Source organism: Onychomys torridus, chromosome 1, assembly GCF_903995425.1.
Source record: "Onychomys torridus chromosome 1, mOncTor1.1, whole genome shotgun sequence".
Lineage (NCBI taxonomy): Eukaryota > Metazoa > Chordata > Mammalia > Rodentia > Cricetidae > Onychomys > Onychomys torridus.
The window spans coordinates 116,978,828-117,121,569 of record NC_050443.1 but is presented as its reverse complement, the minus strand read 5'-3'; the positions used below and the strand labels follow the sequence as shown (position 1 = coordinate 117,121,569).

The 142,742-nt window shown below is 49.5% G+C and overlaps 2 protein-coding genes and 1 long non-coding RNA gene across 5 annotated transcripts; all 3 read right to left on the bottom strand.

Annotated features, from left to right (window-relative positions):
- Positions 1-403: 403 nt before the first annotated feature.
- Positions 404-11,556, bottom strand: LOC118582896. The gene is made up of 3 exons (XR_004944804.1): positions 11,504-11,556; positions 2,633-2,749; positions 404-464 (listed from the first exon to the last, which is right to left on the bottom strand). It is a non-coding gene; the product is annotated as an uncharacterized LOC118582896 (long non-coding RNA).
- Positions 11,557-79,629: 68,073 nt separating this feature from the next.
- Pwwp2b (PWWP domain containing 2B) lies at positions 79,630-99,758 on the bottom strand. Of its 2 annotated transcripts, none has more exons than XM_036206576.1 (3): positions 99,603-99,758; positions 91,528-93,202; positions 79,630-81,768 (listed from the first exon to the last, which is right to left on the bottom strand). In XM_036206576.1, exons 1-2 carry the CDS (start codon positions 99,725-99,727, stop codon positions 91,546-91,548), a joined length of 1,782 nt encoding a protein of 593 aa, XP_036062469.1. In that variant the 5' UTR covers positions 99,728-99,758; the 3' UTR covers positions 79,630-81,768; positions 91,528-91,545. The 2 variants fall into 2 exon arrangements, with proteins under 2 accessions (XP_036062469.1, XP_036062478.1); XM_036206585.1 differs by having other exon boundaries at positions 91,833-93,202.
- Positions 99,759-106,441: 6,683 nt separating this feature from the next.
- Lrrc27 (leucine rich repeat containing 27) lies at positions 106,442-139,027 on the bottom strand. Of its 2 annotated transcripts, XM_036197858.1 has the most exons (11): positions 138,921-139,027; positions 136,965-137,219; positions 133,177-133,307; positions 129,409-129,467; positions 126,261-126,413; positions 123,192-123,564; positions 121,523-121,669; positions 119,197-119,290; positions 112,624-112,742; positions 111,089-111,212; positions 106,442-106,588 (listed from the first exon to the last, which is right to left on the bottom strand). In XM_036197858.1, exons 2-11 carry the CDS (start codon positions 137,169-137,171, stop codon positions 106,442-106,444), a joined length of 1,554 nt encoding a protein of 517 aa, XP_036053751.1. In that variant the 5' UTR covers positions 137,172-137,219; positions 138,921-139,027. The 2 variants fall into 2 exon arrangements, with proteins under 2 accessions (XP_036053751.1, XP_036053762.1); XM_036197869.1 differs by lacking the exons at positions 106,442-106,588; positions 111,089-111,212; positions 112,624-112,742; positions 119,197-119,290 and adding an exon at positions 120,632-121,003.
- Between the last annotated feature and the right edge of the window lie 3,715 nt (positions 139,028-142,742).

Here is a 142,742-nt window from a genome sequence, read left to right as displayed (position 1 = left end):
ATCAGAGCAAGGATCCCATTTAGTGTAAGAAGAGCTCCAATTTTACCAGACAGAATTGGATCTGAAGTCTAGACACCTGGCTGCTGAGGTTCCAGCTGAGTGAACTGGTGGGCCCACTGTTCCCAGCCTGCCTGGCAGGTAACACAGACCCAGTTCTGGCCAAGACGTACTCCCTTCCAAAGGAAAAGACATGCTGTTCTGGACAGTGCATCCCTTACCCTACCCACGGGCTTCCTCAGACACCCACACTGCTGACACAGATGTCTGTCCCCAGAAAGGCCCACCTGGGTACTTGGAGGAGGCCCCTGAGGGATCCTTCCGATCTTGAGTGAAGATCCTGAATGCGGTCCTTCCTGAGTGAAAGGGAAAGAAAGCCCGCAGGAGCCGGTTCACTCACCCTCACCTAGGGGTTATCCTCTCCCGGCTTCTTGGGGTCCTGTTGGTGTTCCTATGCAGTCAGGTCTCTGTGGAGTGAAATATGTGGCCAGTCACCCAGAGGGTCACTTACCCTGGAAGAAACAAAGCCCAGGATACATCTCTGGGATTACGGGAGGGACCCTGGAGTTGAGTGGTAAGTTAGGTAGCAAGCGTCTATTTGTATGAACCATCTTACCTCTGGTATGCCATGTCCCATCTTACAAGATTTCTCAGAAGGTAGGCAATGGTGGCACAGTGGATGCTGAAGGGGGTTCCATGCACAATGGCATTGTCTAGCTCAAAGACTACAGGCATGACAGTCAAGCAGAACTCTGCTGAAGGTGTTTAGCAATAGCCATCTCCAAGAGGGACAAGCACATGGACTCCAGGAGTCTATGAGGAGGAATTGAGCCATGGAGGCCCCTGTCTCCAGTGCAGAATGCCAAGTTGTTTATGTAGCTCCCTCCTTGGTGAGGTAGAGACAATGCTCCACTTTATGTATAGTTCCCTTGATCTCGACATTTAGAAGTGGCCCTGTCAGTGAGCTCCTGTCCCACACCAACATTCTGCCAGGACCCATGGGGGCTCATGGAACTGCTGACAGGAGTTTTGGGTCCTGTTGCTGTTGCTTCTGGCGGGGGTCCCATAGGAGTGTGGAAAGAGGGCAAGCTGCTGGCATCCCTAAGTCCCCACCTTTCTTCCTGCTACCTCAGAACACACTGGAGATTCATCTTGGGATGTTCATAGGTCCCAGCCTTTTACACAGGACCCTATCCACAGCAGGGACTCTAGTATGAGGTAACCCAGTGTAACCAGGAACACAGGGTAGCTAGGACTACTGACCCACCTTCTGCTACCCTCATGTGTGCTGGCACCTGCTAATGACCTCATTTTCCCTACCCTCAGGTGTGCTGGCACCTGCTAATGACCCCATTTCCCCTATCCTCAGGTGTGCTGGGAGCTGCTAATGACTCACTTCCCCTACCCTCAAGTGTGCTGGCAGCTGCTAGTGTTCCAGGAAGTTCCAGGAGCCTCAGGAGGGTAAGGACTGTCTGCACACCTGAGATTCCTAAGAGATCCAGACATTCTGTGCCCTAACGCCATCCCTGCATGCCTGGCCCATGAGAGATCTAACCAGCTAATCAAAGGCCCTAGTGCAGGCCAGCTGGCCCTGCCTTTCTAGCCTGGCCTGGAAGGCAATGACTGAGTCACTGTGAGCAGGTGCCTCGGCAGGGACTGCAGTTAGTAATTTCTGTTTATGCCTTGAAATGCTGTTAGCATCACTGTGAGCTTTTCCATCAGATGTGCAGGGTTGTCAGGTTGTGTCCAGAGCTAGCTCCTATTGGAGGGAGGTACCCTTAGACAACAAGCCTCAGGGTCCCCACCTAGCACATCCAGGCACCTCTCTGTGGGCTCCCAGAGCCATCCTGCCTTGAAATTCTGGCCCTTCCCTCTGAGAAGGACTTATTCCCAGCCTAAACCCAGGTTTGTATACAGGCCCCAGATACTGGTCCTAGAGGCAGCCTGTATGGAACACATACAACTTTCTGCCTTAGAGGAACTTCTGTGTACTACTAAGTTTTGAAATAACAAGACTTCTGCTTTAAAGTAATGTCACCTCATTGTAGGAAAGCTGGAAATAAACCAGGTGTGGTGGTACACCTCTAACCCCAGTCCTGGGAGGCAGAGGCAGACAGAGCTCTATGAGTTCAAGGACAGCCTGGTCTACATAACAAGCTCCAGATGAGCCAAGGCTACTTAGTGAGACCCTGTCTCAAAATATAAATAAATAAATAAGTAAATAAGTAAGTAAATAAATAAATAAATAAATAAATAAATAAATAAATAAAGCTGGAAGTAACTAAGTAGAAGGAAGGACAGACTACCTGATGATGGCTGTCCATTGGGCAGAGCCCTCTTCTAGGGTTCTATGTTCAACTGCCCTTCTAGCCAGAGACCAAAGCATCGAGGGAGAGCATTTACAGATTACACCCTTTTTTCCTTGTTAAAAAAACAAGTAAAGATAAAGTGATCTTGGGAATTGATTACAAAACAACCCTGTCTGATTCAAAGAGATTCAGAACATAGTAGAATTAAATATATACCAGAGAAACACACTGAGGAAGCAGGTGTGTGTCTTAGTTACTTTTTATTACTGTGGTAAGATATTATGACTAAAGCAACTTACAGAAGAAAGAGTTTAATAGGGGCTTACAGTTTCAGAGAGTGAGAGTCCATGGCCATCCTGGCAGGAAGCGTGGCAGCAGACAGACAGGCACGGCGCTGAAGCAGTAGCTGGGAGCTTGCATCTTGAGACACAGGAGAAAGCTCACTGGGAATGAATGGTAATGGATTTTAAAACCTTAAAGCTCACCCCAGTGACACACCTCCTCCAAGGCAGCTTGAATATGAAAATATTTGACCTCAGAGGGAGGCACTGGACAAGCCGGTTCCTGGGGTATGGATTAGAAGCCAAGGCTTGCCTGCCTAAGAATGGGGGAGTGGTAGAAGATGGCCTGTGTGTTTGAAGGTAGAGAGAGAAGAAGAAGGCCATGTTAAGGTCACTCCCCAAATGCCACTTCCCCAGAAATGCCAGCTGCCCCTTTGCCTCCAGATTATGATATCCCGCTACAAGTCCATCCAGTGTTATCTTTTCCTGCTTTTAAGCCATCTTCATGCTTGTGTAATTGCCCCCTGAGTCCCCTAAGAGCAGGGACACACCTATCCTCTTCTCAGCATCTCTCTACAATATAGTGGCCTTCCTTATTTGCTGAGTGACCCTTGTAGGAGCAGGATTGGGGTGTGGGGCTTGGTGCCATTTCTTAGTCCCAGCAGATCTAAGCTTAGAGTCTTGTTTGTTTGTTTGTTTTGTTTTACTTTGTTTTTTGAGACAGAGTTTCTCTGTGTAACAGTCCTGACTGTTCTGGAACCCACTCTGTAGACCAGGCTGTTCTCAAACTCAGAGATCTGCCTGCCTCTGCCTCCCAGTGCTGGGATTAAAGATGTGCACCACCACCTGCCCAGCCTAAGCCTGCAGTCTTAAACTGGAATATAAGAGGATGGGATTCTTTTAGAGCCAGGACCATAGCTAGAACTTATACTGTGCCATGTGGTTGTTCAGAAGTAAGGAACTAGTCGCTAACAATTGTCCTAGAACTTGAAAATCCTGAAAACACTTGGGAGTAGTTATACAATAAGGAGGGGGTCAGCAGGTACATGAACATTCTCGAACCAAAAGCTTCCCCAGTCCCTGAAATGAGAGCTAGGTGATAAATAATGTCAGCTGAAAGACCCTTGAGGCACAGAAAATTCGGGAGTCAGAAACACATTTTGTTCTGGAAGCATGCTGAGAAGTTAACACCTTCTCCTGAAGGTTCAGGAGTGCACAGGCTCTGAGCTAGCCACGAGGGAGGCCTGGGCAGAGGCAAGCATGCCCAGTGGGCACCTGCTTCCCTCTCTTGATCGATAATTGGGTCAGTGCTCACTGTGGCTCCTAGCAGCTATTTTTAAATCCTTCTTTATATAAATTCTGAGAAGCATTTTGCAGAAAAGAGCTGGTGCATCCAAATGAATTTTCGAGATGAGATGACCACTTCCAGCTGGGGCCGGAGGTCATTTCATTTAAGAGAAATGCTCTGCTTTGAGGAGAGGCAGCCAGACCTAAGCCAAGTACAACCTCCTTTTTTTTTTTTTTTTTTTTTTTTTTTTTAAAATCTGAGACAGGGTCTCACTATATAGCCCTAGCTGCCCTGAAACTTGCTATAGAAACCAAGCTGGCCTCACACTGACAGGAATCTACCTGCCTCTGCCTCCTAAATGCTGGGATTAAAAGTGTGGTGCATCATGCAACCTCTTCAGAACTTGCTGTAGAGCTTAGCTGAGTGGCTGTGCTCAGGCAGTAAACTCAGTGATACCAATAGGGGTTTGAGACAGATCTGTGAGCCTATGGAGCGAGCTCAGGACTACCAGCCAGGTGGGAAGAGATGCTGCCACCCACTCTTGACCTTCTGTGACAAGGCTGCCACAAACATGCCAGCCTAGTTCCCAGGACACACCCTGCCTGATGGTAAGGGCACACCTGCCCAGGGACACACCCTGACTGGGAGCTTCTATGGTACTGGTTTGTTCTCTAATATGGACTTGCAAGGATTTAAATCCACAGCCCTAGAAGCCAAGTATGTCCAAGACAGAGTGCCTGGATGAAGCCTGGGCCACTAGCCCTGCTTTGAGGCTGCATCCTGTCCTTACCCATTTCTTCTGGTATTCTGGGCAGAACACTGAGCTACCTGCACTTAGCCAATATGGGGAAGAGTAGCCCTGGCTAGAGATGCTAGACATGACAATTTTTCTAGGAACCAAGCTTCATTTTCAGCATGGTTACTCTTAGTGTGCTTGACAAGCTGCTCTTGTCACCAGCGGAATAACTACAGACACATGGGTCACGCCAGAGAGAAAGCACCCTGGATCACTTTGGCAATAGGAGAGCTCTCTATAACTCATTTTCTACCTCTCCGGAAGTCTGACTGATGCCCCCATTCTATGACTGCCCAATGCCTGAGCCTAAGGACACAGAAGAATGAAGAGGGATGGGACATTCACGTGCCCTGTGATGTGTGGATCCCCCAACACACACACACACACACACACACACACACACACACACACACACACACACACACCAAGCTTGAGACAGGGCAAATAGTCCCAAGTCCTGAGCCTCAAGATTCTGTGAATATTGATCGCTCTGTATGCTGTGAATGTGTTGCTCTGATTTGGTTGATAAATAAAACACTGATTGGCCAGTAGCCAGGCAGGAAGTATAGTATAGGTGAGACAAGCAGAGAGGAGAGAATTCTGAGAAGAGGAAGGCTGAGTCAGGAGTTGCCAGACAGAGACAGAGGACGCATGATGTGAAAGTACCGGTAAGCCACAAGCCATGTGGCAACTTATAGATGGATAGAAATGGGTTAATTTAAGAAATAAGAACTGGATAGCAAGGAGCCTGCCACAGGCAAACAGTTTATAAGTAATATAAGTCTCTGTGTGTTTACTTGGGTCTGAGTGGCTGTGGGCCCGGGTGGGACTGGAGAAAACTCCAGCTACATCAAGGCTCAGAAGACTGGAGAGGGAGAGGACTATGATATTTGAGCCCCCTCCCATCCCATGCACCAACTGTGGCTGCATGGTTGGCTCTAGCAGGATGGGTGATTTTCCCCATCTCCCATGCCTACCATATACTCATCCAAACTTGCCATTCTGTGGGATCCCAGTGTCATTTAAATGGACCCAAAACTACTCGAAAGCTGCTGGGCTCCCACTATCTGCATTCTGGAAGATTCCTTGAACATCCCTTCCCTACTGATGGAAGGCTAATTGATAGGACTGCCTGAGATGGCTGTCAGTGTGCAGAACCAGACTAGCATCTGCTGCCTGGGCCCAGTGCCAAGTGAGTGTGGAATGTCTTATGGTCCTCATGCTTTGGGGGCAAATGGCCCACAGAGGAATGTGATGGGAAACATGAGTACTGGGTGGTGGGGCCGTGAGGACTGGTAGCAGGCAGAGGAAGCATGCAGCATGCACCTTCCCTGGCTCCTGAAGCACAGCATGCAGAATGGCAAAAGATATTACATACTTCATCCTGGGGTCAAGTTCTCTCCTGGCCTTCCTGCTGGGCTCTTAGTCTTGTGGTACTTTCAGTTCTCAGCCTCCTGATTTCCAGACTTAGAGGCCCCTGGGGACACATTCGCTGATCTCACAGAGGGAGAGGGAATGGTTCTTTGAAGCAGTGTCAAGGCAGATGGGACTTCCTGCCATTAACATGAAAGCCTGTGGTTATATCATGAAGATGCTCTTGGAGCCTATAGTCTAAAAGGTGTCATGCTGACTGTGACCCAGTTTCTTCTCCCAGCCTGCCACATGGAGCCTGGATCTAGATCATGTTGAGTCTAATCATCCTGGGCTGGCTTGTGTTCACAGTGGACTAGGTCAGGGTCCTCCTTTCCTGAGCCCGTCCCATTGTGGGCAGGGCATCCTTCTCTGGGCAGGCAGCTCTAGGCTATATAAGAAATCTAGCTAAGTGTGAGCCTGTAAGTCACCTATCAAGTAGCATCTTCCATGGTTCCTGCTGTACTTCCTTGGCTGTGAGGAAACTCTCTTAGGTTGCTTTTGGCTGAGCATTTTATCACAGCAGCAAAGAAGAATACTTTGCATCTCAGACATTTACAATGCTTAAACGTCTTGGGCTTGGAAGATGACTTAGTAAAGACTTGGCTGTACAAGGATGAGGACCTGAATCTGGATCCCCAGCACTTGCATAAAAGTTGGACTGAGCAACACACTTCTGGAACCCCAGCACTGGGGTTGGGGTGGGAGCACAGAAACAGGAGTACCCATTGGCCAGCTAGCCTCCACAATTTGTGAGCTCAGGTTCAGTGAGGAACCCTGTATCAAGAGTTAATGTGGAGAATGTTCACCTCTGGCCTCCACGCACATGTATAATATGCATGCACATACATAGACACACATACACACAGATGTTTATACATATCTCCCTTCAACTCAACTTCCTTTAAATATGCCTTTTCTTCCTGCCTGTGTGGACCATGCCCCTTGTGGCTGCCAAAATGCCCCAGTTGCCTTTGAATCTTTCCAATACTATGTGGGATAGTTGTCAGAGTTTACTGGCCCTCCCAGAGAAGCAGGCTTAGGATGGAGGGGAGCTGATGGAGATGCTGGGTGACTCGGGAGGAGAACTGCAGTACCAATGATGCTTCTAAAGGAGCATGATGTCTTCACTGTCAGAGGGAGTGGCAAGTATCCAAGAAGTCAAGAGAAATGGACGAAACGCTTATCTCTCCCCATGGTGGTGGTTCCTCCCTCACCTGAAGCAGAAAACCCAGGTATTAGGATGACCTCTGAGCAATACTGTCATTCAAGCTATGTGTTTGGGTTACTGTAGACAGGACGCAGGGCTTTGGATATTGAGTTACATTCCTATCCCAAATATGCCTAACAGTTATAAGAAATCAAGGGCTCGCTGAAAGCCAATCAGTTGGGCACAGTTAGTGCTTACTGTGTCCAAAGAAAACTCCACGGGGGGAAGAACTGGCATGGACCACAGATGCCATCCCTATGAAATTTCCAGACCGAGGAACATGAGACACAAAGTAGACTCATTGCTGCTCAGAGCTGTTCTTGGGGGTGATGTAAAATGTTCCACAAATGGCTGTGGTGGTGTCAGTGAACTTCTTCAAACCAACAGACTCCACACTATGGGTGGGTGGGCTGCGTGGTAGGTAACTCGACAGAGTTGTTTTTAAGAGGTAACACTGAAGGAAGACTTTTCCCAGACAAGTCACAACAACAGTTGAGGGAAGGGCTTAGACCTTAGACTCCAGGATAAGGCTACCTTCGAGGCTGGGTGTGGCTGCTCTGATGGGATTACCCAGAGACTACTGATCTGAGGCACACCTCCTCTTTCCATGCTGTTGAGATTCTGGGTCAGCCTCACCTCTAACAAACCCCTTGTAGTTCTTACCCAGTGATACCCTCAGGAAGCCATCACCTCTGAGTGTTCATCTCTCCTTCTCACCCCTCTTTCCACAAAACTTGTGGTTCCCAGACATGACGTAGGGTAGGGATGACAGACGGATTCTTAGAACTCTCACAAGACAGAGGCCACACCGAGTCCATGGCAAGGACCTCTGTTAACCCTCAATGGTTAGAAGAAAGAGGCATCAACCAGTAACAACTCTGAAGGGTCCAGATTTCCATCTAGAAACATAGCCTGCACCATACTCAATCATGGAAGATTCCAGAAAGAACCTCCAACAGGAGTACTTTCTGATGTTCTCAGTCACTTCCTCTCTTGGACTCAAGAGTACTCAGAGTCTTCAAAAGCAAGGTCTCTGGGTCCCTGGGATTCCCAGAGTTTTTGCCAGCTATGAGGGGGTTTCCTAGGGTGTGGATCCAGCCCCTCTAGCCATTGCTTGGACCTCTCCGGGCCTATGGACTCTGTAGCATACCCTTCTAAGGGGGGTCTGGCCCAGGAGCAGTTCTAGAAACAGTGTGTTCAGCTCCTCGTGCTGACCATGGCCTTAGCCACCAATGAGCTGCATGCCAGCCTCAGGCCTGCTTTTCTGTCTCACTTGACAGAGTGACAGGAGAGGCCACAGTCATGGAGGGCAATCAGCTGCATTCTTGGTGGGCTTGGCACTCCGTTCTCCATAAGGAACTTGGGGCAGCACCTTGAGCTCTCTCACAGTAGTGACTGGGGCTGATGGATCCATCCTGAGCAGAAGCAGACACGGCTTCTAATTCCCTCCTTTTCAAAGTTCAGGGAGAATGCGATGCTGATGTGACATTTTTTCTATAGCTCGAGTTTGTTCATTCAAGGGCAGGGTGTCCCCATTGTAATTAGGTGGCTCATATTTAATTTGGCAAAGATATTAAAAATCATCCCGGAGGAGGCCCCTGGAACACAGGACTGAGGAAGGAAGGCTCCTGTGGAAACCCTAAGAAAGAGGGCATCTAATGAACCTCAGCAACAAGGCATGTGGTGCCCTGAAATCTGGCTTTCAATTGCTTTTGCTGTGGTGGGTCTATGATGTGCAGAGGCTCTGCAAAGCAGCAAGCTTTGAAAGTCAGTAACAGCTCCATGGTCCATCGAGCATAGGCTTCCCTCTCCATCAAGGATTGTCCAAACCTTTTGAGTGTACTTATGTGACTGTTTACCACTCCCACCAAGCCTCTACCTGAGGACACACTCCTCTCACTGTGCATTTATCTATAGCACATCATATCTATCCCAGCCAATCTCCCTAATGAAATCCTTACCACCCAGAAGGAAGGAACGGCCCATTAATCAAGGATAAATAACAGCCATCCCTTCTGGTGATATATGTGAGCCCCTAAGTATTTTCTAAGTCCAGTCTCAAGGCAGTCCTCCTGCGCTGGACTGTATAAAAAAGAAGAGCAGGGCAGTGGTGGTGCACGCCTTTAATCCCAGCACTTGGGAGGCAGAGGCAGGCGGATTTTTGTGAGTTTGAGGCTAGCCTGGTCTACAAAGTGAGTTCCAGGAAAGGCGCAAAGCTACACAGAGAAACCCTGTCTTGAAAAACAAAAAACAAAACAAGAAGAAGAAGAAGAAGAAGAAGAAGAAGAAGAAGAAGAAGAAGAAGAAGAAGAAGAAGAAGAAGAAGAAGAAAAACCAGGCCTGGTGGCACACACTTTTAATCCCAGCACTTGGAAGGCAGAGGCAGGTAGATTGCTGTGAGTTTGAGGCCAGCTTGCTCTACATAGAGAGCTCCAGGTTGCCAAGAGCTACATAGTGAGACTGGGTTTCAATAAATAAATATAAGAAAGTGGGTCAAGCACAAATGTTTATCGTTCTGTTTCCTGACTGGGTGCAATATGATCAGTTGCTTTGAGTTCCTACAGCCAGGACTTTCCCGTTACAGTGGACTATACCCTCAAACTGTGAGATAAACAAACAAACCAAACTATAAACCTCTTTCTCCCTTGAGCTGCTTTTGTTAGGGTATTTTATTACAGGAAAAGCAATTAAAATGGAAAGCTGGCATTAAGAAGTAGAACTGCTGGGGCTGGAGAGATGGCTCAGCGGTTAAGAGCACTGACTGTTCTTCCAGAGGTCCTGGGTTCAATTCCTAGCACCCACACAGTGGCTCACAAGCATCTGTAATTCCAGTTCTAGGTGATCCAATGCCTTTTTCTTCTCTCTGCAGTCAAGCATGCACAGGTACCAAGCACACACAGACATGTGTGCAGGCAAAACGTTCATATGCATAGAAATAAATGAACCTTTAAAGAAACCTTTTAAAGGTGATTTGATGGGTGCATTGCATCCATTTAATAAAATAAAAGCAATAGCTTCTACATTAGAGCCTAGGACCTCCATAGTCACAGTCCCCCACTCCCAGGCTTATAGTAGCAAGCATTCCTTTCCTTCTGTGGATGGGCATTCAATCTAACAGAAACTAGTTGGTTGCACTCTTATCAGCCATGCCACTCTTGTGTCAATGGGCATAACTTGACCAGCATGTGGGTAACAATGTGCAGAATCTATAAGTAATAAAAACCACTCGTGGCAACTCTCTCCCAGTAGCACAGCACATAGCACCCCCTGGCACTATCAATACAAGCCAGTCGGGAGAGAGAGAGAGAGAGAGAGAGAGAGAGAGAGAGAGAGAGAGAGGGATTCCAACTAAGTCAGCCTGCTTTCTACATGTCCTACAACCAAAATATATGATACTTTGGGCAGTAGGGACTTATATGTTCAGTTCTGGCATGCAACCAACATAAATGGCAATAGCCTGTATTATGTGTGAGCCCCCCTCCCCTTCCAAAAACTCATAGAAAGGAGGCCCATCTCCAACACTGGGAATTTCATCTAGTCAACTTAATAACTTCTGAGGTCTTCTTTCCCCCCACCAATATAGGTAGCATTCAAACTCTTAAATTACTATTTTAGCAATTCATCCTTCCTTCCAACTAATGCAGTCCTTTTAAGGTTGTAAGGTAGGTGTAAATGATGTTTGATTTAGTGGTTGTCCACCCAGTTTTGCAAATTTGTGTTGGTCAAATGAGTACCCCTGTGACTGTCCATTCTCTGGTATGCCCACACATAACACTGAGTTGGGTGAGGGCCTTGAAGGTAGCCTTACCTGCTGTTTGCTTGTATGTAAATGCTTGCAAGAGGCCCATGGCAGTGTCCATACAGGTGAGGGCATATTTGAATCCCTCAGTGACATGCATAGGTATTCCTATGCAGCCTATTTGTTAATCCCACACAAAACAGGTATATTTATACACTAACTCCATTATAGTATTTACCCACTAATCATCTGAGAGGACTCAATGAGCTATTGGCTGTCACATGAAAACTACCAGGAACTGATCCCCGGTGGACTCTGTTATATACCCCCTTCGACATGTATTATCCCCACAGTGGCTAGCCCAGCATCTGCCAGTTCTTCTTTTTCCATTGGGCAACCCAGAAAGCCTCTACATACAGCCTAATTGTCAGTAAAGATTATCGTGGGTCAGTTTTCATTCATGTTGCTCTTACCTCAGTCCACCGGGTATTCCACCCCCTTTCTTGGCCTCATGATGTCTGTGCTGATTTGTATTGCTGAACATCACAGTCACTCTTCTATTACTGTAAAGAAACACCATGACCAAGTCAATTCTTTTTTTTTTTTTTTTTTTTTTTTTTTTGAGACAGGGTTTCTCTGTGTAGCTTTGCGCCTTTCCTGGAACTAGCTTTGTAGACCAGGCTGGCCTTGAGCTCACAGAGATCCGCCTGCCTCTGCCTCCCAAGTGCTGGGATTAAAGGCATGCACCACCACTGCCCAGCGGCAATTCTTATGAAAGAAAATGTTTAACTGGAGGCTTGCTTATAGCTTCAGAGTCTTAGTCCATTATCATCATGGCGGCAGTGTGGCAGCAAGTAGGCAGGTACTGGAGAAGTAGCTGAGAGTTACATCCTGATCTGTAGGCAGGAGAGAGAGAGAGAGAGAGAGAGAGAGACTGGACCTGGTGTGGGCTTTTGAAACCTCAAAGTCTACCCCTAATGACATATTTCTTCCAACAAGCCACTCCTTCTACTCCTTCTCAAATAGTGCCACTTTCTGATAACTAAGTAGTCAGATATATGAGCATGGGGTGGGGCATTCATATTTAAATCACCACAGTGAAGTCATCCATTCTTGTGTGGTACCTTTATTTGTTTCATAATTGTGCCAGACATTTACAAAGATGTCCAGTGTCCTTTCCAGTGTCTGGCCTAGTCTGGCGAGTGGTTCAGTTACCAGAGGAAGCTCAGTTGCTTGATCCTAAAAGAGCCCACATGGCGTTAGTGACAGAGATTGCAGACAGAAAGCCATGCTGATGTAATACATGAGCCACTTTTGCAGGTTTTGATTCTGTGACACCCTAGACAAAGGCTTGAGCAGAGGACTTTAACCCAAACCTTGATTAAATACACTGTTTTACAGTTACTAAAGTGGGATAATGGATGCAATTGTTTTACATACCTTAGCAATTGCTCTTCTGGTTCTGTATGCTGAGCTTCTCTCCTTCTCTGTGGTGGAGACTAAAGCCCTATTAGAACCACCTGTTTAGGCTGCTTCTTCCACAGCCCCCATAACCTTCCAGGTTCCTCATGACATCTAGTACAAAGGAATGGAGACATTGAAGCAAATAGCATGTTAGGCTGTCCTACAAGGATCTTAACTTGCTCAAAAGCCTCTTAAGATTTTTCTGTCCCAATCACACAAGGAGCCAGCCCCTTTTGATCAAGTTACACAAATGGCAGACAACTTGAGCAAGGCGGGGTGTGAAATTTAACACTCCAAGATCCCTGCCCCCAAACATCTGCAGCTGTTTCATAGACACATGCACAGGCTATTCACTAACCCTCTCCTCGGTAGCACACATGTCTTACCCAATCATAAAACTCCCCCAAACTCCACAGCTGGACTTAGCCCATGCCCTTTGTCCACACTGATTTCCACCCTCCTTCTCTCAGATGTGTCTGCCCTTCCTCCGGGGCTTCCTGACTCTGTGAGACACTCAGAAGTTAGCATTACATCATTTCTGTAATGAAGGCTTTTCATAGAAGATGAAAAGATGCAGGATGACAAAGCAAGGTTCTAAGCCACCATCCTATGACAAATAGTGGGACTGTGAAGGTCACCTTGGGGCAAGACTTTAAGGTGAACTGTTGCCTATGTCAGGTGAGTGGGAATTGGTCCTGGGATCCAGCGCTAAGAGAATATTAAAGAAAGCATTGGTAAGGCACAGGACAGTAGGGAAAGATCCCACAACATATCAGTTGTTTCCTCAAAAGAACAACAGCGGACACAGTTGTCATAGGTGGAGGGACGTCCTTAATTAGCTCTCAAGAATCAAGTCATTCTCACTGACTCATTTGTGGGTTATTTAATTTAATTTTTTTTTTAAATTTTTTCCAGCCATACCCAACTGTAGTAAGGGCTTTAGCCTGGGCAATTATTTGATATCTTTTCTAATTCCTAGAGGGTCTCTGTAATTTGTCATATCTGCCAGGCTGACTAAACTATTTGGTATTTACTACCCCACAGGGACTGGGCAACTCGGTAAGCTCCCATTTCACCCAACCAAACTGGACTTCTTCACGGTTCACACCCTCAATGAAACTCTAACCACGGTTTGTAGGGTCCGTCCCAGCAGTCCGTCCACCCTCACTGTCATCTTTGGCAAGGGAGGAATGTGTACAGCATGCCCTCAGGAGGTAACTGCCCACCCCTGTGACAAGGTTTGTCTTTCTTACGGGCATTCTTCTAGAAGTCTCTCTACTGTTGCCCATTACCCCTGGAGCTTCTGGGGTTGCCATAAACTAACCTCAGCCTGCTCCCTGTTCTCCCTTGCTGCTCTCTGTGTGTGGTTGAAATATGATCTCTACTCATGCCACCACACGATGCCTTTCCTGCCATTATGGATTCTCCCTCTGGAACCATCAGCCGAAACAAACCCTTTCTTTTATAAGGTGCTTTTCATCACGGTATTTTATCACAGCAAGAGAAAACTTACTCATACAGTAGAGGACCCAAAAATCCACAACACAATGTGGGACCTCTTATTGCCCTGTGTGCTCCTCACCCGTGGGCCATCTTGGCCACCTGGAGGTTTTCTTTCAGAGTGGCAAGCACCTTGGGGATCACTGGCATCTCTTCTACCTCTTCGGTGAACTGTCATCAGGCTTTAAAGTGGTGGTTCTCAACATATGGGTTGCGAGCCCTTCACAGGTGTTGCGAAAGATGTTCAGAAAACACAGATATTTACATTAGGATTCATAACAGTAGCAAAATTACAGTTACGAAATAGCAACGAAAATAATTTTATGGTTGAGGGGTTCCCCACAATATGAAGACATGTATTGATGGGTCACAGCATTAGGAAGGTTGACAACCACTGGTTTAAAGTCTTCCAGGGCCCACGAGCACAGCATCCGGGCCTCTGTCAACTTTTTCCCTAGAAACTCTGGCTCAGCACGAATCTTGCCGAAGAGGTCCCTTTGCCAGCTCCCCCTTTTCTCATTCCCCTTTGGCTGCCCTAGCACCCCATCAACCTGACCAGCATGCCAGTATAAGTCACTCAAATCCACCAGATCTTCCTTCCATAAGGAATGTTAATGGGCTCAATCATTTAAGGGCCCAGTGTGAGGGACCACAGTTCTTCTGATTCAAGATGCCTGTGGTGTGAATGAGAATGCCCCATAAGCTCAGAGGTTTGAGTGCCTGGTCCTCAATAGATGAAACTGTTTGGGAAGGATCAGGAGGTGTGGTCTTATTGGAAGAGATGTGTCACTGGGTGGGCTTTGAAGTTCCAAAAGACTCAAGCCATTCCCAGGGTGCCCTCTCTCTGCTTCCTGCTTGTGGATCAAGATGTAAGCTCTGAGACGCTGCTCCAGGGCCATGCCTGCCTACCTGCTGCCATGCCCTCTGTAGTGATGCTTGAGGATTCTGACTTGTCTTGGTCGGGGTGGCTTATCACAGCAATAGAAACATAATTAGGACAACGACAGTGACCATGTCCAGTCTGAGGAAACAGCCACAGAACACCACACAGCTGATGGAGTTTTCCACTGGCACTCCCCCAATGCTTCATTATGTTCCATGATAAAATGCTCAGTGGCCCAGTACCATCCTCCATAGTGATTTCCAGGTTTCATTCAGCCCTGGGTTCTCGCTACTCTCCGGTCTGCATCTGCCACTTCGTCTCTCCTGATTGGAGTTCTTTTGTAAGGGATGTGTCTCTATTTGGACTAGTGGATGACCACAGAGGTCTGCTTTTTTTTTTTTTTTGAAGCTGAGGATCGAACCCGGGGCCTTGTGCTTGCTAGGCAAGCACTCTACCACTTAGCTAAATCCCCAAAGGTATGTTTTGAGTGCAATAATCTAGCTCTCAATTGTGACTTTGGGACAATAGCACTTTCTTTGTGCACATGAGTCAGCTATGGGACACTGACCTTCCAACTGACTTGGACTTCCCTTGGATCTGGGACCCCACCTGAGGAAGCAGCAGTACCCCTTCTTGGTGTGGGGGCTCAGCAGAGAGCCATCACATGTAGCAGCCCTGGGTGGCCTCTGCTGGGAACTAATCCAATGCCCTGACTGATGTCAGTCATTCTGGTCACTGGGCTATGACCTAGTTAAGGTGGCAGGATGACAGATTTACTCTTGGGGAGCCCCATACCAGGACTGCAGCCTGGGGCTGTGGGCAAAGGGCAAAGCCTGCAATGCATTACAGCTCTCTACTGGGGCAGTGTTGGTAACTTCCATTTACTCCAAGTCACCATGGGATTTTTGTGTGGCCATGTGCTTATCCCCTTTGTAAAGTGTGTGTTTCTGCAGATGAGCTTTAGGTCTGGGGCTGCAATGTTCCCCAGAGTGGCTTTAGGGCCCATAGATGGTTCTGACACCATCATTAGTGACTGTGTTTCCTATAAGGTGTCCATCTTTCCACTCCTGCAGTCTTCTGTGTTTGTTAGCTGGCACTTGTTTATAGGGATGAGCAGTTCTCTCTCCTCCACCTCCATATCACACTTTTTCCTCTACCACAGAGGCCTGGCTCCTTCCTTACCTGAGGTTCAAAGAAGCTTTTGTCTGCTGGCTCTAGAGTTTTATTTTCCCAGGCTGGACCTGTCATACACACAAACTGAAAGGAGTGAGTACCAGAGAAGCAGGCTTAGGGATGTCCACTACACCATGGTGAGTGATATCACATGTGTAGAAACAACCCTGCTCTGGGGACTGCCAGCCATTTTTCCATTTGTTTATGGAATTCTAAATGCATACAGCAGAACTATAAAAAAATGTGGGAAACATCAAGCGTTTTTCTTTGAAGGGAGTTATAGAATAATCCCAGTAGAATGTCATTTATGACATAGATAGAATGAACAGGCTTCTTCATTTATATGTGTTGTGTGTCTGTAAATAGAGATGAGAACCAAGACTCCTGGGAAGTGGTATTGTGGATTTGGGAGGAATTACCTGGTTCCGATCTTTTGTCTCTTCAAACAGACTGCCCTTCCCTGGAAACTGACAGCTGGGGACAGTATAGCATCTGGACACAGGCCTGGAGATGGAGATGGGTAGGCAGGCTGTTAAGGGACTCTAGTACCACCCAGGAGCAACCATGTGTGTGTGTGTGTGTGTGTGTGTGTGTGTGTGTGTGTGTGTGTGTGTGTGTGTCCTGCTGGGTGCCAGGCTCATTGCTTTACCCTCTTGTTAGGGGCCAGTGTCCTGCACTCATGGCCCTAGTCAGGTCATCTTATAAATTATCACCACATGTTGAACAGTGCTGGGGCAGGACATTCTGTGTCCCCCTGTGACCTGAGCTCTGTGTCTCATGGCAAATGGCAGTTCTACCCATATAGGCCAGGAAAGAGATCAAATGGCTGAAGGCTCAGTGGCTCTATTTCAGCTGGGTGTAAGGGGCCACCAGTCTGTGGGATGAGGAGGAAAAGGAGGATGCTACCATGAGGCCAGTTTCAACACCATGCCACACAGCACGGCAGGTTTCTACTCAGCACATTTCCCCCATGGGAGCTTATCTTCTGTCTCAAAGAGACCATGCCATTCGAGTTCGTCTCGTGTGGGCGGGGCAGAGTTCTTGTCTTCATCCGCATCCACACCAAAGCTCTCCTCCGATTCCCTTGGATGGGCTTCATGGCTCTCTCAGCCTACCCTTGGGCTGGGATTTTGACCTGGGTCCCATGAGTTTACCAGATGCTGCCACCTTGGCATGGCCATTTGTGTTCTTTGAGAGTCCAGGAGATCTTCCCTACAGCCTTCAGAAGGACTAGGGCCTTGTGACACCTTGGTCTGAGCCTTCTGGCCTCCAGACCTCTGATTTAGTCAATGTTATCCTCATGCCCCTGGGCTGCGTCTGCTGTATAGGCTAGGGTCACTGATATACAGCTTCATGGGATGTTGGCCTGAGGTTCAGTGAGACTTGCTGGAGATTTTGTGACAGAGAAAGAAGAAAAGGCAGGCTTTGGCTCTGATAGCACAGAGGCAACCCACTCAGGGTTGTCCTGTCTGAATGCTCAGGGCCAAGCCTTCAGGACTCCAAGCCAGTGGGGTTCACAGGAGCAGATAGTCTGGTACTTCCAGCTGAGAGGACTCTTATCTGATCAGCTTCTCGATGTTTCAGGTCTCACTGCTACCCTCAGATTTCCCCATGAAGTTGGGCCTGCTCTGGCATAGGCTTGTGTGATGCTAGGTCCTTCAGTAGAGGTTTGGTGGGTGTGTTAGCCTTTCTCACTGCTGTGGCCAAAATATCTGACATAAGCAATGAAATTATGTTGGCTCACAGATTTGGAGGGTTCAGCCCATGGTTATCTGCTCCCATGAGCTTGGGCAGGTCATCACAACACTGGGAATGGGAATGGGCTGGGCAATATACAGGCCTCAGGAATACAATCTCAGTAAACTAACTCCTTCAATGAGGTCCCACCTTCTAAAATTTCCATCATGTCCCCAAATAGAACTACCGGCTTGACCGAGTATTTAACACATAAGGATAAAGGAGACATTCAAACCCTAACAACTGGGTTTAATGGAAGACTGGCTGTAGTTGAAGTATGTCAGGAGAACAGGACAGCTGTGTCTACCTCCTGAGGTTTGCAGGTCTTGCCTGGCCCCTGCTCCTCCCTGAGAAGCTTTTGCCAAGCTATAAGGTCCAAAGGACAGCTTTGATGGCCGAGGGCCTGGAAGGCAGAGGGTACTATGGGGGACACCTCTCCATGCCTTTCCCTGCTCCTCAGGGCTGCATAAGCACAGCAGGGGATGAAGTTAAGAGGCCTGGGAAGCTGGGCAAGGGAGGCATTGGGACCCTGGAGGTATGCCCCTGCTTCTGTGATCTGCCACAGTCAAGACCTCAAGATCATGGAGGAAAAACCCCGAATAAGAACCTACAAATGACTACTGAGGTGGTTTCCTGAATACTTCCATGCAATGGGGGCAGGTAGGCTGTGCCTGCAGGTTGGGCAGCTGGTGGGTACCTACAACCTGGCCCGGAGGACAGAAGTCTCTCCTGTTTTACCTTTGGGACCCTGGTGTCCTGAGGGGTGCTGTGGGAAACAGGACCATGACCCGCTTTCTGGTTCCCTTATCTTTATCCCACCCTTCACTGCCCAGTTTCAGTGTGTAGAATATTTGGATCCCCAGCTCCAATACTGGGGACCCCCTCACAGCCTTAGACCCTCTTTAGAAGCCAAGTGAGCTCAAGAAGGGCCCACCTGCTGCTTGCTAAGGAAGCAAGAAGCAAAGCATCTCCAGCCTCAGTTGCCACTTTGGCAGAGGGAGGCGCACCAGGAACTGCACAAATTAGGCCTAAATATAGCCAGGGCTTTGGTGTGTGCTGTGCTCCAGTGTTGTAGGCACCAGTGGTTTGGGCAGCAATAATCAGGCTGGTCTTTGGTGACCTCCTCCCAGGATGCCTTTCAGTTAGTGAAGGGTGTGCCTTCAATGTGGCCTTGGACCCTTGGCAGCCTCTACAACTCAGATCCTTGCCTATATACTCCAAAGTGCTCTGGGTGTGGAGAGCTGGATGGGCCTGTCTTGCAACCCACAGAACTCCCAGCTGTCTTTGGGTGGCCTCTGACTGGAGACCTCTGTAAAGTGGGCGATCCTAACTTCAAGGCTCATGGTCTTTTTCCTGGTGCCTCAGGGGACTTGAGATCAGGACAGAGCAAGGGTAAATCTCCCTGTAACTGCACAATAGTCAATGTACTGCTATCTGATGGGATCACTGAATCAAGAGGCAGAGTGATGGGGAAAGAATGTGCTTCATTAACAACAAGCCAACATGTGGGACGACTGTGGCTTCTGTGTTGATTAAAAGGACTGGCATCTGGTCTTTGTTGTGGCTGCACTTCTGGCCAGGACCCTTCCAGGTGTGACTCTTGACCATGCCTTAGGTAGGAGGTTCTTAGGAAGGGAGGGTTTGTATGTTCCTGTTCCTTCAGTGCATAGTTAATCAATAAAAGATGGCCTTCAGGGGCTGAGAACTCAGTCAGTAAAGTCTGTGCTTTTCAAGCTTGAAGGCCTGAGTTCAATTGCAGAACCCATGTGTGGTGCTTTGAATGACATGTCCCCCATAGTCTACGGCATTTGAATGCCTGGTCTCCAGTTTGTGGTACTGTTTTGGGAGGTTTAGGAGGAGCAGCATTGCTGGAGGAAGTGTGTCATTGAGGAGTTGGCATTGAGAGTAAAAAGCCTTCTCCATTTCCAGTTCTCTGCCCACCCCCTCTCTGCTTTGTGCTTATGGCTCAAGATGTAAAGTTTCAGCCATGCCTGCCTACTGCCTCTGCCCTGCCATGATGGACTCTAACCCTCTGGAACTGAAAGCCAAAACAAACTCTTCTACACATTGCCTTGGTCATGGTATTTTATTACAGGTACAGGAAAGTAACTAAGACATCATATAAGAAAAGCGGAGTGGGGAGGGTAGTCTTGGTGTCATGCATTTCTAATTCCAGGGCTGGGGAAGCAGAGATGGGCAGATCCTTGGGGCATGTTGGCCAGCCAGTCTAGCCTAGCTGATTAGCTACAGTCCAGTGAGGGATCCTGTATCAGAAAAAAGTGGACCATGCCTATAATAACAGTCTAAGTCGTCAGTTGTCCTCTAGCCTCCCCATGCTATGTGCTCACACTCTCCCTCCCTCTCTCCCGGCTCTGCCTCTCTCTCCCTTGCTCACCCACTCATGCTTTCTCTCCTGCACACGCGCGCACACACAAATAGACAAACTTTAGTGGGCAGCTAGTCCCACTGAAGCAGAACAGACAGGAATGAGGAGAAACTTCTGAGCACCACCAGACAGAAGAGGACTCATGTACACTCACTCCAGGCCATCTCTGTGGGCACAGGCCAACAGGAACAGGGGGGGGCCAAACATGTAGGGGCCCAGATGAGCACCTTGCAGCTCCTTGAAGCTTCATGAATCTACAGTAAGTCGGGACTTCTATGTGACATTTGTTCTGCCTCCTGGAGCCCTCAGCCACTAGAGGGAGCAAGTAAATCATGTTGGGGTCAGACCCACTGAAGGAGGGCATTCTGAAGACCGTGGGAGCTGATGCTCCAGGCTGAGACGAAGGGACTCCAGGTGGGTTGAAGGTCAGAGATAAGAGATGACAGGAAGGGAAGCCTAGGGCTGCCTGATGTCAGAGCTGATTCTTCAAAAGGCTGAGTTGAGTCTTGGGGCTATGTCTTCAGGAGGAGGGTTTTAGGGGTGGCTAGAGGCGGACCTGCCATTAGAGGTAAGACATGAGGAGATACTGGATGCAGCTCAAGGGTCAAGTGGAGAAAGACGACAAGAACAGAAGCACTGGGGAGGGCTGGCCATCAACCTGAGGAGCTTCAAGGAGGACCCTGTACCATCTCCTAGTATACCCACATCTTCATCCCTCAGTGCCTCAGACAGGGGTACAACCGCATAGGAACAGAGGTACTCATCCCCCAGGGAGTGAATACATGGTAGTGAGGGGCTCAGAGCATTGCCAGCCCCTCACCAGGCTGCTGGCAACCACTTGCCCTGAGGCTTCTACTCTGACCATCTGTTCTATGCAAGTAGGATGGGACAGGCCTTATCTTTGGGTGACGAGAGAAGGTGATGGCAGTCTCAGCCCAAGGCCTTTCCAGCTAAGAACCTAAGCAGCCACTCTGACTAGTGTTGGGTTAAACCCTAGATTTGGGAACACATCATGAGCGGAGCGGCTGACAGCCGCAAAGGTTGCCGCTGATTAATTCTTACCCAGCAAAATGCCACAGGCTGTCAGACACACAGCTCTCTGTCTGCAGTGGTAAATAGCTTATTGATCACTAGCAGGAGCTCAATGAAATCTAAAGAGCATCCTCGAAGGACCAGACTATAGGGATAGCAGGCAGCCAGGGTGAGTACAATGGTGTCGCAGCTTAGACTCATAGACTTGGACGCTCCACCTGGTCTGTGCCCATTCTGGTACCTGGGTTCCCAGGACATAGTCTAGCTGGAGGAGATATAGCATGGGAAATGGGATGCCTTGAACCCAGGTGCCTGGGTCTGTAATGGATGGCACATGTTAGCAAGCAAGGGGCTCTGCTCAGAGCCTGGCTCTCCACTGCTCCTGGAAGAGAGATTTCCCTTTCCCAGTTTTAAGGGGGACAAAGGCCAGCACCATCTACATGAGAAAGGCTGACAGATGTTGGCATGGCCAGGGGCTGAGCCTATTCAGGTTAAGTGTGAAAGCAAAGTATAGAAAAGATCAAGAAACACTGACAGGCACCTATCCCTATTGGGTGGGTCGGGCCTCCTGCCTCCAGGGTGAACAATCTGGAAACACACAAGCATGCACACAACACATTCCCATATAGCAACATGAACACATGTGGGGGACACATTTGCATATACCAGCACACACAGGCATACAATGTGTTCTCACACTCATCCTACACATACTTATTCACACTTGTTCACACATATGTGCATATATGTGTGAACATATATGTGTGCAACTTATACACATGTGTGTGCCCAAAATAAACTCACGTGGAGCTGATGGAAAGAATCTCTATCATGAAAGATAGAGGATATAACAACAAAAAAGATGATGAAAAATATTTAGAAATACTTTCCAGCAAAGAAATATTTTTTAAATGTCTGCTTTGTACTTTCATTTAAAAACCAAGAAAAAATGGACTCAAGAGCACAAAGGATAAATAAGATGTCTTCATGAAGTAGGTTTTTTTTTTTAAAGTAGAGAAGCTGTCTACAAGTCATGTAAGCATGAAGAGGAAAGATTAGAGAGACCCGAGGAATCTAGAGGAAGGCACATCTGTATGGATGTGGTCTTGAGAAGTCTATTCCCGTTCTCCAGCGCTGGCAGCTGAGAAATGACACCACAGAAAAGACATCAGAGAAAGGACGGGCACATCTTGAAATTTAAAACACTTATAGTGGGTCTTGAAGTAAATAAAGCATAGAATGACTTAAACAATTGGTTACGGAAAATAATTTACTATAAAAAAGCAGTTCTTACAAACAAGTGGGGTCACGTCCAACACCATAACACTTGGACATCTCACAGGGAAACAGGTCGTGAGTGGCAGCGACTCCTGTAATCCGGGCATTCAGGAGGCTGGTCCACGAGGACCGGGTTTGTGGTGGTCCTTCTTCTATTGTCTCTTTTCTTCTTTAAAAGATTTGTTGTTTGTTTGTTTTTTGAGACAGGGTTTCTCTGTGTAACAGTCAGTCCTGGCTGTCCTGAAACTCGCTTTATAGACCAGGATGGCCTTGAACTCAGAGATCTACCCTACCTTTGCCTCCCAAGTGCTGGGATGAGCTACCATCACCCGGCTGTCTCTTTTCTCTTAACAATTATTTATAATTATTCCTTCATAATTGCCTCTACTGTGTCTGGTGATTATTGATTGTGTTTTACATTGTATGACCAGGTGGTGTTATCTTTCACTTGGGAGGGTCTCTTGCTCTCATGAGAAGATGGCATAAGGGCCTATCACATGAAAGCCGTCAAGACAGAGCCTTGTGGATGCAGATGACCATGTCTGCAACTTGTCTGTCTGCTCAAGGCATGGCCTTCTGAGAGAGAGTAAGGGCTGTGCAAGGTCCATCTCCACCACAGCACTCTCCAATTTCCCTCTCTTATTTTGTTATCTGTGATGCTCTTGGCAGAGGTAGAGATTTGTGGCACCCAAGGAGCTTCTTCCTGACAGACAGGGTGTTGGAGATGTCACTCTGCCCTGGCATCTCTTACCAGCCCCCAACCTCCCTGGTAGTGAGGCCTGCAAAAGGCACTTGGCAAGCAAGCTTGGCAGCCTGAGTTCTAGTTCCCACATAAAGGGGAAGAGAAAACCATCTCCAAAGAGTTATTCTCTGACCCCAACAAGCCTGCCAGGGCACACATGTGCACACACTCACATATGTACACAGGAATACACACAAAAATAGAATAATTAAATATGTGGGGTGTGGTGGCTCACACCTTTAATCCCAGCACTTGGGAGGCAGAAGCAGGACAATGTCTGTGAGTTCAATACCAGGAAAGCCAGGGCTGTGCTGGAGTCTTGGGCTCCCAGGCTAGCTATTCAGCTGGAGGAAGTCCTGGAAGTTCTAGTGGTTTCTCTTTCTAGAAGAGGATCCTTGTCAGGCCAAACCAGTGCTCAGCCAGCATTGGAGGGTGGGTTATGGGTAAGTGGGAGGCTGGATGGTAGTGGAGATGATGGTGTGGTAACATCGGTAACATCTGGGACAAGCAGTTTGTCTGCAAGTGGTCTGCCTATCCAAAACCTTGGTTGCTTGCTTAGCTCTCAGGTACCTCAGGTCTTGTTTTTGCACCTTATCTGACTATTTCTGGAAGCAGTGGCCTATCATGTCCACTGTTCCTTGTTCTGAGTGGAACTTCTATGTGCTTCTCTGCCTGGTCTGGTCAAGTGCTGATCCTCTGGCTCCCTCCCTGAGAGCAAACTTGTTTCTCCCTGGCTCTATCTGTCCTGCTTGGTACTGCTGGGTCTGTCTTTCATGTTGCTTGCTTAGCTCAGCAAGGTAAAGAATTCTGACTTAATTTTTTTTTTTTTTTTTTTTTTTTTTGCCAGAGCTGAGGACTGAACCCAGGGCCTTGTACTTGCTAGGCAAGTGCTCTACCACTGAGCTAAATCCCCAACTCTAATTTTTTTTTTTTACTTCAGAATTATGAAGATTTTACAACTCCTAAATTTTAAATCAATTTAAATGGTAGTTTAGCAGGGTGCTGGGTGAAATCCCAGTCCCACCCTGTGGTGGCCAACAAGCCCTTGAATGGGCTGCATGCAAGCAAAGTTGGTTTGGTAACAGAGGGAACTGGGAAAGGAGGGGGCCCAACCTTCATTATCTGCAATGTAAAGTGCCTTCCACCAGAGCTCTGCTGTACAAGGAATGTACAGGGGCTATCTCTGGGATAATTTAGATAATTATGGGATAGTTCATTATTCAGAGAAAACAAAGTTATGTCTTTTCCAAGTATTCATATAAATCAATTCCATCTGGATTAAAGAAAAATAAAAGAAAAAAATGATGCCACAAATGGGAAATGTTCACATACATAAACTCTGCAAGCACTCTACCACTGAGCTACATCCCCAACCCTTGCTTTTTGAGGCAGTCTCATTATGTAGCCCATGTTGGCCTTGAATTCACAATCTTCCCAATTCAGACCCCCAAGTGCTGAGCTTATCCCACAACACTCAGCCTGATACAAACTTCTAAGCATAAGCCTAAAGAAGAAGCATGAGAGAAAAGCATGGGTACATTTAAGTGGTTGTGATTTTCACACAGAGAGACGCTCAAATGTTCTTTCAGTAAATTAACAGCCAAGTGACAAAGCGGAGGGAATATTTGCAACAGATGCAACACTCTAACACCAATAAAAAGACAAATGTCCCAGAGGAATGGAGAAAGAGCAGGAAGAAGCAACAGAAACAAATGAAATGTCACTCTCTGGTCACAGAGCCACTACGGTGAAACCAGATAAGGTCACAGTTCCTCCTCTCCCTAGTCCCAAGCCCTCCTGAGCGGTTCACTGGCCCTGCCGGATGCCCCCTTTACGGAGGCCTCTTGGACCCTCCTGTTTAGATTGTGCCTAGACTTTCCCAAAGGCTCATTCACATAGTGTTCTAACCAACGGCCAGTTTCCCTTGATGACAAACACGCTCCCGGGACCTGAAGGAAGTCAGAACACAGATAGACGATGTTTGCGGTCAGGCTCCCTGGTGAGACCCACACCCTCCATCCAGAGCCTCTGCTCATCCTGACTGAGCCTTTCAGCCTTGCAAGGATCCCCTCTCCACTGCTGTGGCCTCACTCACAGCTCTCTTCTGCCTTGGGGCTTTAGGGTTAGCCTGGCTTTCCGCTTGAGTGTCACCTCAGGTTGCCTGCTGACCAACTCTGGGCAATCTCACTTCATTCCAATGTTCTCCTTGAAGGCCCAGCGGGAAACAGCTTGACTGGACACCGCCCTGACTTCCTCAGAAAGCCTGAACTCTCACAGTGGGAGGCTGTGCTGGTGGCTGATCTCGCCTCTTACGGTTTTGCCAGCTTCCTTCCTGGGGCAGGAGTATCAGGGTGGTTTGGGGGGACTCCGCCTTTTTCTATCACCACCATAGCATGAGGCAAAGCTAGCCAGAAGGAAGCCTGAACAGCAAATAAACTCAAGGAAGGCTACAAGGTCAAAGGCAGGCCAGAAGGTCATAGCTTTTATATTGCTATAGCTCTTGACAGCTTGAATTTTTTTAGAGTGTTTTTATGTTTTCTTCTCTTTTATGCATTTTTTTAATAATATTGATGAATCGGTTTATCATTAAGTAAGTCAGGAAACATTACTTTATGGGAAAACTTGGAAGTGTGTGCTCATCTGAGCAAATGTCTAGCAAACAAAGAGGTCAGAGATCAGCCTGATGTGGGCAGGCTGAGGGAACCCTCTAGACCCCTGGGCCTGTTGGTCCAGGTTTGGTATAAGAGCTGACCTGTCCTCAGGTGGCTAATAGGGCCTAAATTGACAACTTCTGGCCAAAGGGCCATACACAAGAATGTCAGTGGCCCAGGACTATAATCAGATGTTTCCTATCCCAACTACCTATTCCCAAATAAACACACAGAGGCTTATACAAATTGTAAATGCTCAGCCAATAGCTCAGGATTATTACTAACTAGCTCTTTCATTTTAAGTTAACTCACATTCCTTATTTATGCTCTGCCATGTGGTGTTATCTTTATTAGCATGCTACAGTTCATCTCCTGCTCCCTCTGCATCCAGTCAGCATTTTATTAAACCAATCTGAGTGACAAATCTTTGCAGTGTACAAGAGGATTATTCCATAGCACAGAACAAGTGCCAAATCTGCAGAACTTTCTGAGATACTTGTGGTTTGGAGATAGCCTCACCTGCCCAACTACACTACCAACCCTATCTGTGAGGCAGGAAGAATCTTAGAAGGTGAGCCTATCCCCGATAGGCTCATAGGGAGTGGCACTATTTAAAAGGACTAGGACCTGTGGCCTTGTTGGAGTATATGTGGCTTTATTAGAGGAAGTATGACACTGGGAGTATCTCAGAGAGGCCTCCTCTACCCAGTGCTGCCAAAGCCGTTGCCTAGATGCCCTCCAGAGCTCCCTTCCCCTCATCTATCTCCTTTTCTCCTTTTGTTTTAGGCACACAAAGGGATAGGTTGCACAAAGGATCATAGCCACCACACTTGTATGTGGAAATAAAATGTGAACACCAGTCCCTTCAAGACAGACTTAAAAGACCCATTTCTTCCTGGGTGTTCTGGAGCAAGGTTTAAACATCATTATGGCAGGATTGAATACTGTCAAATCACTGTTAATGTATGGTCTTTGTGGTAAGCACCCCTGCTGATGTTTATCTTTCCCTTAAATAAGCTTTGGAAGTCAAGGGATGGGGTTTGACGAGTTCTTGGTGCTCTTGCTGACTTGAGCAAAGGACTATCCTCTAAGCGGCCAGCTAGATTGCCTGCATGCTAGCACCAGATGCTTTGAATTCCCCACAGATGCAAGAAGGAAGCTACTCAGTAACTGCAGCTGCTTGGTGCCAAAGCACAATGCCAGTGCCTGAAGGCACAGCTCCAACTGTTTCTAGCACTTTGCACTGGACTTTTTGGCCGCCACAAGCCTCAGCAAACTCTAGATGATTCTTTAGCCTCTTCTACCCAGACCAAAGAGGGAGTGCCACATTGGTTAATTTTATGTCAACTTGACACAAGCTAGATTCGTTTGGGAAGAGGAACTCTCAATTGAGAAAATACCTCTATAAAATTTGCCTGTAGGCTAGTCTTTGGTGTGTTTTCTTCATTAATCATTGACTTGTGTGTGCCACCCCTAGGAAGACAGTCCTAGATGGTATTTTTTTTTAAAGCAGGCTGAGCAAGCCAGTAAGCATCATTCCTCCATGCCCTCTACATCAGTTCCTGCCTTGAATTCCTGCCCTGACTTCCTTTGATGATGGGCTATGATCTGGAAGTATAAGAAAAATAAACCCTTCTTTCCTGTGACAGTTTGAATGAAAATGACCCCCATAGGCTCATAGGGAGTGGCACTATTTGAAAGGACTAGGACCTGTGGCCTTGTTGGAGTATATGTGGCTTTATTAGAGGAAGTATGTCACTGGGAGTGCACTTTCAGATTTCAGAAGCTCAAACCAGGCTCAATGGTTCACTCTCTCTTCCGGCTACCTGCTGATCTGGTTGTAGAACTCTCAGCTACCTCTCTAGCACCATGTCTGCCTGCCCTGACAATAAGGGACTAAACCTTTGAATGTAAGCAAACTCAATTAAAAGCTTTCCTTTATAACAGTTCCTGTGGTCATGGTGTCACTTCACAGAAGTAGAAACCCTAAGGCAGAAATTGGTACCAGGAGTGGGATATTGATGTGTCAGACCTGACCGTGTGTTTTGGGGAGGATTGTGGTGACATTTGAACATCAGACTACTAACTATTGAGTTCTCAGAGACCAGTGGGCTGTCCTGTGGGAGCTTAGAAGATAAGCATATTGAGAGCAATGTAGATAATGGAGCTCTGGTATGTAACATTTCAGAGGAAAATAAAGACTTTACTGGGGCCATTTGAGTGACATTTCAAGTTGATATTCTGTGGGTCTGCTCAACTGGGACTGTGATTAACAAGAGACCAGAATCACTAAGGTGAAATCTTTGCTTTGATGGAATAATTGATGCTGATTAGCTGGAGCTAAGAAGTCAGTGGCAGTCAGGAGCGGTGACACATGTCTTTAATCCCAACACTCAGGAGGCAAGGCAGCCAGATCTCTATGAGGCCAGCCTGGTCTACAAAGAGAGTTCCAAGACAGTCAGGGCTGTTACACAGAGAAACAGTGTCTCAAAAAAGGAGGAGGGGGTTGGGGATTTAGCTCAGTGGTAGAGTGCTTGCCTAGCAAGCACAAGGCCCTGGGTTCGGTCCTCAGCTCAAAAAAAAAAAAAAAAAAAAAAAAAAAAAGGAGGAGGAGGAGGAGAACAAGAAGACAATGATGATGATGACAGTAGCATCATTGAGTATTTCCTCAGGATTAGCACAAAGAAACTGTGGTCCAGAGGGGCCTGAGACTGTACTGTGTGTTAGCAGCTGAACTTGGTAATATGTAAGAGCTTCTCAGGTAGAATTTTTGAAGGTATAAAGGGATCATGGAGAGAAGTTGAGGCTTGGCATAATGAAAGGTCAGGAGAGGAGATTGGTAAAGGTGCAGCATCAGTTACAATAGAAGCCCCAGGATTGAAAGGGTCATAGATAGAAGTTGAAGCTTTGTATCATGTTGGGTGCAAAGAACATTTGCAGGACCACGATTCCTGAAGAGAACCTAGGAGAGTCTACTGGTGAAGGTGCAGCCCAGTTGCAGTGGAGACTCCAGCATTTCAGAGACGCCAATACCATGGGATGACCACCAAGGACAGCAGCAGCTGTGAAGTAGAACCAGCTTGAACCTGTGAAATAAATTATGGCCAGGCAGTGGTGGGGCATGCTTTTAATCCCAGCACTTGGGAAGCAGAAGCAGGAGGATCTCTGTGAGTTCAAGGCCAGCCTGGTCTACAGAGTGAGTTCCAGGAAAGGCACAAAGCTACACAGAGAAACCCTGTCTCAAACCTCCCCCCCAAAGAGAGAGAGAGAGAGAGAGAGAGAGAGAGAGAGAGAGAGAGAGGAATTATGTATGCTGAAGTATGCCAGAATCAAAGAGATAGAACTGACCAGGCTATCTAGAACTCAGATTTACCTTGTTCTATTTTTAAGACAGTGTCTCACTCACTATGCAGGTTTGGCTGTCCCAGAGCTTACTCTGTTGATTAGTCTGGCCTCAAACCTGCTTCAGCCTCCAGAGTACTAGAATTTAAGGTATGCACCACCACACCCAGCAAGTATTTGAATTTTCAAAGACCAGACTTTCAGAAGTCATAATGTTTTATATTGTGGTATTAATGTTAACATGATATCTTGGGGACAAATGAAAAAGGAAAGGTTATGGTTTAACTGTGATTTGTTTGCATGTCAAGATGACTAGAAGTCAATTGTGTTGATCAGTTTTATGTCAACTGGACATAACCTAGATTCATTTGGAAAGAAGGACTCTCAATTGAGAAAATACTGCCATAAAATTTGTCTGTAGGCAAGTCTCTAGTACATTTTCTTGATTAATCATTGATGTGTATGGGCCCAGTTTACTGTGGCAGTGCTATCCTTGGGCAGGTGGTCCTAGATGGTGTAAGAAAGCAACTGAGCAAGCCATGAAGTGCAAGCCAGTAAGTACAGTTCTTCCATGGCCTCTGCTTCAGTTCCTGCCTCCAGGTTCCTGCCTTGAGTTCCTGTCCCAACTTCATTTGATGATTAACTGTGATGTAGATGTGCAAGCAAAATAAATCCTTCCCTCCCTGAGTTGCTTTTGGTCATTGTGTTTCATTACAGGCATAGAAACCCTAAGACAAGTACTTGCCATGATGACCCAGCAGAGGCTTATGACTAATGTAAGCACAGTTCTTCATTGCCATAATGGACTGACTGCTATGATTGATTTAAGAGCAGTTTCTCATTCTGCATGAGTTGTGCCCTTCATTTGCATAAGAGACTGATGTGATTGATGTAGGCATGGTTTCTTATTTGAATGAGGGACTACGGCATGACTGGTGTAAATGCAGCTCTTCATTTGCATGGGGGACTACTGTAATTGGTAAAAGTGCAGTTTCTTATTTGCATGAGGGACTGTGCCATGACTGGTGTAATCATTATCCTTTGCCTGCGTTTGCTGTAACTGGAGTAGACACCCTTGACGCACCCCTTTTCTGGTTATATAAGCAAGCTGTTAGGCTCACTTTGTGAGCCAGCTTAAGGACACCCTCTTGTGCTGCACCCTGATGTTGCAATAATAAGTCCTCCCGTCCCTCCCCCCCCAAACAAAACTGCTCTCCAATTGTCTTTTCTTGCCTACTTTTGATTTCCATCATTAACAGAGTGGGCTGGGCTGGGGTGCCAATGGTGGAGGCAGCAACAAACAGGCATCTGAAGGATTCCAGAGAGCAGCCAAGGCAGAAGTGATGGAGACAACAAAGGCTGTGAAAAGATGAGAAACTGTGGGCCCTGGTCACAGCGTGCTCCAGGGTGTCTGTGACAGGACTCTATCTGGGTCACCAATAGACCAAAGAAAAGAGTGTATCCAAGTCCCACTTGGTGAACTAATAACTTTACTGGGTAATTTACGGGAGCACAGGCAACTCAAAAGCAGCTGTATCACTGAGAAATGCCATGGCTATTAGCAGGCGACTAGTCAGCTGCACCCCTAGAAATGCCCCTAACCAATTATTTACCTTTTATTTCATAGCAGTCCAGATGGAGGAGCCTTCGCAGTGGAGATGATGTGATTCTCATGAGCTTTGTGAGTACAGTAAGGCTTGTAAGGCTCTTCACCCTCCCACCCCTTCCACGAGAGAGAACTAACCCTCTCCTGAGGGTTTCCTGTGGGTGATCACAGTTGCTCATCTCCAAGACAGAGATAAAGGAAACAGCTTCACTACAGTCTAGGCCCTAAGAGCTGTAACAGTTCCTTAATACCCTAGGCCAGAGAGGAATAACACTGGCTTCTGTCAAGGGCTGAGTAGTTCAGCACTTTCTGCCTGAAAGCTGTAACACTTACTACTGCATGTAGCATGAATCTTAAAATGTCTTATTAATAAAAACAAACCTGGAGCCAGGTACTGGGGTCAATGCTGGAAGATCAGAGAAGCAGAACAAGCCACAGCCACTTCACCTTGCCAATTTCTCAGCTGATCCTGTTTCCTCAGACTGGAAGCCTCTGAGTCCTCATCCAGAATGAATCTCAGCTGAACCGTTGCTCAAAAGCCTAAAAGCTTAACCAACCAAATGTTTCTAGTTTCTGGTCTTCACACCTTATATACATTTATGCTTTCTGCCATCACTTCCTGGGATTAGAGGCGTGAGTCACCATGCCTGGCTGTTTCCAATGTGGCTTTGAACTCACAGAGATCCGAATAGATCTCTGCCTCCAGAAGGCTAGGATTAAAGGTGTGAGTGCCACCATTTTCTGGTCTCTGTGTCTATCTAGTGGCTGTTCTGTTCTCTGACCCCAGATAAATTTATTAGGGTGCATGATATATTGGGGAACACAATATCACCTCACCAGCACCTGACCTGTGTATGAAGGCTGTAACACTTACCACTGAAGGGCACAGGATCCCAGCACATGACATGTGAATGAAGGCTGTAACATTAGAAGGTACCTCCAGCTGCTGCTTGCTGTTGTCAGCTACTGCTGCCCACTACTGCTGGAAACCAAGGAATGCCACCACTGCCAAGTGATGGGGCCACTGGTAGTTAAAGCCCGAAGCAATAAGCCTCTGGCCTGAGTGCCTTGAGTCATGAGCCTGTGGCTTGCTGAAGCCTAAAGCAATAGGCCTGTAGCTCTCAGGGCTTAGAGCTTTAACGCTCTGGGTCTGCCAGCTCACCCCCAACCTCTTGGGCACACAAGAGGCTAGGCTTCCTAGAAAGAGACTCTCCTCACCTACCCACAATTCCTATCTAGGTAGAGCAAAAGGATGCCAGCCATCTGGTTAGTAACACCTTTGCTGAGCTACCCAGCTGTCTGCATCACCCATACCAAGCTTTGCACCCCAGGGTTGTCTTGTATCTCAACCCCTCCTCTTGGCCTCTGCACCCCACTGAAACCTAGGTACCTCCTACAGGAGTCACCCTCCTTGCTTTGGAAGTTCTCTCAGCATGCTGTCTCTCTGGTAGGTACCTCTTTATCAGATAGATTCTTCTCGCCATGAGCCCAGGAAATGGGAGAGGGCTTTGTTCCCAGGGTCCCCACACCCTATGCATTAATTCATGACCAGCCCAGAAGGGTATCACATATTTAAAGACTTGAGGGTATGCAGGCTGCTTCAGGTCACCTTCCTGGGGAGAGACCAGTGGGACCCTGTTCTTCCCTTGCTTCTAGCCAGGAAACTATTGGGCCTGGAAGCCACAGGCAATCTGGACCGCTGCTGTCCAGCTTTGGCGGGCAAGTGTCTTCCTGGGCCTCTGGGAGCACAGTAATGAGATGTTATGTAATTGCATTGCTCTCCTCTGTGGGCAGTGCTCTCGGCCTTTCCATTTAATTGTGAGTGTATTTCCAGAAGTGTATCTGGGGCATGATGGCCTGCGGGGAGGGCTGGGCTGGGCTATGGGAGGGACTGGCCCCCAGGGTCTTTCTCCACTTTCGGCAGTTTATCTAAGCTAAAGGTAGCAGACATGAGCCAGGCAGAGATCGACTTTGGGGGGACATTCAGTGTGGGATGAGCAACCAGCCCAGTGCTGAGCCTCTGCCAGGGCTACCCCTTTCTTACCTCTAAGGCCTAAGCTAGAGGGACAGCAGCCTCACTTTTCTGCTCAACTCCGGTTCTGAGACAGATAGTTGAGGGCTCGGTCTATCAGGTTGTCACCTGGGGTCCTTCAAACTGCAGCCTTGCTTTATCTCCACTTGAAAGAAGCTCTAAGCTCAGGGGTTGACACATGCCTCTGACAGCCTGGGGTTGGCCTTGGGTGCTTTGAAGGTGGTTGGATGGAAAAGCAGTCTTTCTGCCTAGCATACCAATGTCCAACAGCAGCTGGATCTCACAGGAAAATTGCTCTCTGGCTTCAGTGCACACTGGAAGGGCTGATCTGATGAGACCAGGGATTACACAAAGCCCTGGTCATGCCTGTCTGGGTGTGCTCAGAGAACCAGGGAGCTTGTCCAGCTGCATGGGACACACAGTGGAGCCTAGGCAGGACTGGCCAGTGTCAGGATGGGATGCACAACCTTTATCCAAAGGTCATGGCTCTATTGTGGAGTCAAGTGTGTTCTCTCCCTGTGCATGCATTCTCTTTCGGGAAAAGAGCCTTCTGCCTAGTGAGTACTCCCCCGACAAAGACTACCAGCTGGCACAAGGTAGTGACTTGCCTAAACTGTGCCTTTGGGGTGGGACTCTCCCAGCCTTGGTCTTGGGTCCTGCAGAGACAGTCTTTCAAGGGCTACCTCTATTGTCTGTGGTCAGCACCTGACCTGGAAGGAGTCAGAGTAGAGAGATGTGACTAGATAGGGCTAATTCTAGTGCCAAGGCTGAGCCCCTGGGTGGCATTCTAAGAGAGCTAGTGAAGGGGTCCAGGTGCCCACCCTGGTGATGGGCACAGTAGCCTCAGCCAGTTAGGAGTTGGTTGAGTGTCCCTTATAAGTTGCCTGGCCAGGAGGTACTGTTTTAGTACAGATTCAGTATTTGTTATTGCAGAAAAGTCACCCAAGTTGACACTGTGGGAAAGATCAGAACTTTGACCTCCATTCTCGTATTTTATGTCATAGCACTGTTTTTATTTCTAATTACATGTGGGAGGAGGGGGCCTCCAATCCTCCGGTGGGTGAGAGGCCTCAGAGGTCTTAGATCCTTGTGTGGCGTCAAGACTTTGAGGCCAGGCAAGGAACCGTGAGCAGAGAACTGGGTGGATCCTGAGTTGGGATGTGGCATGAGCATCATGTCTATAACCTCAGTAGGTGGCCTGGCTGAGGCTTCAGCAGCCTGATGAATGAACAGGAATGATGTTGGCTGAAGGAGAGGAAAGCTTGAATCTAGCTTCGGCCACTGCAGTACACCTGGACTCACCCACTGTGTTCCTCCTGAGAACCTGCTCCCTGACCTACCCTTTCTTGGACTGGATCTCCTGGGGTAGGGGATTGGTAGACATAATCCCATGACCCTAAGTCTTAGGTCACCTTGTAGCAGGAAACTTAAATGGTCTTATTAATAAAATCAAACCTGGAGCCAGGTATTGGGGTGAATGCTGGAAGATCAGAGAAGCAGAACAAGCCACAGCTACCTCACCTTGCCAATTCCTCAGCTGATCCTGTTTCCTTAGACTGGAAACCTCTGAGTCCTCATCCAGAAGGAATCTCAGCTGAATTGCTGCTCCAAAGCCTGAAAGCTTGACCAGCTAAAAGCTTCTTTGGTCTTCACACCTTATATACCTTTCTGCTTTCTGCCATCACTCCCTGGGATTAAAGGCTCACTTTCTGGGATTAAAGGAGTGAGTCACCATGCTTGGCTGTATCCTTGAACACACAAAGATGCAGGTAGATCTCTGCCTCTGGAATGCTAGGATTAAAGGTGTGTGCTACCACTGTCTATCCTCTATGTGTTATATTGTGTCTGTCCTGTTCTCTGGCCCCAGATAAGTTTATTAGGGTGCACAATATTTTGGGGAATGCAATACCACCACATTTCCCCTTTTTTGTCTAAAATTTTAAAAAGCTTATAACTAATACAAGAAAAATTATATCCAAGAAGTATATACAATATACACAGTCAAGATTACTTTAATGATGTCTAGTACATTAACATTTGACAGATTCAGACAAAAACTCTATTAATATATAACAATGTCCAGTCCAGTAGCATTTGATAAACTCAGACAAAAAAAATTTCATTATTTATCCTATTTAAAACAAGTAGTTCCTTTTTAAAAGTAGATTCAGTAATTGACCTTTTTATCTTATATCCATATTCTCTTTTTTCTTTTCATAATAGATTCAATAATCTACCTTTTGTCATTTTTATATCTTCATCTTTTTTCTTTTTAGAGTAGATTCAATTATCTACCCATTTATCTTATTATCTCTTTATCTTTTTTCTCAGAGTAGACTCAACGATCTACCTCATATCTATATTCTCTTTTCCTTTTTCTTTTTCTTTTCTTTTAAACAAAAACTCTGAATCTATTCTCCTTGTTCAGCTTTTTTCTAACCATTAACAATTAACAACTCGTAACCAACCATCATAAACAATGACAATATCCATAATTCATTAAATGACCAAAAACCTCCCATCCCACCTCTTGGGATTGTGGGCATCATTTTCTTAAAATTACTTCCTGCTTTCTGGGGGTGAAGACATCTTTAGGGAATCCTGAAAAGAAAATTTTTGGGTTAATTGTCAAGCCCTGTATCATTTGTCCAGTTGCTGCATAATGAGAAAGTGCAGGGCTTATTTCAAATCCCTGTTCGAGTAGTCTGTCAGGCTGGATCATCTCAGCTAGCCATCTTGAAATTGTCCTGAGTAGTTTGTAGTCCAAAGTTGATCTTTCCGTGGTGTTAATCCGCTTAATGGCTTTACCATATCCATGTGGAATCATCTTTGTGGGCCATCCTTTTGAAGATTTCAAAGTTGCTGTTAGGCCTGATCATGGTTCCCTGCAGACTTTTTTTTTTCTTTCTTTCTTTTTTTTTTTTTTTTTTTTTTTTGCCTCCTCTGTGGAACAATCACAGTCTGATAAATGTCTGTCTCTCAGAACCATGGGTATTAAAAGAGAATATCTTCACAGCAATTTCTCCCCACCATTTGTCTTGCCAAACTTTTCTAAACTGACCTTTGCTGATGCTTTCTTGTGACATGATGGTCTTAGCAAGTCTTCTCTGAACAAGCAGTAGTAAACCTTTTGTCCTAGGTAGCAGCATCACCACAGTCACCAGCATGATGAGAAGCAGCAGTCACTACCTCCATGGTCCCACCACCATTATGGCTCAGCCAAAGCTTCTCCTTAGCAAGCCTCCTAGGCTGGCCTCAAACTTGGGGTCCTCTTGCCTCTGCCTCCTTCAGCAAATCCTATGGGCCTGCTGGCCGAATGTAGCACAGGTCTGAGCTGGGGCCTGCACAGCCACAGGCAAGGATCTTTTTCATGAATCCATGCCAAGAACTTTGGGCACCAGATGTAGCAAGAATCTTAAATGGTCTTATTAATAAAATCAAACCTGGAGCCAGGTACTGGGGTGAATGCTGGAGGATCAGAGAAGCAGAACAAGCCACAGCTACCTCACCTTGCCAGTTCCTCAGCTGATCCTGTTTCCTTAGACTGGAAACCTCTGAGTCCTCATCCAGAAGGAATCTCAGCTGAATTGCTGCTCCAAAGCCTGAAAGCTTGACCAGCTAAAAGCTTCTTTGGTCTTCACACCTTACATACCTTTCTGCTTTCTGCCATCACTCCCTGGGATTAAAGGCTCACTTTCTGGGATTAAAGGAGTGAGTCACCACCATGCTTGGCTGTATCCTTGAACACACAAAGATGCAGGTAGATCTCTGCCTCTGGAATGCTAGGATTAAAGGTGTGTGCACCACTGTCTATCCTCTATGTTTTATATTGTGTCTGTTCTGTTCTCTGGCCCCAGATAAGTTTATTAGCGTGCACAATATTTTGGGGAACACAATACTACCACATCACCTCTCCAAAGATGCCTGCACAGTCAGGCCTAACCCCTGCCTGGGTGCAGCCTCACATGCTTCCTTCATGGTCCTTGTGCCTTGACTTCTCCAGTGAGGATGAAATGAGGATAGTTCTCCTGACCTCATACAGACACAGAAAAGGATTCCCAGAAAGTACTGACCCTCTCACCTGCACACTGGGAGGCTTCATCAGGGACAGCCCTGGTTTATTTGTAACTCTACCTGGTACACCTTTCTGAGGCTGTGGATGGCAGAGACACCCTGAGTTAGCCAGGTCTCTCTGAGGTCACTGACACAGTGCATTTGATCTCCTGCCTCCTCCTCCTCCTCCTCCTCCTCCTCCTCCTCCTCCTCTTCCTCCTCCTCCTCCTTTCAGGATAGCAGTATCCAGTAACTAGGGCCTACGATCTTCAGGGTCTCCTACAGAGAGTCCCACTAGGCCTTTCTCCAACTCTGAGCACACAAACAAGGATGGTGAGAGCTGGGGACCAGGAGGGATCTGCGGGGCTGCTTGTTTTTGGCTGGCAGTGCAGCTGATAGAGGCTGTGATGTGCTTGCTGCCACTGAGCAGAGCTTAGAGGCCACGCAGGGGCTGTGAGTCTAGGGTGGAAAGTGCTGGCATGAGTCTGGAGACTTCAAAAGCACAGGGCTTTCATTGGCAATGAGCCTCCCAAGAGAGTGTCCTGGACACGAGGCCATGCATGAGCCTTGCAGATGGAGAGTGAAGGGGTGATGTAAGAATGGGAGGAGTGCTTACCACATGGTGGTCTGGGGACAGTGCCCGGAACAAAGGGCAGGGCAGGATGCTGCCATTAGGCTGTTTCATTTGATGTCTGCCATGACACCTGGGTACCTGCAGAGAGGGCCTTTCCAGTTCTGTCTGTTTTTGTTTGCTTGTTTGTTTTGAAACAGTCTCTTATTATAGACTAGACTGGTGCCGAACTCCCAGAGATCTACTTGGCCCTGCCCCCTGGGTGCTGGGATTTAAGGCTTATGCCACCACACCCAGTCTTAAGATCCCTTCTGACAACTGCAAGCACCCTTGAGTTCTTCTCAACTTAGCCTCATTACCCCACAAGGCTTTGGGGCTGATAGGAATGGTGGCTAAGGTAGCCTTAGGAGCAGACAGAGAGGCTCTGGAGCTGAGAGTGTGCTGTCCGATGCCTATAATCCTAGCACTTGATTGGCAGGGCCAGGAAGATCATAAGTTCCAGGCCAACCTGGGTTATGTAGCAAGTCCTAGGCTAGTCTGAATTACATAAAGAGACCTGACTCGAAAACACAGGAAGAGGACTGGGCACGGTAGTATATGCCTTTAATTCCAGCACTAGAGAGGCAAAGATAGATAAATCTTTTTGAGTTTGAAGGTAGCCTGGTCTATATAGGGAGTTTCAGGACAGCTGGGGCTACATGGTAAGATGCTATCTCAAAAAGAGCATGCACACACACACCATAGACAGAGGCAGGGAATGGGAGGTGGGAGGACCTAGAGAAAGGAAGGAAGGAAGGGAGGGAGGGAGGGAGGGATGGGGAAAGAAAGAAAAAGGGGAGAAGGGGAGGCTTTGGTCTGTTCTGGGCTGTGTCTGGCAAGGAGCTGGGAACTGAGGCTCCCAGGTTTCTACATATAGTTTTTCCAGGCCAGGCCTGTATAGAGGGCCCTGGGACTGGTGCCAGGGAGGAGGCAACTTAAGAGTCCTGGGCCAGGGCCCCCCTGTGCTGCATGGTTAGGATTCTCTGTGCTTAAGATCCCCATGGTCAGTCCCTGTCATCTCTCACAGAAAAAGCAAGGAGGTCCTGAGAGGTCAGTGTGGCTCAGAGCCTCGGCCAGCAAGTGGCTGACTGTTGGTGGGACTTCAGGTCCTGCCCGGGGGAGTGGGAGGGGCCTGCCTTGGCCTGCAGAGCATCTTGGAAGCTTCTAGGTTGTGGCAGGCCCTGGCTCCTTTAGACTCCTGGCCAGAGAAGAAAACCAGATGGGCTCGTTCAGGCCAGGCCTGGCCACTTCCTTTCCCACCACCAGGGCCAGCAGTGAGTGCTGTCCTAAGACAGTGACCTCAGCAATTGCACTGTCTCCAAGAGGCCTGTGCCCAGGGGCTGAAGCAGGGGTACACATCCCAACTGTTCTGCCGTGGAGGTGAGGGTAACCTGCTGAGTCCCAGGCCCCCTGATGTGGCAGTGGGTTTTCTGAGACATCGAAGCAGAAAGGGAGGAGCCAGCATAGGTTTAACCATTCCTAAGAGCTAATTAACTACACTATGGGGCTCTGTTTCCCTTTCCATCCCCTCCAGCATTGATGTTCACCTAATGGTCCGGGTTCATTCACAAATTAGGAGTTCCTCTAATTGGTTGCCCCAGGCTTGTCCCAGACCGTGTGTGTGTGTGTGTGTGTGTGTGTGTGTGTGTGTGTGTGTGTGTGTGTGTGTGTGCGTGTGTGTGCGTGTGTGTGTGTGTGTGTGTGTGTGTGTGTGTGTGTGTGTGTTTGCTGGTTCTGCTTGTTCATGACTGGCTGCCTACACCCTTCAGTCAGGGTAGACAGTGTGGAGTTTCTCTGGACATTTGCTGGAAGACAAGGACCATTCTTGGGCCAACCTCAAGATGGCTCTGTTCCTTACTGTGAGCCCAGCTCCCCTCCTTCTGGGAGTTTCCAGGCCTGGAAGAACATGCTGCCTTTCAGCTCAGCCAGAGAACATGAGGAGTTGGCTGAGGCTGCTACAGCCCTTCCAAATATGTGGGTAGGGCCAGGCAGCCCCAGCATGGCTCCCCGATGGCCTCCAGGAGGATGCAGGGGTATCGGGAGTGTCACCTTCCCAAACATGGACAGGGCCAGACCTGTGAGGTCCACCTTAGCCGTGTCAAGCGTGCTCCTAGGCCTGAACACCTTAATAAAGGGGCTACCTCTTTGATTACCTGCTGTCTCACAGAGCTCTGGGGGTAGGGGAAACTGCCTTGCAGGGGACACCATGGTCCTGTTCCACTAAAGGCCCACTTTGGCATACTTGGAGGTAGGCTGTGGGTCTAGGCTATCCCCAGGCCTGTGAGAGCTCTAGAACAGTGGTTTTCAACCTGTGGGTCATGACCCCTTTGGCAAACCTTTCTCCAAAACTATTTACATTATAATTCATAAAAGTAGCAAAATTTCAATTATGGGCCAAGCAGTGGTGGCACACACCTTTAATCACAGCACTCAGGAAGCAGAAGCAGGCAGATCTCTGCGAGTTCGAGGCCAGCCTGGCCTACAGAGTGAGTTACAGGACAGGTTTCAAAGCTACACAGAAAACCTCTGTTTTAAAATAATAATAATAATAATAATAATAATAATAATAATAATAATAATAATGTTATGGTTGGGGGTCACCATAACACGAGGAACTATATTAAATGGTCACAGCATTAGGAAGGTTGAGAACCACTGTTCTAGAAGCACCAGGCTGCAAAGCCAGGCTCTCCAGAGTATGTCTACCCACTAATGGAAATGCCAGCAGCCCGGGAGCCTTAAAGATGAGCACCCTGTTTGGAGGCCTGGGTGTGCCACTCTTTAACACCCCCCCACACACACACACATACACACCCACTGTGATGCACAGCTAACAGGACCAGAAACTTGTTGCTTAAGCAGGCGAAGGATGTTGGGGGAAGAGACAGACAACAGATCCTCTCTGTGGCTAAGGCTGGGAGAGATGAGCAAAAGGACAGGGACAAGGGGGTACAGACTGAGACAGACTGGGGTGCAGGTCTACTGAATTGGTGACCAAGGAATCCCACCTGCTCTCACATGGTGTCTGGAGCTGGCTGATTTGCCGAGGTGATAGGTACTGGGAGCTGTCTCAGGCAGCCCTTAGCTTAAGACCAGCAGTCATGGGAGGTCCAGAGTTGGTAGCCTCTGCAGTTCTTTCTGGCTTCTGCCAGGAGAGGGACAGTGACCAGTACTTGTCCCATTTCTTACGACTTGAATGTGACCTGAACATCCTTGATAACCCCACATCTGTCAGAAGAAAGCCTCAGAAAGCGCTAGGCAAAAGCACTGTCAGTATTTAAAACCCTCCCAGGACCAGGACATTCTCTCAGGGCTGAGATACCTCTCATAACTAGGGTAGCCTCCCAGAGACATGACACCCCCTTACAGTTAAGTGTAGCATGAATCTTAAAGGTACTTATTAATAAAATCAAACCTGAGATCAGTTATTGGGGTGAATGCTGGAAGATCAGAGAAGCAGAACAAGCCACAGCTACCTCACCTTGCCAGTTCCTCAGCTGATCCTGTTTCCTCAGACTGGAAGTGTCTCAGTCCTCATCCAGAATGAACCTCAGCTGAACTGTTGCTCCAAAGCCTAAAAGCCTAACCAGCCAAATGCTTCTAGTTTCTGGCCCTCACGCCTTATATACCTTTCTGCTTTCTACCATCACTCCCTGGGATTAAAGGCATGAGTCACCATGCTTGGCTGTATCCTTGAACAGATGGATTTCTGCCTCTGGAATGCTACCATTGCCTATCCTCTATGTTTAATATTGTGGCTGTTCTGTTCTCTGACCCCAGGTAAGTTTATTAGGGTGCACAATATTTTGGGGAACACAATACCACCACAGTTAAGGGTATGCCTGTGGAGTAGGTGGGAAGACGTGAGGGGTTGTTCATTGAACAAGCCATCCTGAAATGCTCTGACTGCCTAGTTTATTGGTACATCCAGCACTATGTGGGTCACTATTGTGCCCGTGTTAAAAGACCCCCTAGCAAGACCACCTCAGAGCCAATATCCGATGCAAAGCACAAAGGGGTTTATTTATAACAAGCAAGCCTGGGCTTGGTTTGGTCCAATACTTGATACAGCGGGTAGAGGAGGATGGCCCTGAGCTCTCAGGGTGAGGGTTTTTTAAAGGGAAAAACCACAAGCAGGGTGGTACAAGCCTTTGCATCTTATGATTGGGTGAGGGTATGTAACCTTTGAATTTACTGGTTGGGGGTTACAGTTATCATTTTTGGGCAGGCCTGGACAAGTCCCAGGCTTTGTCCTTGAACTGCCATGAAGACTGGCTGGCCTCCCATGTTCACATTGACCCATGCTCATAGCTCTAAGTTGGTGAGGGGTCCCAGACAGTAAACAACTGGCTGAACCTTGAGCAGTCAGAGTACATGCAGAAAGGGAGCTACTGCAAGGACTATGTCTTTTGTTCATGGCCCTCCCAGAAACTGCTGAAGGCTCAGGAAACTGAAATTGAGGCCTGATCTCTGAGAGAAGACTGACAGCCTGTTATGGTGTCTGTTTGGTCCTTTCGTCATCTGACCAGGGACTGACCACAGTACCGTACCCTTAGCCTCAATTAGCCACTGTCAGATCAGGATGGGGCTTCAACCCTGCTCTGGGTCAGAAGGTAGGAGCTGTCCATGTGAGTCTCACCTTCTGCTCACAATCCACCCTGAAAAATGGCAGCTGCCTACCACCAGGGAACGAAGGTACCCCCATCTCCAGCCAGGCCTCTTGATGCTCCCAGTCTCACTGTCTTTTCCCAGCCCTCTCTGCTGGTGAGAACACTCTAGGAAGGGAGCATCTACACTCCTGTGGATACCATGTGCTTAACATGCTTCCCCTGGGCTGGGTCTAACATACCGGGGCGGGGTGGGGGGAGAAGAATGCTAGGTTTCCACACATAGTGGCCTTCTAGCAGGGTGCTTCCTGAGCCAGGTCCCCAAGAGGAACCCTGGACAGTGCCTTCACATGATGCTTCCTGCTCAGCTCACCCTGGAGACAGGTCAAGAAAGGTCCAGACTTTGCCCATGAGTTCTAGTGTCCATCCAAGGGTGCTCAATGCCTATTCTCAAGAGGGCAGCGGGCTATTTCCCAGGCCCATAAGTCCCTGCCCGTCAGTGTCCCCTTGAGTGCCACTGGATACTCTGAATGCTCACTGTTGATAGGAGAAGTAATTTATGTCATTTAATGCTGTTACAGCTTGGAGACCCAGCCCTCTCCCAGGCTCAAGGAGGTATTTGGTGGGAGCTACCCCTCTGTTTTGACAATTCCTTCCCTGAGACAATATAAACACCAACCTCCTTCTCATAAGGTCTCAATGACAAACCAAAGTTCATCCTGGGGAACCAATGAGTTTATTGAGCTTACTTCCAAAGCAGGGATGAGGGACTACTGGCCAGAGTGTGGAGGATCCTAAAGAGCTCCTCTAGAAAACCTGCCCCCAACATACATGATGGCTTCCCCATAGCCACATAGATAAAGTCCCTTTCCAGATAACCTTCTCCAGCCCGTATGCTCTAACATCTCCTAAGACAACTTCTCTCTACCCAGGCCATGTGCAATTAGGCTGAGAGAAGAATCTGGAATCCCAGGTAAGGGTTCAGTCACCCTCCGCACACCCTCCTTCTGTGAGGGAATACCAACAAACAACAAGTGGGGTTGTGACAGTCTCTTGCAAGCATGGAAAACTGTGATGAAAATAATAGATGTTTTGCTTGGAGGACAGCATTCCCCAAGACCCTCTTGTAAACACAAGTGCCCGGTTCCCTGCCTGCACACGTCTGCACAGGTGCCCATCTTCCTGCCTATACAGGAGCCTATTCCCCTGACCACAAAGATGCCCACTTTCCTGTATGTACAGGTACCTTGCTTCCCCACCTGTATAGGTGCCCCGCCACCCATCCCTTTCTCCCTTTCCTCATCTCCCGAGTCTTATTTCCTCCTTTGATGCCCCTTCTCTGGCTGAAGCCTAACCCTGCTCCATTGGCTCTGTTTTGTTCCACAGCCTTCCCACTATCATTTCCTTATTTGGAGGGTGAGGACTCAACACAGCCTCTTACCTGTGCTGGGACACTGGAATGTGACTCCTGAGGCCCATGGAGCTCAGTCATCCTCTGACTAATTTAGAAACAACCTAATGGACCTAATTCTCAGCTCTCCCCGGAGAAGCACTGCCATCTGTCCTGATTTTGGAGGCCGCCTCCCCATCCCTCTAGAAAGCTGTGTAACCCGATTTCACCCATCCTAGAGAAGGAAGAGGATATATATACTCAAGGACCAGGTAGTGGAGGGCAGAGCAGTAGACTGCTCTACTAGACAGCTGTACCTGGGCAGGGGTCAAGAAGCAGGGCCACACACAGACTTTCTACAGCAAATGAAGGAAGAAAATTCAGAGTTTTAAAAGGTCCACTCTGCATTGCTACAAGAGTCCAGAGGCCAGTTTGGTGTAAGATGTTCCATCCATCTATCTACCCATCCATCTAGACATCTCATAATCCACCCACCCACCCACCCATCCATCCACCCATTCATCCATCCATCCATCCATCTATCCACCCACATACCCATTCACCCACCCATCCATGCATCCATCCATCTACTCATCCACCCATCCATCCACCCATCCATCCATCCATCCATCCATCTATCCATCTATCCACCCACATACCCATTCACCCACCCATCCATGCATCCATCCATCTACTCATCCACCCATCCATCCATCCATCCATCCATCCATCCATCCATCCATCCATCTATCCATCTATCCACCCACATACCCATTCACCCACCCATCCATGCATCCATCCATCTACTCATCCACCCATCCATCCATCCATCCATCCATCCATCCATCCATCCATCCATCATCTGGTACACTTCAGCATTCTCACAAGCAGCAAAACAATTGCTGGGGACCAAGGGCACCTGGAGAGTGAAAGTGGAGAGGGGGGAAGGCAGGGCTACCACCAGGGAGAAAGGAGAGGGACAAGAGAGCTAATCTAAAGATGGGGACCAGAAATGGAGAAGCATTAGCCAGTGGAACAGGGAGAGGCAGAACAATAAAGAGGAGAAGCTGAGAGCTGGCCTGGCCTGGGGTATAAACCTGGACGCTCGTGTCACTGGACCTGCACTAAACAACTGTACTACCTGTCTGTGATTTAAGGGGAGACACATGGAATTCCTATATGTTTAGGGCCAGGTAGAACCTCTCAGGTACTGGGGGGCCAGGGCTCTAGCAGCCATTATTTCTCTTAGCACTCTTAGGTGGACCTCCCAGGTTCAAAGTGGGAGACCTAACAGAGCTGCAGCCGTGGCCAGGTGCAGCTCATGGAGCCCCTCACTGGCCCCAGGGGAGGTAGAGCTCATTCAGATCCACTGTCCAGCCAGCCAAGGGGACAGGGTATCTGCATCAAAAGTTAGCCTTGTTTCTCTCCTGAGGCCTCCACAAGGGTATTGCACATGTAAGCCACTATCCCAAATTTTGTACCTCTCACTCCTCCAAGAGAGCTCTGACACCTCCTGGAAGGGCCCTGATGACATTTACTCTCACTTCTAAAGATGCACTATGCAGGAGGAGAGGGCATGGGTTGGTGAGATGCCTCACAGGGAAAGGCCTGAGTTAGATCTCTGGGGTCTGCATGATGGAAGGAGAAAACTAACTCCCACAAGTTGTCCTCTGACTTCCAGGCTTGTGTATGTGCAGGCACAGACACACAGACACATGCAGACACACACATAGACACACACACACACACACACACACACACACACACACACACACACACGCAATATTTGGGGCCCAGGTGATTTTCTAGACCAGCCAGAACTACATAGTGAGACCTTGCCTCTAAAGAAGGAGGAGCTCAGTGTAGTGGCACACACTTTTAATGCTAGCACTTGGGAAGCAGAGCCAGGTGGATCTCCATGAATTCAAGGCCAGGCCTGGTCTAAGTAGTGAGTTATACTGAGTTCTAGGACAGACAGATCTGCGTAAAGAGATTCTGTTTCAAAAACCAAAAACCAAAATGGATGAATAGATAGATAGATAGATGATAGATACAGAGATAGATAGTAGGTAGATAAGTAAATAAATAGATAGATAGATAGATAGATAGATAGATAAGTAGGTAGGTAGATAGATATGTAGGTAGATATATAAGTAGGTAGATAGATAAGTAGATAGATAGATAGATAGATAGATAGATAGATAGATAGATAGATAGATATAGATAGTAGGTAAATAGATAAGTAAGTAGGTAGGTAGGTAGACAGACAGACAGACAGGTAGATAGATAGATAAGTAGGTAGATAGGTATGTAAATATGTAGATAGATAGATAGATTAGATAGATAGATAGATAGATTGATAGATAGATAGATAGATAGAGTAGGTAGATAAGTGGGTAGGTAGATAGTAGGTAAGTAGATAAATAAGTAGGTAGATAGATAAATAGATGGTAGATAGATAGATAGATAGATAAGTAGGTAGATAGGTATGTAAATATGTAGATAGATAAATAGATAGATAGATAGATAGATAGATAGAGTAGGTAGATAGATAGATAAGTGGGTAGGTAGATAGTAGGTAAGTAGATAAATAAGTAGGTAGATAGATAAATAGATGGTAGATAGATAGATAGATAGATAGATAGATAAGTAGGTAGATAGGTATGTAAATATGTAGATAGATAGATTGATGGATAGATAGATAGATAGATAGATAGTAGGTAGGTAGATAGATAGTAGGTAAGTAGATAAATAAGTAGGTAGATAGATAAATAGATGGTAGATAGATAGATAAGTAGGTAGATAGGTATGTAAATATGTAGATAGATAGATTGATGGATAGATAGATAGATAGTAAATCGGGAGGAACAGAGAAGCACTGAGCAGCTGCACATTGCCAGCATGTGGTCATCAGTCACTGCTTATTTCAGAGATCACACAGCTCTGTTTGTGGTCACGGGGGCAACAACAAGGGGGCCACAGACAATGGGACTTTTTGCAGCACCACCCCTGAGTCAAAGCAACCTGGTGTAAAGAGCACACACAACCTGCCACTTCCAGGACTGCCTGAAAGAGTGTGGGTACCCAACCTTAGCTCATTCCCAGTTATGTGAATACAGAAGTATGTGCCCTTGGGTAAGAAACGTCTGGGAAGAAGCTTCTGGGATTACTTCAGGTCACAGCTACATTTGACTGTAAACTTCAGAGTACCCATCATGAGTTTCTGCAGGCTTGCAACCAGAGGGGCTTCTTGAGTTGCACTGTGAACTGCTGGTTCCAGGGTACTCTGGAACTGCTCACACAAGTGTGGAGTGCCCTCTGCTGGCAGAGCTGAGCATGACTTCAGCCCTGGACGGCAGGGCTTTTTCTGGACTCCTTACTGCATCAGCAGGGCTGAGCTAGGCTAAGCTATGACTGAGGCTGGGCTGCTAAGCCTGTGAACGTGGGCACTGTCTGTGACCTACTGAAGGGTATATCTTGGTCTAGTGATGCCATTTAGACCTATCATCTCAAGCCACTGTGGAAGGTAGCTCTGCTCCCATCTGCTGTCTCAGGGACACACTTTGTTTGGACTTTTGTATCTGGGGGGGGGGGGGGGGGGGGGGGGGAGGAGTTACCTGGAAGGGGCAGGCTTCTCGGGAGGCTCTTGGCTTTTCCTCTGAGAGGGGTTTTGTCATCCACAGTGGGTCAATCATGTGATTCTGATGCCACCCCACGTATCATGAGCCTGTGCCCACATTGCATTGGCAGCCAGGAACATGGACCTTGTAGGAGCTATATTCTCCATTTACTCACCAGTAATGACTCTCTCTGAGCTGGCACAGTGGGTCCTCTGGGCTAGCTAAATCACAGACTGACCCATGCACTGGCTATCATATGCTGGATGTCAAGGAGTCTTCACTTTCCTGACGCTTTGCCTGGAAAAGGCCTCGTGTGAGTTCTCATCATTCTCTGAACCTTCAGACTTTATAGCTAATACTTGGTGTCTGTATAGATCACCCTTGCAGACTTTTGTCATCCATGATAAGCTCCTTCTGGGTTTGGATGGTTCCCCAACTCTGGCAGGGGAAATGCGGCAGCATCTTTACCCAGTGTACATGCTCAGACCCTGTGACCAGCCAGCCATTCCTGGGGTTGTCCCAGAACAAGGGCTAGCAGCACTAAAAGGCCATCACTGAGAAGCCTTGTCTGCAAGGACTATGGACCACTGGCTCCTCCCCATCCCTGTCAATCAGCAAGTGTTAGAGCTAGGCCATAGGCTGCAGGAGAGGCCAGAGCTGGTGCCTACCAGGGGATGTGTGCAGGAAGAGCAGGATCACAGGTGAGGTCTTCAGTTTGTCACCAGGTCCACATGCAGCTTCCACTTGTGTGATAGTTAGTGTCAATTTTCAACTTAGTACAATTGAGAATCCACAAGGAAGAGTCTCCATCAGGAATGGTCTAGATTAATTTGACCTGAGGGTATGCCTGTGAGGGATTTTTTTTTAAATTGGGTTAATTGAGGTGGGAAGACTGGTGGTTTGAAGGAAAATGCCCCCCTCATAGGCCCATAGGGAGTGGTGCTATTAGGAGGTGTGGCCTTGTTGGAGGAAGTGTGTCACTATGGGGGCGGGCTTAGAAGTCTGCTACGCTCAAGCTACGCCCAGTGTGGTAGTCTCCTGCTGCCGCCTGTGGATCTAGATGTAGAACTCTCAACTGTCTTTCCAGTACCACGTCTGCCTGTGTTGCCGCCAGGGCCCACCATGATGATAATGGACTAAACCTCTGAACTGTAAGCCAGGCCCAATTAAATGTTTTCATTTATAAGAGTTGCCATGCCAGGTGGTGGTGGTGCACACCTTTAATCCCAGTACTTGGGAGGCAGAGCTAGGTGAACTCTCTGTGAGTTGGAGGCCAGCCTGGTCTACAGAGTAAGATCTAGAACAGGCACCAAAACTACACAGAGAAACCCTATCTCGAAAAACAAAACAAAACAAAACAAAACAAAAAGAGTTGCCATGGTCATTGTGTCTCTTCACAGCAATAGAACCCTTAACTAAGACACAGACCTACCCCGAATATGGGCAGCACCATTTCATGGACTGGGTCCTGGAATGAATGCAAAGGTTATAGGGAGCTGAGCACCAGCATGCATGCCCTGATTACCGGCTCTGACTGCAGATGTAAAGCAACCAGCTTGCTCAAGCTTCTGCTGCTGTGAATTCCCAGAAATGATGGGCTGGAACATAGAACCAAATAAATCCTTGCTCCCTTAAGTTGCTTTCATCAGGGAATTTTATATCACAACAGAATCGAAACTGATAGCCTCTCAATGCAAAGGGCCCTCTCATGACCAGGTAGCATATCTGTAAGACCACCCCTCACCCTCCACTCCCTAGCACAGGGCCACTGCCAGGCATACCCCCTACAGCCAGATAACAAGAGCACTTCATGGTTCATGGACAAGTTAACCTTAGTGGGCTCAGTGTCTGGCAATGACAGGTTCCTCTTAGCCAAGGGGCTTCCTCCTGCCCACCCCAGGCTGCTGTGTTTGATTGTTACGGTAGGTAGGACCACCATTAGAAGACAATGTTGCTCAGCTTTCAGCATGGAAGCATGGCCCAAAAGGAAAATTTGTGCTGGGTATGGTGGTACCTGCCTTTAACCCCAGAACATGGGAAGCAGAGGCAGGTAGATCTCTGTGAATTCGAAGATAGCCTCATCTACATAATGAGTTCAGGACAACCAGGGCTACAAAGTGAGACCCTGTCTCAAAAAGAAAAGGGGGGGTAGGGTGGGATTTTGTGGAGCTCACCATTTATCTTGGACAAGCTGTGTGTCTCAGTTTCCCTTCATTACAGGGAGATCCCCACCTTCCTACTATGGGTTACGACGCATTGGGTCCAGCCTACCTATTTGAGGCAAGGCAGGGAGATAAACAGTCCCCACACATGTCTACAGATGTATCCCTTGAGGGCCAGAGTCCTGTGAAAGTACTGACCAGTCCACCTATGGGCAAGGGAAGCTGGGTAGTTCAATAGGCCAGGCCCAGAATGCTGGAATAGGGCTATGGACAGGCATGATGACAGCAGCCCTAGCTCTAGCATGGACTCTCGGGGCCACAGCACCCTGGATCAAAGATCAGGAAGCACTTAGGAGCCATTTAGAAGTGGGCTGGAGGACCTGAGTCCTGGACAGCTTCCTTAGTGCAGGGCCATGGCCTAGAAAGCAGCCACCATATCTTGTCTGAGCAGGCTGGGCTCTTCATATGGCTCAGCCATGTGCACCTGCCACCTCTTAGCCCTCTGTCATGCTGCCAAGCATCGCGGTTGCTATGGAAATGAAGATGTAACCTTCTTCCTCTCCCAGGACCTGCACATCCTGTGCCAAGGACACAGTGTGAGCTTTGCTACATCTCAGCTTCTTTGACGCCGTCATCCCCCAAACTGACTGCATTGGCCCAGGGATGCCCTGGCATCAGAGCCAAGCCCTGCAGCCTCAGAGCGAGCCCATCTGCCCTAGCTTCTGGGAAGTGTGCTCCCTCATGACTGTGTCACCCTGGTTCTGTGTCCTAAAGAATGCCCCCAGGACTGTCCTCCAGGACTCTGCTTCCTGGGGGTGGGGTTACCCCATAGGACTGTATGTTCCAGGGCTATGCCTTTCCTAGAAAGTCTGCACAGCTAAGGAGAGACATGGGGCCCTCAGCAGCCATGTTCCTACCACTCCCCAGCCTCTACCCTGCTGCACAATGGAGTCTCTCTGCACTTTCCTGGTGCTCACCCTGAGAGCCAGGGCTAGAGAACTGACCCACCGTGATCACCCAAGACCCAAGCATCTAATCGCCCATATCCATCTGACCTCTGTCTCCACCCCATCCATATTCCTGGGACACCATGTCTTCTTTTAATCTTTAATGTTGACAGTCTCTGATTTAGAAAGGCTCAGCCCCCAAAGTTCCAAAATCTGTAAATTTATCATGAAAGCAAATTCACGTGCACCTCCTAGACCTTTGCTTGATTCTGGCCTCACAGCACTGGTCCCTCTGTCCAGAACCCCTCCCTCTACCTGGTGTCTCTCCAGCTTCACCCATGGCTGCCAGAAACTTACCTCTGGGGTTGTCCGGGACACCTTGCTCCTGGTCTTAACCAAGTTAGTGTATGCAGCTGTATCAGTGTCCATTGAGAAGAAACAATCGTGTCCTTTCTCTGGGACCTGCCAGCCCTGGGCCTGGATTCCCCTCAGGGTCTGTGCAATGCTGCAAAATGTCAGCAGGTGGCACCACTGCACTGTCTGGGCCCTTCCTACTGGAGGCACAGGGAGGACCACCCAGGGTAGCTCAACCTCCCCCCCCACACACACACTCCAGCCTCCACCCCGCCTCCTACCCGTGGCTCCACCCTGGGATACCTAGAGATAGCGTTAACAAGATCCTGGGCACAGAAGGGAGAAAGAAGGCAGAGCAAATTTGCTGTTGCCTACTCTAAATCTAGTTTTTTAAAATGACCCAGGAGGACCCAAGAGTCTAGCTCTCTCTATCCTCTCTGCCACACTCCAAACCTCAGACTCGGGTAGTCTCGCCACAGTCAGTACTGTATGCATGGGACATCTTCTGTGGAGACTCTGACCTCAGTATCTAGTGTTTCTTCTCAGCTGGGATTGGGGAAAGTTCCTAGACAGAGGCTCTGCAGAACAGAGGCACCAGCAAGGTCAAAACCAATGCCAGGGAGTGGGGATCAGCCTAAAGGGGGTCAGAGGACAAGTTAGGTGCTATCACCAGTCTGGTCATTAAGGCCATCCAACCTCCAGTCTCTCCCTCCTGCTCCATGGCTTCCCAGCCTAAGAAGCCAGGCTGTCCAGAGCTTCCTGAAGGTCAGGACCAGGGAGTCTGCCTCCCCTTAGCAGATTCCTGGGGATATGGAGGGGGTATGTGCCTGGCTACCACAGGCAGCTGGGTATAGGGGGTGCTGAAGGTTATAAGGGAGCCCAGTGCAGTGTGAACAAGAGGTGCATGGGGAGGCTTCTAGGAGTGTGGCAACTCGACCTTTCTGCAAGAAGCCAGCAGAGAGTGCCCATCCCTCTGCTGACTACACGGAGACCACAGGGCCAGGGCACTGGGCAGCAGAGAATCCTGTGTTAAGCAAGCCAGCCTGTGTGTCTCTGGGGATTGGCCCTGTGGGCTCTCTGGACTGAGTCTTCCTCCCCAGCCTTAGGGTTCTGGCAGTTGTAGTAGCCACTGCTGGAGGGCCTAGGGAATCAGTGTTCTGCAGGTGTGTTCCCTTCCCTGTTGCCGCATGGGGCTCCTGGATTTCTGCCAAGTGCTGCAGCTCATTCTATTGCTGCCATGCTGTGACAGGCAGCATAATATGCCAGGTTGCAGCACACTCCAGGGTGTCACCTGCTAGCTGCTGGGTACCCAGGTGAATGTGGGTCAGATTCTGTTAAGTGAACATACTGTGCCTCTTCTCTCTCAGGAGCTCCTGCTTGAGCTCTAGTTGGGCCACACCTCTCCAGGGGTCTGTACCCAGATTCCCTGAGCACACCTGCTTTATCACCTCCTGTACCCTCCTATGAGCACTTTGGGCAGCCTGTCACCCACAGGTACTGACTGGAAGTCAAAGTCAGCTGTGAATATTTCATGGGTGGCAATATAAATAATGCACTTAAGCAGAAGACAATGTGAATATTTTATACATGGAAGTACAGTTGAATTTTAAAATTGGTCCACATTATAGGCTCAGCCTGCAGGTCATATGGGAGGCAGTGGTAGCCTAGGGCACTTCTCAGGCACAGGACTATGCTGAGGGTGTATATCTGCACTTACTGCTCTCCCAGGGTTACAATTCAGTCCCTACCTGCTGCCCCTGCCTCTGACCACCCTCCTGACTCCACCGTTCTCTAAGGCCCATAGGACCTGCATTCTAGTGTCCCATGTATTTGGGGGCCTCAGCAGCTGACCCTCTGAACTGAGATGGTTCCTCCCAGTCACTATAAGCAGGGCCCAGGTAAGGCAATAGAACTCCCTACATCAACATTCTGGGGTCCCCTGCTCTAGGGGGAGCAAATGGAGGCTTGATTCCCAGAAGACAAAGCAAATATTCTAGGGGCCCCCAGCCCACTATCTCCTGGTTTCTGCTTCATTTTTTTCTCCTAAATAGATTATTTCGTTTTGTATTTTCAGATTTTTTAATAGTGTACATTTTATCTTATCAACATCTATAATAAAACCCAAGGCAAAACCTTAAATACCAGAAGAACTTGGGCAAGGCTTAGGGCAGGCAGCCCTTTCCAGTTGGAGTGGAGCCTGGAGGGAGATGTGGGGGCCACATCTGGAAAGGGGCCTCATTCTGCTGCTCTCAGGAGATCCTTCTTTTGTTTAGAAAGCCCACTTACTAATATAATCTTTAAATTACAGCAGCTATGGCTTTCCTTGCAATATTTGAGGGCTCTTTAGACTGGTGTCTGGGGACTGGCTTCCCTAATGCCCGCCTCCCTCAACCACCACCACCCTGTCCCTTAGAGAGGGAGTCAATGTTGCTTATGCTGTATTTTAATTAAGATTTTTGACAGGCAATTCGTTTCCTGCCTCTGCCTGAGCAGGCCCTTAGCCTTCTCAGGCTGCCCCTCCTCCATAATCTAAAGAGCCTTAGGAGCTCTTCCAAAATAATCTGGGGTCCTGGGAATGGGTGGAAGGGTGCCAGGTGGGCCTCCCCAACTTCCCCAGGTTGGGAAGCAAGAGTGGTCTTCGATACTGCAGCCTCCTCAGGCTGCATTCCTGAAAGCCAGACTAAGGCCACCTGTTCACACAGGCCCAAACCGGCTTTTCCAGCTGCTTACTAGGCAGCCTCACCAGGTTCTGGCCTCTGGCCTCTGGTGTGTGGGAGGCCAAGGAGACAGTTGCTGTGTGTGGGGCCTGGGGCTGGCCTTGGAGAGAGACTGGAAATGTGCTTCTTGTCTGAGGTTTGGGTAAGAACAGGAACCTACAAACCCTCCAAGCCTGGGCCTTCCAGGGCAAGAGAGGGAAATGTTGATTCAGAAGGGAAGAGGGGAGAAGGGGTGGAGGAGGCAGGGAGGGGATGGGAGGAGTGCATGGCTGGCACTCTCCAAGGCTGCTGACACTAAGCCTCTGCCTCTCATATCTCCTGCAGGGAAAGCTGCCAGAGGGGTAGAACCCAGTGGCCCATGTTAATGTTACATCCAGTCCCTGCCCCAGGCACCCAGAAGCTTAGGCCTAACCCTGTCTCTGCACTGTAACACCCATGATGGGGTAGGGCACAGCAAGTCCCTCTGTGCCCCGTGGAGGTCCCACTTGCTATCCCTGAGCCTTCAGGATCTGGGACACATGTTGGACCACATTGAGGGCCACTCTGGCCACCACCACTCAGGATAGGGTAGGGCTGGATTCCAGGCCTGGGAACAGCCCCATACCGCCAGGAAGGCCTCTGCAATTAGTTCCCCGGGCCTGCCTGTCACTCTGGCAAAAAAAAATGCAAGAGAAATACTAGATTAGGTCTCACTGGCCCCTGGTTCCAAGCTCAGGTGGGTCTTTTAAGAGGTGTAGCCTGGGGGATTTCCACAGTGAGATCCCAAAGCCAGGCTGTGCTCCTGAGTGGCCCCTACTCAGGGCACAGCTCCCCAGAGAGCCTCATCTCTTGTCTATTTTCTACCCTAAATGTCCAGAATCCCTGAGGAATAATCTGGATGGCCTTGCCCAGAAGGGGCAGTAGGGAACCCAGTCTCCCTTCTCCTCTCCTCCTGGCTGCTCCTCATCTTCCTCCTCCTCTTCCTCCTCCTTCTCTGCCAGCTCCTCCCCTTGCCCACACTTCCTCTGTCTCTCCCTAAGTGAGTCAGCAGAGAGCTGACAGCCCATTGCAATCCCTTGTCTAGCCACCCTCATCCTCCAGAATGATCTGTGCCGGAGGCCTCCTCTGCACTCAGTCAATGTGGAGGTCCTGCCCACCTTTACCCTGACCCTGCTGTACCTACAGAGTCAGACCAAGTTCCTTCTCACCCTTGGCCTGCCTTCTGTTGCTGCTGGCTCCAGGGCTGATTGGGCCTTACCTGAAAGTACTTTGGGGTGCCCCCCTTCCCATGGGCCTGTCATAGCAAGGGGCAGTGTTGGGAGGGGCTTGATGCTCATAGGCAGGATGGGGGTGAGGGGGCCACACTCAAGGCCCAGCCTTACCATGGACCACAGCAGTTCACCTGTTAGTGGCTTCCACCTTGGACTCCTTCAGAGAAGCTGCTAGAACCTCTTTCATGCTCTTCTGCACAGTTTGGGTACCCAAGGCCCACAACTGAGGCTGCAGCCCCTCACCCTATGCCTGAGCCCCACCACACTGCTTTTCTACCCCAAAGTCCAGCCTTAGGGAGGCTCTGCTCCATGCCTTAACGTCAGTTCCAGTTGTATGACCACTGTGGCCAGCTTCTTCTCCTCAGCCATTTGTGAGGTCACCCAGGCTTCTGGGATATGGACAGAGCCTGGAACAGCTGTGCCTAGCTAGAAGAGAACTGTGTCCAGGAAGTACTGACAGGCAGTTGGGGAAGAACATTTCAGGTCTCTTTGACCACTCTCTCTCTCCCCAAGTCTCAGCCTTTGGGTATTTGACAGAGAGGACTTAAGCAATGAGCTTCTTTGTGGTGGGCTCCTGCTGGGATGCTGACAATGGCTAGGCGTAGAACAAGGCTAGATGCAGCGAGGTGGCAGAGCATGCCTTAGAGGATAGACAAAGCAGGAGAGGGACAGGAGTCAGAGTGAATGCAGCGTGAGGAGTAAGGGGGACCTTGGGAACTGGGGCCTGAAAGCCCAAGTGACAGGACCAGGCCTCCCCTGCCTCCCTCCCCCAGCTTCTGCAGGGATTACCACCAGGCCTAACCAACTCAGCTCAGCTCAGGGACTTCCAGGCTCCAGGGCTCCACCACTGACTCAGCCTGGCTCCTAACAGCTCATAAATATTCATTTAAAAATTAAAGCTCCATTAAAGAGCTAACTGGTTGCTGATATTTGCAAATTATTTTTGTGCAAAAAAGATTTAGTGGTAGAGGATGGAGTCCAAGAAGCAGTTCAAAGGCTGTGAAAGAGAGAGGGATCCCCCTCACACGGTATCTGGGGCCAGAGCACAAAAGCAGGTCTTTGTGTTGCCTCTCAGTTGGCTGGGGTTCTTTTCTTGTACCTAGAGGTAAATTGTGAGATATGGAGGTGACACCTTCTGGTGTTGGCAACCCCAGGCTCTTGAGTGCCCAACACTCACAGATAAGTCTAGCAGACCCAGAGACATACAGATCAAACCTGAAGACCCAAGGGCCTCTTGCTCCAGGCTTTAGAAGCCAGAGCCTTATGGTTCTAGGTTCTCAAGCTAGAGGCTCATCGTTCTGGGCATTAAGACCCAGCCACCCTGTACTTGGCAGCTGTCATCATCCTAGGCTTCCATAACACGTGAGCAGCACCAGTAGGCAGCATTAAGCTGCTCAGTTCTCACAATGACCAGTGGCCTGGGGTATTTGGAGTCATGGCTTGACACTTGCAGGCACTGAGGCTGATGGTTTCTTGCCTTTTAACTTGCGGTCACCTTGGTCATCTCTGCCACTTCTGCTCTCTGCCCTGGGCCACTCTGTGGAACTCTTCAAAGCTCCCTGCCTGCTGCTATGCAGCTGCCACTCTGGCCTTCTCTTCTTTGTCACCCACTCAGCCCGTTCTACCGTGACAATGATCAAAAAGCAGGCAAGGAAAAACCAGACGCATTCACAAAACCTTTCAAGGGACCCAATGTTGCGATACCGGGGGCAGCATAGGAGGATTCCCTCGGCCTGGATGGCGCCGTAGGCTGAGCACCTTGCTTATCTAGTCAGGAAGGGGTACAGTGACCTTATGCAAAGTATTGTGTTTGCACCAGTTACAGCCCACAACTGCTGGGCCACAAGGAAAATGGTTTCTAGAGTTCACCGAGACTGGTGATAAACAAAAATGTAGAGCAAGCTATTTGGAACAGTTTTGACTGGAATATTACCTTCTTGAACGGGTGAGGAGCCTGGGCACTAAGCAGCTGTGGTTGCAGTACAACTTCCTTGGGTATCTATCTGTGAAGCATTCAGAGCATCCAGGCATTCATGAGAACTGTCTCCCTGTCTTCTAAAGAGGGCATGCTTGTCTGCTTGTTTTCGGTTCAAAGCAGCCAGGCCCCAGGGATGAGTCTAACAGCTTTTGCTTATGGATTTAATAGCCCCTGGAGTCCCTATATCTTAGCTTTAAAGAAAAAATAAACATTAAAGGAGGTGCTTAAGAGCTAGGGCTGTAACTCAGTAATGTGCTGACCTAACATGCATAAAGCCCTGGGTTTGGTCCCCAGTACTAAACAAAACTGGGTATGGTGGCTCATACATGTAAAACCAGGAACCAAAGATAAAGGTAGCTGTATTGAGAGTTCAAGACCAGCCTGGAGAGACTATTTCAAAAAACAAAAATGAATGGGTGTGTGCTTAGTGACCAGAGAGAGGCACTATTTGAGAAGGATTAGGAGGTGTAGCTTTATTGAAGTAGGTGTGGCCTTGTTGGAGAAAGTATGTCACTGGGGGTGGGCTTTGAGGTTTCAAAAGCCCATGCCAGGCCCACTCCCCTCCCCCATCTCCACTTGCAGATCAGGATGTAGCTCTCAGCTACTATTCAGCACGAAGCTTGCCACCATGCTCTCTACCATGATGATAATGAACCAACCCTCTGAAACTGTAAACAAGCCCCAATTAAATGTTTTTTGTTTTTTGTCTTTATAACAGTTGCCTTGGTCATGGTGTCTTTTCACAGCCGTAGAATAGTGACTAAGGCAATAAAGATCTGTCATTAATGTCAGCACTATTTTTATAGTATTTAACAGTGCTCTGCTCTTTGCTGTGAACTCATTGGAAAGGTTGAGCCATTGTACCTGTCTCACTTGTGTAAGCTCCTCTCTCCCTGGTGGCCCCCCTTGACTGCCCGTGTGAACTTGAGATGAGCTCTTGTGACTTCAAGGGGAAACGCCATAGAAACAAAGTAACCGTGAAGACATGGGTTGGAGGTGAATATCGCTGCCTTGGTAAATAAGCATCATGGGAGCAGCTGTGCAGCCTTGTACCATCCTCAAAAATCTCTCCTGGGATTCCAGGCTAGTTCTGGTCCTTCCTTAAACATCTTATCTTACATCCAACCCCAGCCCCCAAAGAGACAAGGGCCTTCCTCTCCCAAGCTGCTTGTCCCAGCATACATTCCACCCTTTTTGAAGGAGCTCATGTTTCCTGCTCTCTACTTTCTCCCTGCTGCCTCCCCCAGCTCCACTGTTCTTGCCAACAGTAAAGGGCATGTCTGGAAAGAGACTCAGCATCTCACCTCTGGAGGCTGGGGAGACATTTGGTTATAACATAGTTCTGGCTTTGGTTATAACATAGTTCTGGGCTAAAATGTATCTGTGCAGTCAAGTGTGGTGGTGCAGGCCTTAAATCCTAGCACTAGGGAGGCAGAGGCAGGCGGATCTTTGTAGTTCGAGGCCAGCCTAGTCTACAAGCGAGTCCCAGAACAGCCAGGGCTATAGAGAAACCCTGTCTCAAAAAAAAAAAAAAAAAAAAAAAAATTACATGCACGAGAGCGCAGACACAGACACACAACACACACACACACACACACACACACACACACACACACACACACACACACATGTATTGTGCCCTCAAAGTTTCCTGAGACATCTTGACCAGGGTGGATGAAGATCGTTTCTAGGTATGCCAGGCATTGATGGTGGCTCAGGACACATTTTTTCACTCTCCGTACTTTGTGATTGTTTTATAAGAGGCCTGAGTTACTTTTTAAATAAGAAAATAGATTTTATAAAGAAGCCAGGAACATGGAAGAGTGGGGTTTTGTTTCATTTTAAATTTGCCTTCCACCCTAAACTTTTGACAGCGTTTGATGATCTTGTTTTGTTTTTATTTGTTTTTTGACATGCAGTCCAGGCTGGCCTCATATTCATGATCCTCCTTCCTCAGCCTCATTAGGGCTGGGACTATAGGCGTGTGCTACTATGCTCAGCTTGATGGCCTTTCAAATTATTCCAATGAATGTTTTCCATCTCCAGGTCACAGGTTCTAGAAGTCATCCTCTTGCATGTGCTATTTGTGACCCCCTGAGGTTGACTGATTTTCTACTACTTGACAGTGCCCTCAGTTACTGGGACTACAGTAGGGAGCAGGAGTCACAGGGCCACAGAACATCTACTAAGGTGTGACTTGGAAGCAGGAATAGCATAATCCAGGGAGGGGAGAGAGAGAGAGATGAATCTGGTCTCCATTAAAGTGGGGTGCCCACAGGTAACCACAAGAGAACTGGGGTCACAGAGTGACTCGACCCTGCATGTTCCTCACCCTGGCTGCCAAGACTGGAGTCACAGACCGTGTGGCCTGTGGCCAGGCTCTGTAGCCTGGCAGCCGAGCAGGCCGTGGGCAGAGGCAGAGGCTGCTGTGCTGAGGGCTAGGGGAAACCTGGCAGTTCTCCCCTAACATTTTGTGCTATTGAGTTCTCATACTACTGTAGTCTGAACCTTGAACTGCCTCCTCAGTGACTGAGATGAAGGCTTAGTCCTCAGCTTGGTGCTCTAGGAAGATATCAGAGTCTTTAGGAAAAGGGGCCTACTGGAAGTAGATCAGTGGGGTGTGCCTTTGGGGGTGCTATGAGGACCTTAGTCCCTTCCTCTCACTCTTGGCTTATGGTAACTAAATAGTAAGCATGTGTCTCTGCTGTATACACCAGCCATGTCCTCGGCAGCCACAGCCACAGAGCTAACCCACCATGGACTGATGCCTCTGATACCAGTGAGCCAGAGCAGACTTTTCCTCGTCTGGTTATCACAGGTGTTTTTCCACAGTGACCAAATACTAACTAGTGTGTTTTGTTTCACTTTTGTTTTTTGAGAAAAATTATCATTGGATCATAAAACCTCTTCCCTTCAACACTCATGCCACAGGCTGGTGGGGCAACCCTGGGGCCATTCCTAAGGGCCTATCGCTTGCTGCTTAACTGTTCTCTAGGCTGAACTATCTTCCAGGGATGGAATGTGTGCCTGGTACAGATGCTCACTTGGAGATGTAGCTGGAATTGAGCATCTCTTGGCAGCCAGTATGAGGAACATGCAGGGTGGAGATGGCCAAGGATGGAAAGAAGTCTGGAGAGCAGGATCTACACTTAGGCAGGGTCCAAAGAACATGGAGTGGACAATGTAGGGATGTTCCCAAAGAAAGCAGAGAACCTGGGGTCCTGTGGAGGATCCTATGGTGAGCACAGCATTCAGGTCTATATTAATTTTTCCTGTGTCACTGTGACCCAAAATATCTAAAGGAACAAGTTGCAGGAGGAAAGCCTTAATGGGACATGGTTTCTCAGGGTTCAATCCATGGTCACTTGGCCCTGTGTACTTGGACAGACCATTGTGATGGTGGGAGTGTGTGTACAGGAGTAGGTTGTTTGCCTCAAGACATGAAACAAGGAATGAGAAAGGAACAGATTTCATTTCAAAGGCACAGTCCCCAGTAACCTGGTTCTCCAATGAGGTCTACCTACTGAAGTTTGTAGACCCTCCCAAAATAGTGCAATCGACTGGGGACCAAGTGTTCCAGGCGTTCAGCACACGAGTCAGAGAACGCTCTTCTGGAGCCTCTGGAGAAGACTAGAGTGGAGATCAGGCAGAGCAAGGCCACATTCCTGCTCCCGCCTCCGAACCATCTGATGGGGTGCTGAGCAGTCAGAGATTATGGTGGGCGTTTGACTGTGTCACCTGTCAGGGAGAGCGGCATTGCTAGATTTAGCAGAACCCTCCCTGGGTTGTGAGACAGCGGACTCACTCCATCAAGGTCACAGCAACTTGGACAGGCCTGGAGGAGCCTGCGTGGGAGGAGGCAGTCTCAGCTCTCCTGCTGGTTTGCTGATCACAGCCTCTCAGGCCAGTTGTGGGGGAAGAGCTTGTTCTGGACCTTGAACTCACTCCTTTACCAGCAGCCTGAGCAGCACGGATATCTCTGCAGTTTACTCTGTATAGGAGGCGCTGAGAGAGGTAACCCTAAGTTTTCTCTGGATGAATCCCCTGTCTGCTCACTATGTGGTGCCAGGGGTGATGTCTTAATCAGGATGTTCTTTAGAGGAACAGAACTTACAGGCTGTGGTCCAACAATGGCTGTCTACCCACAGAAGGTTCCAGGATCCAGTCCACGGGGATAGATGCCTCAGCTCGTCTTCAGTATACTCCAGAATCCAGAAGAAGCAGGCTCTGGTGCCAGTAAAGGAATGGATATGCTATGGGGAGCAAGTTGGCAAAGACAGAGCAGGCTTCCTTCTTCCATGAATATAGGCTGCCAGGAGAAGGTGTGGTCCAGATTAAAGGTGGATCTTCCCACCTCAAAGATCCAGATTAGAAGAGGGTCTCCCCATTTCGAATGACTTAATAAGAAAAAAATCCCTCACAGGTATACCTGGCCATTTGGGTTTTAGTTAATTCCTGATTGAATCAAGTTAACACCAAAGACTAGCCACCACAGGTGGAAAGTTACAGACATTCAGGGTGGGTGGCAGAGGGGACCATTTCTCCAAGAGCATGCTGCACCCATGGGCAGTTGTAGAGCCAGCCCAGCTTCCAGTCTCAGTCCCCAGTAGGGACTCAAATGGACAAAGCCCAGCCCTTCTTAGGACAGGAAGCAGGAGGGTCTTGGAGACAGCCTGTGGCCTGGCACGTGATAGGTGAAGAAGGACCAGGTGACTGCTAATTCCATGGGGTCAGCATGTCCAAGATATCTAGAACTCTGTCCCCTGCTGCCTCTGAGTCCTTTCCTTACAGTCCACCCTCTATGAAGCCCCACCCCCAAGTTCTTCTCTTATCAGCACCCTGCATCTCTCCCTCTCAGACATGCTCTCTGTTCCACCTTGCTTTGCATCTAGCCTCTACAGGACTAGCAGGTCTTCAAGGGGAGAGACAGAGCTACATAGGAAGCTACCAGCTCAATACTGACACATCCAGTGTCATCTACAGCCTGGAGCATGTGTTGGGCTGATCAAACAACACAGTACTCAGGGCAGATGAGTGTGCATCTCATCCTGCCGGAAGCCTCCTTGCCTCTCCTTGCTATTATTGACCCCCCACCCCCACCCCACGGGTAAAGCAAGAGTGTGTACTTCCCATTGCACTGTCCCTACATGTGCCCTTCCTTACCACACAGAATGGGAATGAATGAATAAAACTTGAAAGAGCTCCTAACAGTCCCTCCACACAATCCTGGCAGAAAGTTTCATCTCAGGACCAGTACAGAACAAGGAGCCCACAGAAGGGTGCTCTGTCCTCATCCAACTGCCCAAGCCATGTGACTCATATCCCTGCTTGATCTTTCCAATTTCCTGGGTTCCAAAGTGCTCTGGGGACCACTAGGAAACTGCAGTGGATGGAGCACCCTCCTGTGACATGAAGGTCTACTCAAGTCCTTTGCCCATTTTTGCAACATCATTGAGTTTCAGGAGTTCCCATGTCATCTGAGTTGTTTGGAATTCTAAGATGCATATAAAACAGCGAAGCAGCTGCTCATGGCTGGTCTCTGTAGACTATGCCTGTAGACCTACAGTCTGAGGACACCAGCTTCCTTCTTGGCTCCAGGTGCCTGCTCAAGCTAGCACCCCAATAGGCAATGAAGAAATCTGAGGCTCCAGGGGTGAAAATGGCTGAAAAGTTACTAAATTGTTCTAACAGCTGAGCCCAAGGCCTGAGTTAATCTAACCACCACATGCTGCCTCAACTTCTAAGCTTCCTAAAATAAATAGTTTTGTCCCAAAGTAGAAGAAATATACAAAGGCATCCTATAAATAAATAAGAAAATGTAAGCATCAGGGATTTTTTTTTTTTTTTTTTTTTTGGATGGGCTTTCAGGAGGATGTCAAATGGCTCAGTAAACAGCATCCCTTATCTCATGAGTAGCCATGGACTTGCACACTAAGGGTACTGGACTAACCAAGTGTTGTGTAGATGTACAGCTTCCCTTCAAACAGAACTTGTCTGCAAGCTGCCACTATACTGCCAGCTACCAGCCTGCGAAGTATCAGAATCCAGTGCCATTGTACTGAGGCCACACTCTGCAGCAGGCCCTGGCCTGGACTGAATACCACACTGGGCATGCCCCAGCTTGACCATGCAGTTGTACAGGTGCCCCTTCCCCAACCTCTCCTCATGTTGGCTGCCCTGCTGTCAGACCCTCATGGTGGTCTGAACCTCCCCCCACCCAGTCCTGCTCCCTGCTTTACCTTTCATTTGTGCCTCTACCAACTGTTTGTCAGTGCTGACTTTCTGTAAAAGTCAAAACACGGGTCCACAGCACATATACACAAACATTTGTGGTGCACATACACACTTAAGCACAGCTTGCCCCCGGACAGAAAAGCAGGGCTGGTAGAGGCGATATGCTCTAAGTGGTCTGCATAGAAAGCACAGGCAAACTGTTTCAAAGCCTGGTTCCTGCATCCCTGTAACCCTAGCTGAGAGGTTGTCCCCAGGAAGAGCAGACTAGTATAAACAGTTCACCAGGAGACCACTTATCAAAGGATTGCTTATAATAGTCAAATCTAAAAGCCATCAAAATTTCCAGCCATGGAAGTCAGGTTATATAACTCTCTGCACCCACGCAGTGGAATGCCAGGGGGTCACTCAAAAAGACCTAGGGTATGCATCAGCTTCTGTGGGAAGATGCCTCCTGTGTGGCATTTGGAGAAAGGACGGGTTGAGCGGTGGAGACCAACGCATTGCAGTTGGCTCCTTAAGCTTCTTCACACCTCTTCTGCAATGGGCAAGGCTCAGGGAACAAGTCACACGCTAAGACCTGGCGGCCACTAAGTAAGGAAGCTTGAAGCCCCCACACTCCTCCCCAGCTCCTGAAAGAGAGAGAAGGAGGGAGTGACAGGGCTCAAAAGGACAACCACTCTCGGCGTAGGAGGATCAGGGAAATAGTTTTTACTTAACTGACATTTTCCTGTGATTTTTCCACTGAGCGTATGTCACTCTTAATGTTCCAGGAGAGAAAGGGAAATGTCATGGTTCTCATTTCAATGCTGTGTCTGCCATTTCTTTTGCATTTGGGATAAAACATTCCCTGCAAGCATATCTTTCCGGAACATCTATGTTTCCTAGCAGTCCATCTGGCCCTTTAGACCAGAGCCTTAGTCATAACTTCACCTGGAGCCAGGACATACAGGACACCCTCCCTGAGGGCCATGCTCCAGCAGGATGTGCCATCAGTGGGTGACTCAGTCCCAAATAACCAAATGGCCAACTGGGGCCGACTCAGGGACTACTGAGTGCAAGATTTGCCCTAAACAGCCCTGTTTGTGTAAACAAACCTCAGTGCTTTAAGTAAAATGATGTTATGCTCAGATTGGTTTCACACACACACACACACACACACACACACACACACACACACATTTAATCTCTAGTGAGTTGAATGTGGGTAATTTTAATTTTCTTTTAAGAATATTTCCTTATGTTTTCTCTTTTTTTAAAAGGATTTATTTTTATTTACAGTAAGAATATGTTCTCGGTGTATGCAGGTACCAAGGAGTCCAGAAGTCGGCATTAAATCTCTGGAGCTTGAGTTAGAGGCGGTTGTTAGCACCTCAACACAGGGCCTGGGAACTGAGCCTACGTCTTCTGGAAATACTGTTAAGTACTGAACCATCTCTTCAGCTCCCTCCTCCTGCTTCTTCATAGCTTATAAAGAACAGCTACAAGTTTAGAGTGAGAACAGAGCAACACAAGGAGCCTTCAGGAAGGCCTGGGCATTGCTGAGGACCAGCTTAGGCCTGCACTTTGGAGAACAGGGTGTTTCATAGCTGCAATCCCTGCCTGTGACAGGTCATGTTGTCAACTTGACAGGATCCAGACTCATGTAGGAGACAGTCCTCTAGGGACACCCGTGAGAGACTAAATAGGTTAGGTTAGCCCCTGGGCATGACTGTAAGAGATTACGTAGGTTATGACAATTGAGGTAAGAAGACCCACCTTTACTACGGGCAACACCATTCCATGGGCTGGGGTCCTAGACTTCATACAAAGAGAAAGTGAGTTGAGCACTTGCATGCCCAACTCTGCTTCTCAACGGTGTGTGCAATGTGACCAGCAGCCTCAAGCTCCTGCTGCCATTCCATCCATGCCATGGTGGGCTGTGTCCCTCCAACTGAAATGAACCCTCCCTCCCTCAAGTGCTGGAGGAATGTAAGACAGGAGTTTTGTCAAGGCAGTGAGTAAATTGATACACTGAAAGATGCTGCCAGGCTCCGGGAAGAGGCCTGGTATTTCCTAAGTAGCCTCACAGCATGGCTCCAGGAAGGATACTGAAATGACTGAGCTAGCTGCACACACAGAGAGCCCCAGCCCTGTCTGTGCACAGAGGCCATCACCCATTAGGGCATGATGTCTCTCAACAGGAATCTGGTGTGTGGCTGAGGTAAGCTGAGGTCATGGGTACTTTCAGAACTTCTCTGCCCTGGCCTGTTGGCAGGTACACTGCAGTACCCCATGGGGCTCAGAGAAGAGAAGCTTGCTTGGTGAATTGTCTCTATACTTGGGATTATCTGGATACCACTTACCTCTTCTGTCCCCAGGCTATGGCTGAGATATGGCACACTCTGGGCTGTAGAGAAACCAGTTGTCTCAGGGACAAGCAAGGTGGCTGTTGGATTTGGTCCCCCCTCAAAAAGCTGCCCTGACCCTGTCTGCTCCTTTGGGCTTGAATTTGGGTAACATTCCCACCATCTTCTCTTTTCTTAGAGGCCCTGGGCACATGGCCTTTACTTTGAAGTGAGTGGTGAGTAGAGGAACATTTAAAAGGTTATGACAGACTCTGACCTCACGTGGGGTGTTCCCTGGGATCCGAATCCCCGAGGGCCCTTGCTGTCTGTCATAATCCACATTAAATGAGAGGCTTCCTGGATCCTTGCTTTTGAGTGCCATGAAGTCTCCTGCCCAGGCCGTGTTCAGCAAGCACAGGATGTCAGCCAGTTGAGTAGAAGTTACAATGCCTGGGAGCCCTGATAGGGAAAAGCTTGTGACATGGGAGCAGCCATCTACCAGCCTCTCTCAGTGGACCCCTGAGGTCTCTCTGGCTCTGTTGTTGGGTCCTACTGCATCTTCCCTATTTATTTATTTATTTTTGTGGAGCTGAGGACCGAACCCAGGGCCTTGTGCTTGCTAGGCAAGTACTCTACCACTGAGCTAAATCCCCAACCCTGCATCTTCCCTTTTAAAGGGCCTCGCCTCCACAGTGCCCTCTAGATTAGTGTTTGGCTAAACACTGAGCATGGAGTACTCAGGAAATCAACCTTCCTGGCTTCTGCTGCAGACTGATTACTGGTGCACTCTGAATTCATGTTAGAACCTAACCCCCAAGAGGACTTCGTTGGGAGGTTTACTTTAGAAGTAATTAGGTCTCCAGGCTCTGCCCCTATAGATGGCCTGGAGGGATGCAGATGCAGACCGCCTTCCTGACTGTTCTCTTGTGTGAGGGCCCAGTAAGATCATGCCCTCTGGAAGCAACAGCAGCCTCACCAGACACTAGGTTAGCTGAGGCTCAATAATGAACTTCCCAGGCTAGAGTTTAAAAAAAAAAAAATTAGGGGCTGGAGAGATGGTCCAGTGGTTAAGAGCACATCCTGCTTGCTCTACCTGAGGAGTTCAATTCCCAGCACCCACATCAGGCTGCCTGTAACCTCAGCTCCAGGGAGATCTGACACCTCTGTCTGACCTCTGTGGACATGTGCATTCATGTGCATAATACCACACATAGACACACATGCACATAATTATATAACAAATAAGAAAAAATAAATCTAAAATATTCTATTGTTTATCATCTTTCAGGTCTAATATTTATTGTATAACAAAATAATGAGGGCAGTTACAAAGGCCTGCTCAGACTATAACAGGTCCTGGGAATGGTGGCTGGCAGCCATTGTACCCACTGCTGGCTGCACATGATCAGGCCTGCTTGCTGCTTGCTCAGGGTGTCCACACTGAGATTATATATATATATTCCAGACACTGTTAGAGTCCCCCACCCCACAGGACACCACCAGGCATCCACCTCAGGAGAAACATCCCCTCTTCCCACCAGACACAACTTTATTTAGCATATCCTGCGTCAATCAGGTATCCAGGATGCCCAGACACAATGCGCAAAGATCAGGCTTTGGAACATGCAGGAGCACTCTAGAGCTGATGGTGGTCCTGTTCAATAAGTCCACAGGGAAATATCCCCTGAGGCAGAGCTCTCTGGAAGGAAGCTAGAAGCTGCAGGGTCCTGGCTGAGGTCAGCAGGAAGATGTTCCCTGGCCCCTCTCCTTTAAGTTCTGCCTGGAGCAAGTAAGGCAGCAGACAGGTGCAGGGTTTATGAAGGGCACCACACACCCACATGGACAGCACAGGCCCCTAACCCTCGCCAGAGAGCAGCACATAATAATAAGAGGAGTTTATACCTGTCAGTATTGACTTGACTTCTGTCTTGTCTCTAGTCCAATATTCACTTAAGGGGGGAAATGGTTGTTTATTTTAATGTTAAGTATGTAAGTTCCTTCTCTCTCTCTCTCTCTCTCTCTCTCTCTCTCTCTCTCTGTCTCTCTCTCTCTCTGTCTCTGTCTCTGTCTCTCTGTCTCTCTCTGTCTCTCTGTCTCTCTGTCTCTCTGTCTCTCTCTCTCTCTCTCTCTCTCTCTCTGTGTGTGTGTGTGTGTGTGTGTGTGTGTGTGTGTGTGTGTGTGTGTGTCTCTCTCTCTCTCTCTCTGGAACTCACTACATAGCACAGGCTGGCCTCACATCTGCCTCTGCCTTTCGACTGCTGGGGTTACTAGCGTGTGCCACCACACCCAGTTTAACTATGCAAATTCTGCATGCTTTCATTCTTCCATTTGCTTCTAAAGCAGACATATTCCAATCAGCAAAGAGGAAGCACCGTATATTGACTCAAACATTCAGATTTGCCTCTCTTAGGATGATGCAGAAACAGGATGGTGGGGAGGAGATGATGGGGTGGCAGTGGGTGGAATGAGGGTCTGATTGATCCTGTCCATCCTGTCCCTGACTGCTGTCCCCCCTGCTTGTCACTCTTTCTGGCTAGGGGTGGGGAAGGCACTTCCTTCTCTACTGGGCTCACATCTGCTGACTGGACAAGGGCCTGCATGTGATCCTTCCTGTCTATGGAGGTACCCAAAACCCTCACAGCAGCCCCAGCTCAGGCTTGAGTGTGATCTGGGGGGGGGGGGGGAACCATTGGCAGCTCTGAACGCTGGGGTCCCTGAGCACTTCCTATCCATCCCTTTCTTTGTGCCTGGTGTGCCCGCTGCTTTCTCAGCTTTTTCTGCTGGGGTCTGGGCTGCAGAGGAGGAGCCGAGGCCCTGGCACTGCTGGCTTCTCTAGGTGAACCTGGGACAGAGGTGTTTATCATGGCTCTGCTCAGGTCAGTCTTTGCTGCAGCTCCTCTCCCAAAGAACCTCTTGGTGGATCTGTCATTGTCTGTGCTAGAGCTCCTGCTGGTGATGCCTGCCCCCATTCTGGGTTTCTGGTCTTTTTCCCAGCCACCCTCAGGGATGGCTGCAGACTGGCTCTGGGCTCACCTGCACTGCCCCTGCTTCCCATGGCATTTCTAATGCAGAGGACAGACGTGGCTGGGGAGATGATGGAGGAGACCTGTCTCCCTGAGGCCTGTGTCAACTGCAACCGTAGCCCTGGAAGCCCCTCTTTCCCTGCTCCCTAGGCCCCACCCTGATTCCTGCTCAGGCACCCTGGGAGGGGCCTTCCCCCCGCCCCCCGCCCCCAGACCTCCCTGACAGTGGCTCCACCTCCATACTTACACTGCTCCCGACATCCTGTCTTCCCTAGGGAGGTGGGACTCAGGGAAAGGGGTTGATCTGAAGACAGTATTGCTTCTTGCTGCTAGCTAGTCAGCTTGGGAGAGTGGTACCACCTTTGAGGCTCTCAGCCAGGTCTGTGCTTGCCTTAGTGACCCAGCTTGTTGCCGCCCACCCCACCCCCCTTGTTTGCTAAAGGCAGTAAGTTTACCTGGCGGCTCCAGGGCAGGAGTGGTGCATTGCTGGCTGGTAGCAAGCTTGGCTCTGGGCCCATGAGGCTGCAGCCAGGAAGTCTCAGACCTGTGGAGAGAGAACACAAGAGTATTCCAGAAACCCAATACACTGCACACACGTACACAGCTCCTCAAATATATCTGTGTACACACAGACGTGCAAACAGACACATGAAGATACATACACCCACATGGATTTAGAGGCACACCAAAGCCCAGTGCACACAAGCTCACACATCCATACCGAAGCTTGGAGAACACAGACCCAAGACACTCAGACATGAACCCCATGAAGATCCCAAATACAGAACTCACATGGGAATGCTTCACACAGTACCACATACTCACATGAGTATTCTTACACGTGTGCCCCTCATCCCCCTCACTCCTCATCTCACTACACACAGACACACATCTTCCCTCTGGAGCATCCCAGCCTACACCCACTGCAGCCCCAAGGGGCACAGGCGTGTTGGTCTGGCAGCTAGCTGCAGTTTCCTAGGAAACACTGTCACCACCATGTCTTATAGAGCCTGGGGAGGCCTGGGGCATATGCTGGATGAGCTCAGAGCCTATCTGGAGCTCAAACTACCAGGGATGTGCCAAATAAAGAGGAGATGCTCCCTCGAGGACCCAAGTAGACAAGTATCACTCCTTTAAGCCCAAAGTTTTGCTACCCTTGGTACCTTGTGCTAGAACCTGAAGAAAAAAGCTGGTATGGGTACTCCGTTCCCACCCATCTGTCCCCACTCTGGTCTGCAGTGTCCACAGAGTGCTTTTGTGCATGAAACACCTGTTTTACTGGAGATTAAAAAAAAAACAAAAAACAGCCATGAAAAGGAGCAGCTGAAGAAAGAGCCCAGCTTGCCCAGAAGGAACAGGATGAGGGTAGAGAGCTATGAGGTCCAGTACATGCAGAAAGGAACAACAGCCCTGGGGAGGGTCCTCACGGGAGCCTCATTCCCAGTTTCGCTCCAGAGTAACCTTAAGAGTGGGTTCACATGCTGATGAAGACCAGGCAGGGCCAGGAGGATGAGAGAGAGTCCTAGGAATGTTGACAGGATGCCCACTCTATCCCATGGTTGCCAAGCTGCAGGGTACAAAACATGCCAGGGCCTGCCTTCGGGACTTTCTGTGGGGCAGAGGGGTAGCTTCCAGGAGACCTGGACACCAGCACGCAGTGGATGGCTCAGAATGATAATCATGGAAGGCTGGAATGAGCGTGCAGTAGACCCCACCCTTCTTACTAGAAAGGTCTTTGGCATATCTGATTCCCAGAGCATCCTCAAGCCAAGAGCTGTGTGTGGATGGAGTATCAGTCACCAGAAAAGGGATGGGGACATTTATAGGCAGAATTCCAACTCTATTTTCTTCCTGTACAGGATGCCAACCCCTGACTCTGGCTGACCCTGAGTTCAGAGATCTGCAGGGGGCAGGGAGTATATGTGCTTCCTGAAGGGAGGAAGTTTAAAAAAAAAAAAAAAAAAACAAAGGTAGAAAAGGCAGAATGAATAGACAGGGCAGGAGAAAGCAGGGGAGGACCTGGGAGGGCAGAACGTGGAGGCCCTGGGCAACTGCACAGTCTGAAACACCACCAAGATCAAGGATGCCTAGTGATAGCAGGACTCTCTGGGCCACCCTGTCACTTCCTTTCTACAATGGTGTTCTCCCTCCTCTGGAGCTGTATGTCTATTCACACAATACACACTTCTCTATGTGGGGTCTTGACTCAATAGGAGTCAGGCCCAGCCCCCACCCACCTCATCTACCTGGCTTGCCAGCAGCAATAACAGTGACTACGACCATGTTAAAGGCCACAGTCATGATGGTGGTGATGATGAAGACATGAAGATGGTTGTGATCGCGGTTAAGTTGAAAATGATGGTGTCGAAGATGATGGTTATGATGACGGTGACAGAGTTGAAAGTGCTAAGTTGAAGTTGACGTTAGAGGTGTTTGTGATGTGATGGTGTTAGTGAAGATGATGGAGGTGTTGATGGTGATAATAGTGATAAGACAATGGTTCTGATGATAGTGGTGAAGATGAAGATAATGATGATGTTGACGATGGCAGAACACCCGCAACCAACTTTTTAGGCCTCCAGCACGCAGTGACCAGTGACCCTTAATGCTTGTTGGATGCCTGGGGTCCCTGGAATAGATTTCTCCCTTTCCCTCTTGGAGCTCTTAGCAACTGGCTTTGAGTCACGGGAAGACAGTGAAATGTAGCCATCCTGTTTGCTGTGTGAGTAGGCATTAATCACACCCCCTTCCTCAGAGCTTAATCAGCTTCTCCTAATCAATCTGCTTTTTCTCAGGGCAGATTACTGAGCCATTGTGCAGACAGCAGTCAAAGCCCACCTGGAGCTAACAAAGGTGAAGTTTCAAAACCAGCATGTTTGATTTTGAAAACACATTATTTTTTTTATCCCTGTTAGCATTCTATTTCTTCTGATTCACAATGTTTCCATATGTCTATAGAGTAGAGACTTAATCCAAGGGGACTAGGAACTTGGACAAGGAAAACTAACATTTTATGTTCACTGATTTCTGACTCAAATAGTCATTTCCTTCTCTTGAGAATATTAGCAGCCTTGGAACTTAGTTTGCAGTAGATCACATGCGGTCACCTCACTTTATAGTCGTCTTGAATATTTCAAGTGCTGTCCACCCTCACTCCAGCCTCAAAACCACGGGAATGGACTGATGCAGTTGGGTCTTGGATATCCAGGGCACCTTGGAGTAAACACATCGCTAGTCTCCACGCCTGTGTTGTTGATGTTTTAGCAAATGTACCACTGTAACTGGAGCTCTTTCGTGGTCTTGTGTGTTTGTTCACGTGGAACAATGGATTGCAGAATTTGTGGACAGAGGCTTGTATATGATGCTGCAATGGAAGATGTGACAGTGTGACTATGCCCAAACCCGTAGAATGTGCAGCTCCGAGAGTCCACTCTCATGTGGTGAGAGGATGGCTGTCGGTAACAGTGTTCATACCAGCTCTGCCAGACAAGTCACCTCACTGCCAGAAGTGAAGGACAGGGAACCACAAAAAGTACAGGGGACTCTCCAACTATTAATTAACTTTGTATAAATCAAAGACGATTCTAAAATATTAAGTCTATTACCTTGTTTGCATCTATTAGTTGTGAAATAAAAAGATCCCTTGGCTGCCAAAGAAGCCCCCCACCCACCCACACATACCACCTTGGAGCAATGCAGGGGTCTGGGAATGAGGCCCTGGGCCAGGCCGGCAAGTCCACCACCAATTGACCTGCAGCCTGTGTCTGCCGGAACAGATTGCTGTTTGCCTCTGCATTTAAGGAATGGGGCTGGGAATCATGGAGTCACTGCAGATGGGAAATCATCACCAGCTATAAACACAGCATAGCGAACACCCGTGGACATGCATGGAAGGCACCAACACACTACCCCCCCGCCACGTGCCAGAATCAGCTAGCAGCCCTGCTCTTTGACACACCTGCTATGCTCCATCCCCAGCCATGCAGATCTGAAATTACTTTCTAACATCAGTGTTTCCCGTTCCGAATGCACATGCGCTTCGGTTTCAGCCATCACAATTACAGTAATTAAACCAAAAAGCTCAATTCTGGGAAGGGGCAAGGTATTTCCAATTTTGGCATTGATAACATACTTAACATCTGTCCAACATTCTAGGCACTGTGCTGGTGGGTAAAACAGTTTTCAATCCCAGTAAACACAAACCCAACCACAAAGCCCCAGAGAGGGCAGTACATTTTCCTATGAAAGATCAGCTGCACAGCAGGCTATAGGGTTGTTTTCTTCCATGTTTTAAAAATCCCAGAACCAAATGCAGCTCAACAATCAAGCTAAGTGATTAGTCTGCTCTAGAGCTGATGTGATTGAAGCTAGACTTTAGCACATTAAACATTTCAGAGGAAAACGTACAATATGCGAGGAGGATGCTGCCAAGCCAAGAAGAGGCCTGTTGTTTGTAGGAATGCTGCCAGTTAGCAGAGCTCTAGGGAACAATGTGTAAGACAGAACACTTACAACCAGTCCATCGCCAGGCTGAGAGCAGCACCATGCCTCACCTTCTGCACAACCCAAACCACATGTGATAAAATTACAGGCAGGAGAAGACACATCAGGGCCAGTGTGGACTGCACTTAATGCAGCAGGTACCATGTGCTCATACTCCGCCTGCTTCATGTTCACCGCAGAGGCTGGGAGTGTGTGCCCTGGCCCCAAACTGCCAGCACAGGAGGAAGCTCAGTGCAAGGAAGGGGATGACTCTGAATCTAGTGCCATCCTGGGTGCCACCCCGAAAACATGCGACCATGAACCCAGGACATGATGCAGGACTGTGCCTCAGCACTTGGACTTAGGCACTCTGAACAGCATGTCTGCAGCAGGAATATCTAGAGTATCTGGCCGAGCCTCCCGCTAGGGTTACCATCCCTAGCAACCATCCTTAGCAGCTAATCTGGTGATATGGGCTGGATGTCTCCAAGTCTGGACAGGAGAGAGGAAGCCCAAATGATACCTGGGAGCCAAGGTACAGCTCAGTCCTACCCTTGTCTTAATAGAGTTGGCCACAGTGGCTCCCCTGTCACTGTAAGTCACCACCATTTGGTTCCTGTCTGAAAATGATCCATATCTGTGACCCACAGCACTCAGTAACCACATACAAACCCATGTCCACACAGAAACCGGTGCACCAGTGTTCTCAGCAGCTTTATTCACAATGGTGCAAGATCTATCAACAGATGGGCTATTGGGTCAGCAGAATGGGGTGTTGTGGAGGCACGTTAGAGATAAAGGACCTTTCCAGCCTGTGCATGGCCCTGGGTTCAATTTCTATCACTTCAGAAAAACACCAACCCAAACAACAAAGATCTTATTGGAAATGAGGCATGCCCACATGACAGAGCATTAGTCAGCCTTAGAAAGGCTGGAGCGTGGATGTATACAGCTAACATGGATGAACCTTGGTAACACATTCAGGGAATGAAGACCCAAATCACATGCAGTGTGACTTCGTGGACACAGGACGTGAATGTCTAGGATAGAATGACTCTTATGGCAGAAGTCAGAGTAGTGGTCATTAGGGTCTGGGGGTAACACAGTTAAAAAGTACAGATTTTCCTTCAGAGGACATGGTGCTGTTCTCAAATAGACTATAGTATTGTGTGTGTCTGTCTGTGAGCACTCTAAATAAAACCCACTCATCGTACCATCCATTCAGCAAGCCCTTCACATGGTCAGGATGGGCCTCTGTGGTGAGTGGCTATCAGGAAAGACTCATACTTGACGAGGTCCATCCAGGGCCCCCATGGGCTGGTGTCTTCACTGCTGGTGCCACCGGCTGGGTTCTGGCCTTCCCGTACCGTGCAAGACTGGAGAAGGTGGACATGCTTTTCGTGGCTTCCCACTGATCTTCCAGGGGCATCATCTTCTTGATGAGCTGTATGACTTACATAGGTCTGTCCCAGAGTAAGCGTTGCTGAGTGTGCATCCTGCCGTGTGTGCATTCTGCTGTGTGCACACACATCTCCCAAACCTTCTCCTGTGTAACCTTCTGCAAGGTTGGGGGCATGAGGAGCCAGTCCTGTCCTCCAGAAACCCTGGACATCTCAGGCCTGCCTGCCCCAACCCCTCTTCTTCCCTACTACCTGGGACTATCCTGTCTCTACCACCACATAGGCCTTGCCATCATGTCTCCCGTAGAGTCCAGCCATCACATGCCCCTTGTTCTATGGGCAGCTACCTCTCTGTCCTGATGTCCACCCTCAGACTGCTATGGTCCCAACTTGTGACTCCCACCTATGCCCTACAGACTAGGCCTCATGCTGTGATTGCAACTGCTCCTTCCTGCTTTCTTCAGACTGACATTCCAGCTCCTCAGCCTCTGCTGTCCCCTCTAGCTGTGGACACTGAATCTGCTCTGCTATGGGCTTCCCTGGGCCCCATGCCCAGGCTCCATCTCTCAGTTGGTCAGGAAGGTCAGGAATACCACTCTTCCTGCCACTTCCTAGAATCACAAGGAAGGAAGCCCTCCCTGTGCCCTCCGGTGGTCAGAGCCTGCCCGCCCTAGGAAGGGCTTCGGGTAGATCCCAGTGCAAAATCCAAGGCGATGTCAGGCAGGGCAGGAGCTAAAAATAAACCAGCTGGGGCAGAGGCTGGTTGGCGCCTCCGGAGGGGGCGGGCAGGAAGGGAGTCTGGGCTGGTGACAGCATTAGCCACAGTCCTAGGAAGAGCAGGAGGGGCCACTGAATCTTCCTTGAATCCACAGAGGCTGTGGGAGGAGGAAGTCAGTCCTGGATCAGACCTGTGGGCAGCTCCCCTCCAGCCACAGCCCCTCCTTCTGGCTGGGCATTGGTCAGCTCTGGAAGCTTCTTTGGGTTTCTGGGGCACCAAACAGCTTAACCCTCCTGAACAGATGACAACCACTTTCAGCCAGGGGTAGGCCCAACCTAGCTATTCAGGCACCCACCCCCACCTGTGTCTGTGTGTGTGTGTGTGTGCGCGCGCGCGGTGTGTGTGTGTGTGTGTGTGTGTTGGGTATGGGTGGGTGGGTGTGCTCTGCCGTGTCTAGCTTCTCTCTTCCTGGCTCACTCCTTTCCATGGCAGACAGGGACAGCAGAGGGGAGGCTCCCATGGGAGTCAGTCCCATTTAGGCCATTGCTCTTTCTGCAGTGTCCAGAGGGGCAAGACGCCATCACACACCAGGCAGCCCTGGAGCCGGGCAGGCAGGGGGAATCCCAGGACATGGGGAGACATGGGGAACAGGGAAGGGAGAGCCAGGCGGAGCTTCTTGGTGGCAGGAGGCCAAATCTGAAGAGCAAACATCTGTGAATGCCAGAAGTCTCTCTGAGAAAGGAGCGCAAAGCACATATGGGCGGAGCCCACCTACTTTTATCTTCTTTTACTTTATTTTACAAATTTTCTACCTCCAACAGTGGTGACTTCAGAGTAAGAGAAAAAGAGGCCCTGCAGAAACCACACCAGGGTGTGGCACCGCTCGGCAGCATCTGGAAGTGTCCAGGTTTGGGGCCTTCCTTCTCAGTGGACAGAGACCAGGAGTTGGTTGGGGGGGAGGGGGCAGGGCTAAGCCTTCCATTTTTGTACAGTTATAGTATAGGGCTTCAGGCTTGATGAAGCCCACAGAGATGACTCTGCCCTTGTCCCTTCCCTCCTCCTCCTTAGTCACGAGAGACCCAAGAGGGCTGGACTGTGGGGCCAAGCGGGTATGTGTGAGCACAGGAGTAGCTGAGGTGGCCCCAGGAATGCAGGGCCAAGTCAGGTCTGTCCTGGGGCCAGTTCTGCTGTTCAGGCCTCTGTCCAGTCTCACCCTGCCCCACATTGCCAGGCTACAGTCCCTGCACCCACAGCCTCCAGGGCCATCTGAGCAGGCAGGTAAGGACATGCCTTGGCTGCGACATGGAGGTACAGAAGGAGTAAAGCTTGGTAGGGGTGGGTAGGAAGAGCTCAGGCAAGGAAGGGTAGGGGTTAGGGAGGCAAATGACAGAACAGAGTCCCTGTGCATGCTTGGGACACTATTACTTGGGGCTCTGCCCACAGATCCCCCATGTTACTCTCCATCCAAGCTGTTCAGTATCAGAACAGTGACAGCTGGCCTCAGCACATGACAACTGATGGCCAACCCTGAGGGAAAGAGGGGATGATGGAGTAAGAGCTGGTTGTAGAATAGGGAGGGTCATGTCACTGCTCATATGAAGCATGCTGGATGACTGACTGGTGGAATAAAGCCTGCTCTTAGGCTGTCACTCTTCTGGGAAGGAATTATAGAAGCACCCCCACCTGGCTAGAGTCCCACTCATACCCACAGGCATCTGAAGGTGAAGGTGTTGGAGCTTCTCCGATGGTGCCCTGGGGTGGACAATGGAAAAGACCCTGCCAATTTCTGCTCTAAGTGGACCATCTCTTCCCTGTAGGAGTCTATGGGAGTGGGAAGAGCTCAGTACCAGCTCTCTCTGCCCATGTCTCCAAATTCCCACAGGACATACTCCCCACACACCTGGCTAGTACCTGAAACCCAAGTGTTAGCTCCTGTCATCTCCCTGGGAGCTCTCTGTCCCAGTGAGCAGAAGGGGAGCTGGTAACCTTGGATAGCCACCCTGTGTATCAGAAAGAAGTGTTGGCAACAGGGCCTGGAGGCCAGAGTGGGTCTGTCATCTGAAGCCAGAGGAGAGCATGGCACCCAGGGCAGGTGGGTAGTGAGAGCCACATGGAGTGCCTACCCACCACTGGCTACACAGAAGCATGCTGTGTCAAGTGTTCCAGGCCTCCTTGTGGGGAGCAAGGCTGTGTGTCAGGGTTTCTCCAAGGGGTAGTTCACCAGGACTAGGAGGAGAGTCACCTGAGAGTTGTTGAGAAGAGTCAGGTGTCACCTTCTGGGAACCCTTCCATTGGGGTCAACCTAGGGGTAAGGAATGGCCTTTTCCCCAGTCTTCTGTGCACTACCATGAAATCAGACTAAGAAAGAACCACTAACGTGTTTTTTTTGTTGTTGTTGTTGTTGTTTTTGTTTGTTTTTTTAAGCTGAGGATTGAACCCAGGGCCTTGCGCTTGCTAAGCAAGCACTCTACCACTGAACTAAATCACCAACGCTAATGTTCTTCTTAAAAAGCTGCCTGCACTTCTCATCAGAACTGAAGCATAAGCTATGCCCCAGGATAGCTGCTCTCCCCAGGTGGGGGGGATGGGGGAGGGGGGGGGGTGGGGGGGTGACAGGCAGCATAGGACTCTAGGACTATCTTGACCACCCTTCCTGAAAGCTTTGATGCCCTGAGCCTCTGAGGTTGTGGACAGCTGGAGGGGGCACTGGCCTTCTGTGGGCAAGCAAGGGTCCCAACTTAAGGAACTGAGCAGGATCAGGTTGCAGCAGGGTTCTAGGGACTGACCCAGCCATCTGTGTGAGTACCGAGTACCTCACCGGCTTCTCTAAGAAGTGCTACCAAGGGACCTGAGAGGGACTTTCATGGTCCTGAAGTCTGGGAAATGTCAGGCATGCACCTGTTGTTTCAGTGACAGGACTTCCAGTGCCCTCGGGTGTTGAGTGTACAGGTATCCACAAAGGTGGTGCTTTCCACCTGTTCTGGCTAGTTTTGTGTCAATTTGACACAAGCTAGTCATTGGAGAGGAGGGAGTCTCAACTGAGAAAACTCTCCACAAATTGGGCTGTAGGCAAACCTGTAGGACATCTTCTCAGTGATTGACGTGGGAGTTCCATTGTGAGTAGTGCCATTACTGGGCTGGTGGTCCCAGGTGCTATAAGGAAGCAGGCTAAATAAGACCTCAGGGAACTCCACAGAAGAGGAGGCAGAGTGTAAGAGTCAGAGGTGAGAGGACTCCAAGAAATCAGAGCCCTCTAATCAACATAAGCAAAGCTCATATGAACTCACAGAGACTGAAGCACCATGCACAGGGCCTGCATGGGTCTGTACCAGGTCCTCTGTGCTCAGAATATGGCTTCCAGTGTAGTTTTTGTAGGATTCCTGAGTATGTGAATGAGAGTCTCTCTCACTCTTGTGCCTTCTCTTGGGCTCTTTTCCTTCTGTTGGTTTGTCTTGTCCAACTTTGATGTGATAGTTTTTTTCTTTCAATCTTATATTTTATTGCTATATTTTATTTTTTTAAAAAAAATGAATGAAATCCTAGCCACTAGGGTAAAGGTTAACAACTTAAATGTCATTTATACCTGCTGGGAGAAGGAAAAAAAATCAGTTCTCTCCAATGGAGTGACACTGGGTATATCAACCACTCCAGGGCAGGCCTCCTGTTCAGGAGTAGTTGGCAAATGTACAATAAATGCTACAGGATTTGTGTGTGTGTGTGTGTGTGTGTGTGTGTGTGTGTGTGTGCGTGCGCGCGCGCGCACGCGTGCGCGCGCTTTTATTTGGTTATAGTTTGATATTTTGGGTTTTTTAAAATTATTTTTGGGGGGATAATTTTCTTGATTTAGGGGGAATTGTTGTTCCAGAGAGAGGAAGAATATGATCAAACATATTTAAAGTTTAAATTATTTTAAATAGTAAAAGTACAATAAAAATTATTTAATTAAAAAAAGAAAGAAAAGGAAGCTGGAAAAGCGGGAGGGAGCAAGCCAGTAAGTAGTTCCCTTCCATGATCTCTGAATCAGTTCCTGCCTCCAAGTTCCTGACCTGACTTCCTTCAATGATGGACTATGATGTGGAAGTGTAAGCCAAATAAACCCTTTCCTCTGACTTACTCTGGTCATGGTGTTTCATGGCAATTGTAGCCCTGACTGGGACATCACCTTTCATGCCAGGCGCAGGCTCCTTGACCACTACACAGGATAAGTATTCTAGAGACACCCATACCTGCAGAACTACTTTTCTCAGTTCTCTAGGATAAGGTGCCCAAGGCTGACAGAGCAGTCATGCTCTGAGACCCACCAGGCTGGGCAGCTTGCCCTCTGGACACGTGGGAAGGACATCTGACCCCATCCTCTGCCACCCAGAACTGAGTTCTAAGAGTTGTGTTCACACTGCTCTGATGTAGACGTCGTTTTTTCAGACACCAGTCCTTGCCAGTGTCACTGGCCTAAATCCTGTCAGAAGCTCTGGCCTAGTAAAGGTTGTGAATGGCTGAGAGCTGCCCAGTGGCAGGTACTCCTGGGCCTCAGCTCCCTTACCCGAGACACTGGGCCCCTAGCACAGTACCTAACCAACAGGCTAGGCTAGAAGAGGATGCCTGAAAACAGACTCTTCCACTCTGTTGAGAAAACTGGGCTTCCCTCCTCAGGCTCCACCAGCCTCAAGCCAGGACCTGTGGTTCAAGAATGTGGGTGCTATAGACAGCTATGAGCAGAGGGCAGGACCAGCCCCCTCTGAGTCGCTGTTGGGGTAGAGCAGGTATTGCACTCACACATCATGCTGGTTTGTTTCTTCAGTCTTCAGTAGAGCCTGGGACAGGTGCCAGTGGCCTTTCCTGGTCTGCTTTTTTTTTTTTTTTTTCCGAGACAGGGTTATGTAGCCCTGGTGGGCCTACACCTCCTTGTCCAATCCTTCTGCCTCTGACTACTACCCCAGCTCCGGACTAATGCTCTTGAAGAGGCAGGTAGAATGCACTCCATAGACAAAGTACAGACACGGTCTACTTGGTTCTGTTTGCTTCATATATATTCCCACCCTCCTGCCCAGCAGAGCAGGTCTCTTGTAGAGACAGATCCCAGTCCCAGGCCCCACATGGCAGGGTCCACTTGGCTCAAGATAGTTGGAGGCATGAATTCCCCCAGCTCAGCTTTTCCCGGGGAACCCCTGAGAGGAAGTCTATCAACTAAGGACATGGTACAGCATGTGACTGCAGGGCCCCTGGTTGGCCAGAGGCTAAAATTCACTCTTCCTAGGTTGTAGGACAGATGTGGGGAAGCCATGCCCAGGAAACAGCTGTAGGGGGCTCTTCCACCCTCCTCTCTCAGCCTCAGAACAGGGTGGGGGTGGGGAGTCACAAAGGCAAGGCTGACGGCTCTGATTCCTCCAAAACCCCCTCTCATACAAGGTCCTCACTTCTACATCTGTATTTTCAATGGTTCTTGGGGCCAGACACTGGGGTTCTAGGGGAAAATCTGTTGCTCTAGCCATGAGCTGACTGCACAGGGAACCCCAGAATCTCCCATTCACCAAGACATATATCCCTGCTGACACAAGGGCCTCCAGGATGGTGGGGAGTGACCCTGATAATAGAGAGATGGTGTATATATAGGGTCTTGGGGACAAGTCTCTGGCATCACTTCTTCCTGGGGGGGCGGGGGGGGCTTGAATGTGGAGATGGCTTTGCTGCTATAAAATGTTGGGAAAACATTCTGCCAAAGAGCAGATCCAGAACCTCAGGACACAGAGCAGCCCTTGGGCTGGTCAGTAATGGATCTGCATCAAGCCCCTTCTCCTGTGCCTGGAGAAGGCCTTGAAAGCAACCAGTGCTCCCATCTTGCCCACAGGTTCCTCCTGAGGGCTATGGCACCCTCAACACTGAGAATATTTTCCATTAAAATCAGGAACAGGAAAAGCCATGACTGCAATCTTAGGACATCCTTTAACTCTAATTGAGCAGAGAGAGAAAGGAGGCAGAAGGCTCCACAGGAGGAAAGAGCCACACCGTTCCAGGCCCAAGCCTCTGCCTGAGGGACTCAGGGTGGACCAGAGAACCAGGAGGGAGGCCTGAGGCAGGAGACTGTAGCCACCACCTGGAGCAGTGGCATTGGCTTCAAATTCGCATCCCATCAGGTGGCTGTGAGTGAGCAATACAACGGGCACAGTGCCACCTTGACGGGGTGGCCGCGGGCCTTCTTCACCCCATCAGAGGGCTGCACCCTCTCTCACAGGTCAGGCAGGTGCCGTTTGGAGGGTATTCAGGCAAGAGCCTCAACCCAGACTCCTGTTTATTCCTCTTCACGCTTAAACAAAGGGGCAGAGACAGTTTTCTTTTCTTTCTGTTTTCTTTTTGGTCTGGAAAGTGACAGAGGAGAAAGGAATGTGGCCTCACAGGGCAGAGCTGGTATGTCCTAACCTGAGGCCTGTTTCCAGTTCTGCCCTCCCCCTTTCTCTCCCCCTCACAGTAGGTGACATAGCAGCATCTCAGAGCTAGGCGGCCTTGGCCTTGCCGGCCAGGGCTGGGAGCCCAGGGGCCCATGCTTTGAGAGGAATGTGGAGGAGATGCAACTAGATTCCTGGCTCAAGAGCACAGAGACCCTATACCCCAGGGCTGGAGAAGAACCTCAGACGTGTGATTTGGTGTCCTCAAGCCTGCAGAGAGGCTCTAGCTGAACAGCAGCCAGGCCCAGGAGGGTGCCCTGTACCCACGCAGGAGTCTCACAGGCTGGGCAGAAGGCCCTGCTTCTGTTTGAGGGTGCCCAAGCCTGGCAGCTGCTAACACACAAAGCGGCAAATATGTCACCAAGCTCCAGGACACTTCTCAGCTAGGAATGCCGAAGCCTGTATCAAAGGGAACAGATACATTCAGCCGAGAGGAGCCAGGTGCCCTGGGCTTGGCTCCTCCCCATGCACACCTGCTCCTCTGGGGACCCGGAGTCAGGCCAACCACTGTGCCCAGCATGTTTCTGCACACAGCCAGCCAGAGGCACATGGGCCCCTCGGACAGAAGTTCCAGACAGCAGCTCCACCCTCATTGTCGGTGACCTTGAGAGAAGCAGAAAAGGTAGATGTTACCAAGGGTCAGTTGCAGGGAACAGGACCCTAGGGGGTTCAAGCACTTCCATGTTTTCATCAGTGTCTTCTCAGCCTTGGGCTCTACAGCGTTGCAGAGTCCCTAAAGGCTGCTCAGTTTCCCCACCAGCCCTCACCATACCTCTCTTGTTCTCGCAACTTCTGGTGCCCGTGACTTAGCCATGCCTGAGGAAAGTAGAGGATCTTAGACAGTGGGAGGCTTTGACCACAGGATCAGCCAAGTCCGATAGGAGGGCCAAACACTGCTGTTCTAGCAATGAGCTCACTGCATGGGAAATCCTGAGTCCCCCATTCACCAGGACACGTCCTCTGCCCACAGGTTGAGGGAGGGCAGGCCTGAACACAGATGATGATGAGTGTGAGTGTGAGTGTGTGTGTGTGTAGATGGAGAGGGGGTATGGCACCAGCCCCAGGTGTCTGGTTTACAGCCATTCTGCAGCTCCAGGCCTGACCACTGCTACTACCCAGTGCGCACAGATATCTGTAAGCATTGTGCTTAGCTGAGGTGTTTTGGAGAGATGTGTCAACTCAGCAGTCTTAAGCTAAAATGGATACCTAACATGTCTGAAGCACTGGAGGACTTTTCAGGGCTGCGGACAGGCAGGCAGGAGGACCGCAAAGCAAATCAGATAGGAAATAGAGCCACGGCAAAGTTCGGAGAGCAGAACCCTGTATGAGCTACATGATGGGTTCCGTTTACACACACAAACCCCGACTCTCATTCGGCAAGCCAAGTTTCTGAACATGTTGATGGAGAAGAATGCTCAGAGAACACAACATCCCCCCCATCTTCCCTAGAGAAAAGACTATAGGGAATGCCTAACCCGGGAGACACTAGAAACCAGGGGCCGGAGAGACTTGCTGTGCAAATTTGAGGACTGGAGTTTGGAGCCACAGCACCCAGGTGGGTGTGGCAACTACCTGTGATCCCACTGCAGAAGGCATAAAGGGATCCTCTGCTCGTGTACATATACGTGTATACGTGCATGGTCGTGTGCATGCCCCCCATGCACACACTGAACAATTGCAGCAGCTCAGCAATCTGCACAACCAAAGGACCTTGGTTCTCTGAGCCCCTGGAGGCTCTTGAGAATCAAAGGAGGAACTCAGTTCATCAAGATGCATTATGTTAGAAAGCCACATGCAAACAGGTCCCGGGGCGAGGAGCCTCTCCAATCACCCCAGAAGCAAAGTAAAGGTGGCCCGTAAATAATACCACATATCTCTCTTGGTGCTCAGCATTCTGACCTACCCTGGCCCCACAGCCTGACCTATATCCAGGCTGGAACACACGTGGGGAGAGATAGCCACTGTGGGTAGGGAGTCCCAGATCTCTGAACGGCCTTGCCATGCCTGTAAGGTCTGGCTAGGGTCTGTGCAGATGTAACAGGTATAGTGGCGGCGGCGGGGTGGGGTGGGGTGGTGTTATAGCATGACTAGAAACCACTCCTCCTGCTGCTTCTTTTCTTTTCTTTTTTTTTTTTCCGAGACAGGGTTTCTTTGTGTAGCTTTGCGCTTTTCCTGGAACTCACTCGGTAGCCCAGGCTGGCCTCGAACTCACAGAGATCCGCCTGCCTCTGCCTCCCGAGTGCTGGGATTAAAGGTGTGCGCCACCACCGCCCAGCTCTCCTGCCGCTTCTAATGAGTGCTTTAAGGTTTGAAAGGGGCTCATATTGAGGCCATGCTTTACTGGAAAAAGAAAAAAACCCTCAGCCCTGGGAGACAATTAGAACTAAGTTTCTCTCGTCACCATGGCCTGACCTTTGGAAATGTCCTTCAAACATCCAGCAGTAGAAATCTTCACTGGGGGAAAAGGACAAGCTTTGAGAGGAGCCGGCTCCTGGCCTCAAGCCTCTTTGTCCTACAACTGTGGCCTTCAAAGAAGCCTTTCCCCTCCCACTCTCAGGGAGCTGGCCCCTTACCAGCATTGCGACCAGCATGGCAGAGCAAGCTTAGCGGCTCTGGGTTGCTAACACACTAAAACACCAGGGCACCCCAGAAACCTACAGAACATCAGACTCATCCTACCCCAGCTCATCCCACCCTGCAGCTTGGGGCACTTCTCTACCCAAACCCAGCTTTCTCTATAGCTGAGAAACCTAGGGGGCTCACCCTTCAGCTCCCCAAAGAAAGGACAGCAACAACTCAGAAGCAGTTGCTGTTTGCCACTGCTCAGCCCTCAGGGCTGGTGTTCATGAGCTTGCTCATGTAAAAATCATAGGGACAAGCCTCCCAGACTAGGGTGCTGACTCTGAGGGATGCCCAGCAGAAACGCTCACAGCATGACAAGACACGGCTAGATTTTAAAAATACAGTAATGAATGCAAATGAGATAAACCTGTATTGCTATATTTGTGTCGACTAGACTCAGAGAGGAATTGTCCTCAAGGTCTTTGAAACAGCAATGTGGAGGTCCTACATGGTTGTGTTATCTATCACTTGGACAACCTTGGTGGCCAGCCCTCCTGGTGGATGACATTAATGGTCTTACATCCTAAAACTATCATACTGTATTATAAGGCAGTAAAAGATGTGTATAACATGCATTACTAAAAGTAATTCAATTTTGCATATATAAAATTAGTAATTGTATTATTACAATGTCACTAGGTGTCAAAGCTTTGCTCTAAGCAAAAAAAAAAAAAAAAAAAAAACAAAAAAAAAAAACCCAGTGTTAACACCAGAAGCCAGTAAACAGTTTAGGAGTAAGAGCAAGAAGCCAGGAGCATTGAGCAGCCTGGACCCAGGCCTGGGTTCTCAGGAAGCGTGAGTGCCTCAGGCCTGGCCAGAAAATGTAGAGTACTAGAGTGAGATGTTGGGTGTGGCAGGAAGCAGGGTTGCTACCAGATGCTGTGGTCACTGAAGGCCTGGGGCTGATGGACTAAGTGACTTAGGGTGGGCAAGCTCAGCAGCAGAGGAACTCTTGCCGGCCGGAAGCAATGGGACATGCTGACAGGCACTACGCTGTTAGGGAACACTGGCTTAGGATGCAGCTCCTGAGGCACTGGACATCTGCCCTGTCAGTCTGTCAGGGATCTACCCATTGTTCAGCCTGGCCTTGCAGGGTAGCCACTGTGCCTGTGGAGGGAGAACACACACACAAGGTTGAGGAAGGATGACAGAGTCAGCTCACCAGTGACGAGGTGAACCTCGAGACCACGAGTGGTGTGGACTGAAAATATTCTCTATAGATAGCAGGTTATGTGACAGCCTCAAGTCAGCACCTTGACTGACCAAAGAGAGTAACTGCTTGGTGGGCAGTCCAAGGAGGGGTCTAGGAGATGAAGCCCAGAGCAGGTGGGGGCAGGGACCAACATATAGAGGTGGGTGTTGAGACCATGGCCTCTCGACAGAAAACAGGCCCAAAAGGGTCAGATGGGTAGGAACATCCAGAGACTCTGGACAGGGCCTTTGATGTCCCCAGACACTTGAACACCTGCTACTCCCATTTACCTGCCCCCAACTGTCCTGTCTGCCTGTCTGCAGGCTCCCACACGATACCCAGTGGCAGTGGCAGGGACAGGCCACTGGGAGCCAGTGGGTGGGAAGGCCTGAGCCCCTGTAGAAGGCCTGGAATTATAGGCCTTAGTTTCCTTCTGGAACAAAATAATTACAACCTTCCCAGAGGACCTGAATTCCCTGAAAGCAACGCAGAAGTCAGCTAATAAGCTATGGGGGGGGGGGGGGGAGAGCAGAAGTGCTAGAAGAACTGTTTGGTGTGTTCCACTAAGGGATGTTGTTCAAAGACTGGATGGGGGAGACACTGCGGGGGTTGGGGGTGGTGCACAGTGCACTTGGGGTCTGGGGCCACATCCTCCTCTCCACCCAGCAGGCTCCGTGCATTAGCACCTGCAACAGACTGGATCCTGATAATATCTACCTTCCCAGGAGAAACAAATGTCACGAAGCAGGAAGGCCAGAGGAGCCACCATGTTCCCTGAACTGGCTGTCTCAACCGCCTTCACAGACGGATCTTTCTGGAACAACAGTTCCTTCCCTCACAGCACAGACCCCCTGGAGCTCTGCACCTTAATGGCTCTTTGCAGGTGCTACTGTCCAATCAGGCTGGCGTGGTGGGGCACAGAGGCAGTTGGCCCTTGCTGCCTCTGTGGGCCCAGAGCCAGTCTATCCTTGGAGCTCAGCCTTCTCTTTGCTCCATGAGAGGCTGGGCACAGACAGTGTGTGCAGGTATTCCGAAGAACAATAAACTGGGAATATTGACCGAAAGGGATGAGTGAGAGGTAGATAGTGTACCCCACAGACCTAGACCCTAATGTCTGTAACCTGTTCATGTCAGCTTCTACCACATACTTCTGCAGATATAACCCAATTAGATGTTTCTAAGATGATTACACTGAATTCTGCAGGTGGGTCCCCAAAGTCATTATGGGCCCTTGTCAGAAAGGTGGCTTATGATACCATGCCAAGGAAGAGGAGGGAACTCTAAGATCACAGAGGCAAACTAGAAGGACGTGGCCACAGCCAGAAGCACCTGAAGCCACTGGGAGCTGGAGAGTTGGCTACCCTCCCCAGCTTTCAGAGGGGCCCACTTGAGCTCAACCCTTGATTTCAGACCTCTGACTCTAAAGAACATGTGTTTATAGGCCCTCCTTTGTGGCAGTCTGTTACCATGGCCACAGGACAAGCTGACTCTAGGGAGGATGACAGCCAGCAAAGGGGAACATCCAGGGTGTGCTGGACTCCCCAGGAAAGCTTTCAACCCAGAAGTCTGGCCACCCAAGGTTGAGGCCTGGATGCTCCCATGTCTGGGGCCTGTGATGTCTCCACTGTCCTAGGGGCTAGGTCCTGGGATGGTACCCCATCTCCCTTGTAGGGAAGTGACATAACTTCCAGTCTACGCAGCAGCCAAGCGCCGTGCTGGCTACCTGCCAACTCTGTGCCTCTGTCCACAGATCGCCTGGGCACTCCAGAAAATAGAAAAGAGGCACCATCAACAGTTGTAGCTCCCAGGCTACCAGGGCAGGTATGCTGTACCTCTTAAGAGTGCAGCGGTACAGGGTGAGCAAGGCCCCATCCATTGCTGTCAGCCCTGAGCCCTCCTGATCCTATATGGCATCCTGTCCTCGGGGTTAGTCAGCCCACTCTCTCCTGGACCCTCTCTTCCTGCTTCTATGGTGCCACTCTCTTATCACCCCCACAACATCCCTCCTCACTAAGGTCCTGAATAGAGCCTTACCAGCCACAGCAAGGTCCTCTTTCCTACTCTGTCTCCCACAGTACTGTCCCCACCAATGTCATATTGAATGCCCCTCACCTTTAGCCTGTGGTACCAGGGCTCTGAGCTTTCCACCAGAGACACTTTAAGCCAGGCCTTGGGCACTTTGTCACCATTAGCCCACCAGGATCACTTTGAGGTCAGTATTGTGGGGCAAGAAGAGGCAGCACCCGCTTGTCTGAGGATTTAACACCATACGTTGCCTACTCTCTCTAGCTTGTTTTAGCACAGATGGCTGGACCTGCTCACTGCTCTGAGTCCTGTATTTCAGGCGCCATTGTTTCTAGGGTCAGGCCAGAGTCTGCAGCACCTGGAACAGGGTCTGCCCTGGAACCACCTCCCACAATCCACCTGATTTAGATCTCAAGTCACTTTCTCCAGGAAGCCCTCCCAGATAACAGTGTAGGTCTGGGTTCTGACCGTACGATCTGCTTCAGATCCCTTGTCCCTTCCTTCCTGGAGCATGCCTGTGTGATTAGGACACATTAATTTGGGAACTGTGACTCACAGATGTCTCCAGGATTCTACCCACCCTGCTAGCCCATATCCAATTGAGTATCTGCAGAGTGGGTGGCAGGCACACTAGCTAGAGGAGGAAGACAGGACCAGGGGCTAGAGAGAGGGAGTATCACAGCCTCAAGAATGTGGACTCAAGCTGGGCGGTGGTGTCGCCACACGCCTTTAATCCCAGCACTCGGAGGCAGAGCCAGGCGGATCTCTGTGAGTTCAAGGCCAGCCTGGGCTACAGAGCAAGTTTCAGGACAGGCTCCAAAAGCTACACAGAAAAACCCTGTCTCAGCCGGGCGTTGGTGGCGCACGCCTTTAATCCCAGCACTCGGGAGTCAGAGCCAGGCAGATCTCTGTGAGTTTGAGGCCAGCCTGGGCTACCAAGTGAGTTCCAGGAATGGCGCAAAGCTACACAGAGAAACCCTGTCTCGAAAAACCAAACCAAACCAAACCAAACCAAAACCCTGTCTCAAAGAACCAAAATAATAATAATAATAATAATAATAATAATAATAATAATAATGTGGACTCAAACCAGCCCTTTTCAACCTTTGATGGTCTGGGAGGTAGATAAAGTCAAATTCTCCATTTGGGGAGCACCCACTCATATGGAGGACAAAGCTGGGTGGCTAGCTTCTACAGGGCTCCAGGCAGCATCATGGGTGGTAGCAGAAATCTGCCCTGTCCAACCAGGGGTATATAGGCCCTACTTCCACATAAGAATCCCCAAGAGCTTCCTGTCCCAACCACTAAACTCACACCAGAGCCCCTGAGTAAACAACCCCAGTGTAGCTAGAGAAGGTATGGTATCACCTCCAATTCTGCCTACAAGTTCATTCCTAAGCCCATAATGTTGAATACCCCTCACTCATCTACAAGACAGGTGCCATTGTCAGCCCATGGCACTTAAGGAAACTGGAATCTCTGTGCACGTATGGAGTGAGGGCAGCCTAGCCTGTACGTCTGGATCAGGACTTACTTGAAGGAGTCGTTGAGTCTGACAAATGACACCATGTCCCAGGAAGGTCCTTGATAAGGGCCCTTCCCACCCCACCCCATCTAGGTCCAGTGTGCAGGGTGTCCACACCAAGCTCCCTTAGCTGGCCCTTCAGCCATCCATCAAGGTGAGTACAGGGCCTCTCAGGCGGGATACTGAGCTCAGTCCTTTGGAAGGGAACATGTGGCTGTGCTTCCTATGATGGCTCCCAGCACACCTGAGAGTGGCACAGACACCCCAAAACCCTGAAGAACCGCTGACCCATCACAGCTGTCTTCAGGTACTTGCAGGACCGGATATGGACTGCCAGTGAGCTGGACCTGGAAGCCGACCTTCTCCATCAGGCCTTTCGTCCTACCTGAGCCCTATCCCTGGGCAGCTCCCCACTTCCAAATGTCCAGGCCAGCAATTATGCCCTTCCCTGGATCCCAATCAGCATTTCAACAGCTTCTGCTTAGGGAGGGCCAGGTCCCCAGGTTCCACACCTGTGCCAGCTGGAAGGGCTTAACTCTAATAGCACTAGGGACAGTGCAAGGCACATTTGTCCACCAGGGGACCCCAATTCATACAGCAGGAGGTTCTAGCTGCAGACACCAGCTCGGATCACTGATGAGCACTTGACCTGCCTGGCAGGAACCTCCTCTCCATGTTTATAAAGTCTTTACAAAACCAAAACACCAGCCAGACAAGCACCATTAAGCACTTTGCTGCTATAGAGACCCAGCGCTCCACACTCCCAGGAAAGCAAAGGGCTGCTGAGTGCATGCTGGTCCAGGCACAGCCCAGGACCTGGGGGCCAGGCAAACCAGTTGGGTGAGATTTTTTTCCTCTGCTTCCGGATAAGCAGGGCCGCCCAGAACCTACAAGGCTGCATTTTCCAAAGGGCAGCTAAGGCCTGGCTGGGCTTCCAGAGCCCAGGGGTCTCCAATCACCATCTGGGTCTACACAGCTGCTATGATGGGAATTGAAAGTCAGGCTAGACTCCATCCATCCTCTCACCTCTCACTGGGTTTATGCCACATAATTGGGGCACATGCTGGGGGCTCTCAGCCTTCATCCATACTGCCTCCAATCAAGCCAGTGCCATGACCAGCTGCTGAACAGAGGGCCAAGGCAGGGAAGAGGGGCTCAGCAAGGCACAGCCAGGTGGAGAGTGTCCCAGGACTGGATGTGGCTGCAGCTGAGGTTCTACCAGGGCCAAGATACAGCATCGGGACTCAGGGCAAGTCAGCTGACCTTTCTCTGATTAGCCTGATGGATGTTCTGCCTTAAAATATGCAGGTGCCAGGCGTGGTGGTGCACACCTTTAATCCCAGCAGAGGCAGGTGGATCTCTGTGAGTTCAAGGCCAGCCTGGTCTACAATTTGAGTTCCAGGACAGCCAGGGCTGTTACATTGAGAAGCCCTGTCTCAAAAAAGCACAAGAGAGAGAGAGAGAGAGAGAGAGAGAGAGAGAGAGAGAGAGAGAGAGAGAGAGAGATTCGGAGGCTGTTGCCACAGCTGCAATGCCTGTTTCTACCTGCCTCATTCTACACAAAAGGTCCTAAAAACTGAAGAGGAACTAGCTTGGCTGTGTAGAGAAAGAGACATTATGCATAACCAGGAAGCAGTAGAGAAGGTAGGTGCCAGAGCAGGCTGAGAGCTGGCCCCAAAGCCTGCCCCCCCAGTTCTGCTTCATCTCCTGGCACCTCCAGTTTAACTGGCAGAGCAGTAAGCAGGCTTGAGAGGTATCCCAGACCCCTCTTCCTGAACCAGACATCAGCTGGCCCTGCTAAGCCTGAACGACTGACGAAAGGCTATCATCCAAGAAAGCATGATGCCGAAATAGTGGTGTGAGCAAGAGGTCTGGGCAGATCAGTCACTGAAGGAGCTAAGACCAAGTCGAGGGTCTGGCTGGAGGGAGACGCACTGCTCCTGTCTTCTGAGTATAATCACCTGACCTGACCTCCATGTCTCTGTACTCTGGGGTCACATTAAGCCAAGGATTAAGAAAAACAAAGAGGCTACCTGCAGCCAGGAAGAGAGCCCTAGGCCAGACCTCGAAGAGTCACCACCAGGGCGGTCACAGCTGGAAGTGGCTATCAGATGTGAGTATGCCCAGTGAGAAGTGCAGGCAGGTTGTATAAGTGCAGGCAGGTTGTATCCCTCCTGTTTCCAGACACTCTACATGGTGACTACAGATCCACCAGTCTTCCTACTCCATGTGATCACACCCCGTGAGACCCCACAAGCCTGACACTCCCTTACCACGCATGGTGCAATGCCCCAGACCCCAGTCCATCTGAGGATTGACTACTAAACTACAGAGTTCTTCCATGAGAGATCAAGACACTGCACAGAGCACAGGTACATCAGGACCGGGTGCACCTGGCCACACTGCATTCAGAACCATTCAGGAACCATCACACTTGCGGCGAAGGAGGGAGGTGTGTGCTGAGGGGAAACAGCCTGCTTGAGGAGCTGAGGCCAGCTCCACTGGAGGGTAAGATGCTCTCCTTACCGTGCCCCCACTTCCCTGCCTGGTCAGCACTGCATGCACTCACATAGGCAGGAGTTTTAAGGCTACTAGTGAGGATGGTGAAGGCCACTAGGGAAGAGAGTAAAAAGTTCCTTCAGAGTGGCAGAAGATGATGGCCTACCCTTAATCCTTTGGCTCTCCCTTTACCCCAGTCAGTCAGGCAAACTGCATCCCTTTCTCAAAAATGCTAGCAGAAGACTCATGGGGAGGGCTTCCTTTGATTAACTGGCTGCAAAACTCACAATCACAAACACACACCCGATAATCTGAATCTTTAAAGCATCTCGGTTGGGATGTGTGGGCTCCGGGGAACAACATCAGTGAGGGCACTAGTGTTTAGGACAGCCCCTGCTGAGCAACAGAACAAAGTCCGGCTCCCTGGTGGCTGGCTGCTGACACCAGCTCAGGATCACTGCTTTGGGAACAGCTGGCACCCAGTGGACACAACACTCACCTGCTCCCGGAACCAAAGTTATATTTCAAACTGGGTCAAGAGCTCCCTTATTTCTGGGGCCACATGTTGTGTGGCATTAGCAGCCTCAGTTATAGCTCTCCGATACATCCCCTTCTTCTTACGGTTAAATCTCAGTTTGAAAAACTCAGAGAAAGGGAACAGTTTTGAAATAGACAAGAATGATGTAGTTGGAGACCCAAACCATGAGACTTTCGCTTCTTGCCAAGAGGGCTCTCCATCCTCCTTCTGGCCAAGGCTGATGTCAAGGACACGCGCTGGCCACCAAGGAAAACCATGAATCTTACCCCACACAACGTCCCCTACAGCCACTGTCCTTCCATCTTCGGTCACACATTGTGAGACGCTCTGCGTGTGCAGCCTGACCGTGAGGGGAGGGACTGTCTGGCGAGTGTCAGCAGAAGAGGAAGGAACAGAGGCACTGTCCCCAGATGACAGGTCTCCTGTGTCTGGAGATGTCACTTCTGAACCAGATGATTTCAGTTCATCCAGGCTGTCGGTGCTGCACACAGATTCGCTGGTACAATCTGCTCTCCTCCCAGGGCAGTCGACAAGAAAAGCCAAGCTACCACGTCCATGTTTACCTTGAGGAAACCTCTTGAGGTCATCGTCCTCACCAGAACTTCCAGAAGACAAATCCTCCAGCCCATGGGTAGAGCCATCAGCAAAGATAGCAGGAGAGCTGGCCAGGGGGCCTCCTGGGCATCCATTCAGCTCCTCAACCAGCTCAGCCCTGTACAGAGGCTCATGCTCCCCATCCCTCAGTCGGTGGGGCTTCAAGCGGATTTTGGGAGGTGGTAGGTCTGAGATGGGAGGCAATGGACGAGTCAGCTTCAGCTTGGGAATAGAATGCCCGCTGGGTGGTCGGTCACCACCACCCCTGGGCTCCACATCCCTCACTACCTCCAAGTCCTGGCTGCCATTCTGTAGAGACTGTTGGGGACAGAAGGGCTCCACAGAGCCGTGCACTCTGGATGGGATTTTGACCACCTCCCCCTTGCCCTGTGGTGTGCTGTAGGAGATCTTGATGACTGGGCTCCGTGGAACACGTTCTCCAGGAACCCTGTCCTCTTCCCGCTTCTCTCTCTTGCTCCTTCTTGGGGTGGCTGCAGCTATGGAGTCACTGTCCTCTGGCTCTTCTGGCTTACGGTGCTCACTGTCAGGGCCACTGCCTAGCCTCCGGCGGGGTCTGGGGGTGGTCAGGGGGCCAGGACTGGCCTCCTGAGGACTCACAGTACTCTTGCATTTCTCACACAGTACTTGGCGTGGCCGCAGGCGGATCGTGCTAAGAATAAGTCGGCCAGGATCCCGGTTGCGGGACAGTCGCCGCCGGGTCCGCTTGATGGTCCTGGGTGGGGGCTGTGGCACCCACTGCTGGTAGGTGTTCCTCAGCCATAGTGGGTGGGGGAAAGGGGCACCCTCAAAGTAGGGTGGGAAGGGAGGCAGGTTCCCAGCAGGCAGAGGTGGAATGAGAGGTGGGGGCGGCTCGGGCCCAGCTGTCTTGGGAGGCTGATCCTTCTCTGGGGACTGGTCTTTGTGATGAGGAGGCATCACTTCTCCAGTTCCCTCCTTAGGCACCTGGTCATGACAGCTGATGACAGAGGGGTTGTCAGCCAGAGGCAGCAGAGTAGATGGAGACAGGCCAAAAAGGCCGGACCTGGTAGAAAGGAACAAAATCGGAGTGAGAATGGTTAGGATTCCAGCTATGCCCGGCACCTGGCACCTAACAAGCTCTAGGCCTGGGAGGCTGCCTGTATCTAGATCCAGAGTGGTAGATTAACATTAAACAGGTACCCAGGCCCTGTATGTCCTGTGACGTGGTTTGAAGGCTGACATGCTTCTAGAAACCTGAGAACATCTACATCCTGAGACAGGACATAGCCTGAGAGGGAGTCCACCTGCCCCATGGCCAGTAGCCACAGAACCCAGGCCCCTGTTCATGTGCCTCAGTTGTTTCCTTTAAGAGAACTAGGGACTCGACTTGCTGGGGACCCCCACACAAGCCTCCTGACCCTAAGAATGTGTTATGGAGCCCGGCGGCGGTGGTGGCGCACGCCTTTAATCCCAGCACCAGGGAGGCAGAGGCAGGAGGATATCTGTGAGTTCAAGGCCAGCCTGGAATACAGCGTGAGTTCCAGGAAAGGCGCAAAGCTACACAGAGAAACCCTGTCTCGAAAAAACAAAAACAACAAAAAAGAATGTGTTATGGAGCACCCTGGTCCCAGATGCCTAGGACACATTGGTAGGTGCAGGGTGGGAGCCACTCGTGGCCAGATCCAGAGTCACAGCCACAGCTTCTGCTACCTAGAGGCCAGAGGCGCCAAAGCACACAGCCTTTGGGCTCTGTAGCTTCCCAAAGCTTCACAGTTGGCCGGCCTACCTCCATGACCCCTAGAAAAGGCTCATCAGCCAACCTGTCACCTCTGGACCCCGCCCTCAGAAAATAGCACAGTGGCTGTAAAGAGGATATTGGAACAAAGGGGAAGCTGGAAGAGCTGCCCCAGGGAGCATAGCATTCCTGTGAAAGTGACACACATCCAGGTCCTAGGGAAGGGAGTAGAGGGCAAGAAGGCCATCCCAGGAACTGGGAACATGGTACCCTGCCCAGACAAGACTGAGGGTTAGAGAAGGCCATAAGACAGCAGGAAGGAATGGCAAGTGACTGGTTTGGGAGGCAGGGCAGACAAGGGACCAGGGATGGGGAGTTACTATCCAAAGCCCGCCTCCCTGCCCACTTCCACAGGCACCTAGGCCATGAAGTGGGATTCCCTCTAGCCCTTCCTCTATCTGTCCATCCCTCCCCCACCATCCTGTGCTGACACCTGACCGGTGCTGTAGAGGGCAGAGGGCACTCCAGGGGGTCTGCTTGTTCCAGAGGCCTGGACAGACTGTATGCTGACGACAGACACCCAGCGCTTGGCTGCATATCTGGGTCCTGACCTGGGCCAGGGCCGTCAAGCACTACCACAGCCTGGAGCTGAGCCTTTCTCAGAGTCCAGGGGCCAGGTTCTCCTCAGAAATGACATGGACCCAGCAGCAGAAGGCCACTCTTCTTTCCTAGAGCTGCTGCCCTGCCCTGCCCTGCTTCAGCCACACCCAAGGCCTGCCTGGTGGGTAAACATCCCAACAGCTCACCCTAGGTCAAGGCAGGCTGGCTGATGACCTTCCCCTAGGAGCCATGAAAGTAGCTAAGGCCAACTGCTAAACTTTGGGAGGCCATGGAGCTCTAGGGCTCTGTTTTGGTGCTTCCGGCATCTAGGCAGCAGAGCTTGTAGCTTAGCTGTGGCTGTGGCTCTGACTTAAGTTCCCTTAACCCATTAGCAGTTCCATGGAATGACCAGCAGTGACATTCCTTCTTTACAGATAAGGCAATGAGGTTAAGGGACCTGCAAACATGTGCCTGCTGCCCAGTCCTGGGATATTGGGATCCACTACCTCCGAGCATGGAGATGGCCATGGAACAGGGAAAAACAAGTGGACAAACTGTGACCTTGCCTGGGGCCGTGTGTGTGTGTGTGTGTGTGTGTGTGTGTGTGTGTGTGTGTGTGTGTGTGTGTGTGTTACAGCCTGTGGCTCCCAAGGCTTGGCAACCCCAGCAAGGCCAGGCTGTGGCCCAAGCTGACCAGTCTCAAGGACAGAGAGGCCCACAGGAAGTGCTATAGGCTTTGGCAGCGAGAGGAACCTGTTAGGGTTCACAGTGGACTAAGAGGGCCTGCTGAATGAATGGGTGGAGCTTTGGGGGTGGCTAACTTTGGGTGGGTATGTAGGAGAGGTGCCTGGAGATTAGGGAATGATTCACCAAGGTAGGAGCCAGTATCTCCTAGAAGCACAGCATCTTGGGGAACTCAGAGGCAGAGCAAAGAACCTCTGATTTCAGGAAAAGATGGGGAAACTGCACAGGATTGAGAAGCCCAGGTTATAAGAGCAGGTCATATCCAAAAGCAAAAGCGGTACTAACAAAGGGGACAGGGAAGAGGGTTCCCAGGGATACCGAGCCTCCCCTGTTCTGTACGGCCTTCTGATGAGGACACACAGTCCTGGGGGCATATGGCCTGGCCCAAAGTGCTCAGCAAGACACCAGTGACCAAATCATGTCCCTCACCTGCGGGGATGTCTCAGTCACTCACCCAGAGGAGCCTGGCTAAGGCCAGCCCACGGACAGTGAGAATACAGTTCTGGTTGCCTGCCAGAGCTCTGGGCTGCCCCTATTTGCAGCTGCCTCCATTCTGCTTCCCAGATCTGCAGGCAGGCAGACCCAGGACTCATGGGGCTGCTGGCACCCAAGTAGCAACCCCTCCCCCACCCACTCCGTCTTTCTGGGGCCTTCCTCCCTGAGCCTGTGGTAGCAGAGGCCATCCTGCCACTGCCTGAGGGTTGAGTCAACAGGCTCCTGGATCAGAGGCATGCGGATGTGCAAAGCTGGGCGGGAGCCTGCGGAAACTTCTCTACATAGCTCTGTTGCCAGGAGCCTGCAGCCCCAGGAAGGCCCAAGTCCAAACACCCAAGGCCCCACCTTGGGCTGTTCACCAGGGCTTAGTTTAGAAAGTCCCTGTGGTCTTTCTGCTGCCTAGCAAACAGCCAGGAAGCAATAGGGATAGAGCTGGACAGGGCCATGAGCAGGAAGGTCTTGCAGAAAACAGAATGGGCTGCTCACAACTGCAAAGTACCCAGAGGCCTCCAGGGGCCACTTTTGCTCTGGGAGTCACCTCTGAGGAGGTTTTCAGGATAAGTCACAGCCTGGACATCAGAGGAGCCCCTTCTCCAGAGCATACAACTGGACCTGCCCCACATCTTTGGGTACTGACTCCAGATTTCCAAGGGAGGATGGGTGAGGACCCTGCATCGTGCATGTATTAGCATCAAATACTTATTGGCGCCAATACCGTCCATCCATAAGCACTAAGGTCCCCTAGAAGCTCAGACCAGGCCCACCCCACCCCCATGTCTTCCTTGCCCACTCAGTCAACCTACATCTCGATGGTAAAGCCCCCAATTCCAGCATGCCAACCAAGCCCCCAGCACACCAGCTGTGATGCACAAAGGCACCTGGGACCCTCCTGAGGGCAGAGAGGATGTCTGAGTGCTATTGTGACCTCTGTGCCTATCACATAATCTCATGAATACCCATCAGCAGCTGAGCCTCCATCCTGGATGGTATATTCTAGGACAGAATGTAATGCTCTTTAGCCTGGTGACAGGCAGTGGCTGTGGTCTTGGTCACAGAGGATGCCACACTGACCATCCCAGCAGATGGGCTCAGGGGTTGTGTGGTGGCTGATGTTTAAGAATCAACAGCTTAGCTGGGTGGTGGTGGTGCACGCCTGTAATCCCAGCACTTGGGAGGCAGAGGCAGGTGGATCTCTGTGAGTTTGAGGTCAGCCTGGGCTACAGAACTAGTCCAGGACAGGCTCCAAAGCTACAGAGAAACCCTGTCTCGAAAAACCAAAAAAAAAAAAAAAAAAAAAAAAAAATCAACAGCTCAGATTAGAAGTCCTGAGTCAGTGAGCCTTGGCCGGCTGCAGTCTACCCTTCAGTCAGCCAGGGTGCTCGATAAGAGACATATACCTCTACACCACCTGCAGAACGGTGTCGACCCCACCCTTTGTGAATGATGTGGGTCAGCACACCTTGGAAGGGATCCTCAAATTTGTAAGTAGGGATCACAGAGGCAGCTTGGCAGAGGCTCAGCCCCCTCCCTGGCACAGTGTAGCTGCTCAGTGAACGTACAGAAATGCACAGGTACCCAGAGCAGCAGAGAACTTGCTTCAGGCTGCTCTATTGCCAGGCAGCAGATTCAGGATATAAGTGGGAGGTGGTACTTGGCACTGTGCCAGGTGGTTTGCAGGCAAGACCTCTCAGAGCTCCCCAACCATCTGCAGACAGGGAAGGGGATCAAAAGAGAAAGCATCTTTTAGTAACTCCATGATGAACAGCACCAGTAGTGGTGGTGGCTGGATCCAGTCTCAGCCCCTTCCACCCAGGAGCCTGTGTGAATGGGGCCATCCAGGCAATACTTCCGATCTAGCAAGGGTGGGGGGGGAAACAGTGATCAGGAACCATAAAGGACAATCAGGCCACCAGGTCTGTATCCAAACTATGGGAGCTCTGATGGCTATAAACACAACCAGTACCCCAGGAATGCTGACCTGCTTGCTGCTTTGAGACCTGGATGCTCCCCTGAGGTGGGAGGAAATAGGATTTGGGAGCTCTTCCCTGGCCCACATCCAAGGACTGGGCCTCCATAGGAGCAAAGACTGGTACTGAACCCTGAGGAGAAACTGGTACCTGGGAGGGTAGGTCAGCGTATGGACCCTGTAGGATAAAAGCAGACCCTGCTGCCAATTAACACCCAGACAGTTCCTAAGCTGTACTGGGTCCTGCCTGGCAAGCAGGGCTGTAAATATTAGCTTTGAAACTTACAATACTATGGCTAGAACACTGGAAACAGAAACCGGGGGTGGCCTGAAGGAAAGATTAGGGGTGGGGAAGATGGAGGGATAGTTTCAAGGCCAAACCTTGCAAGGCTGGAGGGGCAGGGAAAGGCAGCTTTATCTTCAGATTCTCTGCAAAGTCACAGCCGCAACCAAAGTCAACTGCAGAGAAGAGCTGTGAGCACCACGGGAGGCCGAGCTCCAGGCTCCAAGGGGCTTTGGTTATGGTAGTCTGTGGGGCACAGACACCCACACATCCTATGCTGCTAGTTCCCATTCTCAAGATCCCAGCAGCTTCTGTTCATGAAGGGTGCATGGATCTGTAAGCCAGGTTAGCCATGGGCCTCAGGGCAGGTATCCAACTATCTCTATAGACAGCCTCAGCCATAAGCTAGAACTACCTTGGCCTATCTTATTCTGAGCACTGGAGCCTGAAGAGCTGGAGGAAATGCAAGTCCTCTGCTGCAGACACTCTCTAGGGAGAGAGGCCAGAGCAGGCTGCACAGGTAGAGCAGGGGTGCAGCCCTGCAGGCTCAGGACTGAGCCAGACCTGCCTAGGGAGGACAGGGAAGCCATCAGCAGGGTGGGGGAGGGCTTCACTGGAAGCTCTCAAGTAGCATTTCGGCAGCCCCCGAAAGTCACCCTATCACATAGGCACTCCCTGTGCTAACCAACAAGAGAGGGGCACCAGTCACACGGGAGGCCATATGTTAAGTCACATGACTTGTGCATAAATGGCTTCTGGCACATCTAATGAAGACATAATGTCAGCAGGGTAACTGTCAGAGGAGGAAGGGCTCTGCTCTGTGCTGGGAACCCAGGCAAATCTGGGTTTTAGGAAGGGAAAAAGTTGAGTCTTTGAAAGCAGAGCCTTTCTCTGTTCCCAATTCCAGAATGAAGCCCGGCTGGAGCCGAAGAGTCACAGCCTGATTAATGCCTAATCATTTATCTGGCAGTGACAGCGCACTGCCATGTGACTCCGGGTTCAGGTGGCTGCTCTGCGCCTCAGAAGCCCCTGCAAGGGGTGCACAGGTGGTCTCAGGAGCTGAGCCCAATGCGCCCCTCCGGTAGAGGTATTGGCCCTGTAACTTGTATTTTCCACTCCCCCGCGAGGCACCTCGCCCACATCAGTGTTTCTACACCCCGCAGTCGTCGCAGTTGGTCCCCACCAGCCACTCCTACGAGCCTCGGGACCCACGATAGAGATAGGGCTTCTCCCTTTTGTGACAGGTGAGGCCACCGCGTAACTGACCCCCTTAAACGAATCACAATTCTGCAAACAGTCGAATCAACAGTGCTTCTGAACAAAGAAAAGTGCGTTAATTATGGCAGATGTGCGGAGTTTCAGGCAATGCTTCCCACGAGTCCCGGCCGGCTCCCGCAGCCCCTCTGCGGGGCCGCATGCTCTCCTGCCCCGAAAGTCACCGCGACTTTGGGAGAGAGCCACTTTCGCACCCAGACCGGCGGCCAGCTGGCGCGCCTCGAAACCCCGACCCGGGTAAAACTGAAAGTGGGCGCCGGGCTTTGCTGCTCTGCCCAAGAGCCTGCATCGGAACCTTGAATCGGCGGGGGAGTGTCCCGGGGGATTCCGAGGAGTCCCCGGGCCCGCGACCCTGCCCCGCTCACTTTTTCGTGCAATCCAGCAGGATCCCGGCGAAGCTGCGCTCGCCACAGCTCACGGTGACCACCAGCGCGCCGTTGACGACCTGTTCCACCCGCACCGGCAACCGGCAGCCGGCCCGCGGCTCCATGCTCTCGCCGCCTCCGGAGGCCGCCCCCGCCCGCCACCGCCGCCGCCGCCGCCGCCGCCGCCGCCGCCGCCGCCGCCGCCGCCGGGTCAGCCCCGCGTGACGCCGCCTGACGTCACAAAGCTCTCTCTGCCGGCCGCCACCGCGGAGCTGGGCTGGGGCGCGCGGCCGCCGGCTGCGCTCCCGGGAACCGGAGGGCGTGGGGCGGTCCGCCCGCAGTGTGCGCCCCACAGCCGGCTCTTAAAGCTGGACTGGCAACGCATTGCGGGGCCCCGCCGGGCGGAGAGGAGGGTTCGTTAATCTTGCCGCCACGCTGGCTAGGAATGCCCCCTAGGAGGCCCTGCCAGGAACCGAGGGGTGGCAGGGACACTCCCCGGGCCCAGGCCCTTCCCCCACTCTGCTGCTCTGGGTCCCACCCCGGGCCCCACCTCCTTCCTGATCCTGTCCCGGGGCCACTCCCTGAACCCGGCGCAGCCTGGGGCCCTTCCCCCATGCACCCTGGGGTCCCCTGCCTAGCAGCCTGTGCTAGCGTACCCTGGCAGCGTCTCCTACGCACGACTCCTGTGTCCACTCAGTACTTGGGAAAGTCTGTGGGAGCGTGTGTTTGCAGAGAGTCAGGCCTGGCCGAGGAGACTGGGGGTGCTGAGGGACACCAGTGAGACTCTTGCAAGAGACCTTGTGTCGCCCTGAGCACACGGACGACTTAGCACTGGGCTACCCATGTGTGCTCGACGCCTCCTGGGCGACAACAGGGCTCGTGCCAGTGAGGACCTCACAGAGCGCAGGGGTGGCCAGCTCTAGCGTTGGGGAGGATAATTCCATCCAGAGCTCTAGGACCAGTCTCTTAGGTCTCCCCGGACTAGACGCCGCAACGCGCCTCGCCTAGTGTACATTATAAAGAGCCGCCTCCCGAGAGCAAGAGCCAGGCTCCCAGGCGCGCGCAGCGGAGCCTGCGGGGGTAGGCTGGCCAGGAGTGGGAGGTGGCGGCGCCCGGCGGACGCCTGACCGCCACCTCAGACCTCCTCCGGCTTCCGCAAGCACTTGCACTTTGGATCCGGATTCGTAACCCGTAACTGACTGTCCCCAAGGGTCGGCTGTGTTGCAATGATCAACGGTGTCTGCGACCCGGGCCCCTAAGCCTGGCAGCATCGCCTTGATTGGTGGCATCAGGAGGGCAGTGAGGCCCTGACCACCAGTCTCCCGATCCCTTGTCCCTCTCAGGTTGGGAATGGAGTTCTTAGCTCTTCACGGCTGAGACCTGCTTCAGGGCTGCTACCACTGATGCCGCCCGAGGACAGTGGAGGCCGCCTCTGGCGCCGCTCTACCTCACCTTAAGGCGACCATGGCCCTAGTTCCAGAGCAGATGAGAAAGCCTGGGCGGAGTCCTGCTGATGGGCTCCCCCACTCCCCACCCCCGTCTCCCCCAAGCGTCTGTTATCCTCACGCCTTCTCTCCAGAGCTGGGTGCAGCAAAATTTGGAGCAAAAATGGTGGCTACAGGGACCATTCCCAGCCCAGCCCCAGGTGGATGGCTGGTGGGAGGCTGCCCACTCGCTCAGCCCAGATACCAACTGAGCATCTGTGCCTGAGTATTGGAGGTGCCTGCTAAGGACAGACCATAGCAGGACCCCTTTCCCCCAGTTCAGTAGCTCCCAAGCTGGGGACACTCACAAGCTGTGAGCAACTGGGGCTATGAGGGACCAGTGGAAGGGGCCGTAGAAAAAAACACTTGAGCAAGCAGGTGCCCTTGTGGAGGGACCCCAGGTTATAGAGAGGTGGAAAGTTAAGTTTGCTCTGATGTGGGACAAGGACAGGGGAACACCTTGAAAACTGCCAGCTTATTGTGTGGGTAAGGGGCTCCTATTAATTCTGGAATGTCAACCAGAGTAATTTGGTTGTGGTAAGGGACAGATTTGGCTTGGAGGGACAGAGACACAAGGGACAGACAGAACCTAGGGTTCGCCTGTGGCAGGAAGCTCCTGGGCTGCTGGTGGTCAGAGCCTGGGAGTAGAGGGAAGGGCCACAGCCCACTTGCGCTGCTTTCTGGGCCGGCCTGCCAGGTTTGTGCTGTGTATTTTAATGTGTACTTGGAAGCCATTTTAAAAAACCTGTTCCCTGTTTAGTAGAATATTTAAGCAGCCAACAAGGAGATGGATTTGCAATTTAAACACAGGCCTTTCAGGGCCTCATCCTAGCCCCCACCCACCTGGACAGGGAAGGCAGCCCGGCTGCTTCCCCTTTGGAGCATCAAGATTCACCATCCACAGCTGTCTGTCACTAGCCCCGTGCCCTCCTCCATCTTGCAGATGACTCCTTTGCAGGTCCTGGCAGAGTACCGCCTTTCTGAGTCTCACTGACTCACAACACAGCTCTAGTGGGGAGACTCTCAGCACTCTCAAACCATGACCATGAAGGGTGCTGCCCATAGCCACAGGCCTGGCCCAGGGTTGCCTGGCCAGACAACTCACACCAGCATACCTGGGCCTGCTTTTCCTTCCTTTTTCTGAATTTACTGGCTGGGACTGCCCTCTGGGCAGTTCCTTCAACAAGGCCTGACTTGGTCAGAACTGAGGCTTCTGAGATAGAATCAAAGGGCCTGGACTGGGTGGAGACCTGGGATTTGCAGGCCCTAGAGCCTGGTTCCCTTAGGCACTGTGTAGAGTGGGGCACCAGAGTACACCAGGGCTCCCTGGGGGCCACTGTGGGCAGGTCACGCTTCCCTGGATGTCCTCCATGGTAAGGCTTCATGGAGTCTTTGTATCTGAAAATCCTGGACCTCCTATAGGTCATAGAGCTTTGGAAGCTGGATTGGCTCCCTTCTGGCCACACTGCAAGGGCTGTTCTGAAGAGATCCTGCCCCTCTAAAAATCAGGATAATTGTGGCATTCTCCCATTAGGAAATATCTCAAAATTAGGAAAAGAACTCATCAGAAAACCATATGGCTAAGGTTATGGACCCTGGATTAAGATTGTAGTATTCTGTGTGACCTTGGAGGGGGTAGGGGTGGGAGCTGCCTGTTAGCACCACGCCCCCCACTCCACGCTGTCACTCCAAGCAGCCTGAGATCAGAGACCTTCCTTCAGGTGAAGTTTGGATTGGTTTTACTAAGAATCTCTGAGTTGGGGAGATTTTAACATTTAAACAGTGGGTGAGGTGTGGGAAGAAAAAGACAGAACCAAGCATGGGTGTGGCCCTCTTAAGGGAGTCACACTTAAGTGTCTTTATAATAATCATACATATGATTTGGTGGCTTCTGAAGTTATGTCTCAGGGCTTGCTAAGGAACCTTTTTACAGTAAAGAACAAGATGGTTCCTGGTGTGCACTGGCTAAGATAACAGCAGATAAGGTTAAGCCCTACTTCACAAGAGCTACCTAAATGTTTGAGTACTTACTTTAAAAAAAAAAAGTCTTTGTGAGATTCCCAGGAAGTTTTAGGTTTCTATGTGGGGAAGGAGCAAGGCCGAATGTGAAGGTCATATACACGTGAGCCTTAATCATGGTTCATTAACATTTTAACACTTTTTGTTTTGTTGTTTTGGTTTTGGTTATTTTTGAGACAGGGTTTTTCTGTGTAGCTTTGGAGCCTTTCCTGGAACTGGCTCTGTAGGTCAGGCTTGCCTCGAACTCACAGAGATCTGCCTGCCTCTGCCTCTGCCTCTGCCTCTGGAGTGCTGGGGTTAAAGGCGTGCACCACCGCCACCCGACTCATTTTAACATTCTTATTTGATATAGTGCCTTAAGATAGGAAGGTGGAGGCAACAAGGCTTGGAAAAGCATGGCTATTTTGTAAGTTAAAGAATTTAGCCAGGTGGTGGTGGTGACACACTCCTTTAATCTCAGCGTTCAGGAGGCAGAGGCAGGTGGATCTCTGTGAGTTCAAGGCCAGCCTGGTCTATAGAGTGAGTTCCAGGTCAGCCAGGGCTACCCAGAGAAACGCTGTCTCAAAACACACACACACACACACACACACACACACACACACACACACACACACGTGTGAATGTGTTTATAGGACTGCAGGCACACATATAGAAGCCAGAGGACAATTGGGGTGGGGGTCAGTTCTTTCTGCCTTGTTGAAGGCAGGGTCTCTTGTTTCTGCTGCTGAACAGCATACCTCAGACTAGCTGGCCTGTGAGTTTCTATGTCATTCTCTTTTCCTCACCTACTTCATTTGTAGGAGTGCTGGGGTTACAGATGTACACCACTGCATATGGCTTAAGATGGTTTAAAAAAAAATGGGTTTCAGGCATTGAACTTGGCTTGTAAGGCTTGATGGCTAGAACGACCCACCAACCCCTTTTAATTATTATTATTATTATTTATTATTTTATTATTTTATTGTTTTGGTTTTTTGAGACAGGGTTTCTCTGTGTAGCTTTTGTGTCTTTCCTGGCACTCGCTCTGTAGACCAGGCTAGCCTCGAACTCACAGAGATCTGCCTGCCTCTGCCTCCTGAGTGCTGGGATTACAGGCATGTGCCACCACCGCCCAGTGGCTTTTAATTATTTTTAATGTTTCCTGTTAAATGACTTTTGGTTAAAAGGATAAGATCTGAGTTGTATCTCTGGCCCCAGGTAGAGGAGACACGGCAGTTGATACTGCTCAAAGGATCATGAGATTGCAAAAACTCCCTGAAGAGTTTACCAAACTTGGCCTGTCAATCACTTGGCCAAGTAACCAATCTAGAGATAGATTTGTTAAGGAGATAGGAATAATTTTCTCTAAGAATTCACACTGCACCTGCCAGAAGACCCTCTCTCACTGCAGTTGCTTACAGATCTCTGCTGCTAAGCCTATCTGCTTTGTTTCTCTGAGTTTTAACTCCCAAAGTATAACTCTTTCCCTCTTCTCCTCCTCCTTTCTCTTTTGAGACAGGGTTTCACTTGCTCTTTAGACCAAAGCTGACCTAGAACTCAAGAGATCCACTGCCTCTGCTTCCTGAGTACTGTGATTAAAGTTGTTCACCACCACTCACACCCAGCCTCCTCTTTAAAAAATTTTAAAATCTGTGTGTGTGTGCCAGTGTGTGCCAGGGCACCCTGTGATGGTCAGAAGACAACTGCATAAATTGGTTCTTCCCTACCATGCTGGCTGTGGGGACCGAAGTCCTGCCACCAGGCTTGTCAGCATGCAGTCACAGCTGAGCCATCTCTCTGGCCTCCTCCTCCTCCCTCTTTCTGTCTCTTTTGAAAGTCAGCCACACTCGTAAGCCTGCTTGCCCTAACCCACAGGGCATTCTCACTCTTCCTGAAGGCCGACCCCCACCCCATGCAGCTGCTCCCAGATGATTACCACTTTCTTAAGGACAACATCTCTTGGACTAGCAAGATGGCTTTGCCAGTAAAGGTACCTGCTGCCATGCCTGATGACCTGAACTCCATTCCCTAGGAACCCATGTGAAGAAGAGAACTGGCTCCCTCAAAGTGTCTTTTGACCTCCATGCATTTGTGCATCCGTGCAAGCGTGAGCAAACACGCAAACACACACACACACACACACACACACACACACACACAACACGCGTGCAAGCACAACACACATCGTAATATTTTAAAGGAAGGCTTTCTTCTTATCCCTCTCCATTGTCCCAGAAGTTTCAGGGGTTTCTAGGTTTCCTGCCTTGTTTTTCTCTTTTTTTTTTTGGAGCTGAGTATCGAACCCAGGGCCTTGTGCTTGCTAGGCAAGCGCTCTACCACTGAGCTAAATCCCCAACCCCTTGTTTTTCTCTCAAACTCTAATAAATTGGTCTTTGGGCTTCAAATCTTTTTTTAAAATTACTTTTAGCGTGTGTGTGTGTGTGTGTGTGTGTGTGTGTGTGTGTGTGCGTGCGCGCGCGCGCGCGCATTTTGCCTACATATATGTTTGTGCACCATGTATGTGCCTTGTGCTCACAGAGGCCAGAGTGTGTGTGGGGGGCTAGAACTAGGGGATCCCCTAGATCTGGAGTTACAGATGTGTGGGCACTCTAGAAGAGCAGCCAGTGGTCTTAGTCTCTGAGCCACCGTTTCTCTAGCCCTTCAAACATGTTTTCAAACTCTCTTGTTTACAAGACTAGGCCATTCAAAAGGGGACCCTGTTAACCAGAACTGACGCAAGAGGAAACAAAGTCTGAATAGTTCTATGTCTGCTCCCAACATCCTGAAGAAAAAGCCCCGAGTTTATAGTCACGTGCAGAGCTAGAACCTGCCCGTGCTGCCCCTGAATGAGTGGCAGAAGGTTTACAGGGGTGGGGTGGGAATGCCATCAAGAGGAGGTTTTAACTTTGGTGGTGGTGATGGGGGTGAAGGGGTAGGGGTTGTCCAGGGGTCCTACAGGACAGAGGCATGCCTGGGGCTAGGTGTCACTGTCCCTGTGCAGACAAAGGACACTTCCATTTGGACAAGATAGCATGCTCCACTGAGCCCCATCTGAATGAAGACGGGACTGGAGCAGTCAGGCCAGTAGCCTCCCCTTCCCACTGGGTTGACGGAAACCAGGACAACGGCTTTGGCTGAAGACCCCTGTCAACCGGACCAGTGGAAACAGGGACAGAAGAGGCTTGCTCACAGTATTCTTCCTTTTAATGCAGTTAACCTACAGTCTCTGGAAGGAATCAGGCTTATCAGAGGCCGCAGCCTGTGGAGCAGCTCAAGACCCTGCTAGCCGCCCTCCTGCCAATCCCCACAGCACACTGTGGGAGGTACTTTGTCGTCCCTGTTGAGAGCACCACTTTCCTAGTATTTTGTGTTAAAAAATATATTTTGAGGCTGTGATGCTGGTGGGTGAAGCGAAAGGTTTCCGGGGAAAGCTGCAAATGGGTGTTCTTTGTTCAAGGTCATCTCCAGTTTCAGTTTCCTTAATTCCTCGTGAAGTTTCTTGGCCTTTGAGGAGAAGATGAGGAGATGTAAGTTAGACAGGCGGGACAAATGAACCCCCACTTTAGTGCATATTGGGGTATGTGCAGGAGCACTCAGGCTGCCTTTCCCCCAGCCACCCACAGGCTGCCAAGGGGCCATACAACCTGGACCCCTGACAGCTCTTGTACCTGGGGATGCTTCCAGATTTAACCCATGGGCCACTTGCCATGGTGTCCCTACAGCACCCCCTCAAGACTCCTCCTGTGCAGGCAGTGTTAGTTATTTAGGCGCTCCTAACCCACGAGGAACACGTCCCGAACACGACAAATCCACAGAAGAGCTGTTTATTAATATAGGATAGAGGATAGAGGGGACAGGCCTGTGTGAAGCACACACGTGAGTGAGGAGAGGAGAGAAGAGAAGGAGAGGAGAGAAAAGAGAAGAGAGGAGACAGAAGAGAGAAGAGGAGAGAGGAGAAAAGAAGAGAAGAGAAGAGAAGAGAAGAGAGGGACCTGTGCAAAATGGCGCCGGCTTTTTAAAGAGTGAGCCAAGCATGTGTACAGGACCACATGTGGCTACTCCACGCATGCGCGTAGATTACATGGCCGTGTGCTTTATGCAACCATGCAAGGCCACGGAGTCCTAATCATGTGAGATGTTCTGACCTGGAAATGGCTATTTTGAACCTGAAATAACTAGGCGGTCCACCGGGCAAGTCCAACCATGTGAACATATTGTGATTTCCTATCAGGCAGCAGTACAAGTAAGGGTCCTGGGGCTGGTGCCATACACACCCTTGGGGCTTGTGGTGGGGTATCCTCTAAACACAATCCAGCCAAGATTTCTAACTGCCTAGGAACAGAGCCAGCCAGCCAGAGAGGGCCAAGGAAGGACACTGTCCAGCTTGGAATCATGTGTGTGCTTTGAGTCCCACATTCCCAGCCCATCTGCCAGTCGGGAAAGGGGAAACCTGAGGCCACTGGTGGTCACAGGTGGGCAGTGTTACCAGTGACCAAGCTCTTCCCACCTCTGCCTGCCCAGTGTCTCTCTGTCTGAGGTCGCCAGCTGCCTGATCCTTGGGTGGAGACCTTAGCTCATCCCTCCACCCCTTCTGCTTGTCTCCTCAAGCCCAGCTGCGCCATCTTGGACCAGCCCTGAGGGACGGTTTTCCCAGAGAAGTGCCAGCCAAGCTGTGGGTGTGACCGTTCTCAGGTCCACACCACACCAGTCAGGCTGTTTGCTGTTGGTCCTGTTAGTGCCCATCTATAGCTTTGCCTCGTGTGGCCTCTTTTAGACCTGTGCTGTTTCTTTTGTGCCGTCATTCAGTGTTCCTGAATGGGACATCCCTCCCTAGTCTCTTCCCCTGGACAAACCTGTCTGCTGAGAAGAATTTCTGGCCAGAGTCTCTGGTTCTCTGGCAAGCAGCCTGGGGGCATCCCCCCACACACTCTGCTTACCCCTCCCAGACAACTCCCTTCAGGCAGAATTCATTCCACAACCCCTAGAGAGGCTGGGTAGGAAGCAACATTTTCAAAGGACTGAGTGTCTACAGTCCAATTTATGCTGCTCCAGCCTCAACCTCCACGACCCATTTAACAATAGAATTGTCTAGTCCTTGGCCAGGACATCAAGCTACTAACATGTGGACCATTGGAACCCCTTCTCAGATTGTACTTTTTCCTCTTTCCAACAGTCTTGTGTAGCCTCACTCTGCAGCCTTGGGACTCCTAACCCTCCTCCCTCCTAAGGGCTGGGATTGTAAGCATGTGCCACCAAGTCCCACGTGCTACAGACCAAACTCAGGGTTTCATGAATGCTAGGAAAGCTGACTTCTCTTTCTTCTTTCTTTCTTTCTTTCTTTCTTTCTTTCTTTCTTTCTTTCTTTCTTTCTTTCCTTTCTCTCTCTCTCTCTCTCTCTCTCTCTCTCTCTCTTTCTTTTTCTCTCCTTCCTTCCTTCCTTCCTTCTTCCTTCCTTTCTTTCTAAATGTCCCTCTCACTTACTCTAACACCTCCTGAAATATGCTAGCACACGCTGAACCTCTCAGATCGATCTGCTAGTTGTTGCTATCTTAAAATCTTATTTCAATTCTGTTGTCCATCTTCCTTTTCATTCTGCTCCCTGGGGATTTACTTAATTTCAGCTCCAGGCACTTTTCCTGGTTCATAACAGCAGTTGTTTCCACCAATGACTGGGGTTAATGCTATCAAGTACTTCATGCTTCCCCTTCTTCCTTCCTTCCTTCCTTCCTTCCTTCCTTCCTTCCTTCCTTCCTTCCTTCCTTCCTTCCTTTCCTCCTTCCCTCCCTCCCTCCCTCCTCCTCCTTCTTCTAATTTTTTAAATGTATTTGTTTTATGTGGATGAGTGTTTTGCCTGCATATATGGATGTGCACCATATAAGTGCCTGGTGCCATGGAGGACAGAGGTTACACTAGGTACCCTGGAATTAAAATTACAGCACCACTATGTGGGTGCTGGGAAATGAACTTAGATCCTCTGGAAGAGCAGCAAGTACTCTAGCCCTACTGTGCACTTCTTAATTTGGTCTCTGTTTAACCCTTTCTGCTTTCCTGCAGGTTTGCTGAGGCCTCTCCTGAAGACCAAGCACATGCACCGGGATGAGACCCCAGACAATGACCAGACCTCACAGGTGTTGCTGGCGCCCCTGGCCACTCTGTGTTGGGTTAATTCCAAGGACACCTATGGAGTCTGTGTGTCCCTTGAGAGGGTTGGAGAGTAGTACACTGAGCAGGCTCTTCCTGCCCTGACAGGTGCAATCTGTCCAGCTGGTGGAAAGCAGAGGCTTTGTGACAGTGACATGTGGGTAGCCATGGCCCCCTCTCTAGCTCCCCAGGAGCCCACTGTAGCTCCTCCCCATCTACCTGCTCACTTGGGGACAGACCCCCAAGGTGCCCACACACACCAGGGTGACACGTCCTTCTCAGAGCCCTGGAAGGCATGATATGGCCACTGTCCCCACACCTCTATCCTGCTTATAAGAATGAATTTCCTAGGAGACAGGCTTTGCTGGGTGGGCTAGTGAGGCACTGGTGACTGTCCAGGGGACAGACTTTCAGCCTTTACCTACTCTCCCTTGGTTTGCATCCTTTTTAAAAAAACATTTTATTAGTTCTTTGAGAATTTTGTCCATCATATTTTAATTGTATTTAACCCCTCTTCTAACCCTTCCCAGATCCACATCTCCTCCCTACCCACCTAACTTTGTGCCCCCTCCCCCCAAAGAAACCTCATTAAGACCAATCTGTACTGTCCAAATGTTCTCAGATGTGTGGCTCCCTGAAGCATAGTCAATTGACTACCACCTGGGGGCAGACCCCTAGGGCGTCCTCACACACCTGTCATTTGTCAATAGCCTCTCTGTGAAGAGTAGGGACTTGGTACCAAATCCATGTTGGGGTTTAGTCTGGGTTTGCATTCTTGTGTTTTAGGGTTCTGTAGAATGGATCTCCTAACTGGTGGTGTTTTCTCTCTCAGCAGGCTCTTGATACTATACCTCAGGGACTTTTCTTCTTACAAAATTTTGCTGGCCTCAGTATGTAGTAGGATACAGGCTCAGCTATTATGCCAAAGGTCAGGTAACAGTGACTGAAAACCAGGGGGTGTGGCACCTCTGGCAGGCCAGAGCCCAGTGCCTTAGACTCCCTGCAACTGTAACTGGGCATCTGTGGCTTTCACCTCAAAGCAGTCTTGCCTCCTTTCCCTGTCTAGAAGGGCGGCACCAATTTTGTGTCTTCCTGCTGTGGTGGGGTGATGATTAATCTGGGTGCAAATGTGGTATGCTGACGTGGAAGGTTCATGGTGGGTTTGTGTTTCCTTTGTCTATCTGGACAGAACAGAGACAGAGCTGCAGACAGGCTGTGGAGAAAGCCTGGTCTTGAGTCAAGGACAGAGTCACCTGGAAGTAGGCCATGATTGGGTCACAGACACTCAGGTGCCACTGTCACAAAACCTCTTTTTCCTTCTGTCAGTTTCCTATCAGGACAGAAGGGCCTCTACTCTGTGATTCTCTCACAAGCAGGGACATTGAGGCACAAGGTGGGGGCTGATGGTATCAGTCACTAGGTGGGAACGTGGTTAGACTGCAAGAGTCTGGGAAGGGTTTAGGGGCACAATTTGCTGTTTAGGAGTTCAGGGGTGTGGTCATTCAGATCCCTGTGGATTCAGCACACTGTTTTCTTCTAAGGCAATAGCAATGAGCCCTCTCTAAGCAGCCCCATTTCAGCCAAAACAGAGCTTCGCTCACTTTCTGGGTGTGAAGCCTTAAGCAAAGACTACACAGACTTGTGGAATGGACTGGTACCATCCTCAGAGGCCTTAAGCTATCATGCTCATCCCATTATGTCTAGTGCAGCTGAGAGCTAACAACGTGGCCAGGATATTTTTTGGAGTCTCCTAATACATACATGGCAGGCAACCCACATTGTGGGAGGGTACCTGCTTGGCAGTTACATAAAGAATTCTCGTCCCTTAGTGAGGCATTCCAAAATAGGGCAACAGATACTCACAGTTTCCAGGTCTTGGCTGGCCATCTTCATGTCTTGCAGTGGGTTGGTACCCAGAAAGTTGCGAGTACGGATCTGCTGCGTATGACGCCTTATCTTCTCCTCCAGCTCTGCTAGTGGCGAGGCACTGGGACACAGACACTTGCTGCTTGGATGCTGGCCTTAGGCTAGCATCCTCATTCCAACTATAGAGAAAATACCTTTCCCCCTGAAGCCCAGGAGCCATCTGAGGCACCAGGTGCCAATGACATGGCTCCCTGCCTCCCTTCCCTTTAGAGACACTGGGCTTGAGACAACATCTTTACCCACAGGGCCACTATGCTCAGACACCCTCAAGTTGGGGCTGGAGAGATGACTTAGAGGTTAAGAGCCCTGTGGAGCTTACACAGGACCTAGGTTTGGTTCCTAGCACCCCATGTTAGCTAACAACCATCTCTAAATTCAGTTACAGAAGACACATATTTTTAGGAGCCTGTTTTGTGCATGTGGAGAACAGTATTCCTTTTCATAGGTAAAAGAGTCTTACTGAACCTTTAGACAGAGCAGAATATCTCATGGACCTGAGATTTTTTTTTTTTTAATTTTTTAATTTAAATACAGTGTTCTGCCTGCATGTGTCCCTGAAGGCCAGAAGAGGGCACCAGATCTCAATACAGGTGGGTGTGAGCCACCATGTGGTTGCTGGGAATTGAACTCAGGTCCTCTGGAAGAGCAGTCAGTGCTCTTAACCTCTGAGCCATCTCTCCAGCCCCTGAGATTTTTTTTTAAATATATCTCTATCTCTGTTAACATTGGGCTGAGACTCCAAGGTTGCTATTTGTGAGCAGTAAATACAATGATTTAGAATGCCAGGAAGAGGCCAGGAACCTCTAGCTAAATGCCAGGAGCCCCCCCCACTCCACCCCCACAGTTCTCTGCCACCCACCCTGGACCTTGTACCACTTCTAAACTGTCCTAGTGGCTTGGCTCAGGGATCTCCCATCTCCCATCGGTCCACTGTTGACACCTAGCTTCCCCAATGTTCTCCTGAGCTCCAGATGGGTCTGTCAGCTAGCCTAAGCTCTTAGGACAATTGTCATGCTACCATCCCCATTAGCGATCTGTTGACCCCTTAGCCAGAGATTCTGTCAAATTCTAAGGTACCATGAACTGGCCTTCTCATGTGTTCCCCTGCCTTTCTTTCACAGAATCTTTTGGCAGAAGCCATGCCCAGAACACCACGAAGGGAAGGCTAGGTGTAGTCCTAAGAGCTGAAAAGACAGGGCTGAGGGTGAGACCAGTGCTCAGACACCAGAGCAGGCAGGGCAGGGTGGGGCTGGTGGGGCCTGCAGCTGCACCCTTGTAGTGGGCGTCTTCTGAGTCCTGCTGGTCATCTGGCAGGGTAATGGAACGCCAAGGGTGGGGACCGGGTCTTTCCAGATCATCCACTATACTGAGAGCTCACACAAGGCTGGACAGTCAGTGGCCCTTGACACATGCACCGGACAGGCAGCCTGTGGCATTGAGCTAGGGGCCGGGAAGGCAGAACTGTCACCAACCTCATTTCCGCACTGCTTTGTGCTGGCCTCTCTTTGCTGTGCTTCACTTTCCCGAATGGATTCACTGGCGTTTTCCCATGCTCTATCAGATCTGTGGCAAAGGGAATCTTTGATGCCATCTAGAAAAATTTTCAGCAATGCATGAAAAGGCTGCTCTTCCCCACAGGCCCACTTGCCCGGCTCATGAGCTTGCCCTTCACCCTGCTAGGCCACCCAGAGGGGACATTCTTTTTGTTGTTTTGTTTTGTTTTTCGAGACAGATTCTCTTTATATAGCCCTGGCTGTCCTAGAACTCTCTTTGTAGACCAAGCTGGCTTCAAACTCAAAAGATCTACCTGCCTCTGTCTCCTGAGTGCAGGGATTAAAGGCATGTGCCACCGCTGACTGGCATCCCATCTTTATAGGCATCCCATCCTATGGTTTAACTAACAGTCACTCCCATCTTGGTCCTTGGTTCAGACATCTCTCAAATGCCCCAACAAACTAGACTGCAATGGAAGCAGTACAGAGCAAGGGACCCTGGGTGTGCTCAAGATTGCTACAGTTGACCTAGGATACCCTGAGACTCTGTCACATGACAGAAAACACATTATTGTAACAGGACCCAAATTAGTGTTAAGTCACAAAGTTTCAAGCTTATACATAAGTGCTAATACAAACCAAGTATACAAAGTCCAGACCTTGAACTTGGCCAGCCTGCAGGACAGAGCTGCTGGCCATAGATCTAGACATCGTGAGTAGGACATGTGACAAACCTGTAAATGTCTTAGTTTCCCTCATAAAGAAATTGCATCCTGAGGGACACCAGGGCATGTCTAGATGTGCCCATTGGTACCCCAGCCCCCTGTACTCCACAGCCCTCAAGGCCAAGTAGTACTAGATCTTTCCACAGGCCAGAGTATTCTCAGTGTGTTTCCAGGACATTCCACAGTCCTTCTACCATATTGCCACAGAGGTTTCCATCTTGGATTTCACTAGATTGTAGGAAGTGAGAACAGAGCATGGGGAGAGGAGCTCAGCCCAAAGCAGAAACTCATGTGCCCTTTGTAATGTTAATAGGCTACCTGGAGTCATGGAAACACAGCCCACTCCTCACAGCATCCCAGGCAAACTCCTTATTTCTGGACACCCTGATGGCACTCAGATTGATGGCCACTCTTACCCCATTTGGCCTTCCTTACTCACTGTGGCTCATGTAGACATAGCCTCTCTTCCCAGCAGCTCTGCCTTCTGCCCTATAGCCCGGGTCACCCTGTCTCCTGACTGCTCTGGCCTTCCTCCAGGGCCTCTGTCACAGACACACCAGCTCCAGGCTAGTCTTCCAAGTCTCCTCTTGCTATGACTGGAGATCCCCTGTCTGATCCCAGCTCCCCTTGGCGACCCTGTCCCTCTGTGCCTTTTCTGCTCTGCTCAGTCTTAAGAGCCAAGCTAAGGCTCAGTCCTAATCCTGGCTCGTTCAGAACCTGGGCCGGCCTTTCCCCTTTTAATACTGGAGGTAAGGGAATTTCATCCTAGTGATTGCAGAAACAGAAGTTGAAACTAGAGACATTTCTGTCTTACTCCCAGGCCTTTGCTGTAGTGGCCAGCTTTCGGCAGAGCCATCAGAGGGTATCTGAAGCTGTTTCTGTGGCTCCAACAAGCAGATATGCCTGTTCAGGACATGTTGGTAAGGGCAACAAAGACCACGTGACCAGCGCTGCTCACTGCTGCCTCCGGGGGATGAGGCGGGGAACTAACGGAGCCCCACATTCGGGAGTTTAAGTGTGTGTGCATCTGTCTGCGATGTGCAGGGTGCGTGCATGCCTGCTTGTTAGGGGGAGGCAGGCTGTCAGACTCCAAGGCTGACTAAATAGAGTGAGATTGAGTGGAAGTGTGGGGCCTGGGGAGGGGATGAGCCTCCTGCCCAGGGTTCCTGCTGTGTGTTATCTGCCTGCAAGGGTGGACTTTGAGCTTAGCCAGATTATGCCTCCCTATCAGATCTGCATCTTCCCTTCTCAGCAGAAGATTTCCAGGGCTAGGGGCTTATCTGCCCCCACGTGCAGTTCAAACCCAGCATTCCTGGTGCCCTGAAAGGCTCAGGACCCAAGAAGATACAGTTAGGGAACAGGAGTCACCACACCCTTCTTTTACAGCCATCCCCACCCAGGAAATGCACAGGGCTGGGACACAGTGGAATACCACATGCTTGCTGTCTGTGACAGCTGCCGCAAACAGGAGGTCAAAAGTCTTCCAAAGAAATTCCAACAGAAAGAAATGCCTGATGCTAAATCTAGGTGGTTTCTCTTTTTCCTCATTAAAGTCAGACATTACTTGTTTTAAGAACTAAAGGCAGGCATTTGGGGAGCAGGGATGGGGGGAGCTCATCTATACATAATTTACTATTACAGAAAAACACAGGCAAGAAAAATTCATCCAAATACCCCAATTCCCTAATAACAAAAATAATGTAAATACTCAGAAACTGGGCCAACCTTTAGGCACAGGGAGTGTTGGTGGCTGGGGGAGGTTCTCACCAGCTTCACAAGAGAGTGTCAAACTTGCAATTGCTATGGAGGCCCAGAAAAATGGACTCAAAGGTCATAGGCAAGGCTGTTGGCTTCAAAACAACATGGAGAAGAGAAATGGAAGCCTTTTCTGAATAGGGAAGTATACCTGGAGTCCCACCCAGTGTCCAATCTCAGAATCTTTTAGCAGTCAGCGCCTGCTGGGATATGACCTGCACATACAAAGGTCACAGAAAGCACAGGCAAGGCAAGTGGGCTCTGCAAAGGCAGTTCCTCAGCCCACGTGCTGACTACCCGGGCTTGACATACAGTGCTCCAGGCTGGAGCATCAGCTTCCAGCCATGCACAGCACCCTGGCACCCTCTAGCGATCTCCAGCCCAAATGCAGGAGCCTATACAGGCTGAGAAGTTCCCCTAGGCTGGCAAAGGAACATACCATCTACTGAGTGAGTCCCTGCTGTTTGTCTGTGCAGATGACAAAATACACAACTAAACATCTTTGTTTACAGACTTCCAATCAGATTGCTGTCATCTTTGAAAAACGAACTCTCCAAAGTGTCCAAAGAACACTAGTTGATTTTTTTTTTTTTCCTGACACAAGGCATCATGTGGCCCAGCCTGGCTTCAAACTCAATCGTAGCTGATTCTCCTGTCTCCCCCTCCCAATATCATGCCCAGTTTCTGTGGTGCCGGGGCCCTTACCCAGGGCTTTATGCATGCCAGGAAAGCACTCATCAACTGAGTGGCATCCTCAGTCTGCCTGCCCCATTTTTTAATGTTACTTTTTTCTGTAATTTTTAAAAATATATTTATAAATTTTTTTCATTTTACATACCAACCCCAGTTCCCCCTCCCTCCCCTTCTCCCACCTCCTCACCTCCCTCCCGTGCTACCCCCATCCACTCCTCAGAGTAGGTAAGGCCTCCCATGGTAGTCAACAAAGTCTGTGCCTGCCCCATTATTAAGAGGATTTTCCAGGAGGCTGCTGGGGGCTGTGCTCACAGACTGTTCTTAATTCAGGGTCCTCAGCTTGACAGGTGGGGCAGTGCATACCGAATTGATTTCTAGTCATTCGGATTTTCTCTTGTGAACTGAACTGCTTGTCACATCCTCTGTCCAATTGTTTTAATCTTTGCTTTCTTTTAAAATATTTTAAAAAAATTTATTTTTATCTTATGTGCACCAAATTCTTTGCCTGCATGTATGTATGTGTACCATGTGTATGCCTAGTACCCAAGGGAACTAGAAGAGGTCACTGGATTCCTTGGAACTGGAGTAACAGACCATTGTGAGTTGCCATGTGAGTACTGGGTGCTGACCTAGGTCCCCTGTAAGAGCAGCAAGTATTCTTGATCACTGAGTATTCTTCCCAGACCTCTTTGCTTTCTTTCTTTGTTTTTTTGTTTGTTTGTTTGTTTGTTTGTTTGTTTTTTTGTTCTGAGACAAGGGACCTGTGTAGCCTTGGCTGTCCTGGAACTTGCTCTGTAGACCAGGCTGGCCTCCCCAGTCAGGTGCTGGGATTAAAGGCATGTGCCACCACCATCTGTTGGCTGATAGAAATATTTTTAATTTTTTATACATATGATGAAACTGGGAACACAGAAAACAAGATGGACACAAAAGTGAACACTTTGCATAGTACAACACAGTTTTAAATGAATTAGGCACACATAGCCCTTTCTGACATCACACAATGCAGAAGGCATTACCATGTTGGATCAGAACAGAGCAGCCTCCAGGATGATCACAGTGACCAAGGCTGGCCTTCAGCATACTTTCCCTGAAAGCCTCTGTGGGCCTGACGACATCATCTAGGAAGATCCTGTTTCAGGGTCCAGGATGACTTTAAGGAACTACTCTTGAGAAAGGCTTCCTGGGTAAGTAGTGCATGTGACAGGAGCTAACAGGTCCTATTTGGTGGGGGGCACCCACATCTCTTGCATTTCCATCCCAGGAGGTAGCCACCCTTCTGTCCAGAGACTGAGTAGTGACACCCAGGTGGCAGAGCTGTGTCTCTGCTGACCATGAGCAGGGGACTCACACTACCCAGGGACCCTACTTGCGCCAGACCTTGAAAGCCCCACCCTCTACTTTCTGTCTCTCTCTTGGGACATGCTACTCTAGCAAACATGTCCATGGTTTCTTTCTTTCTTTTGAGTAGGATGAACAATGGCAGCCTGGGGAATGTTAGGTGGTAAAAGAACCCAGTGACAGAACCCTAGCTGGCCATCAGCCGCCAGCCCTACTGCAGATGAGCCCCACCAGACATCAGTGACCGTGGGTCCTGCGAAGACATCAGCAATGGTTTCCGCTTCAGACAAGTTGCACCAGAACTCAGTGATAAAAGGGCATGACCCACTGCCAGCATGGCCCTACTGCAGATTTGCTGAGGGAGGGTCCTGGTAGGAATCAGTAAGAATCACAAGGCCTGAGTCTCAAGGCCTGGATCAGCCATGGAGGAGAGGTCAGCATGATTGTGGAAGACAAACGTCCTACCCTGAAAGGGATCAAACCTGGTGGCGTCTTACTTTTCTATTACCGTGAAGAGACACCCTGACCAAGGCAACTTAGAAAAGGAAGAGTTTATTTGGTGCTTGCTTACAGTTTCAGTGGGTTAGTTCATGGCCATCACGGTGGGGAGCATTGGCAGCAGGTAGGCAGGCAGGCAGGCATGGCACTGGAGCAGTGGCTGGGAGCTTACATGTTGAGACAGCCATAGAGCAGAAGAGAGCTAATTGGGAGTGATGTGAGCTTTTGAAACCTCAAAGCACAGCCCTGGTGACACCTCCTCCAACAAGGCCACGGATCCTAATTCTTCCCAAACAGTTCCATCTACTGTGGACAAGCATTGAAACACAGGAGCCCGTGGGGGCCATTCTCATTCAAACTACCAGAAGTGGGTACACTATGAACCCATGGCAAGGTGCTCAGAGAGAAACAACAGTGCTTTTGGTATCCTCACCCCTAATACACATTTCTACCTAAGCCCTAGTAAGTGAAATCGGAGGTACAGCTGGCAAAACCACGTTCAGCACTATCCCAAGGCATCAGGTCAAGAAGGACATAGTGACATAGCCACCCAGCCAGAGCACAGCAGGGAACATGAATGCACAGTGACAAGAGGACCCTGCAGGAGAAGCCTGTGAGGGGCAGGTTTCCTTTGGGTCTTCATATTGCAGCAGCAGGCAAGCCTATTCTGAGTACTGCTCTGTGGTCTGGGAAGATGTCAGCATCAAAAGAAGGGATATATGAAAGTCTGTGTTGATATCAGAACTTTACTCTAAATTCTAAAATTAGGGGGTTTTGTTGGTTGGTTGGTTTTAAAGAAGATTTGAACTGTGCGCACTGGCCTCACCTGCAGGGCCAGCATAGTTTGGTCAGAATAGACTGTGCAAAACCTCGAGACCTTCTTCAGCTATTGACTTAACCAATGACTTGTTTGTCACAAGGAACTTTGTTTTTTCTTTCTTTTGTCCTTTTTCCTTCCTTTTGACACAGGGTTTCTCTGTGTAGCTCTAGCTATCCTGGAACTCACTTTGTAGACCAGGCTGGCCTCGAACTCTACAGAGATCTACCTGCCTCTGCCTCCCAAGTGCTGGGATTAAAGAAGCACCCTGCCAGCCTGGACCCAACCAAGTACAGAGGATGCCAGGCACATTCTAGAGGAGCAGCCAGCTTCCTGGTGCTGACTGTTCCCTGTGCCCTACTGGACCAGGGTCTGCAAGCAGACTGGAAGGGATTCAGAAGGGGTACTGCACAGACATTCTGTGAAACACAGCCTGAGAGGGGACCCTGGAGTCAGGGACAGTTTTCAAGGCTACTGCTCTTTATGTCCCAAGGTGACTGCCATGAGAGTGCCTGTAGTCGTATCTCGACCTAGTGGTATTGGATCTCCCCCATCCCTCAAGTCCTTCCTCTTTCCTATCGGAATGCCCAGCTTTAGATGGAACTAGTATTCAGTGGGCAGAGGGCAGCCTCAAAGGCCAGGTCCTGCCTGGTCATGGCCCAGACACTGTGTGTGAGCACCGTGCTCACACACGAGGCCAGAGCCACCTGTCCTGCCACGTACCATGTTCCTATGTGGAGGCTGGAATTTATTGACCTCCCTCCTGTTCCTCATCAGCTGGGTCTGCTCTCTCCACTCCTGCAGAGCTCTCTTGTCTCTGGAGAAGAAACATGGTCACATTAAAGTCACAAGCTATATGGTTACTTCAAGCAGAGCTCTCGAGATCTGCTGTCATTTCAGATCCACACACCTTCTCCCATTGACCTGTCTCTAGAGGGTCAGTGAAAGGCTGGGAGTGCCTTCCTTTCCTTCCCTTCTCCCTTCCCTTCCCTTCCCTTCCCTTCCCTTCCCTTCCCTTCCCTTCCCTTCCCTTCCCTTCCCTTCCCTTCCCTCCCCTTCCCTTCCCTTCCCTTCCCTTCCCTTCCCTTCTCTCCCCTCCCCTCCCCTCCCCCCCTCCCCTCCCTTCTCCTCCCTTCCCCTCCCTTCCCTTCCCTTCCCTTCAGCTGAGCTTCTTCCAGTCACTTTGAGCAGAGACAGGGGTAGGCAGGTTCCAACTGAGACCCCCAGGTGCAGGGTGCACTTCCTGCTGAAGGTTGATACCCTGCTGTGGCAGCCAGTTCTTCAAGTCCTCCTGGCCAGGAGGAACCAGCTAGGCTGCAGGCCCTGCATCACAGGCTGCAGGCCCTACTCAGGGTCATGGCAGCTTCTCACAAGATACTGACTGGTCTTTCTCTTTAAATAATGTGTATCTTCTATCTCACTCAAACCCCAGGGGCCAAGGGAGACTCTAGGGATGGAGTGTTCACAATGTCCAGAGTGGTAGGGATGCAATGAGGCCTTGCTACATGAAGGCCACCTCTGCTGTCCCAAGTCCACCTGCCTGTTGGAACCAACTCTAGCCATCAGCTCCAGTGGCTGGTGCCCCAAGTCCTGTTCCAGATCAGCCTCTTCTTGCTCTCCTCAGATTCATCTGTGCACTGGTTCATGCTTATCTTGCCTTGGCCTGGGCCTTCCCAGCTCTCCTTTCCTTCCTGAACTATTTCCTGTCTAGGTGCCAGTGCTCCCTGGGTTCCAACATGGGGTAGAGAGCTGGGTCCTCCCCTATACCTCCTCCCAGGTGAAGCTGTGTCCTGCCACCCACCTAGAAGGTCCAAGTTCCCAGCCCCAGTGTTCAGACATGCTCCAAATCTTTCACTTAGCTTCTAGACACCTCTCCATCAACAGGAGCAGAAGAGATCTGCTCACCCTTCAGGAAGCTCCTAATTGGGAAAGTGAGAGCCCCATAGCTGCTCATCAAGGGACCACAACACAGAGGCAGGTCAATGGAGATAATTCACTGGTTATCTGTATACAAGGCATGTTCTCAACAAAGGTGAATGACTCACTATGGAAGAAGACAACCAACTATAGGGTGTCTGGTATGATTCCAGCCATGGACCACCACAGATGCTGCTTGTGAGCAGTCTGTCCCCATCAGGGCCCAGATAAACAGAGGCAGAATTCCTGATTGTGGCCTCAGAAGGTTTATTTATAGCCAGGCTTCAGAGGGAAGGAGTGGGAGGCTTCAGATATCTGAGCCTGATGTGGCTAGGATCCCAGATCCTGACAGGACGGGGAAGGAACAGTAAGGAAAACTAAATGGGAGAGAAGGTGAAGTCAAAGGCATCATGTGGGATATGACTAGGGAGCTCACTGAGGCTATGGGCGTACAGAGTCTACCCTTGCTTTCACCACACCGCACATGTCCACTGGGATCCCCCACTGGCCAAACCCAACCATGAAGCTTGGGGCCCTGAGGCACTGTGGATGTGGTCCATACTGGCTGGCTGCACGGGGCCTGTAACAGGACACAGCCGGGTTGTCAGTGGAGCTGTAGGGCAGAGGAGAATAGCTGTTGAGAATGGGATAGGTGACAAGCTGGCCACATGAAGCCAAGGGTAGGGAGTGTGCCATTGTGCCACCAACATAAGAGAAGCTCACAGGTGACCAGTCATTTCTGACAACATTCCTTAGATATGATTGCGGGCCCTAGAGATGGTCAGGGGAGGAGAAAGGCACTTGGGTGGGTGGGTAGGTGCCTCCCCCCCAACCCCCCGCACAAAAAAGCCCAAGGCACTTGAAAATGCAGGCAGGGAACAGTAAACTGCCCAAAAGGTGCCCATTAACTACTGCTGTACAAATCCAAGGAAAAGTCTCTGAAAAGAGCCTGGGCATTTCAGAAAACTGCAGACCATGTGAAATGTGTGAGGACTTCCAAATGAGGGAAGGTGACCCAGCCTGGCCAGGAGAACAGAAGCCACCAGACCTCTTCTGAGGCTGGTGACAAAATCATAGCAGCAGAGTTGGCTACTGGGCCCCCAGTCCTGATGCTATCCCATCCCAGGCACACCTCCTCCGCTGCTCCAGCAGTGTCTCCTTTCCTTGGAGCTCCTGGAGGGACACCATATGACTGCTCTCCAGCTGTTTTGTACGAACTGTGTTTTGGTATGTTGAAGGGAGGCTGGGAAAGATGCCTTTGAAGGAGGTGGACTTCTTTCTAAAATAAAATGATTACAGCTGAAAATGTAACTTTATGATGTTCACTCACATCTGTGGGAGAAACAATGTGGAATATGTGCAGATTTAAACAAAATCAAAACCCCTGCTCCTCCCCAATAAATAACAGAAAAGCTTTAAAGTAGGCCTGGTAGGCCCATTGAATATAAAAACAGTCACTGGTCCCAGCTATAGCAATCCAGGGAAAGCATCAGTACTGATCCATGTCAGTTGAGGATGCTGTCCTCCAGATGTCCACCAGCTACTGGACTGAAGTCCATAGGAAAGGACATCGTTAAACCATTCCTAGGAGGTGGCACAGTGTCATCAGGGGAACCAGAGGGAGTATGGTCACACATTGAATACCCCAAGCTCTCAAGCCACTTCAGTTTCCCAGGGTTGAGGCTTGGTATCTATGTCTGACAGAGAAACAAACTTATGAAGTACTTTTAGAGAGTGGCCATGATTGTTGGAATAAATTATCATAATTATTCATCACAGTCAGTGTAAGAGAGGAAAAGGGCTTCTAAACAGCAGGGTAGATGCTACTGCTCTCAGTCTGTGACTTCGCATTGAGAACATTATAGCAGCCTCAGGCCACCAAGACCACATGCTACAGTGCAGGAGTCCAAGAACTCCAAAACTTCTTGGCTGCAACACGTGTGAATGCTTTAAGGTTTTGATAAATGTTCAAGTCCAGCAACTGCACAGACGGCTCAGTGGGTAAAGTGCTTGCTGGACAATGTGAAGAGCTGAGCTTGGCTCCCAGGCACTCATGCAGAAACTCATGTAGAAAAGAGTAGTGGTGCACACCTGCTACCCCAGCACTGTAGGGGTGGGGGCAGAGACAGATGGATCCTAGGGCCTTGTTGGCCAGACAGACTAACAGAAATGGCAAGCTCCAGGTTCAGTGAGAGATCCTGTCTCAAAGATCAAGGTGGAGAGTGAGACATCTGAAGTCATCACCTACTCTCCATATGTGCACACATGGGCAAGTACACCCATACATATGCATGTACACACCCCCACAAATAACATTTACAATGTTCAAAACCACAGTATAGTTAAATAATCCAAGCAGACCCCTACCTATCATCTTCAGACTCCCCAGCTCCAATGGATATCTTCCCAGACACCCAGATAGAGTTTTAAACCACTGGCTACTATCAGCTCCAAGACTCTGTCATCCCCAAGAGCGCATTATTGTTCCCTGAGAATATGATGGCATACTCATTCTCATTCTCTACATGTGTAGCATCACAAACTCACCACACACACCAGCTGCACGTACACACATCACACACCACAGCGGAGCCAAATTTCATCTACATGGCCTACTCTGCCAAGTGTATTCTGTGACACTGGTCTGTTTCTGGTTTTATACTCAGGACTTGAGTCAACATACCCTAAATGATGGTTTTAGAACAGATGAGCATTTTAGAAAGTGGACCTTGTGCTTTAGATGATTACAAAATAACTTTACAGCTCTGTGAGATCAGGCAAGTCTGTCTTTGTGCTCTTACCTGCCTGAGGGTCCTGGCTTCCGGCGCCTTTTCTCCTTGGCATTTAGTGCTGCCCTGAGATTTGGGGGCAGCTCAGTAGCCAAGAGCTTCTTCTCCGGAACGCCCACCTTCTCATTCTCCACAATCTCCTGCCTTAGCTTCCAGAAGCGCTTGATTTCCTCCTCACTGGGCCAGTTCTCGGAGGAGGCACTGGATTTGCAGAGCTCACTCAGGTCTAGCCTGTCCATAGGCGGGAAGAATTCAGCCTTCTCCTTCACCACAGCTGCCTCATGGCTTAGGACTTTAAGGTCTTTCTCATTGGACGTGCTTTCACAGGGTTGAGCTGGCCCAGGGCACGGAAGGTCCTTGAGGTTCATCTTAACCTCGGAGACTTCTGGTGGAGCAAGATGACATTTTAGTACTTGTGGGGCCAATCTTCATTATCAACCTGTCTGGATTTAGAATCACCTAGGAGACACACCTCTGGGTGTATCAGGGAGGTGGTTCCAGGGAGGTTTAACTAGAAGGAAAGATCTACCCTGAATGTTGGGGACACCCAGACTGAATAACAAAAGAGAAAGTGAGCTGAGCACCAGCCTTCATCCCTTTCTGATTCCTGACCACAGACACACTATGACCATCTGCTTCCTGTACCTGCTGCCACGACTTCCCCACTTGGAATGTATCTTCTCATACCCTGAGCTAAAATAAGCCTTTCTTCCTTAAGTTACTGTTGTTGGGCATTTGCCCTACCACAGTGGCCTGGAAGTCAGTAGCACTCTCCAGGATCAACTAGCAGCCAGGGCCACAGTCTTTGTACCTTTGCTGAGATGTCTAGGAGGAGGGAGGGTGTCCACTCAGATCCGGACTAGCTGGACCCCACAGGCTGCCACAGACCCACAGCAGCTTCTGGGCAGGGGATGGACACACTGCTTGAAGAGCCTTGACCCCTTCGAACCTTCTCCACCTATGGTATCCTTTAGCCCATGTGCATGAGGCATACTTGCCACCCTCATGGACATTTCTGCCCCCCTCCCCAAGGGATCTTGAGTCTTTATTTCCAATTAAAAGCTATCCCATGTGCCTGCTGTTCTTTGGCAGTGCTTTGCTGACTTTTAAAGATTTTAATTCTGTGTGAACTGCTGAGAAAAGGTAAGTCTAAGGAATATTCACTGCTAAGTCACTGTGGCTCTTGCCCACTGGGGACATAGGCTGCAAACTTGCCCTCAGACGGGCAGGGGCTCTGCACCACGAGCCAGGAGGTGCAGGAATGGACAGGACTGGACCCCACTATCTAGCATCTTCTGATTTTAAATACTTAAACATCTTGGCCACTCTATCATTGACCACCCCTTCCTTGCATTTGTGTAAAACACAGAGCAGGGGAGACTTCTAGTCACAAACTTTACCACAGAGCCAGGGTGTCACATGGACTTTCATCATCTGTCATGTCACAGTGGACCTGCACCCCCACAGCTGTCTCTGTGACACTTCTTGCACCATTTCCTGGCCCCAGACCCAGTGCTTTCCTGGAAGGGTGGTGCATTCATGCTCCTATGCCTTTAGCTCCTCCGGTCTGGAGCACAGCTTTAACTCCTCTGCTGTGGATATCATTCTGTATAAATAAAATGCTGATTGGCCAGTAGCCAGGCAGGAAGTATAGGTGGGACAAGCAGAGAAGAGAATTCTGGGAATAGGAAGGCTGAAGAGAGAGAGACACAGGCAGCCGCCGCCATGACAAAAAAGAAATAAGGTACTGGTAAGCCATGAGCCACATGGCAAAGTATAGATTAATAGAAATGGGCTAAATATAAGAGTAAGAGCTAGAAAATGGTAGGCCTTAGCTAATGGCCAAGCAGTTTAAATAATATAAATGTCTGTATGTTTATTTTACAAATGGGTTGTTGGACTAACAGGGCTTGATGGCACCTGGAGAGAAGCTCTCCAACTACACTCCTCTTCATGGCATCCTCACTTCTGAACAGTGCAGATTAGCTGCCAGAATGCTTCTTTCTCGTTGGGGTCTGACATGCATGCCCTCTAGTATCCTGCACCATGTGTCCCAGGTGTTGCCCCAAGTCCCTGCCCCCAACCCCTAGCACAGTGGTTGCTGCATCCAGACTCTCCCTCCTGGAGCCTCTCAGTAACCCATAATCCCATGGGTACTCCTGCTCCTGACAGGCATGAAGAGCTTCCTACATGACCTTTCCTCTCTTATCCTGTCCTTGTCAACCTGCCCTTAGGGGACTTATGGTGCTATTTGCAACCCTCTCAGAGTCTTGCTACATGCTGCCTTTTCATAAATTATGTGTCTTTACATAGGCAGTCGAAGGCACCGGAATTAGATGCCACCCATGGATGAGCCCTCAGCTAGGTCCCCATGCAGGCACAGGAACCCTTGAGACTTAGCACCAGCACTTTCTAAGTTGTCATGCACACAAGTCTCCTAGGGGTTTGCTAAAGTACAGCCCTTCACCTTCCCTGGATGTCCAATGCCATTCTCTCTCAAGTTTCCTGAGACACCTCCAAAACCATCCACAGGCCCTTGAATCCTTATCTTAGAGCTGATTCTGGAGACACAAACAAAGGCCTTTTATGAATATGATTGTTTTAAAACATTGCAACCCAGGACATTCATGATGGGTCAAGGCAAAGATTGATTCACCATCCCTCTCCCCTCCCCTCTTCTCTGGCTGGTTAATATGTTGACAAAATGGGACAGTTTAGTAGTATCTTATAAGGAGACACCATGATTATTAAGCTAGTTCCTGGTATCTAGGCAGGAACAGGATATGCATCAAGGAGTTTTTTAAAATTTGTCTGGGGGAGCACAAGGACCCCCAAAGCAGCTGCTTGCTAGTGGGTTGGAGGCAAGGACTGCTCCACTTGCCTTTTCCCATGAACTTTTACTGCATCTACCCAGAAGGTGTGAACTGCTCAGAGTAGGCCTGAGCCAGGGTAAGACCTGGCATTTGGGCCAATGTAGGAGTTAGCATTTGCCATGGGAGCCCACAGAGGCTGGAGATCAGCTCCGCCTGGTTCTGACCAGCACTCCCATCTCCATCTAGTCATAGAAAATTCTCTACAAACCCTGAGGTGACTCATCTCCTGGAAAGGCAGTCTCCACCGAGCAGATCCGTAGGAAGGTCAAGATGGCTACCAAGCCTTTCTGCACAATCAGGTGAGGAGGGAATTCCAGAGGGCAGTGTCTCAGGTTCAGCGCCTTCAGTGTGGTGACCTGCCCTGCAGTGGAGGGAGACTTCAGTACTCTGCCCGCTTCTTAGAGGGGGACCCAGGAGGGACAGGAGAGCAGAGGAGATGACAGATATCTGGGGTCTGCTTTAAGAACTCTTCAGGTAAGGCCAGCAAGATGGCTCAGTGGGTTAGGCACTTGCCCCCAAGCCTGATGACTCCAGTTCCACCCCTGGGACCCACAGAGTGGAAAGAGAGAACCAACTCCCACAGGTTGTCCTCTGACCTCCACACTCATGCCATGGTACAACTGCACACTCACAAAATAAATAAATGTAATCAAAATTATGGACAAAACTATCTTCAGATAGTTAATGGTAACAAAAACAAACCAAACAGCAGCAACCTTCAAGTGAAGTTCATAGCAGTGCCTACATTACCAAAAATGTCCCTTTGTATCATAAAAGCTGTATGACAGAAAGAAAAGAAAAATAGGACCTGTACCAAGGAAACAGGTGTCAGACACTGTCCTTAGGCAGCCCAGATGCCAGGATTAGCAGATAAAGTCTTCATCAGCCATTATAAACACAGCCAAGGAAATGAAAAATAAAGATACATAACTAATTCTAGGAAAATATCATAAAACACCTAAACAAATAGAAATGCTAATGAACCAAAGTATCAAAAAGTAACAACAGTTCTATAAATGACCATGACAATAATTGCCTCAAAAAGTTTAGCAGAGGAACTCAGCAGTGGGCATTAGATGGAGTTGGGGATGCAGCTAAATAGGTAGAGTTCTTGCCTAGTATGTGCAAGGCTCTGAGTTCCATGCCCAGCGTAAAGGTATGATGGAATGTGCCTGAGATTCCAGGTAGAGTCAAGGAGATCTTGAGTTCAAGGTCATCTTCAGTTACATGGGAGCTTGGGCTACAAAAGACTGTTGGAGGAGGAGGAGGAGGAGGAGGAGGAGGAGGAGGAGGAGGAAGAGGAGGAGGAAGAGGAGGAGGAAGAGATGGAGAAAATGGGTGATGGTAATGGATATTTATCATTCATTCATTCATTCTTCTGTTTCTGTGGAGTCAGGGTCTCACTCAATTGTTGCCCAGGCTGACCTAAACACACAGCAATCATCCTGTCTCATGTCCCAAGTGCTAGGATTACAGGCTTGAGTTACCAAAGCTGGTTAAATTGACAATTTCTAAAAATGATATAGGAATCCACTTCCCACCAAAGTCTCAAGCCTAGGTGAAAACAAGCCATCATCTTCCGTATCTGCTCTTGTGTATGACAGACTAAATCATGCTCTTTATTTCCTGCCATGTGTACCCTTTGGGCACTTTCCTCCACACTCCCACTTCTAGATGGGCTTCATGGCCAACTGATGATGTCAAGAAGGAAAACCGAGGGAGCCAAAGATGGCTGCCTACCGCCTTTAAAAGACACAGTGCTTTAGAGACAGAATGACAGTGAACACTATCAGCCGATTACTGAGATCATCTGACTCTGGAAACAGCTATCATGAAGTCACTCCAATCCTTAGGCCTGCTGTTCCCTTCCCTTCCAGCTGCCAGTGCTCAAACTTCCTGCATTTCAGTAACTTTGAGTGGGTTGCATGCAGCTGGCTTCTGCATTTTTATTTGGCATGACAGTCTCTGCCTTTTAAATGGAAAGCACCACTCACCACAGAAAGCTAGCTGGAAGAAAGCAATCTCTAGTTGTGTATAAACTAAGCAGCAAGCTGTGACAGTTATTCTTCCTAATTAACCAGAGTGACTTGGAATCGCCTAGGAGACACACCTCTGCCGTGTCTATGAGGTGTCTCCAGAGAAGTGTCACTAAGGGGAGGTGAACTCACACTGAATATGAGTGGCACTATCTCACAGATCAGGGTCCTTCACTGAAAAGGCAAAAAGCAGAAAGCCATGAGCACCAGCATTCTGTGCTCTCTGCTTCCTAACCTGTCCCAGTTGCATATTCTGTCCCAGTGAACTCTGTCGTGCCTTCTTTGACGTGAGCCAAAACCAATCCCTTACCTTCAAGCTGTTCTCATCAGGTATTTGGTCACAGTAGTGAAGAAAATAACTGTAGCATAGCTCATGGGTGAATTGCACCAGAAAACATGTGGAGCTGAATGACAAGTCAAAACACGTGGATGTGGTAAAGGCAGTGTTTAGGACAAATATGTGTTAGAAAAAAGATCTGAAATCAAAACCCAAGTTTCCAACTCAACAAAGATGGAAAAAAAAAAAAGCGAATCAAACTTAAACAAAAATAAGAGAGCAGAAACCAAGACAAATCAATGTGTAAAGGAGAAAATGAGTGCCCTCCTCATCTATAGAAGAGAAAACGCACACAAGGGGGTGAATGGCTCCACACATCCACTAGGGCCTCAGCAGCACATGTAAGCCAAAGAATCAAGGAACTGAGATTAAGGCCAAAGAAGGGCACTGAACCCAGGCAGCCAGGACTCAAGCCTGGCTCCTATGGACAGCAAAGCTTCATGCTGGGAGCACACAGCATTGTATGGTCAGGTTTTTTTAGGCTGTGTGCTACCTGCAAAGCTGTCTGGCCTTTGCACAGACAACACACATAAGTGTTAACAACTCCTCTGCCTGAGAAAAGGCATGAGCTCCATAAGGAACCTGGAGACAGCCCTCTGGATGCACCTGTTGGGAGAGTACATGAAGGAGAAAGACCCAGCCACCATGGGTAGCACCGTTCCCAGGGCTGGGGTCCTATGCTGTAGAAAAGGGAGAAAACATTCACCCCTTTCCACCTCCTGACTGGGGGTACAATTTGACCCCCCGCCACCTTCAGTTGCCCACCATGAAGCTCTGAGCTGCGAGCCTAAACAATCCCTTTCTCCCTTAGCTGCTTTCTGTCAGGGTATTTTATCACCACGACTGGAAAAGTAAATAATAAACTTGGAGAAGGCCTTTGAACAGCTCTGACTCCCCTCCCTCCAGCATGCCTCCCCCTCCATCACAAGCCTCAGGGACCTCAAAGCATTTCAAGCCACCTTTCACTTTATTGTGGTACTTACCTAGCTCAACAGGTAACATTTTGATAGGATTTCTTTCTAAAAGCAAAGTTTTCAAATGTCTTTAAAAGAAAACAACAAAAATACTTTAGAAAGCAGATTAAATGACCATCTGTAAAATATAGTGTCAAAGTCCTCATTTTCCTTTTCTTGATCACTGATATCCTAACACACCCCCACACTATGTACCATCAGCAAACACCTCAGAATCAGAAGGCAGCAGGAGAGCTACACTGAACTTTGTCTTGTACCTATTCTGGTTGTTTGTTTTTGTTGCTGTTTTATTTTTTGTTTTTTTTGAGACAGTGTTTCTTTGTGTAGCCCTGGCTGTCCTAGAACTCTCTCTGTAGACCAAGCTGGCCTCGAACTCAAAGAGATCCGTTTGTCTCTGCCTCCTGAGTGCTGAGATTATATTTAATTAAGACAGTACTCATTATTAATTTGTTGCTTTCTCCTTCTCCTAGTGCTGGCAGAGGGCAGGGCTCTAGCCTGAGCTACACCCAGAGACTCTGAATGATGCTAAAATCATTGCCTTCTGGACTCATGGGCTCACTGTGACCATATCTGATGAACCTGAAGCAAAGAGAAGGCATCCTGGGATATAGAGCATTATACCTCTGAACACCAGAATAAAGCTCACGTTGGCTTACTTCATCATTCACCAAAGTGTTACTTTTTCAGGAATTATTATTATTATTATTTTATTATTATTATTTTATTATTATTATTTTAACTGCCAAAAATGGGGTGGTGTTGGCACATGCCTTTAATCCCAGCACTTGGAAGGCAGAGACAGAACTGTCTCTTGAGAGTTCAAGGCCAGCATGGTCTACAGAGTGAGTTCCAGGAGAGCCGGGGCTACACAGAGAAACTATGTCTGGTAAAAACATAAACAAACAAATTCCAGCATGCATCCGTGTGGCCCAACAAGAGCATTAAGAGATGCAGACTGGAGCAAGGTGGAATCCAGGCTTGGAATCCACAAAGCATCATGGTGATTAGCAGGATCCGGGCACAAGGGAGAATGATATTCATAAAAGGGCACAGCAGAAGTTCAATCTTCAGGAACTGATATTTGAAGTTTGTTTTGAGACAGTTTTACTCTATCACATGGCTGGCCTAGACCTTGCTATGCAGACCAGGATGGTCCCAATTTTTCAACAATCCTCCTGCCTCTATTGCTCCAGTGCTAAGATTACAGGCACATACCACTTCTTGCTTTATTTGAAACTTTTCTTTTTTGAAAGATTATTTTAAAATGTTTTATGTGTGTGCATGGTTTTTATGGCTTATATGTATGTACATGCACCATGTGCCCATGGAGGCCAGAAGAGGGTGTCAGGTCCCTTGTAACTGAGTTAGAGATGGTCATGTGCACGTCTGCAGAGAACCTAACCTGCTCTTTTGTAAGCACAGCAAACCCTTTGAACCACTGTCCTATCTCTTCTGCCCTAAGAAACTTAACATGCTGTGCACAGAGGTTGGTTATTTGAACCTTCCTGACTCAGCTCATCGGCTTTTGCTGTAGTGCCCTTTAAATCTGTTCATTAGGAAAGAGGCTGCAAGGACATGCCAGTTCTCTGTGAGCTGACTGTGACTCAAGACAGGAGACTCAGCAATGTGCCCTGGGCCTCTCCAGCATCAAAGCCAAAGGCATTATAGTCCATTTGGCTTGAGTTCTTCTGGAAGAGTATTTATAATATTTAATATTTACCAAATATTCACTGAAAGTATGCAGGGGGTTACTATCTTCTATAACAATACCCACATGATGATGAATCTGTGTTAGTCTCAGACAGTCTATCACTAATCAGACTGTCCTTGCTGTTTACCTCAGGACCAGCTTACAACTGAGCATATACCTGCCAGCATGTAGCCTCAGGAGAACAAATCAGCATGCTGTGTTTTAAACTCTGCCCCCACACTCACACATCCACACACAGTGGAGGGGGGCCTCTGATGATACTATTGTTTTAAATATATATTTTAACTTTAAAGCCTTTAATGAGCCCATAATTACGTAAAATTTTTAATTAATATGTTTCAGCCCTTTAGCAAGTGGATCCAATTTTAATGACATAATGGGTGTAAAATCAGAGGCTCAATTATAAATTAAACAACAGAAAGCAGCTGGCTTTGGCTGTCAAAATCCAAGGATTTCAGCTCTGAGAACTAAGCACCCCTTTTGGGAAGAAACAGGAAGTGAGCCCCTCAGCAGTAGAGTTCACATGACCTTAACTCTCAGGGACAACAGCTGCTCGACATACTGACTGCTAATCATCAAATAATGAATGAAACCATTCAGCTATCCCAGCACAGAAGATAGTGTCCTTGTGAGGAAAAAAGTCACTCTGAACAGGACACATGCCCAGAAGACCAGGTGTCCTGGCGAGGCAAGCAGGACTGGGTGGAAACAGCCTAGAGATGCGTTCAAGAAATCCAGCTCAGCTGTCTCCCCACCAGTTGGCTCCCCCATCAGTCCATGCATACTTATCCTGCAGGCTCCAGGGTCCCCAGGGCTCCAGAGGAGGGTTCCTGGTGTATCCCAAGTTCAGACACACCAAAAGCAAGCTGCTTCCTGCTGAGCTGGAGACTGAGGGGCATTTGTTTTCACCCTAATTTATGTGAAGTGCTCGCTTTTTCTCCCCATTTTCATCTAATTTTCTTCATACAATATATTTTGGCAACACTTAAGAAATGGTGCTTCCAGAGCAAGCAAGGCACCTCTGCAAACCTTATGATGATTTGCAGTTGGACTCATGGTCTCCTCACTGGGATGTCCCTACATGGGTCCTGGGGTCAGCTTTGGACACCTCTGTTTTCTAGCCTCATGTCAATGCCAATCCCAACAGCTCTGAGGTCCTGGGAGGCCCTGCTTCAGTCACTTGGCCAAGCCTCCTCCATGGACCACTGCCCTGGCTACCTGCCAGCTCCTTCTACCCTTTGCCCTACAGCTTCCTTCCTCAGGCAATGATCTGGGCCAAGTCTAATTCTATCCCTACCCATGTTCAGTTCTTTCAAAATCCATTTCAAAGTTGAGAACACAGATCTCAAACCTTGGAGGCCTTCCTCAGCCTCATCTCCTACCATGTCCTCAATACCTGGTAAGTGCCTAATTACTTCAGGGACTTGTCTGCCCCTTTCCTCTACCCAGATCTGTGAGGTGAGTGGAGGGAGTATCCAGGGCAGATCTAACACTGGTACAGGAGGACCCAGGAAAGGAGGTAGTGAGTCCACAGCCTGGTTGTCAAGGGTGGACTGGACTGGGCTCTGCAACCGAGAGTTCCAGGAAACCTGGGCAGCTGGGGGGGGGGGGCAAGAATGTGGCAAGACAGTCTATACTGATTGCTTGAGGGTTTCTAGCTTTCCAAAAGGGGGCAAAGCTCTTCCCCATGAGCCAGAGAGAACTCTCCAGGGTCCATGGAAACACATAGCTGGGTTTTTAAATATCCAAGGTACTTCTGATCTTCGCTGGCTCCCCACAGCAGAGTCAGGATGAAATCAGTTGTCCAAGAAACCCTGTAGACTTTCTAGCAGAGGCACTGAGGCTGGCATCTTCCACCGTGTCCACAAGTCCATCATAACATGGTTAGCTGCAGCACCTGGAAGGGCCGGCCATGCACCTGCGAGCTGGGTCTGAATCATCTGGACTTTTTAATTTTGAGATGGCAATTCACTATGTAGACTAGCTCAAACTTACAGTGATCTGCCTGCCTCTGCTTCCTGAGTGCCCAGCCCAATTGAAGACACATCTAAGAAGCAGACACTTACTTGTGAGAGCCAATCCCAGAAGGAAGAGCTTTGATCTTGTTGTAACGGAGGTCCAGCCATGTCAGGTTGGGCAGCAGCTGGAAGAAATCCCTTGGAATCCCACTGAGCGAATTCCTCTGCAGGTGTAATTGCTTCCACAGAAAAGGGCCAGAGGATGCTTTGTCAGCCAGTGAAATTTAAAACAGGATGTATCCAAAAACCATTTCCAAAAGGACTAAAACAACCACAACTACATGTCAAACCAAAAACAGTTACCCTTAAAGAATACAAGCAGTAGACACAAGAATCAGAGATTTAAAACCTAAAACCGTTTTCCTTCTCCTTGGCCACTCAGTACCATGCTCGCAGCAAACCCAGTGAACAAACAGTAAGAGCCACATCTGACTCATTCCAAGTTGGCAGTTAGGAGGAAGCCACGGGATACAGAAACATTCTGCTGTGGTATGATCTGTGATGACCAGCCACAGAAACAAGCCATCGCCCAGGTAAGAAGACATGATACATGTGGCTTGATCTAAGCCCTGTGAAATTCTGTCCTGACTTTGAAAGTGCAGTGGATGCTTGAAACTACAGACAGTACTGGGCCATTTCCTATCTGTGCACTCCCACAAGGAAGTGGAGCAGGGGAAGTCGGCAGAGCAAGAGAGCAACACTAACCAATAATGCAACAGAACAGCTACAAGAACACATTTTATAAATTATTAAAATATGATTTGTTCCTGATATTTTCTATTGGTCATTCCTGGAGAGGGGGAAATGATATATACATTTATATGAATTATCTATGTAATATTTAATATATATAATTTTTATATATGAAATTTTATTATTGTCTTTTGCATGTGTGCATGGTGTGCATGCATGCAGCAGCATACATATGAAAAATCAAAGGACAACTTTGTGGATCCAGTTCTTTCCTTCCACCTTTACATGGGTTCTGGGGACAGAACTCAGGTTGTCAGGCTTGCTTGAATTTACCTACCTAGCCATCTTACCAGCCCATGAGTGTGCAATTTTATAGTCACACTGTGGTTGGATTATAGACCATTTAAAAAACACCTCCCTTAATGCTGCTGTTACATGCTGTGAAAGCATTATTGTCCACATTTACACCTGTATCCACACTTGCCATGGGCAATATCAGATGTCCAGAGCACTGACCTTAAAGCTTTAAATCTTGGTTTCAAAATCTATGAGCTCTGTGACCTTGAGCAAGCTCCTGCATCCCTCTGTTCTCAGTGTCCTTGCCTGTAGAGTGGGGGTGATGGGACCTCCCTGGTGGGGTGGCAGAGGAGATGTGAGTGTATCAGCCACAACAATTGTGCTGCTTCCTTACTCCAGGAGCCATAGGCAGCTCCCCATGCCAGGGTTTCACTGCTCCCCTACTGACCCCATCTTTCTAAATAGAGATGGCTTCCAGGTTATAGAAGAACAGTGATTGAAATCAGGGTATTCTGTAAGCATGAAAACAGAATGTCAGTTTGGAAACCACCGGTCTGCCTCCTAGCAGCTGGCATGGTCTCTAGAGAGCAAAGTGGCAGGTAGGGGAGCACGGTCTGACACACGCCCTCAATTTCATGCTTATGCATACTTCCAAATACACAGAATACACACCCCACATACAACATGCACGCTTCTATGTACATGAGAACGTATGTCCCCATGTACATACACTCCCCGGGCACATAAGAATGCTATCCACATCCATATACATGTGCCTGTCTCCAGACATGTGAGGATACATTCATTCCCCCTTCTCACATGTGTACATGCCTTCTTCAATTATATGGTGTCAAATGTCCATACATCAGGTTTATGGCTGTATCTGACACACGAAGAGACACATCCCTGTACATGTATGTGTATCTCTGGGCACAGGAGGACACATGTCCTCAAAGACATGCATATGCAAGCCCCCATCACGAACCTGCTTGGCCTTTTGTTAGAGCAGAGGCTTTAACCTGCTCAGGCATGCTCTTTTCCTCTAGTATAAGCTAATCCTGATACTCAAGACTGGAAACCAGAGTTCCTTCTGAACGTGGGGCATGAACATTAGAGTGGTTAACATGCTCTCCCTCTCCAGTGAGCCTGGCAAGGCTGGCTCCGCTCTGTCTGCAGTCAGTCACGCTGCTGTGCCCTTCCTCTGAGTTCTAGTGTGAACAGGGTTCCTTCCACGTCCTCTGAGCATCAGTGTTCCTGGTGTGGAATTTACAACTTTGGGGACTGACTGCTAACTGTTGCAAAATGCTGCTCATAACCCCTAATGGTCTACAGCTCTGGGTAGTTACTACCTTGTAGTGGGTAGCCATTCCAGCCTTGGCCTGGAAGTTCCAACCCTCATTGAGGCTTTGGTAATGGCCACGCCTACAAGGCAGGGCTGGGAGAGGATGCTGAAGACCCAGGATCCAAAGGAGAGGGATCTCTTGGTGCCCTGACCCTGGATGCTGGAGGTAGACGGAGAACACCTCCAGACTGTGCCATATCTTTGCCAGACCCTACAACCTACCTATCCCTTCATTTGTAAGTTACACCACAAAATAAACCTCCCTTTTAACTACGTGGAATGGCCTTAATAATATCATCAATACTACATCATTGATTTTTTTTTCTCCAGACAGGGTTTCTCTGTGTGGCCCTGGCTGTCCTGGGACTCACTCCATAGACTAGGCTAGCCTCGAACTCTGAGATATGCCTGCCTCTGACTCCCAAGTGCTAGGATTAAAGGTGTACACCACCACCACCTGGCTGATTTTTTTTTCCATAGTAATACATTCATGGCAACACCTGTCTTCTCAGTTAGTTATGAGTCTGGGATAGATATAAAGGACTTTGGAATTTCCTCCTTCCTTCTTGTATAAAGGCAATGAGTACCTCACAGCTTAGCTGGACTCATGAGAATGGAGAGTTTCACTTCTTAGTGAGTGCCATGTGAACAACAGTGGCTGGAGGAGGTGGGTCCCAGTGATTAAGAATGCACTCCTGGAGGCTGGTGATAGTAACGTCAGACACAGGCCAGGGGGACTGTGAATCTGAGGCCAGTTTGGGCTACAGAGCAAGGCCTGTCTACAAAAAGAAAAATGCCAGATAGCTCTCACGTCTTGAGAGCAGACATGGGCAGAGTGAATGAACAGCTTACCTCAGTGCTGTGACGTCCCTGACAAGGTCTTTACGAATGCTACCGTGTCATCTTACAACAAACCACCATAATATTCCTAGGTTCCAGACGAAGCTGAATGCAATTTAAGGACATTCCATGACACAAGGGCAGTGCCAGCACTGATGGGGACCCTCTATCCTGTCTGCCACCAAAGCTACTTGCTCCAGACAGCACTGAGACAATGCAACATTACTAGGAAGTGCCCTGAAGGAGGGCCCAGCACAAAGAAGAGCTGTGTACGCCATCAGCAAAGTCCAAGACAACGCGAGAACACTTCCAACTGTTTTCATAGTCCCAGGGCCTACAGAAGGACACGTGTTTTGAACCAGAGACCCAGGCTGTTTGGGCAGTGCTCTCTCCCTAGGCTGATTGCAGCCTGAGGCTTTCCCATGAAGAAATACAACCTGCAGGGTAGAGAAGGCTGCCCCATCCCGATACCTGGCTCTCTCTGTTGCCTGGCACCGCATCTCAATTGTTCTTTGTTGCGGTCAGCCTGTGAAACCCCAGTTAACCCTCCTGCTCCTTCTAGAATTCACCTCTTCTAACAAGGGGGACAAAAAGCCCAGTGCTGATTCTGCTTCCAGCTGCAGGCCACCTGTGAGTCATACCCTCCCAGGAACAGGACACTTACTTGAAGGTTGGGAATTTTAAAGAACTCCCCCAAATGGCACAGGCCTCTTTGACTCAGGTCTAAAATTGGTGAGGAAGAGAAGATGACTCCCTCAAAACTTGTTTCAGCATCTCTGGAAAGGGAAGCAGGCATGCTCTTGACCACAGCAGCGTTCTCGCGATCATTGGCAGCCTCCTCGGCCACTGCACAGGTGCTGGTGTCCTCCATCTGATGCCCTCCAGTGGCCACTGCTCATCCTTCTTGGTATGGAGTCACCTGGGAAAAAAAAGGGGTGTGTGTGTCCTAGCAACCAGACGTCACTCGGGACAGGGCACATTTGCAGGGGCTTAACTGACTGAAAAAGCAACGGTGCCATGAATTTGGCTTTTAAACTTGTAAATATTGGAACACAAGAAGGCACTGGTTCAATTCTTTGCTCCTCACACTGTAACACAAAATTTAAAGAAGAAAATGATAGTATGATCTGAGAAAGAGGTCCAAGTAGTCCAGGCTGGCCTCTAACTCACTGTTGTGAGCTTTGAATTCCTAATCTCCCGGCATCCACCTTCAAAGTGTTGTGATTATAATCAAGTATCCACCTGGCTACAATTTAACTTTAACTGGAAAGTACCAGTGAAAAGAAGCGTGCTGAATGAAAACAGAGGGAGACCTTTAAAGTTTGCAAACCACCAGCAAAATGGAGAGGGGTTTCTGGTAGGCCTGTTTCCTGTTTCCACCCTGGTTCTCTGCCTCGGCAATGACAATCTTACATCTTAGTGCAATGATCCTTTTGCTTAGCCAGAGTATACTTTCAAAATAATCCTAGCAAAGACGATGACTGGAATGATTAAAGATCTGAGATCATCTGTCAGCTTGTCAGCCCAGTGACTAGCACACGTGCCAAAGTGTTACTCCCCTTAAAGGAGAAGGTAACTTTTCAGTTAAGGAGCTGACCTCAAGGGTGTACAATTCATGGGGAGCTTAGGTCTGCTTGGCAGGAGATGTGTTCAGGGGCTCCCTAAGGTCTCCAGGTCTTTGCACAGTCTATGGTTTGCTGTTTCTTTTTCTTTCTTTTCTTTTCTTTTCTTTTTGTTTGTTTGTTTGTTTTTGAGACAGGGTTTCTCCGTGTAGTTTTTGGTGTCTGTCCTGGACCTTGCTCTGTAGACCAGGCTGGCCTCAAACTCACAGAGATCCGCCTGGCTTTGCCTCCGGTGTGTGCTGGGATTAAAGGCGTGCGCCACCACCGCCCGGCTCCTCTGCTTCTCTCTCTCTCTCTCTCTCTCTCTCTCTCTCTCTCTCTCTCTCTCTCTCTCTCTCTCTTTTCTTTCTCTCCTTCCTCCTCTTCCTCCCTCTCCCCTCCCCCTCCTCCTCCCTTTTTTCCCCCTACACCTTGGAATGAGGAGGAAAAGATTCTGCCTCCAATAGATTACATTGTAAGGAAAATGTGTTGACAAGTGGGAAATGGGAACTGGGGCTGGGTGTGGCGAACTCGACATTTGGGCCTCAATTTCTATCCTCGGGTTCGCGGCCACTGTAGAGGGTCAAGGGACCAAGTCATAGTACTTTCCCAGCACCGTGCTATCAGAGGACAACGTTCAAAGGACCCCAGCAGATCCACAGCATGGTGGTCCTGTCCAGCAGAGCGGATACGGTCCTGCCACTCAACCCCGGAGTCCACACCCTCCGTCCCGGTGGCCCCGCCCCACATCGCGCAGTCAGGTGCCGCCTCCCTTCCGGTCCGGCCGGGCCAGCGGCAATTGACGTCGCGGCGTCCTCCTCCCCGCCAAGCCTCCTCCACGCCCACCTGCGACTCCGCCCCGGCACGCCGGCTGCCCCGCCTCCGAAGGCTAGGGCACCATCTAACAAAGGGGCCGCGCGACCCACCCGGTCGCCACGGAGACGCAGCTGCTGTACGGAGGCCCGAGGGCGTCAAGCCGCGGGGCGGGGTTGGGGTGGCTTCGGTACGCGTGCGCTTACCGCCTCTTATGCTGGAGGTGGGTGACAAGACTAGAAAGAGACTTGAGAGGGTGGGTTCAGGGAGGGCTTGGGAACCCGAAGGAGATCGAGCGATGCTTCTGCTGACCAGACCGTCTTCCAGGGCAATGAACCCTCGGGCCGCAGGCTGCCCGGAGCTGACCACTGCCCTCCGCGCCTGCGCAGAAGCGGGCTCCGCAGTGGCAAGGTCTTGGCTCCCAGGCCGGTGCAGGGTTTGAGGTAGAGAAGTGTTCATTCAGCAGGGCCTGGCGGCATAGACCCTCCGAATGTGGGAACTTGAAGACTGCCCCTACCCATTTAGAAACCTGCAGGGCAGGACATTCTGGGGGACAGGTCAACCAGGTCCATACACCCTAAACCACATCATACTCCAGAAAAAGGGATCCTGATAGAAAAGAGAGATTACCAGAACATGGTGGACTGCCTTAAAATCAGATTTGGTGGGGATAGAAGCTCTGTCTCGGGTCTCAGAAGATCCTGAGCACTGAGGTGATGTGAATCACTCCTTTCTGTCGGTCAGAACTTGGAGACCTTAGAAAGTTCCACAGTTCTTAGTAATATGTCACACACAGGGCGACACAACACGTGATCAAATCTAAGGGAAACCACCGGAAATGAACTGGTCTGGGCAGAGAATTGAGCCCTCAGCTGTGCTGGACGTTGATGTACTTTGCTAAACACTTTTCAAGCAGCAAAAGCAGGAGCTGTCCTGAAGGTGTAAGATGGAACCAAAGGGGAAGTCTAGAGCTAAAAAAAAAACAAAAAACAAAAAAACCAAAATTGGTTTCTTTGGGCCTTACCACCTAGGTAAAGGTAGGAGAGAACCAATTCCACAGTTGTCCTGTGGCCTCCACACGTGAACTGTGGTACCTCCCATATATATGCAATAATAAATTTAAATAATAGTTTTTCAATTTATTTATTAGCAGGTTAGTTAGAACTGAAGGTGAGATGGGGAGTAAATTATATTTTTTAAAAATTCCCAAACAAGAAAACGATAAAGCTTTGAAAACTCAAGAGATATGGGAGTCCAGTGGCCCAGATATGTGTGTGGCTGGGTGTCCTCTGATCAACTGTCTTTTTTTTTTTTTTTTTCAAGACAAGGTTTCTCCGTGTAGCCTTGGCTGTCCTAGAACTCACTTTGTAGACCAGGTGGGCCTTGAACTCACCTGCCTCTGCCTCCCCAGTTCTGGAATTAAAGGTATGTGCCACTGCTGCCCGGCTTCAGCTGTCTTCTGATGTCCCATCAACACAGCAGAGATGGATGCTGGCAGCTGAATTTCTATTTGTTCACAAGTTGGTAAAGGTTGAGGCCGAGAGGAGCCGAAAGGAGCTTCAGGAGGCAAAGAAGGCAGGCCATACCTGCCTGGCCACACATGCGTGAGAGAGGCCTTTCTGATGGCTTACCACACACGCATGGGGACCTTGAATTAGATCCCCAGAATCCATTTGAAAGGTTAGATACAGCAGGGTAAGTCTGTAATCCCTGCTCTTGGGAGGCCGACAGGTGAATTCCTAGGGTTCACTGGCCAACCAGCCTAACCCACTTTCCTCCAGGCCAATGAGACCCGGTCTCAAAAAACAAGAAACAAGGTTGACAGCTCATGAGGAATGACATCTGAGGTTGACATTCAACCTCCACACATGTACCTATACCCACCCACAAGTGTATTCTTTCCACCTTCCCAGCTACCAGGAAAATAGAATTTCACTCCAAACTGGACACTGTATTCACATTTGATCAGTAAAATGAGAAGGTTGGTGTAATGTCCATGTGCTGACAATCACAGGGTCCCCCTGCTGGGAACTGGTGTCCATAGACACTGGAGAACCACTGGGTACTGTAACACAGCACCCAGAGCCTAGTGCCTCTTCCTACTGTTATCTTAAATTTTGATTTCACTTAAAAATACACCAAATTAGTTTTTGTATTCAACAGTTAATTACACGTAGGAACTTATCTTGCTTTGTGTGTGTGTGTGTGTGTGTGTGTGTGTGCGCGTGCGCGCGCGCGCGCTCACTATTATCCAGCTAGAACGCCTCTGTCACGTAGTTCTCTTGGCAAGTGTTTCTGGGCTGTTCTCCTTAAGCTTATGAATGTGCCCTCTTTATTTTCGTCGAATTCTTGAATGACTGTTTAGCTGGTGCAGAGTTACCTGTTGACGGCAATTTTCTATCAGAATTTTAAAGACATTACTTGCTGGTGCTGTTGAGAAGGCTGCTGCCAGCCCCACTGCCCTTTCAGAGAAGGAATCTGTGTTTCCCATCCCCATCCTTGCTCTGAAACCCCACTCCTGGGTCTCTAAGTCCACACAGGGTTTCACTCTGCCTGAGAAGTCCGTGTCCTCCATTCAGCCTCTTCCCAGCCTTTTTGGTCATCCCATTACTTGTCTACACCCAACATTGGCACACATTGGTGGGAATCCCTCACTGTGCCCCCCCCCCCCCCCCCCCCCCGCCTCAGAACTGCCCTTCCTGAGAGTTACCATCCCTGTTCTTATGGACCATCTGCCAGCTCACTACACCTTTCCACTAAGGTGCAATTTGCTTCAACTGTTGAGTTTCTCAAGTGGCTTCATTTTGTATGTCTAATTCTCTCTCTCTCTCTCTCTCTCTCTCTCTCGCCTTCATGCAGCATAGGTGCATTCAGGTACATGAGGTTGGAGGACAAGCTCAATGTCATTCCTCAGGTGCCTTCTTTTTGTTTGAAACAGGGGTTCTCATTGGCCTGAAACATGGCCACATAGGCTAGGCTAGCTGTCCAGTCTCCTCCCCTGTTGCTGTGACTGGGAACACAAGTGCTCACCATTGCATTTAGCTTTTTATGTGGATTCTGGGGATCTGAACTTGGGTCCTCAATCTTGTGAAGCAAGTGCTTTACTGACTGAGCCCAATATTCAGAATATATAATAAAGTAAGGAAAAGCTTCTATAATTCAGTAAGAAAAAATATGACAATACACTTAGGTTAATGAGTAAAAGAATAGGGACCAAAACTTACAATAGAAAAAGGGAGGGTTGGGGATTTAGCTCAGTGGTAGAGCGCTTGCCTAGCTAGCACGCGCAAGGCCCTGGGTTCCGTCCTCAGCTCCGACAAAAAAAAAAAAAGGGGGGAGAAGGCAAATACAGTTAGATATAATAATTATGTTTTATTTATACATATTTATTGTTATATATAATATATACACACATACATAATTTATATATATATATATATATATATATATATATATATATATATATCTCCTCTTTTCAACTACTAGAGAAATAAAACTTTATCCAAAATTGAAAGACGGGCAGTAGTGGCACACACCCAACACTCAGGTGGCAGAGGCAGGCAGATCTCTATGAGTTCGAGGCCAGCCTGGGCTACAGAGTGAGATCCAGGGAAGGCTCCAAAGCTACACAGAGAAACCCTGTCTCAAACAAACAAACAAAAAACACTCAAAATTGGATGTTATTTTCTACACATTTGATTGACAAAATGAGAATCCTGGTGTAATGTCCATGTGCTGGGTCTCCCTGCTGGGAACTGATGTCTCTAGACACATTGTAGAGCCACTGGGTACTCCAGCACAGGAACTGTATAGATCTGAGCTCTGTGTGCAACGGTCACATGCTATGTATGCTCTTGACTCTTTTTTTGAGTGGCTGTTAGAGATGTGTCTCTGGTAACCAACCTGTCCACAGCAGGGTCACTTGACTGATCAAAGTAGTGCAAAGGACAGGAGAACACCCGGATTAGTGAATCCTGTGAGTCAGGGAGCATCTCACGCCTTGTACTGAGTGAGCCATGGCTGCCAGC

What these genes read in the sequence shown, in the direction of transcription:
- Pwwp2b (XM_036206576.1), bottom strand. Translation starts at nt 99,727, where the DNA reads ATGGAGCCGCGGGCCGGCTGCCGGTTGCCGGTGCGGGTGGAACAGGTC. An exon ending in CTGCTGGATTGCACGAAAAA is followed by an intron (nt 93,203 to 99,602) that starts GTGAGCGGGGCA and finishes CCTTTCTACCAG; the next exon opens with GTCCGGCCTTTTTGGCCTGT.
- Lrrc27 (XM_036197858.1), bottom strand. Translation starts at nt 137,171, where the DNA reads ATGGAGGACACCAGCACCTGTGCAGTGGCCGAGGAGGCTGCCAATGAT. An exon ending in TTAAAATTCCCAACCTTCAA is followed by an intron (nt 133,308 to 136,964) that starts GTAAGTGTCCTG and finishes TTTCTGTGGAAG; the next exon opens with CAATTACACCTGCAGAGGAA. An exon ending in CCAGCCAAGACCTGGAAACT is followed by an intron (nt 106,589 to 111,088) that starts GTGAGTATCTGT and finishes TTCTCCTCAAAG; the next exon opens with GCCAAGAAACTTCACGAGGA.